Here is a 132,005-nt window from a genome sequence, read left to right as displayed (position 1 = left end):
TATTAATAGACTGATTGACGTCATATTCAATATGGAATCAACAGCCTCGGCCCTCAACTAAGATATGCGTTGGGCCATATCCGGTTAAGGGCCGATAGATCAAAATTCTATCCATTCGCTACGGTTCTTAGACATTTATTTAAATAATAATAATAATAATAATGGTAACAAAATAATCATATTTTATTTTATTCTTCACTTTTAATTTGTATCTTCAATCTACACACATCAAGAATAATACAAGAAAAATATTAAAACTATATTTTAAAATTTTTTATATCACCAGTTATGATTAGACACTTAAATAATTGTCACAAAGATGGGTGCAACAGTTATGCACCAAAATATTTTTCTTCCATAAATATAAAACACATGCGAGGAGTGTAAATAATTAATGAAATCTTAAAAAACAGCTAAATCTTGATTGAAATTTATGAATATTGAACACTGTATTCAATTATTAAGATCTTGTGCGTCAACCATACTTGATTTTGTCAAAAGAAAGAAAGAAACTTCTACTTTAAATTTTATTAAATTTTGGACCAAATATGGCAAAAATTAATCATGAAGTAAACATACACATATTTAAGTTTAGGGCTTAATTTGATGAAATCTAAAAATTGAATAAAAAAATATAACGATATAAACTTGACAAATTCTTGCGTAAAATTTGATTTCTCCCCAAAATTTTAACAGTTAAAATTAAAAAAAAAAAAAAAAAGAATAAAACCTAAAGAACCATATTAAATCTTGTAAATACGGATTAGATTGAGATTAAACACATATATGAGAGAAAAAACAAGTCAAAGGAAAAAATATTTGAACTACTCATCCGTCACAAGTAGGACACAATAAAAAAAATATAGTACTAAAAGGGTACCATTTTTTTTATTCACATTAAAAAAGCGTCAAACTATTTTAAAAGTAGAGACTTACTTAACGAACAATAAATAGAAGTATTATGCGAACAAAAATTCATATTATCGTAATACTAAAAATTTAGAGCCCTCACTTCTAGTAGTCAAATATATAGCAATGGTTAATGGAAAATAACTAGTGAGTAAATGAGGTAGGTAAAATAATGTTGAAAAGAGAGAGAAAGAAAGAAAGAGACAGAAGAGAGAGGGAAAGATTAGATGAGATAGGGTTAGTGCAGAGTCCTTGATGTGTTTACATGTATATTTGACTCTTGTTTTGACTGAATAATACATGTGTTTTTTTTTACCCCTTTTGACACAAACTTTATAATAACATTGTGTAATATTATTCTTATAGCCTTGTTTTTTTGTTTCTTAATATACAATATACTTCATCCTCTGAAGCTTAGCTGACACTGCCACCCCAATTTTAACCCCACAATATATATTACACTAACTACTAAACCAAACCCCAAAACACCCTCTCTGTTGAGTGGTCCTTCAAGAGAGAGATGAGAGAGATTCCAACTATTTTTAGAAATAAAATATATATAGATTTTTTTACCCTAAATTTGATATATTGTATCAATTTGGATTCTAAACTTTGGTCGTTAACATATCATACGTATAAAAATTTGAATCTTTTGATGAGTTCTCATTCTAAATATTGATAAAAAGTTTTCGTTGATGCACTGACCGAGTTATATTATATATATATATATATATATATGATCTTTAGAAATGTAATTAAATGGTTAATGTGTACACTGGTCCAATAACTTATAATTTTTGTGCAAAATTTTGATAGCAAGAGATACAGGGCAAGTAACTATTTTTTTTTTATTTATTTAAATCCTTTGTATGAACTCAATTAAATTAGAGAAAAATTAATAAACTTCAAAATTATTATCCATAATCGATCTCTTGTATAGTTTTCTCCATCTAAGATATATTAATTAGAATCTTGTTTGTTAATGGTTTATTTTTAATTTTCTGTTTTTTAAATTTATACTTGTACTTTCTTAATTTTTTTATTATATAATTTTTATCTGCCTTAGATAAACACTTAAATTTATAATCAAAATTTAAATATTAAAAAAAGTTTTGGTTTTAAAACATGTAGGGATGTTCATGAGTTGAGTTGAAAGACTTTTTAGACCCAAACCAATTGTTTGGGTTGTAAATTTTTCCAACTCAAATAACCCTTATTAAAAAATGAACCACTCAACCATGAAATATTTGGGTTGGGTTGGTTCGGATTAATCGGGTCATTTATTTAAAATTTTGTTCTAAAAAGAAGCAAAATGTAAATAATTAAAAATCTAATTTAATTATTTTCATATATTGAATTAAGATTATCAACTCAATTTCAATTTATATAGTGAATTTTTTTTTTTTAAACATTCAAAAAAACTACATTTAAGAGTTATTGAAGAATAAATTATTCAAAAATATTGGAATTAAATAAATCAATATATATATAAATAATTGTGTTATAAGTAATAAAAAATATATTTTGTAAAGTTAATAATAAATTCAGGTTGATTCTGGTTAGTTTAGATTTAGATGAACCAATCCAACTCATAAAATTTTCATTTATTTGAACCCAATCTAATCCAAATAGGTTGATAACCTAACACAAACCGCATGAGTTGAGTTGGATTGATCAGTTTTTTTGGGTCATTGGATTTTTTGAACACCCTAATAACAAACTGAGTGTAAGCAGTGTTATTTTCAAAAATAAGAAATAAAAAACTAAATCTCTTTTTGATAATTATATCAATTCTTTAGTTTTAGTTTTTGATAATTAAGATAATAACACTTCTTTCATCTCAAATTTCTGATTTTGTTATTTATTTTTTACCAATGTAATTAAATACCAAGTTAAATTTAGAAAAATAAAAAATAATTTTGATTTGAATTTTAAAAACTAAATAATTATCGAACGGAATCTAAACACGACAGGTTTCTTTCCTTATAGGCTCCAAAGGCAGGCAGAGATTCCTGGACTCCATCCATCGATCATTTTCTCTCGTGCGTGTAGAGAGAGAAAAATCAGAAGAAAGAAGAGAGAGATTCTTTGTTTTGCTTTGTCTCTTCACAAATATTGATCATAATTACCTCTCACTTTCACATAGTGTAAGTGTGTGTTGCTTTGCTTTACTGCTACAATATTCCACTTTGTCTATTACATTTTAATTATAACTCTTCCTTCATCATATCTCTGCCTTTTTTTTACCTTTTTTCCCATAATCATTTGCCCTTTTTTTCCCAGTCTCAGCCATGGCCTGACGTGTGTATTTCACCCCTGAGTTAAAAATATCTACCTTCCCCTTCCATGATATCAAAATTTTAATTTTACGAATGTATTAATAGATATATTGATATACTATCGATATCAACAGATAAAAAAAAATTAATTTTTAATATTAATATCGATCCTTTCGAGATTTGTATATATCAACATATCAATGAATATTTTAATCATTAGTTTTGCCCATACCTCATCTTATATTATATGTCCACTCCATTCTATATTAGATATTCTATTATATTTTAGAAAATTACAGACAAATATATTTGAAAAAACTACAATCATGATTTCAACTTTTTAGTAATTATAAGTCTGACAATCATATCTCAGATAACAATCAAATTTTCAGACGAAATTTTTTTGACATATTTACAATAAAACAAAACCTAGATACACACGCCTAATTTTCAATTTATTTATTTATTTATTGAAGTTGCAATTGCCCTTTATATTTTCTTACTGAGATTTGTGAGACTAGTCACCTGGATAAGTATTTAAATTTTGATTTTTTTTTTTGGAACATTAAATTAGTATACACTAGTTCCCTGCATTAAAAAAAACACTATTTGTGTGCTATGAATTAATTTGTTTTTTTTATCAATAATTTATAGAAGTATTTTGAAAATCAAACTCGAATTTTGAAACAATATATGTTTTTATTTTTGGAATTTAGACTACAAATTCAAATATTTTCTAAGATATGATGAAAACTATGGTAGATTCAAATATTTTCTTAGATCTTAATTAAATTCCATCCTTTTATGATGCTTTCATAGATAAACTTTGGACGTCCAGTATTGAAGAAACGGATGAAAAGAATAAATAGATAAAAATATAAACTAATTAATTAGTTGAAACAAATTTGGATTATATCAAATTTGAATTTGTTAATCTAAGTTAACATGATAAAATTGGGTCGTTTATTATCACTTGAAGGAAGATGATTTGAAATCTAACGTATAAAAGATGATATTGACATTATTTTAATTTTTCAATTAAAAAGCTTTCTCATATCTTGCATTTCGAACAAGATAATGGATTTAAAATAACTTTTCAAACTTTATAAATTATAGGACTTAAAATGATTTCTTGAACTTTTTATCATTCCATTCCAAACAGAAGCTTGAAAATTGCCCATAATGATAATTCACAACGCCTCCGTACCTTCAAAATATCTTATTTTTATATATTATCTTGATTTTCTATTAAAAAAAACTTATCTTTATTTTAGCTGGTTTAGTATAGAAAAATTCTCACAGATAGAAAAAAAATGTCAAACTATTTATAAAAATAGCAAAAAGAATATTGATTCTATCCACGTCTATAAATGATAGACTTCTACCGATTTCTATGATTGATAAACACTGCTAAACACTGTTATTTTGTGTAAATAGTTTTCCTTATTTTTCTTATTTTTCTAATTTTAAAAATCTCCTTTAATATACTCTATGTCGATTCATTAGTGTAAACATCATTAGAAATTTATTAGAATCAAATTAGAAAAATAATTCTAAGAAGCTAAATATACAACAACTATACAGTTCAAGAACTATAAGTTAATTGATTTTATTTTATTTCTTTAATGCATTTTCACGACACGATATAAGCAGTTTTTTAGTATAACAATTTCAAGTTGAAAAATCCAAAGGAAAATGGTCTAATATTCAATAATATATTTATATTTTTTGAAAATCTCTACGGATCCGAATAACATGGTTCGACAACCAACGAATAATTTCCCTTTTCTTTTAGGAAAATTGAAGTTTTTTTTTTTAAAAAAAAATAATAATTGGAAAGTAAAGAACAGAAAAATGTGGGAGCATAGGGGAAAATTCTATTATCTATGTATGCTTGAAAACATTACGTAGACCAAAGAATAAGTTAAAAAAAATGACAAAGAAACAGCTTGTTAATGAGACAAAATAATAATAATAATAATAATAATAATAATAATATATTTTTATTCTCTATCTAAATAATTATCTTTATCGGCAACCTGTTTCCATTGGACTCTACAGGCTGTGTCGGTTAACTTTATAATTGCCTCACCCCACTTTGTCCAATTTCTCAGACATTCGTCTTTTGATCTCTTTTGTCTTTAAAACATAACACATGATCCTCACATTATATTTCAACATTATAACATTCTTTTTTTTCCGGTCCGAATGTAGCTCAACCACTTAAATATATATGTAATATTACCATAAAGATGTTAGAGATTTAAATTATAAATTTTTTTTTGTTCACTAACATATATTATATGTTAATTGAACTATATTTGTTTTGACTAACTCAACAAATAATTATAATAGTAATGATAAGCTCTTCATTGTATATTTGATATATAGGTTTAGTTTATATAATTTGAATTAGGGTTGAAGAATTGAGAGTGTACTTGTAAATGATCTGTAAATTCTAAAGAATGGGATTTTGTTTTCCTAGTATTGTATAGTTCAAATAAGAGATAAAGAATCCATGCAACTTTTAAAAATAAATTATTTTAACATGATTTGGTTTACACTACCGAAAAAGTTTGGTGTAATTATAGGTAAATTTGTTTACACTAAATTATAGAGAATTTTAATTAAGAAAGGTTCAATTTTTTTTTTTTTTAATGTAACTAGTGAAGGTTAGGGTGTATGTCCTAAAGTCTCGTGGTTTTATGTTAGTTGAACCAATATTGGTTGATTAATTTTATATTACTTGTGTAATAATTCATTAACCTAAGATCCAAGGTTATCTGATGTAACTTAAACATGTATGTGAAGACATACTAATGGATCATGTTTAAATGATAATTTAAATGGTTTGTAGTATATGAATAAGGTTGGGTGTTTTATCCTAGTAACATTACCGATACGACCCGCTTTGTAGTTGTTACAATTATTGTAAAGTACTACAAATGATATGATCCTGATCATTCTTGTAGAGACATGTGAGCGAGGTATTTTATACAAAATAGTTTGTATAAAGATCGGACCACTAAATGTCAAGTCTTTCTTTATAACGTCGTTGCTAGAAGAGACTTATATTTCACCGAATAACCATAGGTGACTTGACCTTAATCCTGAGTGAGTTGTGAACTACTGCCTATGAGGGCGATTCTTTGATTTGTATGGGTGAGAGTGGCCAAATTCGCCGACTCAATAAGCCTATCATTTTGGGGATTCGTCTGATTTGAGAGCTGGAAACACAGCTACACAAGAAGGAATTCGCTCCTTCCCTATAGTTAGGGTAAGAAGATAAATTGTTCATTTAAGGGCTGATTCCGAGGCTTGAACAATGAGGCACCTCACTGTCTCCTGGCCCGAGAGGAGTTTGGTCATAGTTAGACTATGACTAATTGTTCATTAGAGGAACCAGTGATACTTAAGAAGTTAGATATAACTATAGGGGTAAAATGGTAATTTGACCCAACTGTACTTATGAGTGTTTTGTGAAGGGTGAACATACTATTGATTGGTTATATCCAATTGACACAGAAATATATCTATAGTGCAAAAAGTTCAGCTATCAATTTTTAGTGAAGTGACCAGCAATTAATAAATGTTGATTAATTTGATTAAAAGAGTTTAACCAATTAATCTTGTATCATTGGAGCTTCAATCTATAGATCTATAAGGTTCCCTCGTTAGCTCAATGAGGACTGATGAGAATCAAATTAGTTTTGGTGTGATTTAAATTGTTCAAATTAATTAAAGAGAATTAATTGTATAAGATATAGTTAAATAGTATATATTGATATATTATATAATATAATATATGTTGATACATTTTTATGAGAGAAATAAATATTTGAATATGATTCATATAAAAACTATATGTTATAATTTAATGTGAATATGATTCATATTAAATTTATATATTTTATTGAGAGGTGTTATAATTTAAATATGATTCAATTCTTATATTATATGAATGTAATTCAAATAAAAACTATATGTTAAAATTAAAATGAATTTGATTCATATTAATATCTTAGGTTATTTGAGAGAACAATATTTTATGTTATATGTGATATAATATTAACTATAGATTATATGTTATATGTGATATAACATATAGTTTAAATATGTATTAAAGTGGTTAATATATATATTAAATTCAAATTTAGAATTTAAATTTAATTATTTCAAGATTTAATAAGGGGGAGGGAGTTACAACTCCCTCATCCCTTAATCTCTCCTCTCGCGTAACAAATAAGGAGAGAAAAAGTTCTTTCCTTCTCACGCTCTCTGGTTCTTCTCCTTCTCTCTATGTTGTTTATAGAGATTTTTTTTTTCCTTTCAATTTTCTTCTCCTTCCTTCATGCCAAGATTGAGTGCAAGCCCACACCTCTGCACAATTCTCATCCCTGTAAATAACGGGGAAGATCCTTTGGTGGTGTCCATTCCTGTTCATTGAGTTCATGGATGTTGAGTTCGTGAGATTGGGAGGAGACAACTCGAATTGGAGAGGAACGTGAAGAATTGATCTTCACAGGTAAGTGATTTCTTAATCCATTCCTTTCTAATTTGCACGGTTAGGTTTATGTTTTTCCATGGTTTCTGTCACTCTGAATTTTTTGCATTCTGTGAAACAAAATTTAGAAATCAATGCGTCCAATTGCTTCCACTACGGGAAATTCCAATCCCTTCATATATGTCAATCACCGATAAGTCATTTGACATGTTTGAATTAAACCTATACAGTGATATTATTAAACTTAATGGTATAAAAAGATTTTAAAAAATTCACGTTATATTATATATTAAAATTTAGAACTATAGATTCACAAACCAAACATGTTACAGAAGTGATCTCAATTTATATAACACAATGTGTATTCCTCTCTCTCTCTATATATATAACTTTTGTTTTAGATAACATATAGATATATTTGAGAATAATATATAATTCTAATATAAAGCAGGGAAGTTGAAGAAGAGGGAGATCATTTGTTGCTCTACTTAGGTATTTCCGATATAGGTTTTTTTTAGTATAATTAGGAGTAGAAAGATTCGAACTACAAACTTCGTAACTTCCGACACATTTGTATAACAATTGAATTATATTTGATTTAGCTATTTCGAAATAGGTTTTTTTTTTATAATGTAAATAGTTATAGTATAATATTTAATATTAGAGTTACCTCACAAATTCGATAATATATATAAATATAAACAATTTTAAAATCACTCTCGATCTAAAATTGACGACAATGTAAAATTTAAAACACAATTTTGCAAACTAAAATCAAATGTTACGAGATTGTAAATAAAACATGGATGAAACCTTAAAAATTATCCAAAATTGAACTAAAATTGTCACGTATTATCTTTGTCTCTATTTATTGTACTAAACAAATTAAAAAATAAAATCAAACTATTAAAAGTTTACAAACTAAAACAAAACATTCTTTTATTAACTAAAATAGAAAAATTGATAAATGTTGAACCCAATAATTAAATTCAAACCTAAATAAACTTACAATTATTGTTCAAATATTATAACTATATTTTTTTAAAACATAAGCTTCCATATCCCTGTTGAAATGAATAATAATAATAATAAAAGTCGCATAAAATATTGTAACTTTGATATAAAGTACAATCGTCAACTCTAATTCTTATCTATTATTTAACCAAATAGATGTCACAGAAAATACAATTTTCCATATGGTGTCGGCTTTGTACATCTATATATTAATTCTGGTCTTTTATTATAATCAACTTATATATTTATTATATGTTTTCATCATTATATTTTTTAGTTCCTGTGAATATTTATTTTGTTTATTAGTAATCTACAGAACTATATATTATTTGGACTGACGAATTAATTCCAAAATAACAAAACTACTTAAGAGACATATCCATCAGATATAACTTCCGATAAATTGGGATTGAAATGTGATATTGTAAATTGTTAATAGATAATGGACATGTCACCTAGTGTTAAAAAAAAATAATGATAGAGACTAAAATAAAAACATAATATGAATTTCAGAATTATAAATCAACATGTATCCATTAGATAACTTTGGATAAGTTGGGACATCATGTGGTAAAGGTAAAGTATTGGATTAGATGATAAAGTTGTCACATCAGTATTTCATTATCAATAATATTAATGATAAGAATGAACTAGAAATACAATCTAAAAATTTAAATCCCAATAGAGATTTATTTTTTCAATATAGAAACTATATATACACACCATGGAAAAGGTTTCAAGCTTCCAACTTCAAAGACTGAATATCTCAAAAAAAAAACCTTCAAAGACTGAATTTATTATTAATCCAAGCTTGGGAAACATAACTGAATCCATTGAAGCACCAATAAAACATTGATCATATATTAAAATATCTTTGCGTTGAAGTTAAAAATAACTTAACTCAGTAGTATTGACATGTACTCCGATCCAAGAGGTTGGAGATTCATTCCTCCACCTTAAAATTGTTTACAAGAAAAAATCACTTCAAGAATATCCTTAAGAAAATGTGTTTGAAAGTGATTCTTAAATGATTAAAATCACTATAAAACATGTTTTTAATGATTCAAAACTAATTTCAGTGATATTTAAAAGTTGAATATTAAATATTAATTTAATTTCGAATCATTAAAAGCTTGTTTCGGTGTGGTTTGGAACACTCTCAAGCATACATAATCACTCAAAATCAATTCACCATTTAATTTTACATTTTAATCACAACATTCTAAATAGTTACAAATATCTTTAGCATAATTTCGAAAATGATAAATATGATTTTAACTATTTAAAAATTAACTTTTATATTTTTAAAATATTAAAATCTCCACTCTATCTTTAAAATAAAGGATGAAATAGACACAAAAATGTGTGCATAAAAGTAAATCTGTGAATCTAATATATCACATTTAGTAAAAGACATACAAATCCTTTCTCACTCAAACTATAATATATCACATTTCCATTTAAAATAAGAGAGTAAAATAAAGTAACATATGATATAAAATATTATCAAAATGAGCCTAATCCAATTAATATAAAATCATTAAATTTTGAAGTTTGATTTCTCTCTATATATATTTTGAAATGTAATGTAAAAAATCACTTATAATAATAATAATAATAATTAAAAAGAGAGATGGAATAAAAGGATTAAATACGGAAGGGACAGAGATATGGAGAAGAGAAAGGGATGAAAAGAGGAGACAAAGCGTGCGATGAGATGAACGGCCGCCGATGAACAAAAAAAAAAGTTCTCTTATTTATAACTTCTATGGCGTGTCAGATCATTACAATACCCTTTATTTTATTTTTTTTTCTCACTCAACATATAATTGAAATTATAAATTGTAAAAAAAAAAAAAATGGTTTGAAAGTTAATTTTACCGTCAATTTGAGCCAATAGATCCACGGTAGACTTGTTTTATCTCTGGTTCTTCTCTGCAAAGACTCCTCGTTTTCCTGCGAAATTTGGGTAATTAACAAATAATCCCCAAGAAAAAACACTTAATTTTTACTTTTACCCCCGTCTTCTTCATCATCCAGACCTTATCTGCCAAGTTTGTCCAAAACCCTAATTTTGGGGGGTGGTTGAAATGAAACCCTAATAATAAAAATTTACAAAGAGAAGATGGTGAAATTAGGCATATGCATGGCTCCTCATACGCCATCTGCGGAGGCCCATCGGATTCCGATGGGCTCTACAAATGGCATACAGGGAGCCAGGCACATACACAACAAACCAAATATTTCTCTACCTATCAAAATAATGTCGATCATACATCAAACAACCATTAGATTAGTAGTGTGTGGAGCTTTTGCATGATGCTATGCAAATCCTTTTATCTAGAAAATCAAATTCCAGATATGAATATAGCTTAATAGTTAAGATATCTCTAATTGGAGTAAGAGATTCATAAGTTTGAATCTCTGCTCGATAGTTGAGATGTAAAATTTTAAAAGAAGTAAAATAAGAATCATAGAGAGAAGAAGATGGGTTTTGTGTTCTTGGCCATTTGGAGGAGAAGAAGAAGAAGCTAGCTAGAGCAAGATCCTAGAGAGAGAAAGGAACAGTTAGAGAGAGAAAGGAAAAAGGAGAGATGGGAAAGTTGAGAAGGGGGTGAAGAGAGGAAGAAAGGGAGGTATATATTCACAAGGGAAGAAGGGAAAAAAAGGGTAGAAAAGAGAGAGAAAGGTTATTGCTTGGTCATGATCAAAGAAATGGAGAAGGAAAAATGAAAAGACCCACAAGAGAGAGAGAGAGAGAGAGAAGGAGAACTATAGAGTTGGCATAAAACATGCAAGCAAACAAGTGGGCTAAACTTAGGGAATTAAGGAAGCTTAATGTATGGTGGGGTTTTTCAAGGGAAGAAAATGTAAAAATGGGAGTTTTTTGGGGTTGTAATTTCACCCCATATTTTGCCTCTAAATATAGAAACACTCCCCCCACCCACACATCATCTCTATCACCTATACCCTAGCATTTTAGAGTGAGAAAAATATCATAATCATGTATACATCCTAGAGAGAGAAAAATCCGAATTATTCTGTTTTCTAATAATCACTAGATATATAATTTTTATTTTATGTAAAATCGTCAGTCACATTAGATTAGTTCATTCATACCGAGTAATAATCTCGAAAAAAAGAAAGTGATTTAGGGGTTGGGTTAGTAACCACGCAAGTTCCTAAGCAATGGGTTTGAGATCTCCTTTTCTATGGTCATAAAAGCAAAATTTGCTTTTGGTATTCTGAATCTCATTTTGTCTTGAAGTGTTTGGAAACACATATGATTCTTCATATCCCTCCTTCTTCTCCACTTCCTAATTTGCATTTATTTTATGCTTTCAAATCTCAATTAAACCCATTTAAAATTGGGGGGAAATATGGAAAATACCATAAAGTATATCCATCCATCACCCTCTTTTTCTTTTTTCTCCACATCACTTTCTTTTTTTCTTTTAATTTCAATCACATTCATTGTTGTTTTATTATTTTATACAAATTTAAAAAAGACAGAGATTTCCACTTGCTTTTCTTTCCCTTTTTTTGTAAACCTATATATCAATGGTTTGTCCATCCCCATTTCATATACAACCCTAATTCACTAGCTAGCCCAACTTTATTACCTTTAATATGCTTCTACACTTACAATACTTTTACTCATTCCCACATTTTCAAGTGTGTTTTAGTTAACTAGATCTCAATTAATTTAAAATTAGCATAGAAACTATAAGTATGTCATAGCTCATTGATAATTTGATATATGAGGTTAAATATTCAAATATTTATAAATTTATTTGTTGTAATAAAAAAAAATTCATACGAGAGTAGTACTTAACTAGTAAATGTTTAAGGTTTTGTTTCATTATTATGAAAAAGAACATATCTTTTTTTCTTCAAACTAAAAAAGAGAATACATAGTCTCATGTGTATGGATCATCAATTAGATTTATATATATAATTTTAAATCTGTCATTAGATAAAAATCACTTAATTCTAAATTATACATCACATCAACGCTCATACTTACTAGATTACACGGTAGTATAGACATAAAACTATATATTGTCACAATTAACGATACGTTAGTTTGATGACATAATCTACGATCAGTCAATCGATTGTCACATCATATTAAGATCATGTGTCATATGTTAAATGAACCTCACCATCAAATTTAGTGTGGATTTGCGTTGAGAGATTGTAAAAACCCTAATCCGAACAAAACAATACAAAACTCAAAATTTTTCAAACACTATATGTGTTGATAATGCAACTATGAAATTTCAGTTATATTTTTCATTGGGTTTTCCTGATTTAGAGATGGGTTTGAATTGAAGAGTTTTTGTATGAATATATGGTGAAGATTGATTGAGTTATTGGGTCAGAAAAACATATATGTTTTGTAATCAAATCACTGTATATTGTTTCAATGAATAGTCAATGTCTGCACAAGAATCTTTAGCTGTCAAAACAATGCTCTTCCAAAGGTTTTTTTAGGGCAGGCATAAGGGGGGAAATGGACAGTGTCAGATTCCACATATATAATTTAAAGAAATAATATTATAAATTATTGCAAAAGTAAAATATGGTTTATTAATTAACTATTCTAATAATAGTCAGGTGTTTTCTAATTAATCTGATAATTGAAGGTCATCCAATTTTGACAAAAGAAAAGTTTATTTTATTATTATTATTATTATATTTATATTTTTAGAAGAAAAATGTAGAGATTTGATAATGAACATTTTGTTTAGATTACTAATGACAGTTTTTAGTTTATGAAGGAATATATTAATAGAATATTATGTTTATACTTAATTAAAAAAAGAAAACTTAAATTTGATGATAAGGCCATACATGATAACCGACAGGGTTTCTAGTTTTGTTTTTAAATAGTTGAAATTTTTATCAAAATCTTAATTTTTTTTTGTTAGCACAATTTGGTTTTTTGTTTTTTTTTTTTTAAAAAATAAACTTATTTCATCTGTATTTCTTATAAAGATTTACCTCTTTCTTAAGTACAATGGTTGAATTATTAGCCAAATTTTAAAATCAAAAATAAATTTTTGAAAACTATTTTTTTTAGTTTTCAAAATTTGGCTTGATTTTTAAACCATTGATGAAAAGTAGATGATAAAAGAATAAATTTGAAAGTAGAACTAGTGCTTATAGACTTAATTTTCAAAAATAAAAAACAAAGTTATCTAACGGGACCTTAAAAAGTTGTCTATTCGGTTCCAAAAATTCAGTTCAGGTAACAAATTCTGTCACTTAGAAACCTTAATTTGATTGGTTGTGTTGACGAATAAAACAAATTAAATTTTATTGATTTATTTCTAAAGTTTGTAACTAATTATTTAGATTCGTTTAGTAATCATTTTGTATTTTATTTTATTTTTTAAAAAAAATTAAACCTATTTCTTCTCATTTTCTTATAATAGTTTACATCTTTTTTAAATACAAAAATTAAACTTTTAGCTTAATTCTAACAACAAATATAAATATTCAAAAATCATTTTTTAGTTTTCAAATTTGGCTTGATTTTTGAAAACATCAATAGAAAGTAGATAACAAAACAATAAATTTGGAGGTAGAAGGAAGTATTTGTAAACTTAATTTTCATTTTGCTTTTAGCCATTTATTGATACTATGTCTTTTTTTTATCACTAGATCAATCTATGATGGTCGATCATTAATCTTGCTTTTACATCTTTTAATAATTCATATTTTAACATTTGTTATAACTATTTGGATCGAGGTATATTCATTTCTATTTTTGATATGATCTAGACCATAGATATAAAATATTAAAATCAAATAAGAAAGATAAATGTTTGAAAAATATTGAAGTAAGGAGAGTTATAGTTGTAGCAAATAGACCTAGATTTTGGAACAAAAGAATCACCTTGGTCCTACATACCTATTGCATCCGTGATCCTCAAAAGATCGTGGAATAGAATTTGATACAATGAGACAAAATTCAATACAATTAAAGATGAATTTGTACCTGAACTCTGATGTTTTTTTTTCCCATATATCTATATCAAAAATAAAAAGGAACCATAATTAAAAAAAAATTATCTTTTATATTAATGTTACATGATAAACTCATTCTTTTATTAAACTAGTATCTATGGTCTTTCTTAATTTAAAATGGGACAACTTTAACTCCACTTCTTTTTATTACTAGTATAGAACATAAATTAAAGTTTGGTAAAATAAAAAAGAGATGATGTATAACGACTAGGGGTACATGAATGAACCGATATCACATCTGAATAAGAGGGATCTTGAGGACATGAAAGTATGGTTAAGAAAGGCTTAAAAGAATTGAAAGTTACTAACTATACCAACAAGGTGCACCTTCCTTTTTCGATGGCTCAATCATAAGAACATAGCTTGGAGGACAAAGCAACCTGTGTTAGTTTGTGGGGACAACTTTCACTTGTAAAAGCATTCAAGACAAGACAAGTAAAGATGACGTAGTTAGGATGCAGGAAAATACCGGGACCATCTTGTCCGAATCCTGGCCTAGGGTGTTTAATGATGAAAAGCAAGAAATGGGAGGGAAAATAATTAGTAAATTATGTTTGGTGGAGTTGAAGAACACACATTTGGGCACTTTAGAATGAAACAAAAGATTTGAGAATAATAAAGAGAGAAAGAGAAAGAGAGGGAATAATAATGAAAATTGAAAAGGCTGCCAAGCATGCAGTAGTGTGAAAAGGGAGGAAGGGGGGGGAAATTGTGCAAATGAGTTTCTATGAATGTAGAAAATGGTAAAAGGATGAAAATGAAAGCAAAGTAAACTCATATTTAAAAAATGGGTGACCAAATTTTTCTTTTTAAAAGGGTGGTGTATCCTTTAGAGCTTGCTTTGGAAGTAACAAGTGTGGGAATCCCTACCCTGTCAGACCTCTTCTCTCTTTTGCATTCTCTCTCTCTCTCTTCTCTATTATTTTTTTTTTAAAAAAAAAATTAATTTTGATCCTAAATTTGTAAAATGAATCCATTTTTAAAACAATATAGAGGGTGGAGATCAAATATCTAATCTTGAGAAAAAGTAAACTCATAATTTTTTTTTAATTAAAATTAGTTTATTATCTAAGTTTAGTGTCAAAATTGATGAAATTGAAACTTTAGGTTTCAAATCGATACAATGTGACAAACTTAAGGTCCAAATTGATTTATCATTTAAGCAATTTTAGTAAGTAGACTAAAGTCAAACTTTTTTTTAAAATTATACTGGCTCGTCTATATCTTTAAATTGGAAGGTATTCTTTTAGCTTGTTTTTGTTTGTCGAGCATTTTTCTTGCTCGATGTATTTATCTATCACAGTGTACTCTCTTTTTCTGGATACATGAATTTGGTTTTGGGATTGATGATGGTACTTAGATGTGTCAATTTAGTTGAAATTGAGTGTACTTACTAATTTCTTGTTATCAAACCTTTTAGAAGTAGATGACTAAAATGAAATGGAGCTTAAAGTAGATGAATTAAAAGATATTTGTTAGCCTATATTATTTTCTTTGGTGAGGGCCTTTCCACATTGTATATTATTCTTAGGAAAATTATTTCAAATGATAAAACTGTTGAAAATATTTACAAGATACAAGACGCTGATAGATATTGATAGATTTTTTTAAAAATATTTTGGTTTATTTTTTTATATTCGATAATCATAATATATATATATATATATATATATATATATATATATATAATATATATAATATTGTTTATCTTGTGTAAATCTATATATTTCTGCAGTTGCCCACCACTATTCTCTAATTTCTACACAAATTTACTCTTTTTTTAAAAAAAAACCAAAATAAATAAATAAAATCTCTATTCTTTCGCATGTAGTAGTTAAAAATTTAGTGGTGACCCAACAGGCAAGTACTATTTTAAATAAGGAAACAATTCACTAACACACAAAATCAACAAAGCCTTCTTATTGATCATCTTTATAAATTTGGCCACTATTTTGTATTTTTTTTACAAAAAAAAATAAAAAATAAAAAAACTTGTTTTCATTCGATTTTGTTGGGCTCTTTTTTTTCCCTAAACAATATTGGGTTTCACTCTTTCTTGCACTATGTGCAATATGTTGTGTATGTGGTACATAACAATATAGAAAGGTTTTTAGTATTAAATTACATACCTCTTGATCACTAAATATATACTAAATGTCAATCGAGTTACATTTGCTTTGACAAAATAAATCAATAATTATTGAATACTCTGTTAAAAAATGTCGAGAAGACTCACTCCACTTGGGAAGACATTATCACGCAAGCTGCCTTGTGGGTAAAAAATTCTCTTTTTTCAATAGTTACCATGCATCTTCTATAACTTTAAATTGGAAGGCTTTTCTCTAGCCTTTGTATTTTGCTTTATGTGTTTTTAGTTTTTGAGCTCTCCCGTAGCTCATCTTATACAAAACTATCTCTTTTATTTGAATGCATCACTTTTGGTTCTGGAGTATTACGAGGATGCTACAAAATATGTTAATTTAGTTAGGGTATTTTGGTCCACCTCCTGATTCCAATCATCTTTAGTATTTTGTTAAAAAAATATATTTACTAATTATTTTTTAGTAGCTGAAGTGAGCTTAGCTCAACGATAATTGACATGACTTTAAATCCTAAAAATTGGAAGTTAAAACTAAAAAAAAAAAAAAAAAAAAAAAGTAATAAAGTGAAGTGTGAGAGAAAGGGTTAGGGTTTAGTTTTGTAATGTTGTTGAGGTTGTGTGTACAGGGGTGGATGTGTTGAGAGTCAGAGAAAAACAAAGGCATTCATGCACCCACCTGTTGGCAATATCCTTTTTGATAGTAAGTTTATATATAGTTTGCCTCAGAGCATCATGTGCCCTTTACAATCTCTCTCTAACCCCACCAAAAAAAAAAAAAAAAAAAAAAAAAAACCCAACACCAACCACACACACAACCCCATTTTTCTTCTACTCTATCTAAATCACATCAATGTTCTTTTTTGTTAAAAAAAAAGTTAAATTATTAAAAAAAAACATTGAACTTTGTCGAATATTACTCTTGAACTTTCGTAAACATTTTAAAAATACTCCTTGAATATAATTTTTTTCAGAATTTTAGGTGAATATTAAGACATGAAATGGTGTGGCGGTGACGTAGAATAAAATTTTAGATCATTGCATTATTTTACGTGATTGCCACTTAGTTCTAAGTCTAGATTTATGTTCGAAATTTCAAATTAGAATTCTCATCTAATGCTAGTTTTGAAACATTTTTGAAATTAAGAGATAACATTGCAACTTTTGAAAGTATGGAGACAAATAACAAAGTTCGATAGTATTTTTTATAATCTATCAAAAAATATATATAAAGAAATGTATTTTTTTCAATGTTCGAGAAAACTATATTTTTAATCTTGATATTTAAGTTTGGAGTATATTTAATTATTTTTATTTGATTCCTACGTTTAAAAATGTTACATTTAAATTTCTAAATTTGGGGTTAGTTTTCATTTAATTTTTAAATTTTAAAATATTATATTTTTCCATTTGAATTTTGAATTTAATTAATTGCTATTTGGTTTTTATGGTTTTACTTTTTACCCTTTGTGTTTTAGAAAGGATACGTAGCTTTATTGGTCGTGTGTCAAAAACATGTAGGAAAAGGGTATGAAAGGAGAGAAATTTAGAACAATGGAAGAGGAAGAATTGTTTGTAAAGAGCTTTGATCTAATATGACTAAAAATTAGTATGTTTGGTAATTATTTTATTTTTTTGTTTTTTCTTTCAAATTAAGTTTACTTCCTCCGATTAAATTTTTAGTTAAATTTCAAAAACAAAAACATTCTTAAAAGCAATTTTTTTTAGTTTTCAAATTTTTGTTTGGTTTTTTAAATTATTGATGAAGAGTAGATAATTAAGTAAGAAAATTAGAAGTGAAATTAATGTCTATAGACTTAATTTTCAAAAACAAAAACCAAAAAATCAAATGGTTACCAAACATGACATTTGTTTTTTGGTTTTTGAAAAATAAACATATGTCCTCCTCATCTCTTACAATGTTTTACATATTGCTTATGTACAATAGCTGAATCTTTTGCTAAATTCTAAAAATAAACAAGTTTTTAAAAACTACTTTTTTAGTTTTCAAAAGTTGGCTTGGTTTTTTAAACCATTGATAAAAAGTAGATGACAAATAAAGAAATTTAGAGGTAGAATTAGTTTTTATAGACTTAATTAAACAAAAAAAAAATAATTACCAAACGAAGCCATAGTAATTTTGAAAATAATAAAAATGGTTTTAACTATTTCAAAATCACTCTCAAACATGTTCTTAATATCTTACGAATTTTCTCGACACAAACCTAAATATTATAAAGTTAGATAGATTCTCCAATAAAACTAGTTAAGTGGGCTAACTCGAACACTCACAAATGATCATTCCGGGAATTTTTTATGTACTTTTCCAACTTTATCATACCAAACACATTCTAAACTTTTTTGAGAATTTTGTAATTAACCCTACGTAGCTAAACATCACTGCCAGAACTACACTTGATATATATATATATATATATATAAAATATAGTAGTAGGTTAGCATGGTAATTTTATGTATATTATATATAGGCTAACGCCAGTTTACTGAAGATTGAGGGACCATAATCAAAAACTGTACTTTCACATTTCACTCTTGTCCTTCTTAGGAGGACCACTCTGCAATTTTCTTTTCTTCCCTTTTCTTTGTTTTGGGATATATTAAAAAATAAATTGACTAAACAAAGCAGAAGAAACTGGTATTAACTCAACCATGGTTAATTTCTAGTTTAACCCCCCAATGTTAATCCATTTTCCCCTTAGTTGCTTTGTTGCAGAGTTTGTCTATTTGGTTCACCATGTTTCAGCTTTTCATATAGGTTTAACTAATGGGCTGTTTGCGGTACCACAATGGAATGAGATCGTAATGTAATATAATCCAAAGTGCATATTTGGATCGAGCATTTGAACCTGATTTAATCAAACTTATTTTATTTCCACGGTTTTCAATCCAATCCTCTTTTCTACTATTTTCATATTTCGCGATCTCATTTTCATTTCACCCTCCGTTCCTCACGCATTCCAACACCTCTCAAATTTCTAGTAATATTGATTACATTCTAACCTCTCAAACAGTCTCTAAAAGTCTAGTGCAAAAATTTTGAGGTAATTAATTTGTATCTAAGTAAATGATCCTTTGAATTTTTAAAAATGTATAATGGATTTTTACACTTTTAATTCTATGTCCAGTAGGATCCTGCAATTTTAAGTTTATATTTAATAAAATTTTGACAAATTCAAAAATTTTATAAATTAATTGATTTATTTGATATAAATTTAAACTTTATATCTAATGAAACTCTAAGCTTCAATTTTGTGTCTAGTAAATTAATAAATCTTATAAGATTCAAATTTTCATGGATTAAAAGTTTAGGGTAATGGCAATGAGTAACACTTTTAGGACTATAATTAAGTTCATTAACAACATTTTTTAAAAAAATACAAACATAACGAAATCTATTAGTGATATGATCTATCAAGATAGATTTTGAGAGATGAATCTAAACTTTGCTATATATGCAAATTCTTTTGCATTGTGCTATATCTATAAATATTTGAGGCTCGATTATTATATTATTTGCAATTGTCTCTTAAATTATAATTTTAAAAGTTTGAATATCAAATTGACATAAATTTCAAAGTTCATAGAATAAGGGCACGTTTGGATGGACTTGAAATTTTATTTTTCAAAAAAATTCATTTTTATTTAAACATTTTTAATTAAAATAGTAGAAAATACACTACAAAATCTATTTCGAATGGTTGCCAAACACTTCAATTTTTTTTAAAATAACTTATTTTTTAAATTAGACATTTGAAAATGCATTTCAAAGACACCATAAATTTATAATTTAAGGTTAGTTACAAAACAAATAATTATACATAGGGATCAAGAGTGGTTGCTAACCTTTAATAGTAGATAATTAGATATTTCGTCGCTTTTGAACTTTAGCGATGAAATAAGAGTTGCTCACTATTGATCGCTTTGAGATTATAATGTTTTAATCAATTAAGTTAATTTCAGGTTAGTAACTATTGAGATTTCATTTAATAACTATTTTGTTTTTTGTTTTTTTTTTAAAAAAACTCATGCCTACTTCTTAACTATTTATTTAGTAAAATTTTCACCTTAGGTAAAAACACATTTTGATTCCAAGTGAAATTTCGAAAACAAATTCAAAATTTTAGAACCTATATACATTGTTTGAAAATTTATCTTGAGTTTTTAAAATACTTAAAAAAAAAACAAAGTAAACAAGAAAATTATAGAAGATATATTTGAAAGCTTCATTTCTAGAAGGACAGAAAAATAAAAACCAAAATAGTTATAGAATAAAACTCGAAAATGTTGATGTCTTCATTAAACATACTTTAAAAAAAAATTATAACATTTAATTCATTTTAAATTTGTATATTTTAAAGATTGTATTGGGGGAATTCAAAATAACAGCAAATTGAGAATCACATAATACTGAGAAACAATGATATAAAAGCTACTGGACTTCACATGACCCAAAATTTCCTGGGCTATGATCCAATCTGGCGGGCCCAATGCTAATGAAAATCTATAAATAAAATTATAGTTAAATTATAAATTTTGTCATTAGGATTAGGATGAAAAGTTTCCATCTAGTCTTCTACTTTTAAAATTTTTAATTTGAGTCCTATAATTTTAAAAGTTTTAAAAGTTTAAATTTAGTCCTATCATTTTAAAATTTTAATTTGATTAATATAATTTGAGCTTAGTTAGAAAATATGTATATGATGATGGCATGACTGTTATATTTGTAAAGTTTGACATGAATCCAACAAAAAACTATGAAAATTTAATCGATACTAATTCATACCACAAAATTAAATTCAACTTAGGTCTAATTAAATTATAGGCACCGAAATTGTTATTTAACCTAGTAAATTTTGGTATCCAAACTTAGAAGTTTAAATCTTAGGCTACTTCGAGTATTTCTTTTTCTTTTTTAAAACTTACATTGAGTGTTAATTATGTTAAGAAACTTGAATCCCCACCACCACTTATTAATTAAGTGAAAGAAAAGGTTGCATGCTTTTCCTTTAAGGCGAAATATCCTCTCATTCATAATTAATCAATATAAAAACCAAAAGTATCCCATATTAAATTTACAACATTCTACTTTTGTGAATGAAGATGAATTTATAAAATGATGTTAGGTATACCAAACAAACCTATCAGTATAGTTTTGGATCTTTTTTTATCACAACAATTGTGGGGAGGGGGATTGAACCTCCAACCTCTTAGGATAGAGCTCATACCAATATTACTAAACCAATCTCATGTTAACGATGTAGCTTTAGATCTTAGAGATTCAAATTTTTACTAAAACAAAATTGTCTTTTCATGCTAATATGTTATGGATATTTGAAACTATTTGAAATATAGAAGGTTGTTATACTATTTCTTTAGATGAAGAAATGAAGAATATTATTTTTATCATATCTTCTTGCACTAATACAGAGTTGACACATGTATTTAAAGGAGATCACATCATAACAGAAATTAGCTAAAACAGTTTAAGAGATTGGGCTTTAGCTTAGTAATGGGCTTCGAGCTGGTCTTCCTTAATGTGCTATCTTAACATCCCCTCAAGCCAATGGAAGATGCAGATATGACATTGAGCTTGAAACGAAGCTTTAGAAAAGCTTATGTAGAAATGATCTTGGTAAAGATGTTTGCTACTTGTGCTGAAACTGGTAGATGTCGTATGTCAATCTTCTTTACTAGAACAAAATCACAGATGAAGTAAATATCTATTTCAACATGTTTGGTCCTTGAATGAAGTATTGAGTTTGCACTGAGATGTACAGAACTGAGGTTATCACACTAGATTATTGGAGTTTGTCCAACATAGATTCTCAACTCATTAAGCAGTGATTTTAACCATAACATTTTAGTAGCTTCAAGAGCCAAAGCTCTATATTCGGCCTCAGTGCTCGATCTTGAAATAATAGATTGTTCTCTCAATCCCCAAACAATAGGATTATTTCTAAAGAAAATACAAATACCTGAGGTAAATTTCTTATCATCTAGATCAGACGCCCAATCAGCATCTGTAAAACTAACAATATGTAGAGTAGATGGTTTCTGATGATATAAACCACATTCAAGAGTTCCTTTAAGGTATCTTAGTATCCTTTTGACATATTGCCAATGGATAATGGTTGGAGCATGCATGAATTAACAAACTTTATTCACACAAAAGGAAATTTTAGGTTTTGTTAAAAGTGATGTATTGTAAAGCTCCCACCATACTTCTATATAGAAAAAGATCATGAAACTTATCACCTTGAGTGGTTGATATTATTGTAAAGCTAACAGTTGGAGTTGCAATACCATGAGCTTCAAACATTTTTGCTCGATGAAGTAGATCACCTGTGTACTTTCTTTGAGATTAAAAAAAAAAACCTCTAATCTTGGGATAAGACACTTCAAGGCTAAGAAAATATGTTAACACTCCAATATCTTTCAAAGAAAACTTTCCATTCAGCACCTCAATGATCTTCTGATTGAATGTTTCTGAACTTCCTATTATTACTATTATTTGGATTGATGCCTTAAATCTCGTGGGTTTTATAGTTTGTAATTGTAATATACAAACATTTTATTTATTTAATAAAATAAAATATGTTTTATTCAATATTTAGTAGCATTAATCTACAAATCAATAAGCTAACATCCAAGGTTATCATTTATAACTTAAACATATATGTAGAGACATACAGGTGGATCATGTTTAAGTGATAATCTAAATGGTCTGTAGTAGATAGATAAGACTAGGTACCTTATCCTGGTGACACTACGAATATGGCTCGCTTTGTAGATGTTACAACTGTTGTAAAGTACTATAAATGATCTAATCCTGATCATTCATGTAAAGACATGTGAGCGGAGGCATTCTATACAAAAGAGTTTGTATAAGACCGGACACAAAATGACTAGTCTTATTATATAACACCGTTCATAATAGAGACTTACATTTCACCAGGATGACCATAGGTGACATGATCTCCTGAATGAGTTGTGAACTCCTGCCTATGAAGGTGGTTTTTTTATTTGTATGAGTGAGAGTGGCCAGATCGCCAACTCAATAAGCCTACTATTTTGGGGATTCGTATGATTAGAGAGTTGAGAACACAGCTACACAAGACGGAATTCACTCCTTCCTTAACGTCTAAGTAGATAAATTGCTTTCTTAAAGGATGATTCCGGGGCTCGAACAATGTGGCGCCACATCCTCTCTTTCCCCAATAGAAGTTTGGTCATAGTTAGACTATGAACTTATTGTTCATTAGAGGGATCGGTGGTACTTAAGGAGTTAGATGTAACTACATGGGCAAAACGGTATTTTTGACCTAGTTGCACTTATGAGCAATTTATGAAGGGTTATCACCCCGTTGATTGGTTATATCCAATGGACACAGTCACACAGAAATATATTTGTAGTACGAATAATGCAACTGTCAGTCTTTAGTGGAGTGATCGACAGTTAATGGATGTTGGGTAATTTAATTAAAAAGTTTAATTGATTATCTAAGTATCATTAGAGCTTCAATCTATAGATCCATAAGGTCCCCTCTGTAGCTCAACAGGGATTTTTGAGAATTAATTTTGAATTAATTTAAATTGTTCAAATTAATTGAGGGAACTAATTATATGTAATATAATTAATATAATGTATTTGATACATTATAATATAAAGTTTATTTTGTGAGGAATTAAACATTTAAATTCGATTCAAATACTAATTCTATGATGAGATTCATATAATTAAAATTAGTATAAATGTGATTTATATTAAATGTCATGCATTAATGAGAAGAAAAAACAAACTATAGGTTATATTGTATTTGATAAAATATAAAAACTATTGATTATGTATTATATTTGATATAACATATAGTTTAATATATTATATGATAAGGTAGTTATCATATAAATATATATATTACATTATTTATTACATTATTTTGTATTTAATATATTAATTTTTTAAATTAATGTGAGAGACTCCCCCTCTTTTCTCTCTAGTAGAATAAAATGTGTGAATGGTGTGAGGTGGTTTTCCAAGAATATCTCTTCTTCTTCTTCACAGAGAAGAAACGAGTAAAAAAGAAAAAAGCTTCTATGTTTCTTCCCCAAAAAAGAATTCCTCTCTCTCAAACTCTCTCCCTCTTCCAAAATTATGCAAAGCTCACACCTCTTGCATATTCTCACTATATCCTAGGGAGAATATGTTGGGTTTTATGTCCTAAAACTCGTGGTTTGTAAACAATAAAACTTATTATAAATATTCAATAAGTTGCTATTGAATATATGAATTGCTTATTTCATTTTAGAAATAAATCTAATAGACTAAAATATCCATGACTATTATATGAGTACTTGAACTTTATGTAGATACGCAAAAGCAGATCAGGTTCGAGTAAATAGGCAAAATGATCTATAGTATATGAACGAGGTTGGGTGTATTATTCTAGTAACACTATTGGATGTGGCCCACTCTATAGTTGTTATAAAGAGTTGTAAAGTGTTACAGACGATGTGATCCTAATTCGTACATGTTATGACATAAGGAGTGGGAGCGTCCTGTGCAATGGATTTGTACAAGATTGGACCATGAAATTAGTCAATTTTACTTTATAACGTTGTTTACAAGACTGACTATTTCAAAGCAATGACCTAGATAACTTGACCTTAATCCTGAGCTAACTATGAACTCTTGTTTATTCGGGATCTATGATGCACAGATACTTCATGTGAGACAAAGAATTAGTATCAGACACGTACCGGATACCGATACTTCCAGATACTTCCCAGATACGTATCTGACACGCGATTTGACGTTTCTATACTTTCAGATACTTTTCAAATACGTATCTGACACGCGATTTGATATATCTATTTCTATGCATACTTTTTTTTAAGAAAAAAGACAAGTAACTCATCTAATATTTCTCAATCCAAAATTAGGTAACCTATTTAAAAAGCTCACTACTCGAGTCCGAAACTAAAAGAAAAATAAATAAATAAAAGACCAAACCCTAGACTAGAATCATCTAATCTCCATCTTCACATTTGAGTCCTGACAGTCCATCTGGATATCTTCAACAATAAGTTCTTCGTTTATCTTCATATTTCTCTCTCTAATATTCTTCTTCTTCTTCTTTGCAATATGAGTCACTTTTCTATTTCATTTTATTAACTATTGTACTTCAACATCTTAAATGTTGCTTTTTTTGTATTTTATTTCAGTGTTTGTATTCTATTTTGTGCTATTGTTATTAACTTGTATGCTAAATTTATCTATATCTTAGATTTTTTTAAAGAAAAAAATGTATCTTCAACATATCAGTATTCTTATTTTTTAGAAATATATATATTAAAAAAATATATAAAAAATGACGCATCTTTAGACATATCCGTATCTTAGTTTTTTTAGAAATTGACGAACCGTCGTATCCGTATCGTATAATCGTATCTGTGTCTGTGCTTCATAGTTCGAGATTATCCTTAGATTTGCATAGGTGAGGGTTGGCTCAACAACGTCGACTCAATAAACCTCCATTTCAGGGGTAAAACTGGGTAGATAGCTGGAAACATAAGGTGCAAGATGGAACTCACTCCTACCCGCTTTCAGGGATAGTAGAGAGGTTGTTCCCTTAAGTGCTGACTCTGGGTCTTGAACAAGATGCCCTACCCTCTCATTGGCCCGAGAGGGACTTGGTTTGTTGATCGGATCACAAACCAATTATTCATTAGAGGATCAGTGGGACTTAAGGAACAAGAGGTAATCTCGGGGGTAAAATAGACATTTGACCCAGCCGTTATTACGAATAACCTATGAAGGGTTAACTTACTAATCATGGTTATATTGAGTGGACATAATAGAGGAGTGCAACTATGGACTTTAGTGGAGTGACCCATTAGTTAACGAATAGGGGATAATTTGGTGTAAAGAGTTTAGCCAATTAATCTCGGATCATTGGAGCCCATGATCTGTAGGTCCACGAGGTCCCCCTACTAGCTCGTAAATGGATTAGCCTTAAAGCAACGTGATAAGTTAATTTGAAACGTTCAAATTAGAATTAAAGGAATTAGTAATTATATGAGATATAATTACACGTTTAATTTTGAAATTAAATGGAATTAGAGAATCAATTAATATTTAAATATGATTTAAATATTAAATTCATTAATAGGGATTCATGATGGTGAAATTTGTACAAAATTAATTTAATATTTGATATTAAATTGATTAGAATCAATTAAATTATTTAATTAATTATTTATTATTAATTTTATTAGAAAATTAATTTATGAAATTAATTTTGTAAAATTAATAAAGTTTTTAATTTTGAAAACTAAATTGATTTTAGAAATTAATTTATAAAAACAAAATTGAAATTGGAAAACACAATTCGAAAAAGTTGGATTTCTCCATTACTTAACCAAGTAGCTCACACTAATCCCACTTGATTTTTTATTCAATCTTCCAAGCATGAGCTGCTCTTCATGCAGCAACCTTCATTGCATGAATATCCTGCAATAAATAGAGAAGATTGAAGAGGAAATCGGATATGCATCAATTGAGTTTTTACTAAAAAAAAAAACTTGAGTTGAAGAAGGTGTTCTTCAAGAGAGTGCAACAATGAGCTTCTTCTCCAAATTCACTCCATTCAAGCTTATTTTTAGTTCCACAACTCAATCTAAGGCTCTAAGATAATAGTAGAGAAGACCTTGAGGTGGTTCACAACAAGATTTGGAGAAGATTTGCAGCTAAATTTGTGATTCAATAAGTTCTACAAAGGTTTGACTTGAAACCCTCTTATTATTGTACGAGCATACTTTATTTATAGCCAAAATTAATTAATTAGAATGTTTATTGATCCTTGTTGTTTCCGCTGCATGCTGATATACTACTACGATTGGTATCAAAGTATCATTTAAGCATTTAATTTGGTTTAATTTTTGCTTGGTGGGTGTTTTTAATGAGTTATATGAAAATGGTGCACTGGTATGGTTTTTTGAGTTTTAGCATTTAAATTCTCTTTGATTCCTTGATTAAATTTGTAATTGGCTCTTGTTTGATGAGCTTATATATGTGCTCAAGAGTCTGTAATTTATTTGAAGTCAATAGAGTTGAAATTAAATTGTAATTGAAGAAAGAAATGAAGAAGGCCGAGTTGCAGATTTCCAGATTGCGAGCTTCTGCCCAGATAGCGTTGCAATGCTACCCTTGAGTGTTGCAACGCTGCTTATAATTCAAGCGAGGATCGAGTCTCAACGAGGATCGAGCAACCAGTTTGAGTGATGGAGCCGCGAGTTTTGATCGAGTTTGAGCGAGATTTTGAATCGAGTTTGAGCGAGATTTCCAGCGAGGAGCGAGATTCTGTTCATCCTAACGAGATTTTGGTCCAGCAACGAGATTCTTCAACCGGTTTAACGAGATTGAACCGTTGACCGAGTGAGGACCATCAAGGATTGATCGATTTGACCGATTTTCTTCAAACTCGATCTGGTTTAGCTTCAAAAGGGTTTTGGCTGGTTCGGTTCAGGTGGTTCACGTTCGGTTCAAGTTGTTTGAGTCCGGTTTAGAGTAGTTCGAGCGGTCTGAAAGGGTTTTGGAGCTGTTTCTTGCTGGTTTTTGTAATAATTAGGCTCGTGTTTGCTTAAAAATGCCAAAACTTAAACCATACCAGTATGTGCTTAATTATATATACATGTGATATATGTTATAGTTAAATAAATCTTGTCTATGCATACAGTATGCCATGTAGATTTAAAGTCCCACCATAAGAAGCATGTTACATGTATTGAAAGTATATTATAAAATGTTATAATATATAGTATGCATGTTTAGGGTTTCTTTTATTTAATATAAATGTTATTAAATATTGAACGCCTTTGATGTATGTTGTGGATGTTTAGCATGTTTAAAATTTTGTAAAGGTGTTATAAAATTGTGTTAGACATTTAAAATCCATAATAAAGAACAGTTGCATGCTCACGTAAGCTAACCACTCGTTTTAATAGTTAAAATAGGTCGTTAAACTTGTAAAACTCGGGTTTCGAACTCAACTGGTATATAATCCTATCGAAGGCTGTGGGTATTTAAGTTGACGGTCTACGGAGCACCGCCTACCTAGGGATTATGGCCGAATAATTGAGTGTTGTTAACCGGTTTTATAAGCAATACGTGAGCGATGTGAGGTTTTAAAACTAGTTTATCACCTAGACATCGTAGGTTAAATCCAATTATAAACATTATACTTGGATAAATACCTAGACTTAGGTTGTTTAATTAGTTGAAACAAACCTAAGAAACGTATACCCTGTTTAATCATTAGTACACTTCAGTGGGAGTCTAATAATATATATGATATGTTATTAGAACACTTCAGTAAAAATCAAATAACGTATATGATATGTTAAAACGCTTCAGTGGGAGATTAATAAACATATATGATATGATTATTTTTAGCTCTCACGTCCCTAAGAGTTCACAATCGAAATTCATGTGGCACTTCGTGTCACCTTGGGAGTGACCTCAATTTGGAAAGTGTTTACATGAATCGAGATTTTAGTGATAGGGAAAGTTGTTCACTTTAAAATCAAATATGTTGTTTTTTATTTTGAAATTTTCACGTTCTCAAGATGTTCACACCGAAAGGTTCATGCGGAACTTTGTGTCACCCTGGGAGTGACCTCCATTTGAAAAGTGTTTGCGTGAATCGATCATGGTGAATGAGGGAAAGCTATTCAATGGAAAATCAAATATACGATATATTGATTTCAATTCTCACGCCCCTACATAATTCCCATCGTGAGATCCGTGCGACACTTCGTATCGATTATACCTCGACTGCTCCATTCGAAAAGTGTTTGTCACGTGGTCAAGACCAAAGAAAATGGGAGAAGTAGTTCATGGTAAATGAGTAAGGGATATATGTCAACATATCCTACGATCTCTTCTGTTGGTTTGAACCATGAGATTCTTATGCTGTGCCTGCTTGTCATCTTTAAGTTGGCCTCGCTAGTCGTTTAACGATGGCTATCCCCTCGAAAGATTTTAATATAGGATTTGAAACTACTCAAATTCTAGAAATTGATAAAATTTCTAAAGTCGTTTTCAACTTTGACTTTCCAAATTCAAGAGCATCGTTGGGATCGGACTTTTGAGGTCTAAAAATTGAGGGTTACACTTACAAAATTACTAAAGAGTTAGTAATTTCTAACAAAAAACGATAGCTAAATGACTATCGGAATATGAGTTATTCTAGAGATAGTATTTAGTCAAGAATGTCTTGTTGTAGTATCGTTGCAAAAATAATCTTGGGTATATTATTACTTTGCTAAAAACTTGATTGGGTTTAAAAGCAATTCACTTATAAATTTGTTTATATTTTTCAGAATGACGAGTTCACTAGTACAATTATTGGTGTCTGATAAACTAATTGGGGATAATTATGCAACTTGAAAATCAAACCTGAATACTATACTAGTGATAGATGATTTACGGTTCGTTTTAACAAAGGATTGTCCTCCTATTCCTGGCTCTAATGTAAACCGAACTATTCGGAATGCGTACAATAGATGGATCAGGGTGAATGACAAAGCCCGTGCCTATATCCTTGCCAGCATATCTGATGTCTTGGTGAAGAAACATGAAGATATAAGTACTGCCAAACAGATTGTAGAATCTCTACAAAGGACGGTTCTTTTCCCTAAGGCATGATGCTATTAAATACGTTTACAATTTTCGAATGAAAGAAGTGGCCTATGTTAAAAGATATGTCCTGGACATGATGGTCCATTTCAATGTGGCAGAAGTAAATGGAGCTATTATTGACGAGAGAAGTCAAGTTGGTTTTGTTCTAGGATCTCTTCCGAAGAGTTTTCTGCAGTTCTGCACGTACACATTTATTATAAGATAGAATACAATTTGACTACTCTTCTGAATGAGCTACAGGCTTACCAGACTATGATGAGAGCTAAAGATCTGGAACTGGAAGTACACGTTACTACCGTTGAGAAGAGAGGAACGTCCTCCAAAAAGCCTGATGTTGCTTTTTCTTCATAGAGTAATAGTATTCATGTTAAGAAGAACAAGGGGAAAAGGAAAAAGAAAACCACTGGTATAAAAGGCAATGCTAACGTTGCAGACAAAGAAAAGTATTTCTACTGCAATGAGGAAGAGCACTAGAAGAGAAACTGCCCTCAATACATTGTTGAGAAGAGAGTAAAGAAAGCAAAACAGGCAAATTAGTTCCTGAAGATTGCTAGCTGTCCTCAGATTGACCAGTGGGAGATGTTGCTGTCTGAAGATAATCTTATCAGCTTTTGTTATTGTAATAAGAGTTAGTTTATCTTATAAAGAACAAATTGTACATATTTTTGTTGTAAATGTAATGTTCATCAGCGAAAGTTATGTTTGTTATATTGCATAGCAACTTCTGTTAAGAACCAACCTAGTTAAAAGCCATTTGCAAATATTCAGATATTTAAAACGGCTAGAAATCAATAAAGGCAAGTAGACATTTAACCTAAGTGATAAGTTTTGAATGCTTGAAAAGTTCAGAGTATACAAAACTTGTTAGGTAAAATAAGACCGAAATACTTCGATTGATAGAAAGATTTCTAGATCTATTTGATAGAACATAAAATCCAAATGGAAAACTTTCTAGTTGCCTTAAATTGTTTTCTCAACATCATTCCTATTATTGGAATATTGTTCAAGATCACCATGTATTATTTGTTTCCATAAAAACTTGCATACATCAATAAAGAGTTATTGAATTAACACTATAAACAAAAGTTATTTAGACAGGTAAAATGCATCTTACTCAAGGAATTGAGAGTACCTCAATGTAGTAGGAGGAAAGCATGGCTTCCTAGCCATTATTAAGAAACAAGTGTTGTGAAAATAAGATACATTCCCCATATAGTTTAAATAAGAAGTCTATTGTATACTAACATGTTGGAGTAAATTAGCAAGCAGCGGAAGCAACAAGGATCAATAAGCACTCTAATTCATTAATTTTGGCAGTAACTAAAGCGTGCTCATACAATAACAAGAGGGTTTCAAGCCATACCTTTGTAGAACTTCTTGAAATCTTGATTCTCAACTGCAAACTTCTCCAAATCTTGCTGTAGACCACCTCAAGATCTTCCCCACTATTCTCTTGGAGTTTTAGATTGAGTTGTGGGACTCAAAATAAGCTTGAATGAACGAAACTTGGAGAAGAACTCATTGCAACAACCCCACTTGAAGAACAACTTCTTCAACTCGAATTTTTCAGCAAATACCCTATAGATACATGCCTCAATTTTACTCCAATCTTCTCTATATATTGTAAGCTTTTCATGCAAAGAAGATGGCTGCATGAGATGCAACTCATGCTTAGAGTTATTGAAGCCAAACTTAGGTGGGTTTTGTGTGAGCTAGTTGAAGGTGTTATTGGGAAGTACCATAATTCCATTTTGTGTTTTTCAAACATTTCAAGTTTTATCAGATGTATCAAAAATCATTTTGATTTCAAAAATTGAAAATATTATTAATTTTGCAAAATAAATTTCATAAATAAATTTTTCTAATAAAATTAATAAATAATTATTTAAACAATTTAATAATTATAATTAATTTAATATCAAATATTAAATTAATTTTACACAAATCCACCTTCATATATTTAAATCATATTTAAATATTAATTCTCTTATTTCGTTTAATTCTTAAAATTAAACGTGTAATTATATCTCCTATAATTACTAATTCCTTTAATTCTAATTTGAACGTTTCAAATTAACTTATCATGCTACTCTAAAGCTAATCCATTTACGAGCTAGTATGGGGACCTCGCGGACCTACAGATCATGGGATCCAACGATCCGAGATTAATTGGCTAAACTCATAACACCGAATTAACCCTCATTCGTTAATTAATGGGTCACTCCACTAAAGTTCATAGTTGAACTTCCCTCACTGAATATATATTATGTCCACTTGATATAACCACGATTAGTAAGTTAACCCTTCACAAGTTGTTCGTAATAACGGTTAGGTTAAATGTCTATTTTACCCTCGAGATTACCTCATGTTCTTTAAGTCCCACTGATCTTCTAATGAACAATTGATTTTTGATCCAATCAACAAACCGAGTCTCTTTCAGGCCAATGAAGTCAGCACTTAAGGGAACAACATCTCTACTATCCCTAAAAGCGGGTAGGAGAGAATTCCTTCTTGCACCCTATGTCCCCCGCGATCTACCCGGTCTTACCCCTGAAATGGAGGTTTATTGAGCCGACGCTGTTGAGCCAATTCTCACCTATGTAAATCTAAGGATAATCCTGAATAAACATGAGTTCATAGTTAGCTTAAGATTAAGGTCAAGTTACCTAAGTCATCGCTTTGAAATAGTCAGTCTTAAACAGTAAACAATATTATAAAGTAAGAGTGACTAATTTTGTGGTTCGATCTTGTACAAACCCATTTTCACAGGACACCCCCACTCCTCATGTCATAACATGTACGAATTAGGATCACTTCGTTTGTAGCACTTTACAACTCTTTGTAACAACTACGGAGTAGACCGCATCCAATAGTATTACCAGAATAAGGCACCAAACCTTATTCATATACTATAGATAATTTTGATTATTTACTCGAACCTGATCCACTTTTATGTCTACACATAAAGTTCAAGTACTCATGTAATAGTCATGGGTCTTTAGGTTTATTGGATTTCTAATAAGCAATATATATATTTAATAACAACTTATTGAACAAAATAAATTTTCAGAATTCATGATTGGTTATATTGAGTAGATAAATCGCTCCCTTAAAGGCTGATTCTGGGTCTTGAACAATGCGGCATCACACCCTCTCCTGACCCGAGAGAGATTTAGTCATAGTAGGACTATGATTTATTGTTCATTAGAGGGATTAGTGGTACTTAAGGAGAAATTTATTTGGACGATCCGCTTCTACTCAGAGATCTCTTTAAAACAAGTTCCTTCAATTACATCATAACATAAATTAGCTAAATTAGTTTAAGAGATTGGGCTTAAGTTTAGTAATAGGCTTCGGGTTGGGTTTCTTTGATTTGCTATCTTTAACACTATTTTTTCACAAAAACAACAAAACACCCATTATTAGGGGGGAAAAAATAAAGGAATAAGGATAAAGAAAAAGCAAACCACCAAAAAATTTTAGAGGCTTGGCAATGAGTAAAGTTATTGAGTCCAGAGTTGTTTAATATATGAAACTAAATAATGTATTTTGAGTGTTAAGTTCTCGTTTGGTAATTATTTGGTTTTTTATTTTTATTTTTAAAAATTAAATCTATTTCATTCCATTTTTCACAGTGATTTACATATTTTTAAATACAATGGTTGAATTATTAGCTAAATTCTAAAAACAAAAATAACTTTTTGAAAACTACTTTTTAAATTTTTGAAAATTTGACTTGATTTTTTAACCCATTGGTGAAAAGTAGATAACAAATGAAGGAATTTAGAGATAGAAGTATTGTCTATAGATTTAATTTTCAAAAACAAAAACACAAAATAAAATAATTATCAAATATGACCTAAATGGTTTAATTTAAATTTAAGAAGTTTGTGTTTTAAGTACATAGCCGTCTAATTTGAACTTAGAAAACCCGTGTTTGGACTTTGGAGTGTAGGGTTGTTTTATATGAAGTTCAAGTTTGTGTTTATTTTTATTTATTTATTTTATTTGAAAACTCAAGTTTGGGTTATTTTAATTTTTTTTTTAATTATAGGAATTGGATTTGTAATATTTAAACATAAGATTTTAAAAATATCATTGCTAAATTCATAAGCCCTATTATAATGTGTGGGCAGTTGGCACACAAAGATCCCTTACATTTGTTATTTCTTACTTACGTTCTGTATCCACGTACATAATGTATGTGTCAAAGTCTTAGTTTTTATTATTTTAAGTCGTGTCAAATTATTATTATTTTTTCCAAATATGTGTCAAAGCATTACTTATTTGAGTATTAATATATTGTGTTCGGTCAGTTAATTAATTACATTTAGGATTGAGAAACGAAGACGTGTTTGGAAGGAATCTGAAAAACAGAAATTTAAAGTATAAAAAATTCAGTGGAAATTATAATTTGAATAATTGTTCTGACTTATATATAATGGTATATTCATTCATCATAAAATTAGTTGTAATTACCTACTAAATAGAACTATTATTCATTTATTTATAAACATATTTTATATTAAAAAATTATATTATTAATTTATAATACATATTTTAATTTTGAAAAATTAATTGAATTTATAATATATGATAGTATTGTATTTCTAAATGATTTTATCTTTATTTAATATAATTCTGTATTTTTAATATACCAAACACGTATTTATTGAACTCAATAAATCTAAAAATATAAATTAGAAATGGGATTGTCAACCAAATATACTCTAAATTACTACCTATTAATTCAATTAGTGTATTGTGTCATCATTTAAGTAATTGAGTTTGTTGCTAAGACTTTTTTTTTGCTAATCAATTTTTATCACGTCATCATTGTGAATCCCAATTTATTCAATTTAGGGTCGTTTAAGAATTAATATGTGTCATTAAATTGAAATTTGGAGATAAATAAATAACAAACTAAAAATGTCATATGTTTCCTTTATGGTCGTTTGATCACAATGATAAGTTTAATCGGATCTAACTGTAGTTTAGCCTAGACGATTGATTATTTTGGTCAGTGGTCCAATTCAACCTAATATTATAAATTGGGTTGGGCTTAAGAAGTTAAGTTGATAGGATTTAAGATCCAATCCAATTCGAGTCCAGGACTTAAAGTTTGAGCTAAATACATGAATGAGTCAAACTCAATTTTTACCAAAGCTCAGAGCCAAATAATAGACTTAAAAAGCAATTAGATCCAAGCCCATATAAGACGTTTAGAAAACTAAGGTCTTATCCTTCATTCTGGAGAATTGGAAAGGAAGATGATTGAAAACTTCAAGCTCCGAAAAGTAGGGGTGTTCAAAAAACCCGATGACCCAAAAAGACCGATCAACCCAACCCAACCCGTGCGGTTTGGGTTGGGTTCGGTTCAAATAAATGAAAATTTTATGGGTTGAATTGGTTCATGGGTTCACCTAATATAACCTGAACCAACCCGAATTTATTATAACTTTAAAATATATATATTTTTTTTACTTATAACACAATTATTTATACATATATTGATTTTAATTTTATTTAATTTCAATATTTTTTGAATAATTTATTCTTCAACAACTCGTAAGAGTATTTTTTTTTGCACTTTAGAAAAAAAAAATTCACTATATAAATTAAAATTGAGTTGTTAATCTTAATTCAATATATGAAAAAATTAAATTAGATTTTTACATATTTACGTTTTGCTTTTTTTAGAACAAAATTTTAAATATGACTCGATTAACCCGATCCAACCCAACCCAAAATTTCATGGGTGGGTTGGGTTGGGTTGATTTTTTAATAAAGGTTATTTGGGTTGAAGAAATTTACGACCCGAACAATTGGGTTGGGTCTAAAAAGTCTTTCAACCCCACTCAATCCAACTCATGAACACCCCAACCAAGGAGTTGTTTGTTTAAGATTTCATAGATATTTGGGAATATAGGATATCTGGAAATAAGATGTTTGGGATTAAAGATAACTATGTTTGGTTGTGCATGAGAAATGCTATCAAACTGAACAAAAATTATATTTGCATTTAATTTATTAAGCATGACAATCTTATATAATTATAGTAGATTAATTAATTAAACAATATATATCATTTAATATAGTGATAAAGATTAATAAATTAAGAATCAACAATAATTTTAATTATAAGTATTTAAAAGTTGAGTAATTTATAATTAAAATTAACCAATTAATATATTTAATGAGCATCATATTAATTATAATCTAATACTTAATCATTTTTATAATTAGTTAAGTTCATATGAGCAATTTTAGTTTAGTTAAATAATATAAGAAAATATATTTTAATGAACAATATATTATATAAAAAGTGAAAAAATGGATAAAAATATGATATATTAATAAAGAATATCAATAAACAAAACTATTTTTTTTTATAAATATGATATGTTAATAATGAATAATTAATAAAAAAATAATCATAATAAATAATTAACTAACTATAAATAATCGAAAATGATTATATATTCATAATGAAGTATCAAGTTAAAATTACTTTTAATAAATAATGACTTGATTATAAAAAAATAATAACACGTAATCAATTATTATTATTAAAAAGTGATTTTTCGTATTAACTAATTCAACTAATCTTAGTTTACTCATTAAATATATTTAATATATTGTTAGCTAATTAATTAATAATTTATGTTAAAAATTAATTGCATTCATTTAATAAATTTTTTGTATTCAAATGAAGTTATATATCAAATGGAAACCAATGGAGATGGAAACAAAGAAAATCCATAGTCTTGAAAAGGAAAAAAATCCTTATCTATGGAAAATAAGGATGTCTATGAATAACTTATTTCCGACAAAGTATTAAGAACTATGGAACAAAAATGAGTTTTGCATGTTTGTATCAATTCTCATGCAAAAAATCCTTAAACCGAATGACCCTTAAAAGTTATAATTTTTCTAACACTCTAAGAGATCGTTTGCTTCGTGAAAATCCAAAATTCATACGGAGGGTATCTCGACAACTTTATATATCTTTTCTTTATTTTCATTTTATAATTTAAAATAAATATTGTGAATTATTTGTTTCGATCTTTTTGATGAATAGTCGTAAGGACATTATTGGAACATTACGTAAATTTAAGACATTCAAAATATTTCTACAAAATAGATGTGATAATCTAAGAATGTTATACGTCTATAATTTTGGACATATTAAGATTTTTGATCATCTGCCATCTTTAAAAACAAACGGCAAGTATAACTCTCATAAAGATATTAAATTTTCTTTAGATTATATACAAAACAATATTTATTCAATTTCTTCGTAAATTTTGTCCAACAACATGTTCAACCACAATATTTCAATAAAAAATATTTTGTTAATGCACATGCCTTTTAAATATATAATATTATAAATTTGATTAATAATATGTATATACAAATCTCAGGTGGTTGTCAATTTGATTATTAATATGAACATAACTTAATCAGATATCAACTATTATTTAAAATCATATGTTAAAGTTGAATTTATAAAAATAAATATATTCTTCACTAAAAATTTTTCACTAAAAATTTTAATCACTGTTTGATGATTATTTGGTATTTAATTTTTAAAAAAAACTAAGTTCACAAACATTATTTCTATCGATCTTTATTATTTATTTAAAGTGTTTTAAAAATTGAAACCAAAATTTAAAAACTAAAAAAATATATATTATTTAATTTATTTTTGTTTTTTTTTTAATTTGGTTAAAAATCCAAACATTTATTTAGAGTGAATGACAATTTAGGGATGAAAATAACTACCACCATTAAAAAAAAAAAAGAATTAGTTATCAAAGAAAGCCTATAATTAATGTTTGTGATCAACAAATATTGTAAAGCATAAATTTAAGTGTGAATGTTAATTAAAAAGACAAATGATATTGAGAAAATTTTGGCTATTCCTATTTGTTGAACGATGATTCCGGATTCCTAGTTTTGACACTATAATCATAATAGAATTTTTTCTACCAAAAGTGCTTACAAAATTTTAGCTTTGGAAAAGGTGGTGGGAGCTTCTTCCTTTCAGTGGAGGTCGAACATCTGGTGGAACACTGTTTAAGGATCTACTCTCCTTAATAAAATCAAAATATTTATGTGAAAAGTTTACAATCGTATTTTAGTTTTCACCAACAAATCTGAACCTGTCACGTAGAAAAATCCCAACAAATATTTGGTGTGTGTCGAATCGGAAAACGATGTGTTATTTTTGTGTGATTGTGCAAAGGCTATTTGGGAGCTGGTTTTACCTCTTTTATATGGTAATGGTTTGATTGTAATCTCCCTCTCTGCGATTTGTTGGTTGATGTGAAGGAAAGACTGTGTGAGGATGATTTTATGACCTTTAATGCTACTTGTTGGACGATTTGGGAAGACTGAAATCAGCTGAATATATATCATGGCTAGATTGCTCCGCTGACTCAAAAAGTTGAGTGGTTGTTGGGTTTTATTAAAGTATCCGGTTGAAAGGTGGTGATTTGGTGAATCATGCGACCTTGCACAGTCCGTTAATGGCTAATTCAGGGAGTGTTGGGGTGTTAGAGACTCTGTCACATCAGCTACCAAGGAAGAGCCAATAAAACACATCAGTTGAAGAATACCATATCACAGAGGTGAGTCACGAAGGAGTATTCCTTCAGTGCTCCAGAAATCTGTTAGAATTGGGTAATAACAAACAAATATTCTTTCTCTATGTATTGGGCCATGTGTCCTCATACCATTAATCATTCATTAAATAATTTTTTAATTCTTTTGTATCCCTAAAATAGAGAACAGTGTATAAATTGGGCATGTTACCCCTTTCCAATGCAATCGTTGAATACGAAGATGAAAATGATTCAATTCCCTCTCTATCGTTTAGTTTTCCTAACACTTTCAAGTATAATGAAGAGGTAAACGATTCAATACTCTCTTTGTCGTTTTGCTTCCTGACTCTATCGTGTACAACGAAGAGGTAAACGATTCAATACACTCTCTGTTGTTTAGCTTCCTATATCTATCGTGTACAACGAAGAGGTAAATGATACCAATCCCTTCCTCTTTTAATTTCCTAACTTGGTATCAGAGCAAGCTATGGCAAATGCCACTGTTACAGGATCCGGTTCGACCAATGAATCAATGAAGTTCAACACAACCCCTCTGAATCAACTGTTAAACCAAATAACTAGAACCAAGTTGGAGAGAGGCAACTTTATGCTATGGAAGATGCTAACTCTTCCAATTTTGAAAGGATACTGACTCGAAAGTCATATGTCTGGAACCAAGGTATGTCCTCCTATATTCGTTGTTGTTGCTTCATCAGCTGTTGAACCTGGTGAAGCTGATTCTCAAGCCTCAGAAGGAGCTTCAAGCTCCACCAAAGAAAAATCCCTAAACCCACTGTATGAAGCATGGGTCACAGCAGACCAACTCTTGTTAGGGTGGTTATACAACTCCATGACTCCTGAAGTTGTTGTACAGCTGATGGGGTACGAAAGTGCTAAAAGTCTATGGGATGCCATTCATTCACTGTTTGGAGTTCAGTCGAGGGAAGAAAAAAACTATCTTCGCCAAGTTTTTCAATAAACCCGTAAAGGTAACATGACAATGTCTGAATAGTTGAAACTTATGAAGCTTCACTCTGATAACTTAGCTCAAGCTAGCAGCCCAGTGTCCACTTGTAACCTAGTGTCTCTAGTACTCCTTAGGCTAGATGAGGAGTATAATCTAGTGGTTTTTGTTATTAAAAGTAAACCAGAGATCTCCTGGTTAGATATGCAGTTTGATTTTTTGTCATTTGAAAAATGGTTGGAACACCAAAATACCTCGAAAGCCACTACAACTTTTGCACATAATGCCTCAGCTTATGTTGCCTTCAATCAGAACACTTCCAAATTCAAGACATTTGGACAGAGTAACACACAAAGAGGGAATTAGCAACAGTTCAATGGATCCAGAGGAAACAATAATAGTGGAGGAAATAGAGGCAGAGGAAATAGGCCTATCTATTAGGTCTGCTCCAAGTATGGACATGCTGCAGATGTATGCTATCAAAGGTACAATCGAAAATTTGTTCCTAATCAAAAGAATGGTAAAGGAAACAGTCAGAACCAAGGAAACTAAGGGACCAATCCATCAGCCTTTGTCACTTCTCATAACTTGAATCCATTTCTTCAAACTGAGTCTACAAGATACTTTAATTGGTATGTAGACAATAGAGCAACCAACCATGTCATAGCTGATCCCAACAACATAGCCAACCCTTCTGAATACACAGGTAATGATCATATTATGGTAGGGAATGGACAACAGTTAGACATATCCTCCATAGGCAATGCATGCTTAAGTTCCTCTAATTGCAATCTAAGTTTGAAAAACATCTTATGTGTACCAAATATTGCAAAGAATCTGGTTTGTATATCAAAACTGGTTCAAGATAATGATGTTTCTATTGAGTTCTATAATAATTGTTGTGTTATTAAGGACAAATGTTCGGGGCAAATACTGGTGAAAGGAACTCTTAAAGATAGAATATATCAGTTGAATGAAGCAGAGGTGATCCCTATTGATGTGAATACTAAAGAGACTAACTGTTTTCCCAATCCAATGAACAAAAATAATAGTTCTACTGCATTTGTTCTATCCAAAATTGGAGCAAACATAGTGGAATCAAAAGGTTGTGGCATAGGAGACTAGGTCACCATTCTCTTCGAGTTTTGGATACCATACTAAAAACATGTAATCCTCCTACAAAGTTGAATGAAGAGATTAAGTTTTGTGAACCCTTCTGTCTTGATAAAGCTCACTCCCTACCCTTCCCAAATTCTTCGTCTCATGCACAACATAAATTCGATTTAATTCACTCAGATGTATAGGGTCTAACTTCTACAAACTCCACTAAAGGATATAGATATTATATATCGTTAATTGATGATTACAGTAGATATCTCTAGGTCTATCCCCTTAAATAAAAGTCTGATACTCTACAGGCCTTCAAACATTTTCTTCAGGTTTTTCAAACATAGTTTAACACAAGCATTAAAGCACTACAGTAAGATAATGGTAGTGAATATACTAAGTTACATCAATTATGTAGCTCACAAGACATTGCATCTCGGTTCTCTTGCCATTATATGTCTCAACAAAATGGACAAGCTGAAAGGAAACACAGACACCTAGTAAAGATTGGACTAATTCTTTTAGCACAAGCTTCAATGCCTCTTCAGTTCTGGATGCTTTTCTTAATGTTTGTCATCTAATAAATGGTCTTCCCTTGTAGGTGTTAAATAATCAATCACCTATACAATGATGTATGGAAACTACTGGATGTTACAAAACTATGAGTGTTTGGTTGCGCCTGCTTTCCATGTCTCTGAGCATACCAACCAAACAAGTTTTAATTTCACTCTGATAAATGTGTCTACTTAGGTCCAAGCATGGTTCACAGGGGACATCGTTGTCTGAACAAAGATGGTAAAGTGTTCATCTCCAGAAATGTCATTTTCAATGAGTCAGATTTTCTTTTCTCTTATAGTTTTTAGGTGCTCAGTTGATCAACTCACAAACCAACAGTGAACAGTGGTCCTCAAGTGCTTTCTCCTAACATAAGTACACTATTGCACACTGTTCCCATCTAGCTTCCACAGTCTTCTTCAAATCAATATATTAGCACCTCACCCTCAAATATCCCTATGACTAATGTCAATCCAATCTTTCCCCTTCCTTATATCTCAATTGAAGCTCCCCCCTGTTCCCCAATACCAGATGTAATGTCCAGCTTTTTTCCAGACCATATAATCACTCAATCTCCCTTGCTCTGTCCTTCCCCTTCCACTCGGTCACCTAGCATTATGTCTCTCAATGACCCGCATACATCCTCTGTTCCTAATCCGCCTCATCCTTTGCAACCTACTCATCCTATGATCACGAGAGGCAAAGCTGGTATCTTAAAACCAAAAGCTTGGCTAAGCACTATCCAACTTGATTGGTCCTTAACCGAACCAACGCGAGTGTCTGATGCTCTTGCTACACCTCAGTGGAGAAAAGCCATGGATACTGAATTTCAAGTTCTCATCAACAATCAGACTTGGTACTTGGTTCCTCCCTTACCATCCTTTAATGTGCTGGCCAATAAATGGATCTCCAGGCTTAAAAAGAATCCAGATGGGTCAATACAAAGATACAAGGTACGCCTAGTAGCCAAAGGATTTCATTAACATCTTGGAATTGACTTCTTTGAGACATTTAGCCTGTGGTCAAAGCATCAACTATAAGGGTTATTCTAAGCATTGTTGTCTCCAAAGAATGGGCTCTTCGTTAACTTGACTCCAACAATGCATTTCTCAATAGGAAACTTACAGAAGACGTTTATATGCATCACCACCCAGGTACGTAAACTCTAGTTTCCCTAATCATGTGTACAAGTTGAACAAGGTTGTATATGGACTAAAACAGGCCCCTCGGGCCTGGAATGATCTGCTCAATACTACTCTAACCAGCTAGGGATTCATAAACTCAAAGGCAGATACCTCACTTTTTATACTAAACTCAAAGGGCTCGACTATTCTACTCATTGTCTATGTTGATGATGTAATAGTGACAGGTAATAACAACAACTTGATCTCTCAGTTAGTAGCCACTTTAGACAGCATGTTTGCATTCAAAGATCTGGGCAAGTTGAATTACTTCTTAGGTATACAAGTTCAATATCTAGAGCATGGTTTTATATTGAATCAGTCCAAGTATGTTGATGATCTACTATAGAGGATTGGCTTTCCAAACTTGAAACCTGCAGCCTTACCTAGTTACTTAGGCAAACACTTGTCTATTTCTGATGGAGCTCCCCTCACTGATCCATATCTATATAGAAGTACAATTGGAGCTCTTCAATACCTAATTTACATTCATCCAGACATCACATATATGGTAAATCATCTCAGTCAATTTTTCAAAGCTCCCACAGATGCTTATTGGCAAGCAAAAAAAAGAGTCCTTCGGTACATCGGTGGTACCAAGAACTATGGACTGCTATTTCAACCAAGCCCCTCATTGAAGTTTCAGCCTACTCAGACGCGGATTGGGCATCAAACATTTATGACCGAAAGTAAGTAGCTGCTTACTGTGTCCTTGTAGGTGGAAACCTTGTCTCATGGTCTTCAAAGAAACAGATAACAGTAGCTCGATTGAGTACCGAGTCGGAGTATAGAGCCCTTGCACACATTGCCTCAGAAATTGTTTGGCTTCAGCAGCTCCTAAGCGAGATTCAATAGTCTCACTCATCCAAACTAATAATTTGGTGTGACAATGTTAGTGCAGGGGCATTAGTTAACAACCCTGTCTTCCACGCTTAGACCAAACATATTGAAATAGACGTCCATTTTGTCCAAGACCTAGTCCTTAAAGGGAAGCTTGAAATCAGGTATGTGCCTTCATCAGATCAATTAGCCGATTGCCTCACAAAACCGTTAACACACTTTCAATTCTTCAACTTACGGTTCAAACTTGGGATAGTTGAATTCCCTACAAGTTTGAGGGGGGATGTTAGAGACTCTGCCACGTCAGCTATCAAAGAAGAGCAAGAAAATACATCAGTTGAAGAATGTCATGTCACAGAGGTGAGTCATGAAGGAGTATTTCCTTAATGCTCCAGAAATTTGTTAGGATTGGGTAATAACAAATAAATATTCTTTCTCTATGTATTGGGCCATGTATCATCATACCATTAGTCATTCATTAAATAATTTTTTTAATTCTTTTGTATTCCTAAAATAGGAAACAATATATAAGTTGGACATGCTGCCCCTTTCCAATGCAATCGTTGAATACGAAGAGGTAAATGATTCAATTCCCTCTCTATCGTTTAGTTTTCCTAACGCTATCGTGTACGACGAATAGGCAAACGATTCAATACTCTCTTTGTCATTTAGCTTCCTGATTCTATTGTGTACAACGAAAAGGTAAACGATTCAATACACTATCTGTCGTTTAGCTTTTTGTCTCTATCGTGTACAACGAAGAGGTAAACGATATTAATCCCTTCCTCTTTTAATTTCCTAACTTAGGGGTCAACACCACGCTCTGTCTATTGGTGAGTTAAATGAATGGATCCCACCAAATTCGGGAAGACTCAAGCTAAATGTTAATGTCTCGTGTCATCCAGAGAAATTGAGTGTTGGGTTGGGGGCAGTGGTTCGCAATTGCCATGGGAAAGTAGTATTTGTTGATAACTCGTAGAAACACAAGTTATAATACCTTTTTATTTATAATAGTTAGGAAAATTTGGGAGAAAATGTATTAACTTGGTATGAAATTCATGTAGCTAATCATACTTTGCGTTTATGCATTTACAAAATATATAATTATGAAAATTATAAAATCTAACATCATTAAACACGGGAATAGGATGAAGAGAAACAAAAATTGACAAAGGAAACAAAAGTTGCGGTCGTGGATGCATTAAAGGATATCAGATCGACGCTCAATTTTGCACATAGAGAACCAGACGTTAAGTAGAAAACACGAAGAGAAAAAAAGAAAAATGCATTGACGATGGATGTCAAATCAAAATGCAAGTTGGTAATTGATTTGAGACAGTCGCGATAGAACCAATGAACCTATGACGCAAGTAGTCGGCATAGCAGGACATGGAACTAAATGCAATGGTACCAGAGTATCATTAGAAAAATGCAAAGAAGCTTCCATTTGACACCTATAAATAGCCCATCTAAAAAGTGTCTAAGTATCAGATTTCTCATCGAGAGACCGATTGAAGCTCTATCCAAACTCTTTCATAATTCCACCATTATCATCCAACTTTCAAGCTTTTCTTTGAGGAATTTTGAGTGAGAACTCAATCTTCCTCTCTGAAACAAGAAGAAAACTCCACCATCTCCATTGCAACTTCTATTGAAGCAACCACTATACAAGCCAAAAGAAGTAAGTGATTGCAGTCCGCGACTTGACAGTTACATTCTCTACTCCTTATTATATATCTCTTGTCATCTTAAGTTATTTAAGATTGAAAAATTTGTGTGCCTTAATATAAATATGATTTCTTCCATATTCAATTCATCCATATCATTTCTTTCATTTATCTTGAGCAACTAATTCTTCAATGAGGTGAGGAAGTTAAACTAACATTTTTACTAAGTCTTGCATCAAAGTTCATCTTGTTTAATGTGTAAATATTAACATTGCTCAACTTTGATTGAGAGATTGGTTTAAGTATAAATAATCAACTACTTAAGAGAGTAATTGATTGTGGAACTTGTGAAACGAGGAAAGAAATGACTTTAGAGATAAAGTTAACCATTTTTTCTGAAATTAACCCAAGCATGCACTCTAGAAATAGGGTATTGTGGCTTAAAAGCACTAAAAGGGCATAACTTATGAAAATGTTAGTAAATGCTTCTGAACCTTGCTTTATTCGTTGATATTTTCTTGATATTTCACACACGCTGTTTCTTTGTGTTTGCAATTATCATCACTAGTACGACATAAGACTATAATTTCTTTAATCATACTAGACGCAACAACTGCTAAGGCTACGTTTTAGTTAGAGAGGTTGGCTGTGGAGGCTAGTGAGATTTCCATCCTGCTCTCAGGTTTGATGCTCTTGGAGGCAGTAGATTATGAAGCTCGTTGTGTGGAGACTGATGGTCGTGAGGTGGTTTGTAGGTTACATTCAATGTCGTTTTGTTTATCTCCTTATGGAGTAATATATGATGAGGTGTTTAATTTATGAGGTTCTTCTAAAATATGGGGCCTCATGTTTGCTAATAGGAACCATAATAGGGTGGCCCCATGCTTCGACCTCTTTCGCTTTTCAAAATTCTTCTTCTAAGTTGTGGACTGAGAATCTCCCGATTTGGCTAGTCCAAGTCGTGGATGATGATAGGATTGCTGTGTTGTTTTGAATTAATGTCAGTAACAATCATCTTTCATTAAAAAAAATAAAAGATTAAAATATTGATGTCGATATCTCAAATGAAATATCGACGTCGACATGCATTCTTGTAAATGAAATAATTTACAAAAAATACTTAAATGAAGTATTTTAATTGGCAGTACTAATAATGAAGTGTTAACATTTTTAAAAAAATTATAAATATAACAAAAATCTATAATCTATACTATTAGAGATATAGTCTATCACCAATAGATTGCAATAGTTGATCTTTGTTATATAGCGGAATTTTATTTTTTAAATTGTATATCAATTTGCAATGAGTAAGACCAGCAATAAAAATGGGAGAGAATTTAATGTTGGGTGATAGCTTTGTGAGTGATGTTTTCAAAATTCTTCATTTGGAATTAGCGAAACTGAATTTGGATCCTCGTAAAAAAATCCATTTATTATTTATTATTAGGAGTATTTATATGAGAAATCCATTGTATGTACGATTTTGGAGGCATTATGATGTAAGAATTGAAGATTAAAAACGAAAGGGAAAGGATTGAATCAAATAAAATAATAGCCTCATAAAATGAATTTGGAATCGGTAGCATACGGCCTCAAACGAGGAATTTCCGTATCAAATTCAGTTGGTTCATCAAAGAGCACGTCCCGCCCTTTTGGACACCACCATAAATACCGCCATTTCTATATTCAATCTCTTGTGCTCTGCCGCTCTCCCCTTCTCGGCTTCACTCTCCAGGTTTCAATCTCTAACGCACTATCTTTTCAGCTTACTTTCCTCTTTTTTTTTTTTCCCTTTTTTAAATTGTAGTCTGATTCTTTTCCCGTTTGAATCTGTTGCGGAATCTTTCTCGTTTGCAGTTTCTCTGTCCCCTGTCTTTTCCGCCTATTTTTATGCTTGTTTTAGTCCTCAATGGTGCTGTTCATGTCCAACATCTAGCTTCTAATTGATTCTGAAGCCTTTTGAATTTGGTCACTGTAATGTCTGAATATCGGATTTAGAAGATTCGGTTGAATATTCTGAAACTGAATGTTGGTAATAGTTGCATTGGTTTAGAGCTGGTTTTGTGTACAGATCTTGTCTGATTTTAATAGAACTCACCAACTGTTTGATCAGTTTTGAGATCGAGTGTTTACTTTTGTAGTTGTTGTGAGTCGTGACCATTCAAATGGAACCTGATTGAATTTGTTTATTCTTCTTTCCTTTTTTTTTTTTTTTAAAAAAATATATTTTGACTGTGTATTTGGTTTTGGTTTTTAATGCAGAGCTGGATGGGAGGTGGAAACTATGGATGTAATTATATCTAACCATTAACACCTTCATAAGAATAGGAAAAAAAAAAATGAATACGGGTTTGCATTCATTGCCATCCGAGCTCAACTTTCGGGATGGCGGTATGTTGTATACAAGCTTGAATTCAGTCGCATCGAATGGTTTTGTAAGAATTTATTATCTCGAACAGAAAAGACAGTGTAAAGCATTAAGGAAAAATGCTGGAATGTTGTCTTTATCAAGTCCGACAACTTCAAAGCTTATGGAAGGATCGTTCATGAGGAAGGAACAGCAACATAAGCCTCGTTTGAAGCTTGAGTTTGTGAGAACGTTATTGATTGACAACTATGATAGTTACACATACAATATTTACCAAGATTTGTCAGTCATCAATGGATGTAAGTCTTTTCTATCTCCGTACCTGCTTATGTTTATGTTTTTGCATATCATTTGAGATCTCTTTTGATCGTTGTTCGTGGTTCATGCATATCCATTTTGCTTTACTGTCTCTCCTTCATAAAAGTTTATAATTTTTCATATTTCTTTATTGGAATGAGCCAGCCTCATTTTTCTTCATTTGTGTGCCATTATCTGCTTACCAACCTATGATGATTTTTCGTGGTTCTATTCTTGTGAGTGCTTGTGAGTATGTACTACTCAGCTGGTTTTGACTGAAAGTGGTCCTCCAAGTATATGTTCAATTTCAAAACAAAAATCCCCAGGTCATGAACCATTTGAAAAACTAAAAAACACGAAGTTTCTCTAAGCAGGAGTAACATTCATAGCTCTTTGGTTGTCCAAGTTTTGGCAGATGATCCCTGCACCTAATGAAGAACTGTGGAGACTCATTGTTGAGAGCTTTTATTTTTATTATAAACTTTTTGACACACTTATGAACAATAATTTACTTCTGTTTGGGATGGGCATATAACTTAATAGCATAGCCCATGAAACATGGCTACTTGGACAAATCTTTTCTTGAAAATAATTAAATGAGTTTTTATATATTATCAATCTTTTAATTCATCTGGAGGGTTAAAAATGCCGTATCTGGCACAATTAATCTATGATGATCCATTTCAGCACGTATATTGTTCATAGATTTGTCTGTTTTTGTTTATGGCAAACCTTTACTACACAATCTACGAACATGTATATTAATTGATGTTAATGATAGAGTAAACTAAATTTATTGCTTTATCCAAGTAAAAGGGATTAGGACCTAGAGACCAAATAAAACAACTGAACACTGTAATTATTCTTCGGTAAAGGCTAGGTGATGGTGAAGTTTACTGCTATTGAAGTGGATGCAGTTGAAGAACGAAACTGTTCTTGCGCCTCTCTTATACTTCTTTGGTTTTGTGCTAGTGCCTCCTGTGGTCATACGAAATGATGACTGGACATGGGAAGATTTATATCATTATTTGTATGAAGAAAAGGCATTTGATAATATTGTTATATCTCCTGGGCCTGGTTCTCCAACATGTGCCAATGATATAGGTGAGTGATTACAGACAATGATATAAATGTGGCATTTTTACCCTTCTGTAATCTATGTCCATCAAGGATCATTCTGAAATTTTGACTGGAATAATATCGTAACAGATATTGTTATCTATCATGGTATTTGCATTAACATCCTAGTCCTATTCTGAAATTTTCCATTAACATGGCATTTGATAAATTGTTATCATGGCATTTGCATTGTAGTCAGAACATTGTTCGCCAAATTTAATTTGGTTTGCTTGAAGGATTTCAGCTGTTTATCTCTACATTTTTCCAGCTTAGATAACTTTACTTTCATCGTGGAACATTTAATCTTTCAGGAATATGTCTACGTTTACTCCACGAGTGCGAGGATATTCCCATTTTAGGTGTTTGTCTTGGGCACCAGGTATTTCCTCCCAATTCGCAAGGGTAGTTTAAACTTCTTTTTAAATGATATTCTTATACATATGATTTTTGCAGGCTTTAGGTTATGTGCATGGAGCTAAAGTTGTTCATGCAAATGAGCCAGTTCATGGGCGCCTAAGGTAAGCTTGGTATTATAGAGAAACTTTCTTGGTATATTTTCTGTTCACTTGTGAACAGGTCCATTTGTTCGGAGTATGAATTATAAAATAAAATATTATGGCGGGAGCAGGGAGCTTTATTGTTAATGATATGAATTAGTTTTGATTTTTGAATTCTTGTTATCGGTTCTTTTAACATTGGTTAATATGGCATGTTCACCCGTGTACTTATTTCTCCTTTCTCTATCTCTTGCACAGCGAAATTGAGCACAATGGTTGTAGTCTTTTCAATGGCATACCGTCTGGGAGAAATTCAGGGTCTAAGGTCAGTTTTAATTTCATGCTGTTATATTTGTTGCTTCTTTTTACTTTTACAAAGTGATATAGTGTGCATCATTCCTTGCTAGTATTTTATGAGGTTGTTCACAATGAAGAACAATGGCAGAGACTTGGCAATTTTCTTACTCACATGAAATTCCAAAAATAAAGAAAGAAAAATAAAATACAGCAGTATCCAAACTTCAGTTTATCATAAGAAGTTACTTGCATCATCAAAATCAGTAACGACATGACACTTAATATTTTATCAGTATCGAGGCTCTTCATGTGCCCCAAATAACTATTAACAAGAATTTTCATCATACTTCTATAGTAACCTGTACTTAGTGATGTTGACTACCATGGAAAGAATACGTTGTTTTGGACCAAAACAATATCACGATGACACTTCTGGCTGACTTGTTGCAGGTTGTAAGATATCATTCACTTGTAATAGATCCTGAATCTCTTCCCAATGAATTAATTCCTATATCATGGACCTGTTCTACAGATACCCAATCATTTCTTGAGATTAGCAATGCTTCCTCAATTTCAGATGCTCATGACACAGTTTCTAGTAATTCTAGGTCAGAAGTACAAAAATCTCTGCGTGTTTGGCCTTTCAACGGCCATAAAAATAAGCAAAATGGAAAAGTTCTCATGGCAGTCATGCACTCCGTCAGGCCTCATTATGGTGTACAGGTAGAGTGTGTTATTTTGTTTGTGATTAACAAGCTTTGAGTTATCAGGCTTACAGTACCTATGTTTCCACATGATCTACAGTTTCATCCAGAGAGCATTGGAACCTGTTTTGGCAGAGAGATATTTAAAAATTTTAGAGAAATCACAGAGGATCATTGGCTTAACTATGGACCATTAGTCACCCGCAAAGAAAATGTAGATTATTCTGGTAAGATTTTTGCGATTTTTTATTTTCTTGTGTGCTTTAATCCATGACTCATGTATATGCACTATATGCTTTTGATTGTGTTAGCTAAATTACCTTTTGCCAGAGTCCAGAGTTTTCAATTATTTTGTAAGTTAGCATGTGCGGAAAATTATTTATAATGAAAACTTGTCCATGACTTTGGAGGCCAAATCACAATTGCTGCATGAATTGAATGACAACATTTCCTTACCCTATACTCGAGACTTCCTAGTTTAACTGAATTACTTTGAGAATGAATGTTTTTGGTCTAGTGCAAATAATTTAATTTATGTCATTATTACATAACATTGAGTGTATTTTTAAGCTTGTATGTTGGATGACTTAACAAAAATGTTTGCGGATTCCCAGGAAATCAAATAATACTAAGGAAACCGGTTGATCAATTAAGTGATGGGGCTTTTCCCAGTAGAAGTATTGAACTTAATGGAGTTAGTAGAAAAGATGTTGGCCTGTTTGATCTTGTAAATCTTTCATATCCCAGCAATGGAGTCAAATTTCTGAAGTTGACATGGAAGAAATACAATCATTTGGCTTCTGAAGTTGGTGGTGCTAGAAATATATTTTATCAATTGTTTGGACATCATAAAGCTGAAAACACGTTTTGGCTTGACAGTTCATCGATTGAAAAGGTCTGGTCATCTATTGAATTAATTTATCTGATTCTAGCTTAGTCATGTTTAGCATTATAGATTTATATATGGCCTATGCATTCTTGATTCACAATGTTAGAGTTCAAAGTAAGATCCGTTGGAATAACTTCTCAAAAGTCCCAATCCTTCATAATATTGCTAGCAGGATGTAGTATGATTGATCACTAGTGCCAAATGAGGGTGAAGTTCATGTCTGCGAGTTCTAATTTATCGTTTATTAACGAAATTAATAATATAGATTATGTTTTGTATGAAGAAAATAGTTACTTGGAGTACTAGTTATGGATAATATGGGGGCACCTGTATATGTTAGAGAATCAATCATTACAATTTGTTTTTACAGGTTCAAATGATATAGATAAATCTGGGAATTAGAGAAACAGTAGATGCATTATAAGTTATAACTTTTTATATTTCCGTATTTTATATCATCTGATCAGTTTGTCTTTCTTCGATTGCATGTTTTCTTTTCTGTTACAACTTGCAAAATATTTCACCTCATCTGAAAAGAACAATCAGTACTATTATAAGCCTTCTCTCTATATTTGATCATTTATGCTTTCTATAGGTACATGTCATTGAAATTAAAAGGTCATGAATTTTGTAGTTTAAAAATGCTTTATATTTGTGTCGTCATGCCAAGTTTCTTTGTATCTGCATTGTTAACTTGTAGTTTAAAGATCATGTACCAACATTAGTCCAACTGCTCGCAGCATCATCATCATCATCATCATCATATCATTATTATTATTATTATTATTATTATTATTATTATTATTTACTTTCCAATGAAATTTTCATCATTGTCTTTTTTTATGCTGAATTTATATAGGGAAGAGCACGATTTTCATTCATGGGAGGAAAAGGTGGATCACTATGGAAACAAATGGTTTTCCAGTTATCAGATGAAAGGTTGGAATTACATTCTGGTTTTTAGGATTGTGCTCGGATTTCTTAGTTTGTCTTCATAATCATTTTAGTTTTTCTAGGTTATAAATTATACCTAATTAAACATGTAAATGCTCCAAAGGAGAAAACAATACAACTTATCTATCTTTAATTGCTGGTTACGGAAGTAAATTACATTCTTTTTCAGTGGTCATCCTTTTGAAGGAGGCGGCTATCTATCAATTGAGGATGTTCAAGGCTCGGCAACCAAAACATTTTTGAAGGATGGTTTCTTTGACTATCTAAACAAGGTACTTTCTTGATATCATCTTGATATTGAAGAATTTTGGTTTTGTTGTTTATAACCTGCGCAATAATTTGCAATGCAAAGCTCAATGCTATTATTATTCAACATAAACTATTCTCTTATCAAAAAGAAAAAAAAAACATAGCTGTTCTTTCTTTTTGGATATCAGTCAGCTGTCAAAGAGCTACGTTGGGGTCTAGATAGTCTTGTTACTCTTTTGAGATGCCACTTATCTTTTTTTTTCTTTTTCTTTTTTTTCTTTTTTAAATTTTTTTTATAAGATCTTTGGTAACCATAGGTCTGAATTTGTTTGTGAGGACAAGATGTGACTTGTTCAATTACCTTCTTGTAAATGAATGTTGAACATCGTAATCATAACTTTTAGTATTGTGCATTTTTTATTGCATCTTTCTATCTATTATAATAGTGATATAAACATATTAATCAATTGCAATTGCTGAAACAAGCATTTTGATGCTTAATTTTTACAGGAGCTTTCGTCTTTTCAATACAAAAGTGAAGACTATGACGAGCTTCCATTTAACTTTCATGGTGGATATGTTGGCTACTTCGGGTAAGTGACTACTATCAGTATAGCAGATTAAATTATTTTGCACAATCTCACCATGATACGACTATGGAAGTTTCAGCTTCTTTAAAGTTCATTAAAGTTGTACTTTTATTTATTTATTATCTTGTAATTTATTTTTTAATCTTTTATAGAAGAAACAAATTCCATTCATCATAAGGAGTATAAACTCTCAATCACCCAAAGGTGTGTTACGTGAAAAGTTTCATGTTCTTGATTAAATTAGAAAAACTTTAATGAGAAAAAGGGTGTTTACATTTACTATACATAGCAGAAAATAATAGTAATAATAATAAGTCCATAAAAGTGTCAAAGGTCGAAAAGAGTCCTTGAACAGTCTTCCATTCCACTCGCCCCAAAGAAGTCAGAGAAACTTTGTTGAGAGCAAACCACGACGCCTTCTTCGAACCATGAAATGGATGTCCAACAAAAATTGATGCATGGAAATCAAAGATGTTGGTAGGCAACGTCAAAGACCAACAAAAGGCATAAAAAACAAAGAAAAATCTTTATCTTCTTAGGTGAAGCATTATTTCAGATAACTGAGTAAAGGTCTTTCAGAGCAGGATCAGAATTATGCAAGTCTTTTTGGTCGTTTCACTATTTAATGGAGGTTTACCCTTGTGGTTTAATTATTTGGTTATATTCTGATATTTAGGTGTAGTATAGGGATAAATTGTGAATGAGGATCTAATTTTTTTCTTTAAATGATAAATTAGAGAACTTTGTCTTTACATATTTATGTGTTAATGCCTAAAGTATTAAAATAATATTTAATTTACTGTAATCCATCATCTGAACAGAATGTTATATGTTTGAACCCTTATAATTTCATTTCTTCTCCAATTAATATATATATTCTTAAAAAAAGTTGGTTTCATTGCAAAACATGAAGGAAAACAACTCAAGAAAAGGAGCCACAAACTAGCTATATAGGAAAGTGTTTCAATCCAAAAAGGAAAATAAGACAGCAAATAGCTACAAATCTCTGACAATTGAAGTCTAAAGAGATGCATTAAAATAAGTCTTATACTTAACTGAAGTCTAAAAAGATGCATTAAAATAAGACCTAGAAAATAGTCTAGCACCTTGGCCTCTCACATTCTGCTGGATCATCACCATAGAAGACGAGTTCAGCCACATGAGGTTTCTGGGATAACTCCTTGCTCGTGGTTAACTGTGGAGATCAGCTTCTTCAACTTCCCCTGCCCGTTTTCCTTTTTGTGTTTGACTTCTTTGATTGCATCTGGAACATGGGAGCTTAGCAGAAATCCATCCTAAAGATATCCTGCCTGACCACTCCATTTGGGATGGACTAAAGCCTGCTGAACTTCTTTTAACTCTGGTAGTTCGGTATTCAGAAGTTCAGGCCAACCATGTAATCATCTCTAGCTCCTTAATCTCCTAGGCATTCAATTGGACTACTGGGTGTAGTGCCAGCATTGTTTGATCAGTCACCTCCTATGGTGATCTCCTTGCTCACCAAAATAGAGATTCATCTGCTCCCCCATCATGTTGTATAACTTTCATTTTTTTTCCTTAATGATGGGATCCTTGTTGAAGAAATTGACACACGAAGAAAGGGAGCACTTTTCTTCTAAGTTCTCTTACTTCTCTTACTTCTCTTACTTCTCCTACTTCCTCTAGCTATGAGATACTCGGAGTGTTTCCTTCTAATCTAACAAAACTTCTTTTTTTTACTTCGAACAAGGGAACTCTCCCTACTTCCCAACCTTCCCCATATTGTTTGGACTACTAAAGCCATAGGGAATCTACAGAGTCAACACAATCTCTATTATTACCACGAGGCCCGTGACCATTTCCTTCACCCAATGCCTAGAAAACATCTTGCCCGCCCTCTTTCAAACTCCGCTTTCAATGCTTTTAGTATACATAACATAACATAACATAAGGAACTTTCTAGAACTTTTACTCTTAGGCTCAGCTGTGGGCTTTGTCAAAATTGAAAGTCATGGCCCATCCCCTAAAGGAAAAACCCAGATCAGAATGAAGTTTCTTTCTAACACGAACATGGGCCTCTTTAGTGATATCAATTCAACTATAATTTGAACATTTTTAAGCCAACTGACTATCGTTTTAAAGCTCCAAAGACTGTCTTCCAAGAAATCCATAAGAGTTGAGAGTATGTGATGGGTTAGGTAACTTTATGTATGGGTTTATGCATTTTGATGTGCTTTCAGATGTCTCTCTCGTTGCATGTCATTCTAGACGCTGGAAGATATATGAATAGCAAATCAAGGATTCTGTATCTTCTGAAATTAAATTATGAAATAATTCCATAAAAGAAAAATGTTCCACAATGTCGGCAATTCTAATATAAAGACAGCATTTTTCTAACATAGAGCCCTCTATATTCTGTAGATATGAACTCAAAGTAGAATGTGGTGCAGCGTTCAACAAACATAAGTCTTGGACTCCAGATGCGTGTTTTTTCTTCGCCGACAATCTTTTGGTCATTGATCACTCCTCGGATGATGTTTACCTGTTATCCATACATGAAGAATGCAATACTTCTACATCATGGTTGGATGATACAGAGCTTAAGCTTATGGATTTGAGAACTTCCGTTCCAGATAAGTTAATTGAAGAAAGCTCACTCAATGTGTCATTTACACCGAGCAAAGTAGATTTTGTTGCTGAGAAATCTAAGGAAGGATATATAAACGATGTTGAAAAGTGTAAGCAATACATCAAAGACGGCGAAAGCTACGAGTTGTGCCTCACAACCCAAATTAGGAAAAAAATTGAGGAAACTGACGCCCTGAGACTTTACCTCAGGCTCAGAGAAACAAATCCGGCACCTTATGCTGCTTGGCTAAATTTTTCAAAAGAAGATATATGCATCTGCTGTTCATCACCAGAACGGTTTCTACAATTGAATAGGGATGGTGTTTTGGAAGCGAAACCCATTAAAGGTACGACAAAGCGAGGAGTGACATCAGAGGAAGACGAACAGCTCAAAATGCAGTTGCAGTATAGGTACGTTCTTCAAATTTAGTGCTGAAAAACCATGCTAGTAATTTAAATACATTAGGAGCTTTCTTTGTCACAATGTTATCATTGGTTCATATCCTATGGTTGGATACACTTAAGCATGATCTACGTCGATTTTCCATTTTTAGAAACAACGGATGCCTTTCAATTTCCATTTACTCTTTTTGAGATTGTATTAAACATTTGATTATAACTCAGTTTAACAGATACCTCATTAGCCCCAATAATAAAATGATCTGCTTTCTCACGACAGTGAAAAGAACCAAGCTGAAAACTTAATGATAGTCGATCTTCTAAGAAACGACCTTGGTCGTGTGTGTGAACCGGGTTCTGTTCACGTTCCACTTCTGATGGAAATAGAGTCATATGCAACCGTCCATACAATGGTGAGCACAGTTCGCGGCAAGAAACAGCCAAATGTAAGTGCTATTGACTGTATAAAAGCAGCTTTTCCTGGTGGTTCGATGACTGGAGCACCGAAGTTGAGGTCTATGGAGCTCCTCGACACCATCGAGAGTTGTCCTCGAGGTATTTATTCAGGTTGCATTGGATATATCTCCTATAATCAGACATTTGATCTTAATATTGTAATTAGAACAGTCGTCTTGCATAAAGGAGAAGCTTCCATTGGAGCTGGAGGAGCTATTATTGCTCTCTCAGATCCTATTGATGAATACGAAGAAATGATCTTGAAAACGCATGCTCCCTCCAGGGTGGTTGTGGAATTTTCTTAGAACTTTTACCTTGTACTTCACAAGATCTTAGCCCTCTAAAATCCCATAGTTTTCTTTCGTTGTTTTTTCCTTTTTGATTTTTATTTTAAAATATATGTGAAAGATGGCTTGTATTATAGAAATAACAGATCGTTACATAAAATTTTGTTTTGTTTTGTTGCATACCTAAATGAGTTTATTCCAATGTTTCCATTGAAACTCATTCAGTTGCATTAAATTTCAATTAGGTTTGTGTTAATGCACACTCCAAAAATCAATCGACAATGGGAAATAGATTATGTGTGCTTGTGGAACCGTCAAACATGCCTCTACAAGAGTGCCATCAAGTACCTTTTAAGACTCGAATGGTTCTTAGATTTTTATATTAATTGCTAATATCTTTTGTTTATATTAACTATTAAGGCTCGTCAACCTAAAATTAAGGTTTCCAAAATTTACACCGAAATTAAGACCAATTTTGTCTTTCCTTCATTTCATTGGTGTGGAGATGTCGACGTGGTGAGGGATGACTTTTCTGTTTTCTCTTCCCATTCCTTTTTTTTAAAAAAAAATAGGTGATATTATTATACAACAATAAAGGGGATCCCACAGTCCGAGATCAAGGCAACAAAACACAAGCAAAGACAGGACAATAAAACCAAAACAAAACAAACTGGATAAGACCATAACAAAACCAACACATAAACGCAAACTCGCAAAACACCAAGATGAAAGACAGAGAAAAGAACCAAAACCCTCACAAACTAGGGGCTACAACAAAACAAAGAACAATGTGAAGTTCGAAAAGAAAAAACATCCGTACACACACTAGATAAGATCAAGAAGGTCAACCCACCAGGAAATAGCATGAGCACGAACCATAGAGATCATAAAGTGAATCAGAGCAGACATCGACCTTGGTCGATCTCCATGCAGTCGTTGATTATGCTTCTGCCAGATGTAGTATATGAAAGCACACTAGAAAACACGGAACAACTTACTATGCACCCCATTACCCGACCCCACTCGATACAACCAACTCAACTCTACATCCCAACCAGCCACCCGATGCATTGAACCCAATTGACGCAACACACTAGACCACACCTCTCTCCCAAACCCACACTCAAAAAATAAATGATCCCGCGACTCCACACCTCCCCCAAACAAAAGATACCCCCCTCTGATAGCACACTCCAACTCCTCAACCAATCTCGCGTACCCAACCTATCCCTCATTGCTAATCACGCACAGAAGGAGTGATGCGGAATACCACTCCCGCCCACAAAATACCAGCCCAAGACACCCTAGGACGACGAGGACGTATACTCTCCCAAGCACTAGCGATAGAAAACCGACCGCTAGCATCCGACACCGAAACCCAATAATCCTCTCCCCTCACCCTAGGCCCCACTGCCTGGATAAAACCTCATATTTCAAGCAGCTCCCAACCTGTCTCTTATACACATCTAGATGTGTATAAGAGACAGCCCCTCACCCTAGGCCCCACTGCCTGGATAAAACCTCATATTTCAAGCAGCTCCCAAGACACTGTAAGCCACCTCCAACCTCCCTCACCATCCATGAACTCAGACAATCGCGATTCCAAACTACTCCTTGCATCATGAACCACCGTAGACTCGCATGAGTCCAAAATCGCGCCCCCCAGCAACCAAGGATCCCACCAAACAAAACAAGACCGTCCATCGCCAATCATCAAATGAATCAAATGCTTGAATCTATCTCTACTTCGCAAGATAGCCGTCAAGCACCAAGACCTCCCAATCTCACTCCGAATAGCCCACAACGACCGCCCACGCAAAATATACGCCTCCACCCACGCCACCCAAAGTGATCCCGATTTAATTAAGAGAAGCCAAAGCAGCTGCATAATAGTAGCCTGGTTCCAAGAGGCCACATGCTTCACACCCAACCCCCCTCTCTCCCAACGGCAAGCACACCTCATCCCACGCCACCCGTGCACCACCCCAACTTACCACACTACCCTCCCATAAATAACTACGTAATAGACGATCAACCTCATGAGTTACACACGCAGGCAACACGAAGATACTACACCAAAAAACCTGAAAGGACTGTAAAACAGACCTAACAAGCTGCAACCTCCCAACAAAGGAGAGGGACCTCGCTGCTCAGCTTCTAATACGAGCTGTAATCCTCTGTATCAAAGGTGCACAATCCACAGCCCTCAACCGACCCGCCAATAAAGGTAAACCCAGATACCTAACAGACAACGAACCAAGAGAGATACCCAAGTTCCTCCGCCTCCCCCGACTCCACACCCGCAACAAACATGGAACTCTTTCCAATATTTGCTACTAACCCAGACAATTCTACAAATTTTGTCAATACCTGCCTCACAAACTCCAAAGAATCTCTCTCAGCTGCACAGAAAATCATCAAATTGTCTGCAAAAACCAAATGAGTTAGGCCCAAACACTCACACCGATCATGGAACCTAAATCACACAGGAGATTTATTCAACAACCTAGACAAGACCTTCATCACCATCACAAACAAAAAAGGAGACAGCAGATCCCCTGCCTCAACCCCTTCCTACCAGGAAAAAACCCTTCAAGGGAACCATTAATCATCACATAGAACTTAGGCGGAGTAACACAAGCCCTCACCCAACTAACAAACTGAAGGGGCGTACCTATAGCCAACAACACACCCAACAGAAAATCCCAATTCACCGAATCGTAAGCCTTCTGAAGGTCTACCTTTAGCACACAACGCGACTTCCCTCTGCCCTCCTTGTAGTTTCCCATGAGCTCCTGACACAATAAAATATTATCAAATATCGACCTACCTGGAACAAACGCAGACTAATTACCACTCATGAAATCAGGCAACCACAAAAGCTATTTTCTTTTCTTTTTTTTTTTTTTTTGAAAGGTATTGTAATTAAAATGTGGGGTGGGGGTCTCTTCCCATTCTTCATCTTTATGAAATTTTCTACTTAATTTCGTGGGTTTGGTTAGCCGTTTTGTTTTATTTTTTTTAAAATAAAAAAATTAGCTTAAATAATTACGAATTTTTTAATTAAATAGGTAAAATTTCGAGGGATTTTCAAAAATAGAAAAATGAGGAAAATTATTTACACAAAATAGTTAAATTTTAATTTTCTTTGATAACGACTGATAGACTGATATAAGTCTACCAGTATTTTTTTTGCTATTTTTGTAAATAGTTTGACATTTTTATGATTATTTCACCTAATAATTTTAATTTTAAAAAAATTACTCAAATTTCTTAGGGTCCGTTTGGATTGACTTGAGAAAAAAAATGTTTTTCAAAAACTCATTTTTATTTAAACATTTTCTTACAAAAATTGTTGAAAATACTCTTTAAAACCATTTTGAGTGGTTGCATTGCAAAACACTCTAATTTTTTTTTTTTTCTAAAATGACCGTTTTTAAATTAAACATTTGAAAATACATTCCAAACACATACTTCGTTGATGGAAATAATTACTAATATATATATATATATATATATATAAAAGTTTAAATCCTATTTTGGTTCCTAAACTTTAAATCTTGTTCTATTTTGGTCTCTAAATTTTCAACAACGTCCGTTTAGTTTCTAAACTTTTATTTTAGTCTCCAATGTTAAGATTATGTTAACATTTTAAGATGAAATCTATTTAAAGATGAAATTGCATCTAGCATGAATTGAGCAAGATGAGAGTGAATTAAAATATCAAGAATCAACATGCCAAAATAGTGAATAGCCAAAATCTTGGATGCAAAATGACTTTTGAGATCTATAAAAAATCGTTTTACCACCTAATTCAAAATTGAAATCCTAGATTTTTTATCATGGCTAAATTTATTTGATAGCCTAGTCATCCAAAAATAAAGTCATTTCACCATTATGTTGAGTTGATAAAATCTGAATAGCAAGGACCAAAGTAAGCAGTTTTTAAAAGTGTAAGGACTAGAATAGACATTTTTTTTTAAAAGTTTAAGGACTAAAATAGAACAAAATTCAAAGTTTGGAACCAAAATAGGATTTAAATTATATATACATATATGCCCTCTACATTTGTGCTTATGGACCAATTGATGGCACAACATTAGAAATGTCGACGAGGATGGAAAAAATTTCTCAGGAAATTTTTCGTTTATTGTTTTGGAGAATTTGTTTAAAAAAAATTCCAACTTGTTTTTTTTTTTAATTTATTATTATTATTTTTTTTAGAAATTCTCATTAATTTTCAACCAAAGCAATTTTAAAAGTTTTTAATTCTTTAAATGAAACATTTCCAATAATATTTTGTGCAAATATATAGTTAAAATGTTAAATATTCATAATTTTTAAATATTCAAATTTAAATATAAAAAATTATACTTTTTCTAAACTTAAATATTACAACGTTCTTGATCTATGCTAGAGGTTAGAAGTGTTCATTTTAGGGTTCTTTATATAGATATATAAACGGACTAAGGACGAAACTAGGGATGAAGAATATAACCTTCATCTCCTTCTCCATTTAGTCAACAGAAATAAATTTCTTTCTCGTTCTCTCACTCATTCTTTATGTAATGGAAGATTTTTTTTACTCTATTCGATGTGAGTCTCGACAGAATTAAGCGAACATCAATATGCAGGAACAATGCAGTTTAGTTCCCATCAATCAAGGCCTGCAATAGACCATACAATTCATAGCCTTCTTTGAAGCAAACCAGTTTGAATTTGACATAAATAAAACAACTATATATATATATATTTGATTTTTAAAATTTTATAACAATAAATTTAGTTTTTCTAACTTTCAAAATTTATAGAATTCATGTATTTATTACACAGAAATTGTAAATTTATAATCATATTAGACGTAAAATTCAAATTTATATCACATAGATCAATTTATATATATTATATATATATAATATAATATATATATAGTATATATATATTATTTTTTCAACATCCTATTAGATACGAAACTAAAAACTCATAGTCCTATTAGATACAAAATTAAATGTTTAAAAATTTATTAAACATTCGTGAAAGTTCATGGACCAAATAGATACAAACTTCAAGTTTAGAGACTAAACTTATAAAATATACAACCAATACTACCCAGTTAAATCATCCATTTATTAAGAATGAAATAAAATGTTAGTTTGAAGACAACTCACTAATTAAGAGATCAATTAACCCTTTATCACAAGGCAAATATTTGAATTCTCACCCTATAGTAATGTTATATAGTCAATAAGAAGAGGAAGAAAATTGAAGCCAAAGCACATGTTGTTCATTTGAACCCAAAACATTAGGTACATTATACTTTGTTTTTGCTAATTTCTCAAAGTCAATTGTTGAAAATCCCTAAGATCTTAATTATGTAATTAGGATAACTAATTTGACATAGCTTTAGTTTGTTTTTCTATTCCCCAAGTCAAAAGTTATTGTGTTAAATTAAATTAAATTAAATTACTGTCATTAATTTGTCAAAGAAGTGATGTTTTTGTTTTGATCAGAAGGAGGGGGACAGGATATGAAGGTGATAAATTGGAGTCATAATTCATAGAAGGGATAAGCTTCTTTAATCATTAGAAAACACCAAAAATCTTGATGTCATTGCATTTGCACAACACTTTTAGTCATACCCAAATTATTTATTGACCAAAACAATGTTTTATTTTTCAATCAATTATTTGCCCACCAAAAGCAAAAGTGCACTAAATCACTTGTATTTTGTGATTGAGGTCTAAGAAAAGAAGACAAAAATAAAGTATTTTTCAATTGACAATAAGATTTGTTGATTGTGATAATTAACAAACTTTGTGATATTATTTTAGAATCTTATATACTTTAATATGTGACAAATAGATATGATTTGAGATTCAATAATTTGATGATATTCTAACAAATAGAAGTATTGATCACCACTCAATTTGTTACTCTTCTTAATAAAGTTGCAATTGGGATGGACAAATACAACTAATGGTTTGTAATTTTCATAAGTTTTATCATAGATTTTGAGAAGATGATTAGTTTGTTTATTTTAGAACTTTTTTTTTAAGTTTTAAAAATAGAGAGATTAAAAATATACCCAATTTGATAAATATCTTTTTATATATAATTCAATTAATTAACTACGACTATTTTTTTAATTAATTATTAATACCATTATATTATTATGATTTAAAATTTTGTAATTAAATTTTAGGAAAATTTTCCCAGATAGAAAAAAATGTCAAACTATTTACAGAAATTTTAAAAAAATACACTGATAGACACAAAAGAGTTGTTTGAGGCGTTGAGTTGAGATCGGATGACTGAAGTTCATATGTCTATAGAGTTCATATATTTGTAGAATTCATGTCTGTGTTTGGGGTGCAAAGTTATTTAATTTGAGTTCATATATTTGTGTTTGTAGTGCAAAGTTGAGTTCATATGTCGGGATATTTGATGCATTTTTTTTAACTCTAGATAATATGCTTTTATGATTACTATTTTTGTTTTGAAACTTCTTTATTCAATAATTCTACTCATCTTTGTTTGAACAAAATATGAATTGAAGTTTTTTCTTTTCATTTTCAAATATTTTATTTCTTTGTTTTTTTAGGTAATGAACAACAATTAACCTGTTACATTTCTTGAAGAAATATGATTAAATAAAACGAAAAACTCAAGAGAAATAAAAACTTTTGATTCCTAATTTTTCTCCAGGAATTTCATTATCATCTTCTTCATGTTGTTGTTCTGTATTTTACTCTGTCATAATTTTTTTTAATTGAATCTCCCCCATCATCTTAGTGGTCAATGGAATGTCACCACATTTCTTCAATAATTTTACTTTCAATTTCTCCAAATTTGGAGGATCATCAAAGAACAAATCTCCATTTTTCACTAATTCTTGCTAGAAAATGTTTTAGAAAAAAAATCTTCATTTTATATATATATATATATATATATTTTGTTATATGTTACATACTTTTCAACTACATACATACTTTTTCGTCTAAATATTCTTAACACTCATTTGATATTCAATTAAACAAAAAAAATATTTTACAATTTTTTACGTATAAATACTACACTTAATGTAGACAAAATACAATTATTTATATAATCAACAATCTTACAACATACTATAACAGTCATCAGTCTTATAATAGTCAGAAGTGGTTGTCAAAGTTGGTTATCAAAAATGATTTTTCCTGGAGTTTGTAGTCGGAGGTGGTCGTTGAAGCTTGAAGTTGGTCGCATGAAGGTGGTACTAGAGTTGGTCGTCAAAGTTTGTCATCGGAATGGTTTTCAAAGCTCGGAGTTGGTCGCGCAAAGGTGGTCGTTGAAGTTGATCATCGAAGATGATTTTCGCCAGAGTTTGTAGTCAGAGGTGGTTGTCGCAGCCTGAAGTTGGTCGCATGAAGGTGGTACTAGAGTTGGTTGCCGGAGTTTGTCTCAAAAGTGGTTATCGAAGAGTTGGTCATCGGAGTTGCTCGCTCGAAGATGGTCATCGAAGTTGATCGTCGAAGGTGATTTTCGTCGGAGTTCGTAGTCAGAGGTGGTTGTCGAAGCCTATGAACGTAGTTGTCGGAGCTGGTCATCGAAGTTTGTTGTTGGAGGTGGTTACCAGAGCCTGAAAATGGGGCGGGGACGGGGACTAAAAATCCCCACAAGGACAGGAATGGGGAGTGCATCCCCGCACCGCCTTGGCCCTGTTGTCATCCCTACTAGGATCCCCATAAGAGAAGCCTCAAGGCATTGAGAGCAATAAATAAAAACCATAGACTAAATAGTCAGACTAAACATTTGGAGAGGACACAAGGTAACACCCATATACATGCATATTACACTCACGCCAAACATGATAAATAACAATACACCAAGCAACTCTCCAGAACTTACGCTTCAACTGATTACTTGTGCTAAAGTGATAAATTCAATTCAGCTATATATCCTAATTTATCCTATGGGAGCACCGGCCCCACAAAAGCATATCCACCTAAATAGCCTTACTAAAAGGATAGTAAAAAGAACAAATGGTCCCTAGACTCAACTCTACCTGAACACATGACACAAGTACTACAGATTCTAAGACATCATCAACAAATACAATCTTACGATTGTAACTGATTTTATGTTGGAAAATATTAACTCCAAGCTAAAGAAAATTACCCCAAGGCACCATAGGCTTTCTAGGGTGTATATTGCAGGGTTTTTTATTGTATAAATAATAATATTTTGTCTACATCAAGTATAATAGTTACATATAGAAAATTGTAAAATATATTTTTATTTATTGAGTTCATATCTCGAATAAGTGAAGAAAAAAATGTATGCGTAGTTGAATGATGAAACAAAAAATTAAGCAAAAACAAGAGATCCGACTCTACATACTAAATACAGACTTCCTAAACAAACTTAACTTAATTCGGACCCTAAATACAAACAATTATTATAATTCAGTTCAACTTTGCATGTCAAAAACTTATTAGTAACTTAATTCAACCCAACTCTACGTGTCAAATGCACTCTAATAGTTTCAAATTTAACCCAAGGATGAAATCAATACCCTACCTTGGTTGAATTTTACAGAATTATGACTTTGTTGTGATCATTGTTTGAGACTTGCTGTTGCTATTACACATTTTGGTGTTGAATTTGAATGTTTTATTTACTAATGATTGAGTTTTTATGTGATTTATGAGTTGATTGAAAAGTAATATTCTAAATTAGCTATAAAAATAAATAAATTTCGGCAGTTTTAAATGAATCAAATGGAGCTAAATACAGAAATAAATATTTTAAGAACAAAATGATAATAAACAAATGATTGCAGGTGCTGTGAATCAAAAGCAACGTAAACGTCAAATTGGAGGGGGAAATTGGGAAAAAGCACTTTCTTTACCTTTCTTTTTCAATAACTTTTGGTGATATAGACTGAAAGAAATTGACCATTCAAAGCATTAAAGTTGAAATATAATTAACTGACAACAGTAAAAGGAGCAATATGGGGTTTAATTACAACAGTAATTTCATCTATGCTACTGCAGTTGCAGTTACAGTTGCTATGCTAGCTTAGGACTTAGCTTCCATTATTTACCTTTTTTTAAAAAAAGCCTATTTTTGCGGAGTAATTTCCGCTTAATTTGGGATTTGTTTACACCAATTGCATTCTAATTTGATTGGACGAAAATTAAGTAAATTCTATCTTTTCTATTTTTAGCTTAATTTAAAATTAACTACAAATCTCACCTTTTTTAAGTAGTACACCACAATATTCACCTATTATATTCTTAGGTTACGATCATTTGTGTTTGAGGTATAGATTATTTTAATTTGGATTATAATAATATGTGTTTGAGGTGTAAACTATTTTAGTTTGGGAAGAAAATAGTAAACACGGTAGCAAATAATAATAAAAAATTATGAATGTAAAATAGTAAAAAAATATAGTAAATGATAAATATTGTAACAAATAGGAGTTTTGAAATAGTGTTGACTGTAATTAACGGGAGGTTTTGAAATAGTTTTCACTCTATACTAATTTAGTTATTGTTCAATTTGACATGCAAAGCTAGAATTGAATCTTCAATATGAGTGATGATATATGTATCTAATTGATTATTACATAAATAAAAATATATATGCACCTTATTGAATATCTATCCAAATTTATACATTTTAGAATTTCAATAACCTTACGTAAAAAAGCGATAATCAACCAACATGAGCATAGTTCAATTGACATAAATTTATATTTTGAACTTCAAAGTCTGAAGATCAATTCTGGAAAAAAAAAAAAAAAAATCAACAATCTCCTTTCTTTTTTATTCTAATGGATAATAATTTCTTTTTTTTTTTTTTTTACCAATGGTTATTTTGTCAACTTCAACATAGTCGAACGGTAAATACTCGATGTTTTTTTTTTTCGTAAAGCATTGAAAATCAAATGTGCTTGCACAATAGTGTAATGCTGTATCCTTTAGTAAAATATATATATATATATATATATATTGAAAATTGTTCATAAACTTTAGAATATTTTATTTTAATGACGAAGCATGGCAAAAAAGAGTAGAACATTTGGACTAACTGGGTCCAATTTTGAAAGGAGTTGTCTACAACCCCAATGGAGTATCATCCTGAATACACCACTTGTCATCATTGTTTAAGTGATCCCATATGGTTTCTTGAACAAGAAGAATACATGAGCTTTCTTTTTATCATGCGCATTAAAAAAAAAAAAAAAAAATTGAAATAAAAGCTAATTCCACCATAGGCTGCAACAACAAAAGCTTGACTTTATATTTTGTAATAATGAAGTGGGAAGAAAAATAAAAAGGAACAAAGAAGAAGAGAATCATGAAATCAATAGAATCTCATCTTTTTCATAAAGGCATGGCAAAGCCAATACCATGCCAAAACTTTAAACAATTTCAACTCCTTACAACCTTACCAACCAAACCCACCAACTTCCTAGTTCAAAACGCGTTACCATGTAATCCATTTATCGCCACGTCATTAGATAGTATATTATATAATTTATTAAAAGTACAGAGATGGAAGAAAATAAGTTTTTTTTTTTTTATTTATTTCTTATGAAGCGGCATTCAGTACCATTCAATCATCATTTGTTCATAATTTAGAGAGAGAGAAGATGAATTGTCTTAAATAAACATCTGATATCAATGGCGTTCAATGTCCAATGAAACCATGACACCAATTCTCTGGGAACCATTTGCTAATTACAAACATATAGGAGTTTAAAAAGAGGAGAGAAAGAGAGACATTAATGATTTTGCTGCAGAGAGCATGAACTTCATCAAAAGGGGTAAATTTTTATAAAAGAAATAATAAGAAAATGAAAAGAAAAGGAAAAAAAAAAAATCTGTCTCATTAAGGAATGGGGTCCATGAGTCTTATATTTATAAAGTTCCCATTTTGATTTTGAGGTATTAATCCAAACACCATCTCAAGGAAACTGTCGGTCACTGAAAATAAATAAATAGTGAATGTGAAAGCAGATTGAAAGGGAAAACTCATAAAGGAAATTTGGCTACCATTTTCTGGGTTTCTTACGTAAATCCACCACCGACCCACAATATCAAAGGTTTTTTTCTTCTTTTTTTTTTTTTGGTGTGGAGAAGATGACAGGACAGGGGAAATTTTGGGAAAGAAAAGCTATAAAATATAAAGGAAAAAGAAAGGGGGTATTGAAATTCAATTTCACACCTGAAATATTTTGTTTGACTTGCAAAAGACTTGAGATCTGAATGTGTATATGTGTGTTTTTTTTAGAAGCTTTGGGGCATTGTGAAACAAAGGGTGGAGTGGACACCACAATGCCTTGCCTTAGGCAGGCAAAGTATCCCACTAAGATTTTTCACCCTTTTTCTGACCATTTTGTCTCGTCCTTTTCCTTCAACTCCCCAGCCTCCCTTACCATCTCCACATACAATATTAAAACTTACTAATAATAATGAAGGCTTCTTTTCTCTCTCTCTCTCTCTCTCTCTCTCTGAGAGGTTGTAATCTTCCCTGCACACAAACAATCACCACCATTAGAAACTTATTGACATGATAACCCTCTTAATAACAAATCATTCTACGGTATGTACATTTGAACCTTATTTAGTCTCGTCAAAATAAGCATAACTCACTTATAATTATAACATGTACTATCTTACTTAAGGTCGGAAGTTCAAATATCCATCTTTATTTGTTGTACTAAAAAAAATAAAGAAATTAGACATGTACTCAAACCCTATATGCTTAACTCTTAAATTTAGGAGAATTAACTAAATATTTAATACAAATGATAAGGGGAAAAAATAAGACAATTAGATTTTTTTTTTTTTTTTTTAAATAAAGGTTGCCAAAAAGAGAAGGTAGCAAGAGAGGGTCAAAGCGAAAGATAGAGTGGGTATATAGGCGTGCTTGAAGGGGTAACAATTGCCTAAGCTTTTACTTCTCCCAAAAACCTGACTAAAACTGGTAACTTTGTTGGTTGGTGCTATGCTTTTGAAAATGTTCCTTTGTAGGGTTGCCTTCTGACTCCCTTCCTCTGTTTTTTTACTGCTTTACTGTCTGTCAAAAAGTTGATTAGGGTATTCTACCAAGATGTTCCTTTCTTTGCAGGTCTTTATTTTGTTCACCACTTCAAAGAACTTTTACCTTGACTCTTCCCAACTCCAAAACTCACTTTTTGACTTTTATCTAAACCCCTATTTACTTCTACATAAACACCAATTCTAAGTGATCACACATTAAACTCTTTGTAAAGAAGATTAAATTGAAACTTTTCTCTTTTGTTGAGTGTCCGAGTAAACTTACGCACACTTCGACTGATCTCACAGGACAACTTGCCTGATCCTACAATATTTGGATATCAAGGATTGAATGGATATCAAATCCTAAGTAGATGACCACTATGGATTGAACCCATGATCTCTTAACCTTTTATCAAGATCATGCTTTCTATTTATCACTAGGTCAATCCATGATGATTGAAGGATTAAATTGAGACTATTAAAATTGAAAAGGAAATGTTAGGGAGCTAAAATGCAAATTCTATTAGAAAAATGGTGGATTTTCCACAACCTTATTACCACTGGTCAAACCTAATAAAACGGCTACTAGATAATCAGATTTCAGATAGAAGTACAGGAATTGATTCATTACCAGCAGTTACAGAATGACAGTTTTGGGTATTCGATGTGGAAGACATTGACCAGAATATCCTTGATTCTCTTAGCTTTACTAAGTGTCGGTGGCCTAACAACAGGTACCCTCCCCTAAGTCATCTATTTTTCTAATGGTTAAACCAAACAAGCAGGCTTTCATTCATTAGCTTTTTTACTCTTTTTCTCTGAACTGCGACAAGGATTAGGAGACCCCAGACAAACCTACAAATTGACAATCTTATATATATTATGCTTGCGTGGACTGACTTTGCCTCCATAATTCATTGCCCTATTATTCTTTTCACAACACAACAAATCAAACCGAAAGGTTTGTCATACTCCCAACATGCATAGAATTCTTTTCTCATTTCCAAACTCTTTTTTCTTTTAAAAAATAATAATAATTAACTCATTAAACAAACTTTACCCTCTTCCCTACACTATATGCCACAACATGAAACAAGAAAAGATAAGTCTAACAGAGAGTTTTTGTTTGAATGATAGGGATGTACAAATGTTTGGGTTTCAGAGAGATTCATGATATATAATTGAGGACAATTATATTAATTAAAAACAAAATCACGAGGATTTATGCTTAAAATGGACGATATCATACCAGTGTGAAGATATGTTATTAGCTTGGAGATACCCTTCAAAAGCCCTCACTTTAGTAAGACTCAAAATTGAAAATTGAATAACTAAAAACCCCTCGTCTCCTAAAGCTAAATCTACACTTAGGATTGTGGGAAGTCTCCTCCTAATTTAGGTCATGAGCATGATGCAAGAAATTGGGACCTGACCTGACACTCCAATTATATATATATAGAGAGAGAGAGAGAGAGAAAAGTAAATTAAGCCACAAGATTCACAAGGTATATAATTTACAGAGAAATTTGAATAAAGGCTTATGTTTTACCTTCTTCTATCTCTTGAGTTTTATTTTTCCTATGGGTTTGAGGGTAACACTTGCTTGAAAGCAACAGTAGGAGCTATTCTGCAACTCCTTCTCTGATGCTCTAGAACCAACTCTGCAGCAATCCAATCAAGTTTCTCATAATTAGTCTGCTCTGCAATCCTCTTCCCTCCAAACAGAACAGATTCAACATTCTTCTGCTTCAGCATCTCTTCCGCTAATCCAACCAGCATATTTACATTGCTGGAGCTTGGATCTGTTTCCACATTAGGACCGCATTGAACACTGCTGGATCCATTTGCCTAGCAACCCAAATTAGAAAAATTAAGTATTCATTGATTAATATATCTTAAGATTTGACATCAATAGTTATGACAATTTGGATAAATATAGCAGTACTCTAGCATGGTAAAAGTAAGTAAAACCCAGTTTCGAAGTGCTCAGAATATCATCAAATAAAGAATTTGTTCTAATAGAGACAAATCCCTTAAAGGCCCAACATGAAGATTTTATTCTATACCAAGAGAAGTAAAAATGAAGATCTTATAGAAAGAAGTTGAAGAAAGAGAAGTTAATTTAAACAGTTAATAAATAAGTACCTCAAGTTTTTATACAACATAAATTTAGTGAGAAGATGGGTCCCAATTGGGATAATGCAAGCCAAAACACATGGACAAGAGTAATAGTTGAAATGACAAGTGACAATTTTTTATGGTGCAACTTAATTGCATTCAACAAAGACAATTGGCATTCCGTAAGAAGACATACCATCGATGGGTACCCTTTTTCTCTCAAAACTAAAAAGAAGAGACAAATCTTAAAATCAAAGATTGAAAATTGGAGAAAGTAAAGTGCCAAAATTTACCATCTTTTGGTGCAAGAGTTGGGAAACAGTCTACGTTTTAGTTCCCTTAAAAGCAGAGAAATAATACAAATCCCTTGATTAGCTCGTTTTACTATGTACCTGAAGATCAATTTCATTCTTATAGATCCTGTGGTCAACATCAATGTCTCTTTTATGAATCTTCAAATCTCTTTTACCTAATCCACAGTGTAATATTCTTGTAAAAAAGGGAAAAACCAATTTCCTTTCGTCAAGAAAACAAAAACCCATTTCTTATAGTCTTCACGACCTTCTTTTTCTCAAACTGACAAAAGGGCTAGCAAGTTAGAAATGAAGAACGGTTCCCTTTCAAAGATCAAGATGTATAATGCTCAAATAGTTGAAAATTTAAGTCATCATTTTCTTCTATAAAAGATCAAGTTTGGTGAAAACAACAAATTTGAGCAAACACTCAAATCGAAGCAAAATCTTAACATAATGGATTATGGTAAATTTAATATCATATCAATACTCCAACACTCTCCTTCGCTCGTGGGATTGAAAATTTGTCGAAAACGACTTTTCAGAGTTTGAACCCCAGATCTTCTTCTCTGATAACATGCTAAATCATCCATCAATGTAAAAGCTTAAGTTGATGAATTCTGGTAAATTTAATATTATATCAACACTTCAAACATGATTTAATGCGGTACAAAAATAGTTTTTGTATTCAAACCCACAAATGTTATTTTCAAGCCCACAAATGAAAAGAGTGTTTGAACAAACAAGATATGAAAATCAAAAGATCATGAACTGGAATCTCATCCAAGATTCTTAAAAACAGGGTATGCAAAGAAAAAGGAGTTTTAACCTCAGATAGAAGAAGGGGTGTGAAAAATAAGAATAAGATCTAAAAAGGAAACAAACTAATGAAGGGACAAGGTGATGGGGGATAATCTCTTGACCATCCCACAGGCTGTCCACAGTACCACCTGCACCCTATTCCACCAATATCAATCCATGTCCAACAGCGACCCCAATAGTATTCATCCAAAATTAGACCAAAACTAATCAACAAATCCAAAATCAAATTTTACGAATTGATTAAAGTGTTTATACTTATAAGGGAAGGGAATTCCAGAATAAAGAATATCGCCGTACCTGAATTCGCACGTAATTACTGCTTTTACATTGCCCGAAAGCCATCGCCACCGCCTGGTCCACCATGTCGGCCCCGCCCTCGCCGGAGATTCGAGCTATGGGCCGAGCCCACTCCTTCGCCTTCCACCCCTTCACTTCATTGTAATCGTAATTCACTTCAAACAGTTGACCAGTCCCTAGAGACAGAACCAAAAGATCCTCAACCCCTCGCACGAACGGGAACTCTTGCTTGTTGTGCAGCACGTGCGTGATCGCCGCCGCCGTCGGGTTGCTCATGGCCAATCCACCGTCCACGGCCAGGCACTGCGTTTGGCGGTCGATGGACTGCATTGGAACCGGTTCGAATACGCCTGGTTCGGCCGATGTGGCTCGACAGACCTCCCATAGCCGGAAATTGAAACTCTCCGTCTCGAGAGCGTCGGCTCGAGAGAACAGAAACGGCGCCGTACTGGAGAGATCGTAGCAAGGGATTAGAACCGGTTTCAGAGTGTCCTTGAGCGTTAAGGTTCTACCGTTCTCTACAAACGCCTCTTTCATCGCCTTCTCCAAACCGGCCGTAGCAGTGGCGGCGGAGGATGAGCCGCGAGGTTTACGAAGCCGCCGGAAAAAGGCGTTTCCGGAGCTTGAAGACGAACGGTAGAATCGTTTCCCTTGCTCAGCGAGGAACCGCCACGTGTACTCTGCATTGTAGATTGGACGGCTCTGGTCCTTCGTCGCAAAAAGCATGGCCGTGAAAATGCCTCCAATACCGGCTCCGGCGGCAACGTCGAAATAATCGGCGATTCTAGCGTCTGGATTGCCGGATTTCGTCTTGAGAGCTTGTTCAAGATAGGACAAAGCCTTACCGGACAGAATCCCTCGCATGCCGCCGCTATCAATGCTGAGAATGCAGATTTTTCCCCTCTGGTTCTTAATCGCGGAGACGCCATTCATGGATTCCGGTTGAACTTCCGGGCGAGGATGAACCTCAGGCCTGGATTCAATAACCGGAGAGATCTGCTTGGGTATCCAAAGCTTCTGATCGTCATACCCAAACAAGAATTTGGTCTCGAGAATTGAAAAAATCTCATAGCTGAGCTTATCCGTATCAATGCTCGGTTCTTGCATTTCCAACAAATTGGTCGTCATTTCAATTTTCACCACAGAAAAAAAAAAAAAAAAACCCAAAAAAGATTTCTCAACCAAAGAAGAAAAACACAAGTTATATCCAAAGCAGATGAAGCTCAAGTGTAGAAACACCTCGAAGATCACGCCATTGGGAGAAAACGAAGATGAGGGTCTGAATTTCGAAAGCAGGCCCCGAAATGTGTCGAGAAATTACCTGATTAAACCAACCCATTGAAATCCATGGCCCCCCATTTCCGAAGTGAGAGAGAAAAAAGAGGTGGTGGGTAAAACTAAAAGCAAATGATAAAGCTGGTTGGTATCAGGAAAACAGAATTTCGGGTTCTCTATAGCAAAGACTGATTCTCTCTTTTTTGCAATCAAAGCTCAAAAAAGAAAGAGAGAAGAATGAATCCCTTTTCTTGTTCTGTATCTCTTCTTTTTTTTTTATTTTATGTGGACGAACAGAGAAAGATGAGAATTATGAAGAAAAAGGGAAGGAAATAGCTGCAGAAGGAGAAGGAGAAGAGGAGGAGGTCGACGAAGAACCAAAAATTCAGTCGTTGCAGAGCATGTCTGTTTTTCTTTTATTTATTGTTTATTATTATGCTAACATTTTGTTTATTCTAAAACAAGCCACACTTATATTCTCTCTCACTACTCTCTCCTATATATAATATAAATAGTGGTTATCCATTTTTTTGAGAGCGATTTTTTTATTTTTATTTTTATTTTTATTTTTCTTTTTCTTTCTTTATCTTTTGAGTTCATTGAGAGCGATGAAGTTGAGAGTTTTTTTTTTTTTTTTTCTTTTTTTGTCGTATACTTTGATTTTGAAAAATCAATTCAGGTTAAATGATAAGAGTTTAATGTATGAACATAACTCAAATGCATAAAATTTTTATTTAGATTCAAAGTATAAAATGTCTAAAAATTTTATTTTCATTTTTGTGCCTATATGCTCTTCACATATTAAACCTATTTCAAATCTTATGAATTTTAATAGGGCACAAAATTGAAAATTTATCGTTTTGAATATAAGATTTAGATTATTTATATCTCATTTTATTTTTTAAAATTAAATTTATAACCACTCATTTCATTTCCAAATTTCTTGATTTATTATTATCGACGATTTAAAAATCCAAGTTAAAATTTGAAAATTAAAACTTTGTTTAGGAACCATTTGGTCTTTTATTTTTATTTTTAAAAATTAAACCTATTTTATTCACATTTCTTACCAGGATTTGCATGGAGGTAGAAGTAGTATTATATGTTTAATTTTCAAAAACAAAATGTTTACCAAACGGAAATAGTTTTTAAGAAACTAGTTTTTGTTTTTGTAATTTGGTTAAGAATTAAACTAGTTTACTTAAAAAGGATTCAAATCATTGTGAAAAATTAAGAGGAAATGAGATTAATTTTCAAAAACTAAAAATAAAAAACTGAATGGTTATCGAACAAAATTTGAATAATTGAATATAAAATTGAAGCTAGTTTTGAGATCTTGTAGAATATTTTAAGGCCTTATGTAATAAAATTGAAAGTTCAGTACTCTATTATATATGTTCAAATACCTAAGATGTATTATATACGAAATTGAAAGTTCAAAATTCTATTATACTTTTAAAGTTTATGGAATCAAATGGACTCAAACTTGAAAATTTAAGAACTAAATTATATTTTAACAATTAATTTATTTGGTATTTTATCTATTGAGTTATAATCAGATCGATTCTAAACTCTTTTTTCTATCCACTTTTGATTTAACTAAAATTTCAAACAAAATTTAATGGATGGAACAAATTGAGTCATGTAAACAAGTTTTAGGATCTAAACGATATAAATTGAGTCACATAAACAGGTTTAAAGTTAGGTTAAATCACAATCTTAATTTCTAGGTTTTAAATTTGGAAAATGTCTATTAAGAGTATAAAGTTTTAATTTTATATCTAATAAAATCACTATAAATATTTAAAATATTTAATAACTTGTTAAATTTTCAATTATGTGTGTAATAGAATTTTTAGAAATTAAAAAAAAAAATTATATCTGTTAGATGATATATTCAGTTTCTTTCAAAATTGGCAAGCTTTAGCCGACATAAATTTTAAGTTTGTAAATTTAAAATTCCGAACTTAAAATTTAATCTTAAAGATTTTTAGATTGAAATTATTAATTTATAATTCACCATATAATATAATTTTAAACACCTAGAGCAAGTTTGAAGCTTCAATTTATAAGACTATTTGTATTATTATTATGATGATTATTGTATATATAGTTACGATATGATTGTCTGAACTTCCATGTGGATATAAATTAAATTTTTTCTCTAGAGTGAATCTAAAGTTTGCAATAAATATATATAGTTATATGATTTTTCTTTAATAACAAATTTGATATATATATTTTAATTACATTTGTAGTTGTTGTTTAGGGTATGTTCGAAATGTATTTTTAAATATTTAATTTTAAAAAATAAGTCATTTTTGAACAAAATTGAAGTGTTTGACAACTATTCAAAATAGTTTTTAGAGTGTATTTTCAACCATTTTTATAAAAAAAAATATTTAAATTAAAATGAGTTTTTTGAATAACATTTTTTTCTCAAGTCAATCCAAACGAGTCATTAGTTTTTAAATTTTACCATTTGATTGTAGTTTTAATTTAGTCTATAATTTGGTTAAATATCATAAATAGTTTATAACCTTTCTTCACCCTCAGAAAAATCACCATTTATTTTTCACTCAATCCTAATACAATTTCAAATAAAAGAAAATTTGTCTTGTACTTAATATGATATGATATTGTAATAGAAATAACAACTTATGAAGTTTCACACTTTTAAAATTTCAGCCATAAAGACAAAAAAGTTGAAAATGTATATTTTTTTCTTTTCCTTTTTTTTTTATACAAACGTAAAAGCTTTTGGATTTTAATTATGTTCATGACATAAAAACTGTATTTTTATCTTTAATATTGTCGAGAGTTGTCCAAGACAAGGATTAAATATATGGACAAACTTAAGTTCAAAGGGGAGTTGAAGACTAGGACTACATCGTCCTAAAAAAAAAGTTCAAATCCTCGAGTTTGCATCAATGAGTCGAGCTCATGAAGTTTCATCAAAAAGGAAATAGTCGAGTTAAGCTCGTCACTAGTACTCTGTAGTCTTTTGAGAATCGTACCTAGTTTCTTAGTGAGAGTTAGAGGATGTCTTTATAAATAGTCTCACACCAACAACTTCAAGAAGTAAACAATTCTGTCTTTGTACTTAGCCAAGCTAAATACTACATGTATTAACTTAGGCATTAGAGTGCATTCAACTTGACACCATACTGATGTATGTACTATTGCTAGGTAGCTCCAATGACGTATCCGGACTTGAGGAGTGAGCTGGAAGGCCTACATGTGCAAGTTTCCCGTAACAACAAACATTGTCACGTAGATGATAACAAACATCTTCATTAGGAAAATGTTGGATTACGTGGTATAATATGATGTACAAATCCTAAATAAAGAAAATTATTAAATAGAGAAAAAACTTGAGTATTGTTTGAGCCACACTTATTTTTGTATAGCCCAAACAGACGTCATTGACAAATATTTTTTTAAAAAAATTGTATTGATTGCTCTATTGAATATGTCAATGGTGATACTCATCACATCAAATTCAAAGATGAATAGGAGAATTTTAAATGTTGGTGTAAAAAATAGGTGCAAGAGGATTTGATTTGAAGGACAAAGGAGAGTAGCTTCTATGATTATAAAAGCTTTTGATTGAAACTTCATAACTATCGCAAATTCAAAGTCAAATCACATTAAAATTTACAATTTAGTACATTAATAGAGAGAGTATATATAAGTTAAATTCATCTTTCAAGTGTTACTGATGTTTTAAAATTAATTAAAATTTCTGAACTATTTCTTATTTGTTATTTAAAAAAATATATTTTCATCTTCTAATTTCATTTAATAAGCTATATTAAAGATGTGTTTGGATTATAGTTGTAGGTGTTTAATTTAGAAAACAAAACATTTTAAAAGAAATTGAAGTATTTGGTAACTATCCAAAATAGTTGTTCAAAGATATTTTAATTATTTTTGTCATAAATGTTTAAATATAAATTAATTTTTTGAAAAATATTTTTTTTTCAAGTTAATCTAAACGGGTCCTAAACGTAGCGTTATTTTTTTTATTTTTTTTTGAAAGATATTCATAAAAAAATTAATTTTATTTTTAAGTTATTACACCCTATTTATAAAGGTTGGCAACTTGTTGCATCAATCTAACTGATTTAACGGCTTAAGAAAATATATTGATAATAAATACTAGATAGATGATTATCTGAAAAAGACTTAATAATTTGTTGTAAAATCTTTCAAATACGTAATACGAAGATGGAAAAGAAAGAGTATTTATTGAGTATAATGGTTGAATTCCTAATTAAGTTTTAATAACAAAAACAACATTTTAAATGCTACAATTTTCAATTTTAAAATTTTGGCTTGTTTTTTTAAAATATTGGTAAAAGATAGATAATATATGAAGAAATAAGAAGTGAAAGTAATGTCTATAGATATAATTTTAAAATAATAATACAAAAAAGAACAAAATGGTTATCAAATAGGTCTAAAAAATATAGAAAAATTTTTATAAATAAAAAAAAATCCAAAAAATATTACACTTTATAGTAAAAAATTCAAAAATGTATTTTTGGAATTTTCTGCTATAAAATTTAAATATTTTTAAATATTTTTTATATTTAAAAAGGCCCAAAAATATATTTATTTTTTATTTATTGTTTTAAAAAATTAAGGTTAGAAAAATTAAGTTTGTTTGGGTTGTTATCTATTTTTTTTTACCAATATTTTAAATAGCCAAACAAAAATTTTGAAAGGTGAAAAAAGTTTTTATTTTATTATTATTATTTTGAAATTTGACAAAAAAATCTTCAAATAGTTGTGAAAATGTTAGTAAATATATAGGAAACAAACATTAACTCTAAAAACAAGAACTAAAATTGCCTTAAAAAAACTAAAAATAAAAAACAAATATTTTAATAGGGGTTTGAGACCTTATTTACCCATGTTTTAGGTTCATGTTCAGCAATCTAATCTCTTAACTTGTTGGAAAGATGGAACTAAAAAGAAAAAAAAAAGATTGTGTTTTGAAATTAATTAAGCATCGACACAAAGTTTTCAATAAAGAACAAATCACGGACTAAAGTGAGAAAAAGTAACTTTATAATGTGAAAATTACCATTCAACCAAAACTTAATTACTTTCTCAGATATTCGTGCCACGTTAAATTATGAGAAAATTTCTAATAAATTCTTTTCTTTTTAATCTACCTACTGCGAAAATTGCTGCTCTCATCATATTTAGAAGTGGATTATTTTGATCCTTATGTAAAAAATTTGAACACGTTTTATACCCAAGGGATATTTTTTTTATTCAAACTCGTGGCTATAATTTAAGTGAAATCTTAGTCAAAACCAAAGTTTTGAAACTATAGAGATTAAAATTAAAATAAATAAATAAGAGACCGAAATAAATATCTTGAAAGTACTCGAATCAAAATATAGAAAAATTATTAAAATGTCTAAAAATATCATTTTAGTTAAAATTTTAAATTACTATCAATGAAATTTTAGTACTTCAAAACTTGAAAAAGACATATTATACACCACTTGAGAGGTATGTTCGCTTTGACTTGTGCATCATTCATTTTAATTTAAACTCTCATCCCTCTTAGTCTAGTTTGATGAAGAAGATACACAAGCCGAATATATATATATATAATTTCTTTTTAGTATAATTTATAATTATATTTAATAGATGAATTATTTTTTTTCAAATAGATAATAAATACAAAAATAAAAATTACGTGCACATTAGACACTTATATAAATTAAAAGACTGAATAAATAAAAAAAATTTAAAGTTTAAAGCCCAAACCTGTAATTCAACGAAAATATATTTAATGGTTGCCATCAGTTTACAGCTATCACCCTTAAAAACGGACAGTGAAAAAAACATAAAGTATACGACGCCGTTTTGTTTTTCCGGGAGGACGCATACGACACCATCACAACTAGGAATTTTGTTGTTACGTTTAACCGTTAAACCTCGGGTGTGGTTAACAGCCGCACTTAACCACTGGGTTGGGGTTAAATATTTTCAACGACCAGATAGGTGTCCACGTGGATTGACGGTGTCTTAATCGGACGGCTCATGTTCTCTTGTTTTAACTACGAGCAACGGTCAAATTTCCTAGGAAAATTAATATGAAGAATAATAAATTTTAATTTTTCTAGTCTCCCGCGCTCTTGTCGTTAGTGTGGGCCCCATCGTCAAACCCGTCGGCCAGACGAAGATGGAGACGCACTCAACAGGAACACGCTTTCGTTTTTTCTTTATTTATTATTATTATTATTATTTAAATTAAGATACTACTGAATTAATTTTCATTTATTTTGATCTTTATATATTTTAAAAAATAATCATCTTAGTCCTTATATTCAGTTAAGATATCTATTTTGATCCAGATAATCATTTTAATTATTTCATTTTCATTTTATTATATTTGTAAGAGATAAAAATGTTCTTTTTTTTAGTACATGAACCAAAATAGAAAATGATCAAGAATAACACGTTAAAGTTTTCATTTTATAAATTAGTACCTTTTTGAGAATTTATTCAAATAGTTTCTCTGAATATATATTAGACGAGATCGACCACCGATATTTAGTTAAAAAGATCAATTTTTTCTAACTTAACCCGATTCTAATTTCCAAATGAATTTATCCATTATCCAGATTAATTTTTTAGATGAATTTTAACTGATTGCATTTTGATTATTGGATTTTGGGAAATGTTAAATTTTTTCCCAAAAAAAATGGTAAGATATAGAAAATATATCAAATCTTCGTATTAATCTCGGACACATTAACATCAAGATTGGTGAATCCTCGGGTATATCTAGATTTTATCCAGCTTCCATATGAAATCTTTTTTGTTTGAAAAAAAAATCAAAAATCAAAATGCAATCATATATATGAAAAATCTAATTGATAAATTTATTTGAAAATCTATGTCCCGTTTGGTAACCATTTTGTTTTTTTATTTTTATTTTTGAAAATCAAGTCTATATTATCTACATTTCATTTTTCATTTGCATATTTATTAAGTACAATGATTGAATTATTAACCAAATTAAAAAAACAAAAACAACTTTTTGAAAGCTATTTTTTTTAATTCTCAATATTTGGCTTGGTTTGTTTAAACTATTGGTGATTAGTATATAACATATAAAAAATCTAAAGGTGGAAGTAGTGTCAATTGAAAAAAAAACAAACAAACAAAATGTTTAGCAAACGAGATCTTATAAATTCATATAGTTGTGAAAACGAAAATTTACCTAAAGTTATGGAAATTACATAAGAATTTGAAGAAAATTTGAAAATATATAAGATTTGGTATAAAATATGTAGATTAAGTAATATTCGAAAAAAATTAATAGAATTTCAGTGTGTAATTTGTTCATCGAAAAGGCACAAAATAATCGATAAGTTAGAAAAACCTAATTTTTTAACTAAATATCAGTGTTCGATCTCGCCTGAAATGTACGGAAAAGAACTATTTGAACAAGTTCTAAAAATGGTGTTAATTTTGTAAGGTGGAAACTTTAACGTGTTATTTCTAACCATTTTTCAACCAAAATATATGTGAATTAAAATTATCAAATCAAAATTTTAAAAGTCCAAAAATAAAAATGAATAAAAAATAAAATTAGAGATCAAAATAAATATTTTAGAAGTAGAATAACTAAAATGAACCAAAATCTAGAGTACATCGACTGAAAGATTTTTTTTCATGTTATTCGATTAGAAAATTCCTATTATTTAAGGATCTTAAAATCCACTCAATAATAATTAACACGACATTCTTTGTTGCATGATTCCATCTGTATCACAGTTGTTTTAAAATAAAAATAAAAATTTTATTTTCATTTTTTGCCTAGTCAAAAAAACTAAAAACAAAAAAACAAAAAAAAAACAAAACATCTTTCTAAAAATTTAAGTTGTGACGAAAATACCCTTTTGATTGGATTCGAGTGGAGCCCACCTGTTTGCTTACGTGCTGGCGAGTAACGTTGTCAAAGCGTACTAGCGTAGGGTATATATAGAATATTACTATATCCCTTTGGTCCCATACCTTGAGAATTATTTTTCACATGTACTACTTATCAAACTAACTAACTAAATAAATAAATAAAAATCTTATGTAGCTTGTTGTATTTCAGTTTCAATTTTTTTTTTTTTTTTTTTTTTTTTTTTTTAAGTTGTGACTTAAAGTAAATAGTATTTTTTTAAAGATAGGTTAAATATTTTATATCTTTCAAATTTTATTAGTATTTATTTCATTTCAAAATATATAGTTAAAATTATTATATAATGGATATTATTGTTTAAATTTACAAACGGGTGAAAATATTTTTAAGTATAACAAAATATAACTGTCTATCAGTGATATACTGCAATAACTTTTATCATTGAGCGATAAATTGTAATAGATTTCTATCACTATCACGATGTATCAGTATTAATAATAGATAATGACATTTTACTATAGATATAAATAAGTCGACTCATTTTCTTTTATTTGAAAATAACCCTTACATAATCAATTTCCATATTGATTTACGAAAATGATATTGTAAATAATATCACACGTCTTTATACCTTCTTTCAAGTCTTACATGTTAAATTATTAGTTGTTTCTCAACTTTTATCTTATTTTAATGAAAAAACTTAAAATGTTTTGAGTTAATTTTAAATAGAATAACATAAATTAGTTAACGAAAAATCTAATTAAAGCTTTTGATGCAATCCAAACTTTAAAAGTACAAATTTAAGGGTAGAAAAATAACTGAAAAATTAAAAGAAAGTAATTAAATTGAAAACACAAGAATTAATGTGCAAACACTTCAAACTAGAGAAAAAAAATCATGGATCGAAAAGAATTCACTATGAGAAAAATTATTACAATCACATAAAAATCTCTCTCCGGATCCAAATTACAAAATCACTCTCTCAAAGCTTTCGACTACTCACACTCTTTTTCCCATTCTCAAACTAGATTAACTATAGTTAGCACACTTAAGCTTCAAGTGTTTCTAGCTAGAACAATTTAGAAACAAATGCATAGGCTTCTTTTATAGTGCTTAGAGTTCGTAACTTTCTTGAATCTTTCTCATGTGGGACAAATGTGTTTTAATATTTTGTCAAAATCCAATACAAATATAATAAAAAACTATAAATCGATAAGTAACAAATACAATTTAGAATATAGAAAAAGTGAGATTATATAGGCTTGAAATGAAATTCTTAAAAAAAAAAGCTTGAAATGAAACGATAAAAAAGAAATAAGTTGGCATGAAGAAAATAACAAGAACACAGACATTACGAGATGCATATTTTTCTCTTGGTAGAATAAAAACAAGGCTATATGTCCTTTGTTCATACATTACATGACACGTCCAGGTTGATAAGGATGGGTGCAATGACCCCATATTTTAGTATAACAATTGTTTCCTTTTTTTTCTTAATTCCATAAAGTGAACTTGGTTTTATATTATATATAAAGTAACTTTTAAATCTCCGAATAAGTGAACTTGGCTTAACAATGTTTGGAATCAAATATATATATGGATGGGATCTTCCAAAAAAATGAATGAAAAGAGAAAAGAAAACGAATGAATCCTAAATAAAATGGGGTTTACCGACAATTATGAAGATCAATTTATAGTGCGAACATAAATAAAGTATAGTACCACGTGAGCATTAGACATTTTCTTGAACAGAGAGTATCTTACACAACGTTTGAGCAAAAAAAAAAAAACTTCTAATACATAATTTATAAAGAAAACTTCAAAATTCAAGAACATTGTAACAATCATGAAAAATTCTCTCTTTGATCCCAATTATAAGAATACTATCTCAAAGTTTTGTATCACTATCAACAAGAAAATACGAAAATTGAATTTAACTAGAAATAATGCACTCAATTAAATGTTTCCAACTAGGGATATTTTAAAATTATGTTAAAGTATTTGAAATCCATCACTTTATTTAAATCTTTTCCATATATGTCAACTACTCTTCTAATATTTTGGCAAAATCACATATTTTTCACTGCTTTTATTTCCTTATACCCCTTGTACCAGAAGAAAACAAATTTAATTTAGGTGGAATACCACTATGTTGATACAAATATACAATACTTTTAGTTACAAAATTATTTTAATGAATGGAATTTGTCTCTTCTTTTAATAATATTATCATTTGTCCTTAAAAAATTGTTATAATGAACCTAGCATTAAGAGTTTGGTTATTCTAGCTAAGAAATATAGATTATAATTAGATAATTGGATCACCTAGATTAAGAAGGAAGGAGGACAATCTCTTAAATCATTCATCTTAATTTAAAATACTATATGTATTAAAGAATAAGTTGGGATTTTAATTTTTCTATTTACTCTCTAAAACTTATATAAAAAAAGGGAATTCATGGATCCCATCAAAGATTAGAAGTCCATTCAACATGAGTTAGTAAAGAGAGAAAGAATGCTTCTACACTTATTTAAAGAAAAACAATTATCTATACTTATTAGTAATTACTAAAATCTAGTTAAAAACAATAGTCAAAATATTAGTTTGAAAATGACCCACAATAAATGATTTCGGTAGTCAAAGAGAGCATAACTCAACTGTCACTTATACGTGTTAACAACCTCTATTGTATTAAAAAAAAAAAAAAAAAAGTTAGCCTTATTTCTAAAATTATCTATGTACACCACACCAACCATACAATTGCCTTAATTTAGCCTCTTCCATTTTTAATTAACTAGAAAATTCAAATAGTTTAACATAAATACTTAGGTACTATTGAGCACATATTCATCTTTGTATAGTCCACTAAAATATTTCAAAATGATGATTTAGAGTAAGCGTTAATTCATCGTTGTCTTTTAAAGATGAAAAATTTTGAAAAATATTTTTAAGTAGTAAAAAATACTTTTCACTCTTTTTAGAGTTTCATTGAACCTATTCTAAATAATATTTCTTATTCAAATATTTCTCTATGTGAAGATATTAGGCCAAATCTATGATCAAAATATTGTGAGAAAGCTTTCCAAAAAAATAATATTCTAAATTTAAAACATGATTTCAAAAGCTTTCTATTATAACTAAAAGCGATTATTTTAGTTATTTATAATTTTATAGAAAAATATGACATTAATTTTTTTTTGACAATATATAGGGATACATTATTGTTATTTAGTTGAGGAAATTAAGGAGAGAATTGAATAATTCATGGATTGTTTTCAACTATGCCTGTGGAATTTTTTTTTTTTTTTTTTTTAAGCTACATTTGTGAAAATTTCAAATTTATCAGGTTAGATTTTTTCATTACTAATGGACTAAATTCATTTAAGCTAATTATTTTTAAAAAAAAACCTACACTTGTGGAAAAATTTCGAATATAGACTTCAAGATTTAATTGGAAATATTATAATCCAAATTATTTCTCATTCTTTTTTAGTGATATTCCTCCCTTTTATTAGGTTTTTTTGTTCCCTTTCTAATGGACTAAAATAATTTAAGGTAATTAATTTAGATATTTATTAGGACTAAATCGATATTTAATTAAAATTTTGATTTCCTTTTTAATCGAAAATTTATTACATCATTATTGTGATATTTTTATTTAACATTAGAAAATATAGTATTTTTAATAAATCAAATGTGAAATAAAAATGTGGAATAAAAATCTATTTTCGAATTACTAACCCAAAAAATATTTCAAAATGAAATAGGAATATGCGCACAAATCGTAGACTATTTACACAATTTTTTTGGTGCACACATTGCACCTATGTCTCATTAATTGACATCCAATTAGCAAATCTATGTCTCATGATACACTATTAACCAATTTCGTGGACTCCATCCATGATTTAGCAACTATATTTTTGGGAATAGTTTCCTTTCATCTCTATTTTTATAATTAATTATTTATAAAAAAATATTTTGGAGATGGATAGTAATTCAACTTTTACATCGGTTGAACTATGTTGTTGGAAAAAGTTTGTGTTAGTATAAAATAAAAATATCTAATTTTTTGATAATAAAAAAACAAATTGCATGCATAAGAATTAGAAATGACAGAAAAGATGTGAATGGAGAGGAAAGTGATATGGAGAAATTATAATGAGAAATTGGCATTTTGTGTGCAGAGAAAATGGAGAGAGACAGAGTGGAAACTAAAGTTGGCCATAAAAATTCAACATTTTGCATTTTATTATTACTCCTTACTCCTTACTTTGCTTCTCTCACCTCCCCAATCGCTCTCTCGCTCACATCCCCTATGCCTTTTCTATCTCCAACTCATCGCCATTTTCATTTATTTATTACGTCAAAAAAACAAATTACCTATTTTTATTCCAAAACTTTTATAAACATAACAATTTAATTCATATACAAAATTACAAGCTTAAACATTATTTAGACATAAAATTAAAATTCTTAAATAATCTTTAAAAATATTGAATTCATTGAAAATTTAGAAATTTAATGGACACTAAATTATAATGTGCCTAAATAGACTTCAATCTTAACTTTTCTATAGTGAACTTAATTGTAATTTAACCATTTAATATACTTTTTAAGTACAAAGGTTTATTATCAAGCATTCATATGAGACCAAATATATTAAGGATTCGTATTTCACTATTGAACATGTTAATTAGAAAATCTAAAAACATAAATTTGAAAATAAAGGAATCAATGAAGATAGAGTTGTATTTCATCAAATATGTGTTTGGTAGAACAAGTTCAAAATTTGTATCTAATTAAAAAATTTATTTAAAAATATATTTTGATACTATATTTATAATTCATAAAACTAGTTGTAGTTACCGACTAAATATTAGTAGACAACAAATTATTATTAATTTATTTATAAATATATTTTATATTAAAAAGTAGTATAATTATTATTTTGTATTATTATATAATCTATAATACATATTTTAATTTTTAGAAAATGAATTGAGTTTATAACATGACCTATTATATTTTTAAATATTTTTATTTTTATTTAATATAAATACATGTCAGAATTTAAAATTCAAAATCTAGTTACAGTAAAAATATAAAAATATTATTTTTAAAATTTTCAATATTACATCATTTGAAAACAATTTTGAGAAATAAAATTTGAATGGCCTACCAACCACATATTTACTAGATCTGAAAACCAAACAAACCCATAATTTCTCACTTCTAGCAACTATGCAAAAAAATAATCTCAATTACTAGAAGAAGAATATTTTGGTAAGATAACCAAAGCTTCTACTAAATTTGTACTATTTCATTTATTACATACAAGAATATTTTGGTGAGAAAAAAAGTTCAATAAATACCTAAAATCCTAGCAATAATAATCCAGTTTGTATTGGATAAATTTAAAAGTATGACCTAAAATGACACTCATTTGACATAACTTACGAAGAATTAACTTCTCTAAAGAAACGATAAATTTCAGCACATCTGTGTCGGTTTTATGGAAGAAGAAATTATGGGGAGGACAAAAGAATGCATTTGTGTTAAAGCATTGAGTCTCTTGCAGCATATCCATAACGGCTTTTTCTTGAATTACTGCGACGCTTGATGCAAATCAATCCTACAAATCCCAACAAACCTGCTCCTACGATTACTCCAAACGCAATCCCTGCCTTTTGTCCGCCGCTCAGTCCTTTTGAATCTCCACCACCCTTTTCATTCAATGCTTCGTTAGTTTGTGGCGCCGGTGGCGGAGATGAACCCACATTAGGCGGCGGTGCAGGTGGTGGGACAGTGGTCGAATCGGGTGGCGGTGGGGGTTGAGTGTCAGTTGTGTTGGATGGCGGCGGTGGGGGTGGAGCGTCGGTTGTGTTGGATGGTGGTGGCGGAGGTGGGGTGTCAGTGGTGTTGGATGGCGGCGGCGGAGGTGGAGTGTCAGTGGTGTTGGATGGTGGCGGCGGAGGTGGAGTGTCNGTGGTGTTGGATGGTGGCGGCGGAGGTGGAGTGTCAGTGGTGTTGGATGGTGGCGGCGGAGGTGGAGTGTCAGTGGTGTTGGATGGCGGCGGCGGAGGTGGAGTGTCAGTGGTGTTGGATGGTGGCGGCGGAGGTGGAGTGTCTGTCGTGTTGGATGGTGGCGGCGGGGGAGTCTCAGTTGTGTTGGATGGTGGTGGAGGAGGAGATGCATCTTGAGAGAGTGTCAAATTTGTGAGAAGAAAAGACACAAAAATAAAAAGAGAAACAAAAACTGTAATACTTTTGGCCATGATCCTAACTATGATTAAGATGAACACATGCACAGATATATACATATATACACTTTACAGTTGAAGAGATTATTGTAAAGGGTTTTAATATATGCTTGTCTTGTCTTGTTTGTTTGCAATTGAAGATTATTGTGTGATGAAAACTTCTGCAACTTTGAACGTTAATAACAATGTAAATTTCATGGCACATATATTTTCTTGGGTAGGGTCTTGTTTGGTCCTTATATTTGTTCAATATATTCTTCATCCGACTGTACAAATTACCCTTCATAACTTTACGTTTATCGAACAAACATTATTATAGTCAGAGAAGATCAAATTTTGCCAGGCTTAGCCGGCTGCCTTTTGCTCCTTTGTCCAACCAAGCAATTAATCAGTTGTTTTTTGACTAATTTTTTTTATAATTTAAATATATTTTTTTTAAAAAATTAGTCTTTTATATTTTTATATTTTTAGTGCAAATTATAAAAACTACCCCTAAAATTTGGTGCTAGTTATAATAATAATGTCATCAAACCTTCAATTATAAAAAATGAGCTTTCAAACTTATATTAGTGTTAAAATTAGGCACTTAAATTTGATACGTAATTGAGTAATATTTTAGTGTATTTCGAGATATATCTATCTTTTGCATCTCACTCTAATAGCATAAAAAAAAAAAAGAATAAGAAGAATTTGTCATATAGGAAAATTATATGATTGAAATTAAGAAAATTAGGTAAGATATAAAAAATGAGTGTAGCTTATGATGTACCCAAGTGTTATTCGGACTCCTCAATTTCAATCTCCATTTTACAATTTTTTTTATTTAGTTTTGCATCGATTAAATTCCTTAGTGGGAATTATTCCCTCACCATTAGAGGCTGTTTGGGATGTTGGGATGATATTGAAGTTTTGATGTCTAGGGAGTTCGGATGTCTCTGTTTGTGGTGTAGAGTTGTGTTGTATGAGTTCATAGGTCTGTGTTTATGTGTGCAGAGTTGTTATATCTGATTTCATATGTTTGTGTTTGGGTGTGCAAAGTTCATATGTCAGTGCTATCTGGTTCAATTTTTTATACTATAAAATAATTTGAACACTATTTCTTTTAATCTTATTTATTGTATCAATTCAAATTTTTTTTAATATTCAATTATTGTCTTTTAAATAATTCTTTATTATTGTTGTTTTAAAAAAACTCAATCAAAATTTAAAATTAATCGTAAATAGTCAACACAATACCAACATTTAAAAATACGAAATTTAATTCTAAATCAGGGATGGACGTACCAATTTTTTTTCTAAAATATTTTTTTTCACTTTTTAATACTAAATATATATATAATTTTCAATTATGACTTGAATTTTGTAAAGAGTCTTCAAGAGTAAGACAAATAAAAAATAAAAATAAACGAGTGAAAGTAGTATTTATAAATTTAATTTTTAAAAACTAAAGAAAACTAAAGGGTTATGAATGATCAGTTAAATATTTTAGTGGGGCATTTAAAAAAAAAGTTTTGCTTCTGTTTGATTTTAGAGATTTTGTTGAGACTTTTCTCATATATATTCACCGATGAGTTTTCTATTGAGATTTTATAATGGGCTTTTAAATAATAGATTGAATATTGATGTTGTATATGAGAGATTTTTTTATTTTTGAGAAATTGTGTACAAAGATTTAATCCAAAATATTGTGATTTTTTTAATAGGATAAATAATCGATATACTAAGCAAATAAAAATGAAAACTTGAATGACATAATTTATAGATAATAAATTAATATACTCTATCACATGACACTAGAGGGAAAAAAAAATGATATATGTAAATTGAAGGTAAAAAATGGGTGCATAAACTAGATTGAAATACCATGGTTTCTTAATAAAATGGATATAGTGGAAAAAATTATACCCCATGTATAATGAAATAAACTCAAGAAACGAATAAATGAATAAAAACGTAAGTAGGCCATAGGAAGGGAGGAGGGAGGAGACATAGGAAATGGGAGGTGGAGAAGCTGAAAAAGTTGTTAAATGAAGGTTACTGTGCACATGTTGAATGAAGTGAAAAGGAGAGATATATATCAATGGGCTAAACGGTGATATAGAGACTATATGATCTCCCCACATAGAATATTAGACTCCTAAATAACCCCTAGTGAATAGTAATATTAGTTCATGGTAGGCTTAGATGACACTTTTTTGTAGAGGTAGTAGACTTAGATGACATGATACTTAGTCAGTTAATTGAAAAGTAACAGGGGAGTTAGGCTACCAAACAAAGGAGAAGTTAAATTTTATGCTAATTACCAACTCACTAAGTATTATTTCTTGCCAATTTTAATAATTATAGTTGTAACAAAATTTAGGACAATTACAACAAATTAAAGATCAAGTTTGTTTATAGATATAGAAACAAAGTCCTAACATGATAAAGTTAGTTTATAAATATAGAATAAGAATTGCAGTTATGACAATAAGGACTAAATTGTTATAAATTTGAAAGTATATCAATTAAATTGTTACATGAAATTTAGGATTAATCGTTATAAAATGTGTGAAAGTATATACATTAATTTGTTAAAAATAAAATATAGGGACTCGATCATTACTTTTATGAAGGTTTAGAAACCGAAAGTAGTTTTTAACATAATCAAACACATTTTATACAATGATTTAAATTGAAATATAGTTTCTAGACTTGCTACTAAATACGATATGAAAACACTAAATTCAAATCAAATCTCAATAATAAAAAAGAGTTAATCTCGAAAACTATAGCGAAAAAAATTATTTTTTAGTTCCCCAGAATTATTTTTTGTCATTCATCCAACTTATCCACATAAAATCAAATACCATAAACGTTGAACAAAATACCAATTTGGAGTGATAGTAAAAATGAACTTCTAAAGAATTGGAATGTCACTAACAAAAATATAGAAAGGTAATAGTCATCCTATGGACCCCTATTGGATGGACCTACAAGATTGAATAGTCATCAATAAAATATGGACCTAACGGAATTTTATGAAGAAAAACAAAATAATTTTCTAATAGATTATTACATTTACTTTATTTTAATTAATAATAAAATCAAGTATTTGGTAATGTTCGCTATTTCTTATTTTAGTTTTTAGAAAATGTTCCCAAAGTATTGACCAAATTTTACAAATAAAAATGATTTTAATTTTCATATCGGTTTTACTTCTTATTTTCAGTGTTCCAAAAATAAAAGGTCTGTTTTTTTTAAGAGACAAAAAGTATTATTGCTATATTTTAGATACAATATGTACTCGAATATCAAAATATTAAAAAGAGAGTCAAAGTTAAATGGGAGTTCAACAATTCCAAGAAAAACAAAAATTTTCTCCTAGTGGGCAATACATAACATAATTCCGACAAATTTAAATCTCCTTAACAGGGGAATTAACACTATCCTTACTAGGGGAAGTAACATCTTCGATGTGTCATACTTCATTGGAAACTACGGATCACCCATTAATGAGCTGCTCTCGATTAAATCTGATCTGACATAAAATATCATCTTCGAAGGTATTTCAACAAATTTTAAGAATGTGTTCGATCCAAAGAGTTTGGAAGTAAAGAGTTGTGAATTCCACTCTTTATTTGGCCCAACGAGTTTGTGGATTCCACCACTATAAGCATCAAATTTATATCTTATCAATTCCTTATACTATAGACTCCCAAGAGTTCATAACTCCGTAGACTTCATAACTTCTTACTTCTCACTATTCCACTACGTACCCCAAACACCCCTTAAAATGGAAGCTTCAAAGACAAATGATCTAATAAGCTATTCCAATTCTCAGGAGAATTTGAGCATCTACGCTGTTGGGTTATATATCCAAAAACTCGCAGTTTGTAATGTTAAACATATTCTATTATCAATAAAGATGTTATTGACGTTTATTCAATAAAATTGTTGTTGAATATGTGAATTGCACTTGTAAAATCTAAATCCAATAAACTAAAAGTCTATAACTATTATTTGAATATATGAACTTTATGTGGAGACATAAGAGTGGATCAAGTTCAGTAAATAGCTAAAATGGTCTAAAGTATATGAATAAGGCTGAGTACCTTATTCTGGTAACACTATCGGATGTAGCTCACTCTGTAGTTGTTACATAAGGGTGGATCAAGTTTAGTAAATAGCCAAAACGTCCTACGCAATAAGTTTGCATAAGATCGAACCAAAAATTAAGTCACTCTTACTCTATAATGCTATTTACTGTTTAAGACTGATTATTTCAAAGCGATGACCTAGGTAACTTGACTTTAATCCTGAGCTAACTATGAACTCCTGTTTATTCAGGATTATCCTTAGATTTGCATGAGTGAGGGTTGACTCAACAGCGCCGGCTCAATAAGCCTCGAATTTCATGGGTAAGACCAGGTGGATAGCTGGGGACATAGAGTGCAAGACGAAATCCACTCTTACTCGCTTTTAGGGATAGTAGAGAGGTTGTTCCCTCAAGTGCTGACTCCAGGTCTTGAACAAGGGGCCCAGCCTCTCATTGTCCCGAGAGAGATTCGGTTTAGTGATTGGATCACAAATCAATTGTTAATTAAAAGATTAGTGGGACTTAAGGAGCAAGATGTAATCTTGGGGGTAAAACAACTTTTGACCCAATCGTTATTACGAACAACCTGTGAAGGGTTAACTTACTAATCATTGTTATATCGAGTGGACATAATATATCTACAGTGAGGGGAGTACAACTATAGGGCTTTAGTGGAGTGACTCGATTGGTAATGAATGATGGTTAATTAGGTTAAAGAGTTTAGTCGGTTAATCGTGGATCGTTGGAGCCCATGATTTGTAGGTCCATGAGGTCCCCCTACTAGCTCATATCGGACTAAACCTTAGAATAGTATGACGAACGAATTTGAACATTCGATTTTTGGAGCAAAGTGTTAAATATAGACGATATATTTAACTTAATGTTTAATTGTGAATTAAACATAAAGAGAAAGAAAGTAGGAGATATTTAAATAAGATTTAAATATCAAGATTATGAATAGTGATTATATTGATTGAGATTAGTGTTAGATTTAATATTAAATTAAATTAATTAAATTATTTAATATTAATTTAATTTTTAAAATGGATTATTAAAATTAATTTTGAAATTAAATGGAATTGATCAAGATTACACTAAAAGTCAAGTGTTAGATCCAACATGTGTGAGTGAGAAATGCTAACTTTTGCATGGCTAAGTGTTGTCTTCATTTGAAGACACTTGACCCACTAAATCCCACTTTGAGTTAGTGGATTTTTTAATGTCAAATTCTCATTAAACTCAAAGTTGCATGTTTTGCATGTAATGATCTTTAAAAGGAAGTGTTTCTTGTTTGTTTAGAACTTTTGGCCATAGTGGAATTTGATGAGATTATGTGATAATCTCATTACAATTTTCTCTCAAAGACTTAACCTTTTTCTCTCCAAATTAGTCACTCACTGGATCCCACCATCCCGTTCTAAGTGTGGAAAATAGTTGGAAAGACTCTCGTGTGGTCTACGAACCGTTAGTGAGGAGATTAGAACTGATTTGGAGAAGATTCAAAGTCTACAAAGGTCGTATCCTTTTCCCCCCTTTTATTTGTTTCAATTGCATGCTTATCTTTGTAATTAACCTAATTAGAGTACTTTAAATCCGTTATTTTTTTCGCTATGTATGTGTTCGTTCCGTCATACGCAATAGCTTGTTGGGCGATATGGGATTATAGAAAAAAATACGAGTTGAGAAACCAATCCCTTATCATAATTTGAGAGGTAATTGGATACTAAAGTATTATGACGAATACTTAAACACCATGAAAAAAAAAAAAAAAAGATTTGGTATTATGAGTAAAACCAAATTACTTGAAGTTCCTCGCAATTGGATAGCCCCACCTAAGGATTTTATCAAATTGAAGGTTGACGCAGCATGAAATCCTGATCCTCCTACAGCCGGATTAAACGCAATGCTTCGTGATTCTGAGAGGAAACTCTTAGGCGTCTTGACTCGCTCACTCAATACAACCTTCGATCCTCCATTAGCTGAAATTCTTGCTATAAGAGAGGGCGTGTACTTTGCGGCATCTCAACTTTTTCCAAAACTAATCGTTGAATCTATTTACAAGCGATCAAGCTGGTTACCGATGATGAAGAAGAATTTTGTACAATGAATGCTGGATCGAAGATATCAGAAGTATTATCATAAAATTCTCTTCAATTAGTTTTAACTTTTGTTGAAGAGAATTTAATAGCCTTGCGGATTCTATAGCAAAAAACACAAAATCTTGTGCTCTAAATCAGGTTTGGACCTCTGCATATCCTCATTGGATTCTAAACCAGCTCCTATGGGTGAGACATACAAACTAAGAAACACATATATTTCTAATTATGCAGAGAATCGGTATCAGATATGGATACGTCCAAATACGTGGTAGATACATATCTAATTATTTTTATTTTTATTTTTAATTTTCAAATAGCAGATACGTGGATCAATTTTTTTTTTTTTTTTTTTTTCAAATTTAAGCCTAACCACCTAAAAAACCCAAACCACAATCCATTTTATTTTAGTGCATGTTTAGGAGAGATTTTAAACTCATAAAAAAAAACGCTTTTTTCATTTTTAAAATCACTCAAAAACACACTTTTAATTACTCAAAATTAATTTAGTTTTCAATTTTACACTTTTAAATGCAATTTTCATATTATCAAAATTAGTTTTGGAGAATTAAACATGTTTCATAGTGATTTTGAAAATGACAAAAGTGATTTCAACTATTTTAAAATAGTGATAAAAACATATATATATATTTTTAAAAAAACCGGAAACATAATTAAATCTTCATTCTCCCATTCTCTTTCACTATTTAAATCATGATTCACACCTCATTCATCCACAACTTCATTCTTCAATCTTCATATTCTACTTCTTTTCTACCGTCTACTCTAGTTGTTCAACAATCAGTCGACGTTACTAGATTTTTTTTTTCAAGTTTTCACTCTCTTCTTGAATCTATTTTAATCTAACTTAAAATAAGTATTATAACAATTAACTAGACATTATATACATAATGTATCTTTGACGTATCCGTATCTTAGTTTTTTAGAAATTAACATATTGTCGTATCGTATCGTATCCGTATCATGTATCTGTGTCTGTGCTTCTTAGCATACAAATCATGCCCATATGGTCGGTCTATAATAAAAGGTATTATTTTTTCTTTAAAAAAAGTATTTAAATATTATTATCTATAAAAATTCATTTTTCCAACTCAAAATTTCATTTTTTTTTTAAAAAAATCAACATTTTAGATAAGCAAACACAAAAATAGTTAGAAAAAGTACCTTTTTGGTACGGAGTGAGTTTTGAGGAATAAATGCATTTAGTCTCTCAAATTGGCCAATTTAGTCCATAAGTTTTTAGTAGCAAGATGAGTTATCCTGTATATATATATATATTTTTTTCCTAAGAATAGATTTCCTCTCTCTTCTCACGTACATATTCTAAGTTGGGTGAGGCACGTGGTTTTAGATTTTGGTTCCTCTAAGCTAAGTTGAAGGATCACAATCCTTCCAATTCGCCTATTCCTAAGAACTCCCTAAGAATGCCTTAGAATTTTACACCATGAAAAATGATGATATCTACGTAAAAAACTACTTACTTTTCTATTTGGAGCTTTGATTTTCAGAGGAAACATGGACGGAATATTTGGAGTGATCGATAGCAGATTCAAAGTGTCAATAGTAGATTCAACCATGATGTGGATCGTGCATCGTGCGATGGATAAAGCTCATGAAAGAGTCAAGTCCAGAGAAGGCGTTATAGAGAGATTACATGAGATATCAAAATTCTATGAGTTGTCTGTAATGCAATTGGATGGCTGTATCAAGTTTGTTCAAGAAGAAACTGACACTCAAAATCCCGAAAGCAGCCATGAAGAAGTGCTTGCAGGCTTGGCTGAAATAAGAAACCGCCTTCAACGACGCCTTTATGAATCGGAGCTGGCCATCCTACAGAAAGATAGAGAGTTGGCAGATCGATTCGAAAGCGAGGTGAAGTTAAGGCAGGCTTTGGAAACTACAGAAAGGGAGTTAGTTTCTTCACAGGAAGATCTTGAGCTTGAAAGATCAAGGAGTGCCGGAAGTTCCAATCTTAGTCCTCATGAAGGAGAGGATGATGAGGATAGAGATGGAGAATTTGGTGAACTAAAAGACTCGGTGGATCGACAGGTTTGGAAGATCAAAGAAAAACTTGAGTTTGATGATAATGAGCCTAAGGTGAAGAGACAACGGAATCATTGTATCAATGATGTAAGAGTTGAAGAGATGGGATCTGATATTGACATTTTGAAGGAAACTCTTGATATTGCGTTTGGGAAAATGCAGAGTGCCATTTTCATTTCCGAGATGGGACCAATAGAGCAGCAAGTAAAATCAAGTATTGAGAATGACATTATATCGATCTGTCTTAAGGGATTTTCGAGGGATTGCCAAGAGGATCTAGAGGCAGAAGCCACAAGGAAAGAGAAGAAAGTTTCAGTTGCCTTGAATGGACATTGGTCAGATTTAATGAATGAAGTTACAGGCTTGTGTGAGGATCTCAAGCCTCTCATTGGCCAAAATGAAATGCAGCCCCAAAAAGGAGAAGGATGCAACATTTTGGATTTTGGGTCAAGATCCCCAAAAAGAGAGGAGAAGAGTTCCCAGGTACATCTAGATGGTAGTCTTTCAGAATATGGGATAAACACCAATGAGCTAGAAGATGAGAGAGGGCATGAGTCAATTATTAAGAAAAGGAGTGAAGAAGCAGATCTGGTTCAATTGAAGCCAGAAATGCTTCAAGAGAAAACTTCATTGTCATCAAGGAGAGAGGAAAGTCTTGAAAGGTTGAAAAGTAGGTTCCAAGAAGTACTAGAGAATCTAATGATTTTCAAGGCTAAGGTTAACAAAATTTTAGGCCAAAATGGTAATTTCAATGAAGAAGACATTCCTCTAGAGAAAAAGGAGCAAGTATTTACAGAAAATCATAGACAGAAGTCAGATGTTGATAGTTTGGCAGACGTCTGGGGGAAGATGCATCAACTGCAGGATGAAGAAAACATCGGAATACAAAACCAAATTTGCATACTAAGACAAGAAAGAGAGGACGTAGAATTTCAAAACATAATGATGGAGGAAATTTACATCACTTTATTCCAAGGGTTGAGAGAAAAGTTTTGTAATGATTTAAATCGCTTGGAAACGGAGATCCTGATTGCAGATGGTATATGCAGAGATATCATTAGGAATAAGTTCAATCAGTTGGATAAAACCATGGAAAGTTTCAAAATTGAAGTCCAAATTAAAGATGATGTATATCATGTTGTCTTCAAGGAGGCAATGAAAGATTATGACTTCGAATTAGACAGATTGGAGGAATGCAAAATAAGGCACGAAATTTATGCAATCCCCTTTACAGTAATGCTAAAGGAATGGCATAAAAACATAGAAGAACACAAAACTGAAAGCCTTCTTAGAGAAGAGATATCTGGGTTAGTCTTTAGTGAGACAATCAAAAGCATCAGTTACAAAGCCAACCATAGTCCACATACCAAATTCTTCAACGATTTTCTTAAAAGTTGTCAAATTACGATTAAAGAAGATGTCTGCTCAGTTTTCTTGAGGGAAAAAGTTATGGAATGGGAGGAGAAGATAGAGGCATCTAACTTGGAAACTTTAATTAGGGAAGAAATTTGTTACACTATTCTTAATGAGGCAGAGAGAGAAGTCTGTAACAGATGTAAACAAGTCGATGTTGCGATTCAGGACGGTGGCGCTGCAGAAAAGCCATCATCTAGGGAAAGACTTGGTGAAGGCACAGAGATCGGCATGGGAAGTTTGATTCAGAAACTAAGTTTACTTTCAGAAGGCATTGAAGTAGTGAAAAATTTGGTGCTCAATGCAAGTTTTGAGATAAAGAATAATAATTGTAATCTGAAGCCAATGGCCCTGGGATGTGGGATTGATGAAAGTAAAGCTACCACCATAGACGCAAAAGACATTCAATGCATTCTCAATTCGTTGAGTATTAAGCTAGAGAAAACTATGAATCAGTTCAATGACAAGTTATTTGTGGGAGCATTGAAACCAAGCTCAGAAACTATAGTTAGTGAACCAAGAAACGTATGTCAAATTTCTCCTGTTGATGAAAATGTACCAGATAGGAAGCTCTCGTTATTGGAACTTCATGATATGCAGCAGCTAAACAAGTCAGATTCTACGTGCCTAAAACTTCCGGAGCTTCCACATATACCATATGATTTTGAGCTGATTGTAAATAGAAAATTGGAATCAATAATGCTAAGGTACTGACCTCATAGGCCTTTTCTGATAAAGTTTCAGTTAGTCTTCCAGATCGAAAACCTGATGCAAATTAATAAGAAATAAAATTTGTTGATAAATTTACTTCCACAAGAGCAACCCCAGTAAGAAAAAATTGGATATAAAAATTTGTTACTTAAAGGAAATAAATGTAAATCATTTTACTGTTGATAGATTGGAAGAAATGAAGCATAGTTTGGATCCAGTTCCTCGAGTCATGGCTTCTCTGCGAGAAAATGAATCACTTTATAAGAAGGCTTTCATCAGAAGATGCCAAAATCTCAGAAAAGCTGAAAACGAGGTTCTGTTCTCAATTTCCCACTCCTTCAGCTTGAAGATAATCTTCAGTCATTTGATTGGTTTTCCCATATTTTCTATTTGATATCCATTAGGTGGATCTTCTGGGGGATCAAGTGGATATCCTTGTTAGCTTGATTGAGAAGATATACTCGATTCTAAATCAACAATCACCAGTTTTGCAGCAATATTTTGATGTAATATCTCCGCTACACTATTTCCCCTCTCTCTTTATTCTCATGTTTTTGTACCAATCTCAAACCAAATAACTTCGCTTTAATTTTGATCTTTCCCAGGTCTCAGAAATTCTCAGGTTGATCAAGCAGGAGTTAGCAGTAATTGTTTGTACACCACCTGAAAAATTAGATACAAAGCTCTAAAGTGTAACCCTAATTTTCTCTGTCCCATAGAATCTGTATAGACAGCAACATCGAAACTGCGAACTAACAATTAACAAACCTATTATTCCATAAACATGAACAATTCAGCATATATATATATATATATATATATAAATCGAATAACGATTAAGAATTCTAAAAATGATTGACAAATTACTAACGAACAATTCACTTAAACCTACATGGAATTAAGACTATGAAAAAAGAAACAATAACATACGAAGTGTTGAAAATGATGACTCTTACAACTTTGCAAAAATTAATAAGACAAAAAATAATATCGCATTGCCATTGCATTAAATTCTAATGAACATTTTAATTAGGAAAATAATTTTTATGAAATATTTTAAAGAATATTACTGCCAAGGCGCTTCTAATTGCATGTAATAATCGAAAAATGAACAGAGTCAAAATTCAAAGCAAAATGTTGTTAAGCTTAAGCGGTAGCAACTCGGTCCTTGGATGTATAAAGACTTTGTAAAAGTAAAATTAACCAGACATTATATTCTATAAATCCGAAAAATACTACAATCATATTGCATAGGATTGAAGAATACTAGGAAACTCAAAATACCAATAACTGTTGATGATAAAATTGGCCAAGTGAGCTCAAACAAACAAAGTAACACATTAGTGTGGTGTTTGTCACAAACACTCCGATGCTTAAGTCAACCTTTTGTACAAAGTTCAGGACAAGTGATAACTTGTAGAAATATAAATCTTTATTTATAATAATTAGGAAGATTTAGGTAAAAAAAATGCATTAATTTGAAATAAAATTTATGAAAATAAATAAACTTCGCGTTTAAACATTTACAAAATGCATTATCTTGAAAATTATAAAATCTAACATCTTTAAACGCAAGATTCTTGTAAAAAGAAGCAAAAATTAGCTAAGGAAACAAAAGTTGTAACTATGGACACATAAAGAGAACCATATCAACTTCAACTTCAACCTTGCATGCGAAGAACCATGCGTTGAGAAGAAATATGCAGAGTAGAAAATGACAAACGTGTGGATGGTGGATGTCACATCAAGATGCAAGTTGGTAGTTGATTTGAGACAGTCGCACTGGAGACAATGAACCTGTGATGTGAGTATTAAGCATAGCATGACATGAAATTAAATGCAAATGTGTCAGGCAATCATTAGAAAGAAGTAAAGAACATTTCTTTGATGTCTATAAATAGCCCCTCAAGAATCAATTTAAGTGTTAGACTTTCTTCCAAGAGATTGGCCGAAATTTTGTCCAAACTTCTCCACACTTCCACCATTATCTTCAATCTCTCGAGCTTCTCTTTGAAGAATTCTGAGTGAGAACTCAGTCTTCTTTTCTGAAAAGGAAGAAAATACCGTCAACTTCCATAGTAACCACCTTGGCGCAGCCACCACCAAGACAAACGGAGCACGAGATTGCAATCGACAGTTTGACATCTCCATTTTCTAACTTTATATTTCTTTTCTTTGTAGTTTGTATTAAGCCTTGAGATTGGGAAATTCTACATTTCTTAATATAAATATGATTTCTATAATATCCATCCATGCTTCTTCAAGCATCATAATATGCAACTAAATTCCTAATGGGTTGAGAAGATTTTAATTAGCATTTTCACAAGTTCTGCACGATTTAAAGTTCATCTTGCTTAATGTGTGCTTATTACATTGCTTAAGTTCATCTGACAAATCGATTTAAGTAACAATAATCAACTGCTTGAGAAAGTAAGTGATTGTGTAATTCATTAAACAAGGAGAGAAGTAGCTTTAGAGAAAAAGTTAACCTCTTGTTTGAAATTAATCGGTACATGCACCTAAAAATAGGACAAATATGGCAAACATCGAGAGATAAGTTCTTCATTTTATGAGTTAATAACATGAATGCATACTCATGTATTGAAATGTCAGTAACCTTCTTAACTCTACTTTATCAATTGATTTTTTCTTCACTTCCATGCATGCTGCTTTGATTGTGTCTGCATCCATCATTCTATGCATTATCACCATCACATACACTCGACACATCATCACACCACTGTCACCTTCATCAATCGTCATCATCCATCCGCACCATCATTTGTAATTAATTTATCTTTTAGATAGAACTTCGTTGGACGCATTTATTAAGCACTCATCGTTAAGATCATCCATTAAATTCAAACACAATTTTAATCTAAGTTCCTGTGTTCGATCTTGGATTAACCAAAACTTTTTCTAGACTTGCACTTGTATTTAATTAGAAAACTTACGTTTAATATAAGATCATTCATTGCGTGTAGGAACTAAAGCACAACATAAGACTATCTTATTTCACCAACCATTTTCAACATAACAACAAGTAGTTTTTAGGGAGGAGTTGAGCTTACCTTTCATAGGGCTGTCATATCCTATTTATGGTTGAGTCCTAGAGGTCTTCCATATCCCTTTTGGAGAAGGAGGTATATTCCCTTCCCCTATTCAAAATCGGATACGTGGGGTTTGGGCTGGGCCACTAAGGATGTTCCAACCAAGAGGGCTAATCTGGATTGGCCTCACTGAGGTTGCTTGGCATCTGCCTTGGCCTTCGAGGCCGAGAAGAGCCAAGTAGGCTCATTTAAGCCAAATTCCTTCTTTCTCTATTTGTTGGAACTCTCTTGAGCTACCTTCTAGCCGGTCTTCAGTCTGTTTTTAGGGTTAGGTAACTTTCTCAGTTTGATCACTACCTTTGACCTTTTATTGGTCCGAAACTATATATAACAGCTGTAAACAAGAATAAAAAGTTCATCAAATAGTTACTCAAAATACTGATCACGGTAAAAGTAAAACGAATCACACCAAACATACAGTCATAAACAAAAAACCATTGTTGGAGATAATTGAATCATACCTTCGGCTAACTATTCAATTCACACATCAATAAAACAACCGCTGACACGAAATTGTCTTCAAAATAATACTAACTACGTATAAAATGTATTCTAACCAAACTGAGATATTTGAAAACATGACACGAGCAAAAAATGGATAAATTAGATCAACTTGGAAACCTAATCTAATCTGATCGAGGAATACAAAGTTTTAAGAAATTATTTGTGAAGGAACCGGTGAAGGTCCTTGAGCGGAAGCGGGGATCGGATCCGAATCTCAATTTCTCAAAATCATGAATTTTACAGAATTGAAACAGAAATATTATGCATTTAATTTAAATTTTGCAACATTCTAATATGAAAAAGAGAAATGAGATGAGAAGAATGCTAACCCTTGAAGATCTGATCTTCACGTATCAATCCTTTTCTCGAAAAGGCCACGAACTCGAAACCCTAATTTGGACACCACCAATCAAAACGTCCTGTATTCTCTATTGGGATGAGAGTCACAGAAGTTTGTGGGGGCTGTGATTTTGGAAGAAAGAGATAGAGTTTGTGAGAGGAAGAGGAGAAGAACTGAGAACTTTTCTCAGAGTGTTTCTATAAAAAAAAAAAAAAAAAAAATTATATAAAGAACGTTCTTTGTAAGTCTTAAGGATAGAATGAATGAAGAAGAGAACAACCCTCAACTATCCCACCACTCACATAGTGAGTTGAGAGAAAATAGTGAAGATAAGTTATTTCCCTCCCATTAATTCAAATTAAAATTAAAATACAATAATTTTTTTTTAATTTAAATTAAATAAAGCTCTTAAATAAGAAAGCAATAACAATCATCAATCAACTTAAAACCTGTCTCTTATACACATCTAGATGTGTATAAGAGACAGATATATACATACATACATACATACATACATATATATATATATATACACACACACACATACATATAACCTATGGTTTAGTATTTTATCGCATACAATATAACCTATAGTTTTAATTCTCTCATTAATGGTATTTAATATAAATCTCATTTATATTAAATTCAACAATATGAATCCAATTCATATAATTAACATTTGAATCATATTCAAATATTTACTTTATGTTATAATGTATCAAATACATTATAGCAATTATTGAATGAACTCTTATCAAAGAGTATCTCTGAGTGGAAGCAAGATCGTTCCAAACTCATTGTGATAGAATTACCGCATTCATAATATAACAGACTAGTTATGCAATAACAACAAATTACAGGCATGCTTTAAAACTTAAACAATAAAGAGAGGAGATACATACCAGTTGAAGAACCATTCTTCATAGAAATCTCGTTCTTGTCCAACGGACTGCACCTCTCGCTTTCGCTAAGATCGTCCAAACCAGTCGTCCACCAAATCACTGTCGTCTACCCACAAATGGACTCCTCACGAACTTGGCAGCAAGGAAGACACCACCACTTGGAACCTTCGGTATTCTCGGAGTGAGAATCTAGGAGGTGTGGGCTCTGTTGGATTTGGTGGAGGGAAGGAGGAAGAGACAATCGTTTACCATGACTAAGCAAGTGGGAGATATGAAGTGTCTATCGTATAGAAGATGCTTGATTGTTTAGGTAATGGTACATGATCATGTGTAAAAGGGGCGCGATCTTATAGACGATCGTTTAGTAAACGCACGGGCGCGCGATCGCGTAAGAAAAAGCTAGACGATCATTTAGTAAAACCTATGCGATTGTTTAGTAAACCGCGCGCGTGTATCCGATCATTTAGAAACTTTGAGCTTTCGTGTATGCACTTGATTTGCTATGCGATAGGCAGTATACACAATTCGTGAGCGAATTTCTGATCCTTTGCAAAATGAAAACAATTTTCATTTTATCCATCAGTTAAGAAAATTGAAAGCAACCTCCCACTATCTCATTTGGTTACGGAGAAAAAATGGGCAACAATTATCCGATAATTGTTAAAATTAAATAATAAATATAATCATAATATATTCATTAACCTATGTTTTAATATCACATCAAATGCAACATATGAAACATAGTCTTTTCTCCTCCACTAGATATAAATCATATTTATATCATTTTCCTCCAATTAATGTATCTCATACATCATGTCAACTATATCATATATAATTGACCAGTTCAATCATATCATATATAATCAAACTCCTTCTTGTCAATTTGAATACTTCAAACTTACCCATAAACTGATTCTCAACTTGAATCTATTGAGCTACAAAGGGGACCTTATAGACCTATGGCTCAAAGCTTCAATGGTATATGAATAGCTGACTAAACTCTTTAGCCACGAGATCCACCATTCATTAACTGCCAGGCATTCCACTTAAGATCGACAGTTGCACTCTTCTCACCACAGATATATTTCTGTGTCCATCGGATATAACCAATCAACAATATGATAACCCTTCCCAGATGCTCGTAAGTACAGTTGAGCTAATTTACCATTTTGCCCTTGTAGTTACATCTAACTTCTTAAGTATCACTAATCCCTCTAATGAACAATACAACATAGTTCTACTATTTGTGAACATTTCTCAAGACATGAGAAAGTGTGTGGCGCCACATTGTTCAAGCCCCGGAATCAGCTCTTGAGGGAGCAATCTATCTACTTATCCCTGCTTTGGGGAAGGAGTGAATTCCATCTTGTGTAGCTGAGTTCCCAGCTCCCAAATCAGATGAATCCCCAAAGTGGTAGGTTTGAGTCGGCGATTTGGCCACTCGCACCGGTGCAAATCAAAGGACTGCCCTCTAAGGCAGGAGTTCCCAACTCACTCAGGATTGAGGTCATGTTACCTATGGTCATCCTAGTGAAATGAAGTCTCTGTCATGAACAACGTTATATAACGAGACTATTACACATCATGATCCGGTCTTATACAAACTCCTTTGTATAGGACGCCTCCACTCACATGTCTTCACATGAATGATCAGGATCAGACCATCTGTAGCAAGTCACAACACCTGTAACTATTCTACAAAGCGGGCTACATCCATAGTGTTACCAGGATAAGGTTTCCCTCCTATATCCATATACTACAGACCATTCTATCATATATACTTTAATTAAATTAATGGGTAATTGTATTTGGTAGCATTTTTAGGAATAATAACCAAGTGTATAACATTATTAAAAAAAAAAAAAATGCAAATATAGACAAGTCTATCAGCGGTAGACTTCTATCGTTGATAGACTCTTACCAGTGAAATGGTTGAAGGATCTCTTATCAAAGAGTACCTCTGAGCGGAAGCGAGATCGTTCCAAACTCATTGTGATAGAATTAACGCATTCACAATCTAACAGACCAAATATGCAATATACAACAAATTACCGACATGTTTTGAAACTTAAACAACAAGAGAACAAGAAACATGTACCTGTTGAAGAAATCTTCTTCACAGAAAATCTTGTTCCCTCCAAGGACTGCTCCTCTCGCTCTCACTGAGTACGTCCACTCCAGTCGTTCACCAAAACCCGGTTGTCTACCCACAAATAGACTTCTCACGAACACAGCAACAGGGAGGACACCACCACTTAGAACCCTTAGTATTCTCGGTGTGAGAATCCAGGAGGTGTGAGTTCTGTTCGATTTGGTTGAGGGAAGAAGGAAGAAAAGATCGTATACCATGACCAAACAAGTGGGAGAAGGTAGGTGTCTATCATATAGACGATGCTTGATCGTTTAGGAAGAGGTACACGATCGTTGAATAAATAGGTTGCAATTGTATAGACGATCGTTTAGTAAACGCTCGGGCGTACGATCGTTTGGAAAAAGCTAGACGATCGTTTAGCAAATCTCATGCGATCGCTTAATAAGCTGTGTGGGAGTATACGATCGTGTAGAAACGTTGAGCTATCGTGTAGTCTCTTAGTTTGCTATGCGATGGACAGTCTACACTAAACGTGAGCGAATGAATGATCTCTTTGCAAAATGAAAACGATTTTCATTTTATTCTTCAGTTACAAAAACTGAAAGAAACCTCCCACTATCACATGGTTACGGAGAAAATGCCGGCATATTTATTCTATAATTGTCCAAAAATAAATAATAAATATAATCATATAATATTCATTAACTTATGGTTTAATATCACATCAAATGCAACATATGAACCATAGTCTTTTCTCCTTCACCAGATATAAATCATATTTATATCATTTTCCTCCAAATAATGTATCTCATACATAATGTTAATCATATCATATATAATTAACCAGTTCAATCATATCATATATAATCGAACTCCCTTTTGTCAATTTGAATACTTCAAACTGACCCAAAAACTGATTCTCAACTTGAATCTATTAAGCTACCAAGAGACCTTATGGATCTATGGCTCGAAGCTCTAATGGTACGTGAATAGTTGACTAACTATTTAGCCACAAGATCCACCATCCGTTAATTGCCAGACATTCAACTAAAGACTGAAAACTGCACTCTTCTCACCACAGATATATTTCTGTATCCATCAGATATAACCAATCAACAATACGATAACCTTTCATAGATGCTCGTAAGTACAACTGGGCCAATTTACCATTTTACCCCTATAGTTACTGTTGGGATTGATGTCATAATTCTCCCGGAGTCTCGTTGTTTGTAATTATACACATTGTTTATGAATAAAATTAGTGTTATTTCATTCTGACATTTACTCATATCCAATAAACAAAGCTCCATGGTTATCATATGTAAGCTTCAGGTATGAGATATACAAGTAGATCATGCCTTGAGTGATAACCTAAATAGGTCTGTAGTATAAGGATTAAGGTGGGATACCTGATCCTGGTGACACTACGGATACGACCTACTTTGTAGAGGTTTGCAAGTGTTGTGAACTACTACAGATGGTAGATCCTAACCATTCATGTGGAGACATACGAGTGGGGGTGTCCTATACAAAGAGTTTGTATAAGACTGGACCACGAGATGATTCATCTCTGTATATAATATCGTTGATACTGGAGAATTACATTTCACCTAAACGGCCGTAGATGACATGACCTCAATCTTGAGTGTTTTGGAAACTCCTGCCTTTGAGGCGGTCCTTTGATTAGTATGGGTGAGAGTAGTCAGATTGCCAACTCAACATGTCTACCTTTTTGGGGACTTGTTTGATTTGGGAGCTGGGAACTCAGTTACACAAGATAAAATTCACTCATTCCCCGAAGCAAGGGTAAGTAGATAGATTGTTCCCTTAAGGGCTGATTCTAGGGTTTGAACATAATGGCCACAACTTCTCTTTAGAAAAGAAGACTCAGTCATAGTAGGACTATGACTTATATTCATTAGAGGGATCAATGGTATTTAATGAGTTAGATGTAACTACAGGGGCATAACGGTTATTGGCCGAGTTGTACTTATGAGCGATCTGTGAAGGGTTGTCATACTATTGATTGGTTAAGATGGACACATAATATATCTGTAGTAAGAAGAGTTTAGCTATCGGTCTTTAGTGGAGTGCTTGGTAGTTAACAGATGGTGGATACCATGACTAAAGAGTTTAGTCAGTTATTCACGTACCGTTGGAGCTTTGATCTACAGGTCCATAAGGTCCCTTTGGTAGCTCAATGGATTCAAGTTGAGTATCAGTTCTTGGTGTTGATTTGAAATGTTCAAATTGACAAGAGGTAATTAGATTATATATGATATGATCAGTGTGGTATATGAGATACATGAAGTTAAGGGTTAATATAAATCGGATTTACATTAAGTGCCATGGAATAGAAAAAGAGCTATGATTTATATGTTTCATGAGATGAAATATTTAAACCTATGGTTATAAATATACTATGGTAAGTGGTTATCATGTGTATTTATAATAATATTAATTATTGGATAACTATATCTTTTTCTCTAATAACCAATTGAGTGGGAGGTTATTGGTGGTTTTATGGTAACTGTGAGATAAAAGGAAAAATATTTTCCTAGATTTAGTTAATGTTAATTTGAGATTTCCAATCTCGAAAAGTTCTCATAGAAAGGTTGTCAAGTAATTAAGATTTACTAAACGACAGCTTGGAGAAACTAGACGATCATTGAGTGTTTCTACACTATAGACACTCAGCTGACTGATGAGCTAAATGATCACATAGCTTTAGCTAGATGATCGCATAGCTTTTGCTAAACGATTAGACATCGTCCTATACAATATGCTTTGACGTCTCCCACTTGCTTAATCGCTTACACGATTGTTCTTCTCCGGTCTCATCCTCTAACCAAGTCCACACAGAGCCCACACTCTAGTTCTCACACTGAGAATACCAAGGTAACCATTTTGGTGGTGTCATACTCAACTCGACACTGTCGAGGTTCTGTGGAGGCCGTTCGTTGCATTCGTTATGTTTGTGATCCGGGAGATCATTGTGTTCGAGATTGTTGTGGATCGTGTAGTGTTGCGGTCGAAGTGTTCGAGGGTTTGTGGTTGTCGTCTTGCTGTGAATGAGTGTTCGTGATCAAGGGATCTTGAAGATGAGTCTTCAAAGGTATGGTTAATTCTTTCCATTGATCGTGTAGTAAAGCATGCTGTAATTTCTATTTTGCGCATAGCTTGTTGTTTCCGTTTGTGACTGTAATTGTGTATGTTCATTATATAATTGAAATTTGGAACGATCCTTCTGCTTCTCATGAAAATCTAATGTCCGATTTTCTTCAGTTACTAAGTACCACTGATCCCTCTAATGAGTAATACAACATAGTCCTACTATGTGTGGACACCTTCTGGGCCATGATAAGGTGTATGGCGCCACATCGTTCAAGTCCCAGAATCAGCCCTTAAGGGAGCAATCTATCTACGTACCCCTGCTTCAGGGAAGAAGTGAATTTTATCTTGTGTATCTGAGTTCCCAGCTCCCAAATTAGACGAATCCCCAAAGTGGTAGGTTTGAGTCGGTGATTTGGCCACTCGCACCCATGAAAATCAAAGGACTGCCCTCAAAGGCAGGAGTTTCCAACTCACTCAAGATTGAGGTCGTGTTACCTATGGTCATCCTAGTGAAGTGAAGTCGCTGTCATGAACGACGTTATATAACGAGACTATAACACTTCGTGGTCCGGTCTGATACAAACTCTTTGTATAGAACGCCCCCGCTCACATATCCTCACATGAATGATCAGGATCAGACCATCTGTAGTAAGTCACAATACTTGTAACTATTCTACAAAGCGAGCCGCATCTGTAGCGTTACCAGGATAAGGTTTTCCTCCTATATCCATATACTACAGACCATTTTGGTTATCACTTAAGACATGATCCACCTGTATGTCTCCACATACATGCTTAAGTTACAAACGACAACTAGGGATCTTAGTTTATTGGTTTGTGGTAAAGCAAATAAAACATCCAATGTTCATAGACAAGAGTGAAGAAAATATCATATATTATACATCATAAGCGTCTGTTCAAAAATTTTGTTTACAAATTACAAGACACGAGAGTTTAGGGTATCATCCCCAACAATGGTCTATCACTGATAGGCTCCTACCAATAATATGGTCTATCACTGATAGACTATTTAGATTTGGCCATATTTGCAATTTTTCTTTTACATTATGTTATATCTACAAATACTTTGGGTCTAATGTCTATATTTGCAACTGTCCCTAAATTAATTATGCACATATAACTAATTCACTCAATTAATTTGAGCAATTTAAATTATCCAAAATTGATTCTCATAAATTACCATTGAGCTACAGAGGGGATCATGAATCTGTAGCTGGAAGCTCTACCGGTACGTGAATAATTAATTAAACTTCTTTAATTAAATTATTCACCATCTGTAAATTGTCGGACACTCTACTAAAGACCAACAGTTGCACTTTTCACACTACAGATACATTTCTATATCCATTGGATATAACTAGTCCATAATACAAGGACTCTTCTCAAATTACTCGTAAATACAGCTGGACTAAAATTACCGTTTTGCCTCTATAGTTACATCTAACTCCTTAAGTACCATTGATCCCTCTAATAAACAATAAATCATAGTCTAACTATGACCAAAACCCTCTTGAGCCAGGAGAGGGTGTGGCGCTACATTGTTCAAGCCCCAAAATCAGCTCTTAAGGGAGCAATTTATCTACTTACCCCGACGTTGGGGAAAGAGTGAATTCCTTCTTGTGTAGTTGTGTTCCTAGCTCCTTAATTAGACGAATCCCCAAAATGGTAGGCTTGTTGAGTCAGCCATCTTGCCACTCTCACCCATACAAATCAAAGGACCGCCTTCATAGGCAGGAGTTTACAACTCACTCAGTATTCAGGTCATGTTACCTATGGTCATTTTGGTGAAATGTAAGTCTCTATTATGAACGACGTTATATAATGAAATTAATCATTTTGTGGTCCGATCTTATACAAATCCTTTGTATAGAATATCTCCACTCACATGTCTCTACATGAATGATCAGGATCAGATCATCTGTAGCAGTTTACAATAATTGTAACATCTTCAAAGTGGACCATACTCATAGTGTCATCAGATAAGGTATTTAACCTTATCCATCAACTATAGACCATTTAGGTTATCACTTAAACATATTCCACCTGAATGTCTCTACATACATGTTTACGCTACAAGATAACCTTGGATGTTAATTTATTGGTTTGTAGTTAATGCAACTAATTTGGAAATAAAACATCACATATGTTATTACATAAATAAAATGTTTGTACAATACAATTACAAACTATAGGACCCTGCGAGATTTAGAGCATCAACCCCAACACTTGTGACACCCACTACCAATCTCAACTCCTCATACCTGTCTCTAGGGCATCTTTTGTACCTGATATACAATTAATATACATACTCTCATCCAGATTCTCCAACACACAATTGCAACTAAACATAGATGCACACACTACATCCATACAAGCTAGAATAATTTACATAAGTTGACATAATAGTGATTCCATCTAGGGTTCTACCCTTGTTCCCCCAATATGTACATGATGGATTGCTACTAAAACAAAATAGGATGGACCACCTAAACTTCTTCAACCTCTTAAAGTCTTGAGGATGTGGCAGACCAGTAGATTAGCTAGGCTCTAGGGAATGGACCGCTATCTGTGAAAGTAAAAACATTTGAAAAGGGTGAGCTAAATTGCCTAGTGAATGACTTATTTTAAAACATACTCAAATGGTAAACATGGCACGAAAACATAGCTGATAAGTGAAACATATAGCTCTACAACTCAAGGTTAACAAATCATCTAAAGCCATAAAAGGAAACATAACATCTCTGTGGACATTTTCAAAATTCTGGAAGACTTAAGCTTCATCAATCTTGTTGAAAAACCATCATCCTCTTGCCTTATTTGAGGGAGAGCCCCTTTGCTCAATCGATCAATATTGTTTTCCTTAGCTGATGTAGAGTAATCTCGATCTAATCAACATCAATGGTACTGAAACTACATGCGAATGGTCAAGCCCCAAAAGCTACTCATATATATATACACCCTGGATACTGTCATTCCTTAGGTATCAGGATACTCAAATACCTTCATCCCTCCAGTATCGGGTTTCCTCAATAATGTTTATAAAATCTATTTGATTTAAAACTCAATACTCTAGTTACAAAGCATTCCATTGAAACCACATCATGAAAATCGAAGTCATGAGAAGTAATTCATTTCAAGGAATGATAGCTAGCATATGATTCAAAATACTCATATATGCTTTATAAAACTCTTTTTGAGGTTCATCATGCTTAGGCGTTAAAACTAACTTTGAAAACTAGGAAAAAATACTTAGAAATTTTGACATTAACTCATGGAAAAGCATGCTTCATTCTATTTGAAACATCTAACTTTAAAGAAAAGGGACTGGGCGTCCACTCATCAAGCTATTTAGGTCAAGCATGCGTTTGATGAAATCGTTTACTAGAATCATGTTATATATATGTAAACTTATTGTTCTTCAAACATCTATACGTTAAAAACTTCATAAAACATAGGCCATAGCTTATACAAATCAATCAAGATAATTTTTATGAAAGCTAGACACTCACTGTCTTATGTTACTCCTCCAAGGGTTGTAGGATTTTCCCACTTGGATTTACCCTATGACACAAATAAATTCCCTTGGTTAACCTCAATAGCTCCCTTTTGAGTTTAACTTTAGTACTTAAGCTTAACATCACACTTAGAATTACCTTACAACTCACCAACACCTATCCCATCCCAATGCATCACCCACACTTAGCTATTTACCTTATAACTCAGTTGGTTAGGCGTTAGTACTTACACAAGGGCGCTTAGATAGGTGCTGGGACACACTCACCACACTTAGGCATTGGGTGTTCATTGGGCATCACACTCAGCGCACCTCGGCTGTTGGCACCTTCCATCACATAGTCTCATGCCTCCCTTCGCATGCACACCTTGGCTAACGCCTGCCTACGCGCATGCACACTCTTACTGTAAACCCTGAATCCTAATTCCCCTACTTGTATATGTTTATTGTTGAGATTAGTATGATGAGTAGATTAATGATAGAGTTAATGTCTAATTGTAGGGGAAATGGGTGAAGAATAAGAAGATAAAAAGGGAGGAAATGTTACATGTGCAAGTTTGACTCTCGAGTGAAGTGTTGTGAATCTAACAAGGAAAAATATGGCTAAGTGTTGGTAGGGTGTAGCCTATGTGTTAGCCGTGTTGGGCGTTGGAGGAGAGCTCTTATGCGTTGGGCTTACTTTTAGAGGTTAGACGAGCTCTTGAGGAGCCAAGTGTGGCCGAGAGAGGGGGAGTTAGGTGTTGGAGTTGTACATGCCAAGGAGAACATGTTGAGCGCTTGTAACCCTGAGCATTGACAAGGCATATGACAGCCAAGGGGCTTCCGAGGTTAGTGAGCATACGAGCAAGGGTGTGCTGGGCATGACAAAAGGACGCATGACAAAAGGACGCAGGACAAGAGGGTGGCCTTGGCATTGGCGTAAAGCTAGGCATTTAGCACACGCGTGCAAGGGAAGCGATGATTGTGGGTTGTGCGTTGAGGACAAGGGCTTGGAGGTTAGCTTGCGACGAGGGGTGTGCGACAAGACAAGCCATGGTTATTGAAGTGAGCATCTGCTTGGGTGATGGCCTGGTGCTGTGTGATGATTAGGCTGCATATGGTGAGTAAATTCTATGCGTTAGTGAAGAGTGCATTCATGGAGAACTTGGATGAATAGGTGGTAGTGTGGGCGATCATGTGCGACTGGAAGAAACACTTGGATAAGGCGATGGTGCATTATGGGATGTGTTGATCAAGCACGTTGGCTGCATAGTAAGGACCTAAAGCTCCAAGGAATGTGCTAAGTGTTGAACGCATAGTAAGGTATGCGTTGGTTTGAAAACATTTTAGGAAAGGCTAAATGCAAGCTTAATTAAGAGAGTTAGTCTCATAAGGAGACCATTATTGTAAGCTAAAGCATAATGTTATGTTTTGAGGATTAATATCAATAGGGGAAGCGTATCAACCATTAAAGGATTTCCCAAGAACTGACCATAAATGATTTATAAATGTTTTACAAATGCTTTAGTAATCCATGCTTTACTGAAAGTTTACCTTTATACTAGTTGTTTGACATTAAGTTTCCAAGCAACATATTTTCCCTAATGATATAAACGTATGCTAAACAACTTTATGAAGTATGTTTTAGTACATTTGTTGAACCGTGCTAGTTTCAGAGGAAGCTTCTATGGCATGCTTAAAGTTACAAGTATTTGTTATGTTGTTCTAAAGCTAATGTGCTTTTAATGTTTATGAGCGTATGTTAGCAAATAATGTTCTTATGAAAGCTATGTTTTAAGAGATCAAGTTTTCAATAACCTTGTTTTATAAGAAGTTTTCTTATAAGGTATGTTCAGCTCAATACTGAAGTATGAGGAGAAGGTATCTGAGCTGTACTACCTAGTTTTCAGTTATGCTATAATTTTGATATTGAAGTACTCTGAGAAGGTATCAGAATAGTTCACCCAGTTTTAGTAATAAGTAGTGGTACCCTGCTTCAGTTATGATCCTTGACGTCAGGATCTAGTTTACTCTGCATGCACGTATGATAGTTAATCAGTTCAATAAGGATTGAATCCCGAGGGTTCTGTCCCAGCATTAGCTGAAAGGTGTTGAACAAAAGGGTTCTCACCTCAGCCGAGGATTTCAGTTGGGAGGTTGAGCAAAAGGGTTTTTCCTCAACTGGGGATCGGTTTAGTTATGTTTTCAAAATGATATGTTTTGAAGAGTTTTAAGTAAATGTTATTTGGCAAAAATTTCCAGTTTACAGTTTACAGTATTAAGTTCTTGTTTTTAATTCTAAGCTTGATATTTATGTTCTAAATTATGCCCTTCACTGGGCAATCAACTCACTATGTTTTATTTTTAAATGTTTTCCACCCCCAGGTAGTAGTCAGATTCCCAAGACCTAGTAGAAGGAAGAAAACCTAGGTTGTGATGTATGTATACAATGTACACATGTAGAGGGAGTGTGAGCAGGGTCTGTTATATGTGTTTTGGGACCCACTGTATCTGATCTTGTGTTGTTTTATCGGTTGTGTGTTTAGTATGTTAAACTCTGATGTTGTAAATATGTTGCACTTGCTGGTCATGTTATAAAATATTCTTGCTATTACATCATAAATGCATATCAGGGTTTTAAAGTAGGTTATAAATGTAAGTTAGGCAGTAAGTGCCGGCGAGAGGGTAATTTGGAAGGAGGTGTGACAAGTTGGTATTAGAGCAAAAGGTTTTGGGAGAAGGAGGGAGTGAGTTCATGCATGAGTCTAGGTCCCTTAATGTAAGTTCCTAACATGTGTACTACATAATTAGGCAAGGATGTTGAGAAGAAGTGGTAGACAGAGCAGTCATACACCAGATGGGGACCCTGACCTTACCTTTTGAAGATCCGAGATTCAAGGGAATCCAGATTAATGAATGGAAAGGTAAAGACCTAGTAACTCAGGAAACGACTTCAGAAGGGGAGTTGAGGATTCTGTAGACAGGAATAGATCCTCAGTTAGAGGACAGAATAGATCTGCAGACAGGAAACCTCTTGGTGGAAAGTGTCGAGTCCATTCTGGCAGATTCAGAAAGGAAGTACGATATTGAGAAAGACCTAGTAGATATTGATCAAGGATAGGGAGCAAAGGAAGAACGACAGCAAGCTTCAGCAAAGTCGAGAGGTGAGAGTTCTAGACTCCATTTTTTGGTCAGGCAGTTAGGAAGAGACAAAGAGCTAGAAGTCAGCAGAGTGTAAGAAGGAAGAAGTCAAGACCTGTGGTTAGTTTAGGTGATAGATCAGGGTTTGGGTGTCCTAATGAGCCAGTAGCTAGTACAGGTAAGAAACCCTTATGTACGAATTATGGTAAGTGTCATTGGGGGACGTGTTACAGTGGAAAAAACATCTATTTCCAGTGCAGACAGGAAAGAAATTCAAGAAGAAATGCCCCAGCTAGGTTGAGGAGTCCAGATATAATAGAAAATGACTTTACAGACGGTAGATCAGCCTAGTGGCTCAGGAGCCAGAGGTTTCTAGAGAAGCAAAACGAGAAGGGAAGCAGGGTAACCCCAGTGGTAGGGCAAGTTTTGCGAAGTGACCCACTAGGAGGCAAAGAAGTCTCCTGATGCCGTGTATGGTAAAGTAACTTTATGTACCAGTTTATTTATGTAATAGTTGCTTATGGTGCTATTCCTTTATTTGTATCTAGCATGTTGAAAGAAGTCTCCCGGGATGGGTTGGAGGTGGACAAAGCAAAGATCGACGCAATGGAAAAGCTTCCACCTCCAACCAGCGTGAAGGCCGTGTGAAGCTTCTTGGGGCATGTTGGATTCTATAGACGATTTGTCAAGGACTTTTCTAAGATAGCATGACCATTGAGTGCGTTGCTAGTGGCTGACAGAAAATTTGAGTTCGACAATAACTGCCTCAACGCATTCAGAGTTTTAAAAGATGCGCTGATTACCGCACCCATACCAATTGCGCCGGATTGGACATTGCCGTTTGAAATCATGTGTGACGCAAGCGAGTATACGATGGGGGTAGCTTTAGTGGAAAAGAGAAAAACAATTTTGCACCTATCGCATATGCGAGTAAAACTTTAAACCCTGCTCAAACAAATTATACCACTACAAAGAAAGAACTCTTGGCTGTGATTTTTCATTGGAAAAATTCTGGGCATATCTGTTGGGAACCAACGTACTCATCCACACTGATCACTTGGCGATCAAATACTTAATGACAAAGAAGGATGCAAAGCCGAGGTTGATCAGATGGGTTCTCCTCCTTCAAGACTTTGATATCGAAAAAATTAACCTGAAGGGGACAGAGAATCAGGTTGCAGATCATTTGTCTAGACTGAAAAATCCTCAAGTTGACCGCAATGAGACTGAGGTGAGCGTCGTGTTCTCGGATGAGTAGCTATTCCACATAGAAGAATTGCCATGGTATGTGGACATTGTCAATTATTTGGTTTGTGAATAATTCCTTGAAGATTACACTTATCATCAACAGAAGAAGCTCAAGAATGAATGCAAACATTGTTATTAGGATGAGCCGAATCTCTATAGGAGAGGTGAAAACCAGATTATTTGGTTACCAAATGCTGCTCAACAACGCATATTGTCACAATGTCATGACTCACCATATGGTGGGCACTTTGGAGGGCAACGCACCACAACCAAAGTTTTGTAAAGTGGATTCTTTTGGCTAACATTATTCAAGGATGCGGCTGACTACGCAAAGAAATGTGATTGGTGCCAACTCACAAGCAACATTTCATGAAAGAACACAATGCCAATGAACACTATCTTGGAGCTGGAATTATTCGACGTATGGGGGATTGATTTCATGGGACCATTCCTCCCTTCGCATGGTAAACACTATATTTTATTGGCCGTCGATTATGTCTCCAAGTGGGTAGAGGCAATAGCATGCGCCGCAAGTGATGTGGTGGTAGTCTCCCAGTTCTTGAAGAAATATATTTTCACTCGTTTTGGCACTCCTCGTGCCATCATAAGTGATGAAGGATCCCACTTTATCAATCACAATATCAAGGAGTTGCTGCGCAAGTACAATATCCTCCACAAAATGGCCACCGCATACTATCTACAAACGCATGGTCAGGATGAAGTGTCCAATCGAGAAATTAAGTTGATACTTGAGAAGGTAGTAAAGCCTTCACAAAAGGACTGGGCAACAAAGCTTGATGATGCGTTGTGGGCATACCAGACCACATTTAAAACACCCATAGGTATGTCCCCCTATATGCTGGTATTTGGTAAGGCGTGTCATTTACCTTTGGAGCTGGAGTATAGAGCACTGTGGGCGGAAAAGAAGCTGAATTTTGATTTGAAGAAGGTAGGAAAAGCGCGAAAAATGCAATTGGTCGAGTTAGAAGAATGAAAGAACAACGCATATGAAAATGCGAAGATTTATAAAGAGCACACCAAGCGCTGGCATGATCAATGCATATGCGGTAAGAACCTCCAAGTCGGGCAAAAAGTATTGCTTTCTAATTCATGTCTATGGCTCTTCCCAGGAAAGCTAAAGTCATGTTGGTTCGGACCGTTCGTAATTCGATAAGTACTTTCGCATGGCGCGGTGGAATTATCAAATGACGACGGAACCAACATATTCAAAGTCAATGGGCAGCGAGTAAATGCATACCATGAAGAAGGCTGGCATCGCCAAGTCGACTCCGTGGAACTAAAGAACTTTGAATGAAGAAGGAAGTAGGTGGTCCTTGCGTTATCAAATGATCACAACTTATCAGGGACGCAAAATTCTTCAACTCTTTTCTCTACTACTCGGAATTTTTACTATCTTTTCAATTCTGATCTGTCCTTATTTTACTATCACTATCTTTATTTCAAAAAAATAATGAGTTTTATTTTGTTTAAAATAATTTGACTCTCTCTTAATTTTTCTTGCAATGATCGAGGCGCTGGATTGCAAAGATGTTATGCGAAGAAGCACTTATCTTATTCCATCATCGCAATCCAAAGAAGAGAGATCGCCACAAATATGGATGCGTTAATACAATGCGGGCGACATCGCAAAATTTGGGGGTGTACTCTTCCTTATCTTTATTTCTAATTTTGCGCTATCACATTGCATTTTATTCTTCAAAGTTTTATCATCGCATCCTCTTTAATCACCACAATCATTTGACATAGATAAATTTAGTGAGTGACCGCATTCTGTTTCTTTTCCAAGTATGATTTCAATGATGAAAAATATGCTTCTATTTCTTTCGTATATATTAGAGTCAACTTAATCTTAAGATAGTCACCTCATGAAATATTTCTAGAAGTTAGAGGTTTGCTAGCTTTCTTTCAAATTCTCTTTACAACGCATTCTATGACCATCGCATGACTTATTTTAATCTTTTGGCAATGAGGACATTGCCGCATTTTAAATTTGGGGATAGGGTATTTGTTTCCGACCTTGCTAATTCATAAAAAAAAAAAAAAATTATAATAACAACTCCAATGTCAATGCAATGGGAAACCCATGTTGATAAGAGTTAAGTTGTGAAAGGCACTTACCCGTAGTTGGATGTTCGCATGACACACGTGGGGGCAAGCCAAAACGAAAGTAAGTCACCAGGATCAACTCATAAATCAATGACCAACTCCACTGCCAAATCGGTATGAGTTTAGTCTGAGAAAGAGTGCATTGCTCGTAGTTGGATGTCTGCATGACACACGTGGGGGCAAGCCAAAACGAAGGCAAGGCACTTGGATCAGCGCAAGTTCAGAAAAAAATATAAGCATTGAAGAAAAGTTTTTGTGCAAGGATAAAAATCATTTGACCCCCTGGTAGAAAATTTTCTTTTTGAAATAAATCATGCGATGTTACGGAATTTAGTAAAGTCTTTTTGAAAGTTAAGCTTGCAGTCCCGAGGTCTTAGAAATATTTTAAGAAGAAACTTGAATAAGACTTAAGAAAATTCTGGTATATAGGATTTGAACGAAGTATTCTTGAGAAATCTAGGAAAAGAACTTTGCGGTTGACTTGCTAAAGGAATAGTTAGCTTATGCTTGAGGACAAACATTGTTTAAATTTGGGGGTGTGATAACGGGCAGAAATGCACGTTATCATAGTGCTAAGTTCTTAAACAATGTTGGATTGTGTTGATGAAATATATTACTTTACATCCATTAAGCATCAATTTCATAATATTGCGGTCGCATGCGTTCAACGCATTAGAACTATTGATTTTTGTATTTTTGTGCAGAATATGCGTTAACTCAATGCGAAGATTGCGATCATAGGAATTCATTGATTGAGCGCAACTTCACCGCAAGACTTTCGTTGATCGTGCTCGTAAACATTTGCTCGAGAAGGATCGTCGCAACTTGGTCAACGCAACATGGTAGGCGCATTTGGGTGAAAGGCTAATTAAAAGCGATGGGACAGAAAGCTGATGACAGTCGAATCCAAATTAAGTTGACAGCCGACAATAGTCACAAAGTACACTCAACTTTATCGGTAACAATTATCCAGCGATTCAGTCAGGAGTTAAAGCTGTCCTTAACCAGAAGAGAGAAGCCGCCGTTCACCATGGATGTTCGATAAATACCATGAGCATTCTTCAGAGAAGGGGTTGACGAGTTAACCAGTTGCTTCTGTTCATAATTTCCTTTCCATTTTAAGGTGGAGCAAGAGAGAAGTGTTGGCACCGGAGATCGCTCAGGGAAACTCGAGAGAGAACCTTGGGGCATAAAAGTAGGGAGCGGGCTGACTCTCGTGAGAGCTAGATTATCTTTAGAGCAAGAGTAAAAACAGTGTAAATGCCTGGCAACAAGAAATTACTACCATGCTCTTTATTATACTTACATTGTTATTTGTACTTCAACTTCATATCTATTTAATGGAAGATCTATTTCTACATCTGCTTACTCTCTTAATACGCATGAGTAGCTAAACTAGTTAAATGGGTTAGAAGAACTAAGCTAACATGACCTAAGAAGTTCATTGCTTGCAATTGTCTTGTTTTATGCTGTGCAAAATACCCTTTAGAGTTACTTGAGAGAGAGTCTAAGGAAAGAACCTAATGTCTCGAAAGAGCTAGGTTAGAATCTAGACTCGAAAGAGCAGGACTAGGCTTGCATAAACAAAAAATAGGGACTTAGAGATAAGCTCTGTTTGTCAACTTGCATCACATGCATCCTATAGATGGGAATGATATTATGTGATCGCATATTTGTGTGGACGTCATATTGTCATCGCGTAAATAGAAATAGAGGTTTATGTGTAAACCCTGTAGACTTATCGCATATATCGCATGTGTTCTAGCCTTAGAAGTCATGGTACTCGCATCGAGAGGTGGTTTACTGTTGTATGCGTGTTGCATGATTGCAAGCATGAACGCATTCCAGGGAGTGTTAGCCGAAACCTTTGTCAACCCATTCACCGCATATTCATCGCATTTCCCGTTTACCAACTCTTTTCAAAATCTGCCGCATTTGTTATTTTCTTTTAATCAACGCAATAAAAAAATCAAACACTTTATTTATTTTCCTGGTTACCGTAAGTTTTCATCAAAATTACCAACACAATCTATTTTCACAAGTCTCTGTGTTCGAACCTGGACTTACCAGGAAACTCAGAGGAATTTACACTTGAATTCCGCTGGGGAAACTTGAGTGCACAATGCAAATCCATTAACGCATATCATCCATATTTCCACTTCATAAATACGAGCATCAACTATCACCAGCTTAAGGTAAAGGAAACTGACGTTCCTAAGACAACATTCCACACTAGGTATGGACATTATGAGTTTCTGGTGATGCCATTTGGCTTACCAAATGCTCCTACCATGTTTATGGACTTGATGTACAAGATATTTCACCTTTACTTGGATCAGTCTGTTATAGTTTTTATTAATGATATTCTAGTATATTTAGGTAACAGGGCGGATCATGCTAACCATCTAAGGGTAGTGTTGCAAACACTGCGAGAGAAACAGTTGTATGCCAAATTCAGTAAATGTGATTTCTGGCTAGATTAAGTAGTGTTTCTAGGTCATGTAGTTTCTGCATCTGAAGTTAGTGTAGACCCTCAGAAGACGGAAGCCATAGTAAATTGGGAAAGTCCCATTAGTGCATCTGAAGTACATAATTTCTTGGGTCTAGCAGGTTACTACAAAGGATGTAGGTATTGAATGGTCCTCTAATTGTGAACAGATTTTTCAGAAGGTGAAGCGGAGATTAGTGTCAGCACCTATACTTACGTTACCTACTCCACATAAAGAATTTGAGATATATTGTGATGCGTCCCGATAGGGACTAGGCTGTGTTTTGATGCAGAAGGGGAAAGTGGTAGCTTATGCCTCATGACAGCTAAAGAATCATGAATGCAACTATCCCACTCATGATTTGATATTGGCAGTAGTTGTGTTAGCCTTAAAGCTATGGAAGTATTATCTGTTTGGAGAACGTTGCAGGATATTTACAGACCATAAAAGCCTAAAGATCTTTGATTAGAAGCAACTGAATCTGAGGCAAAGAAGATGGATAGAACTGATCAAAGAATATGACTGCTCAATCGAGTACCACCCTGGTAAGGCGAATGTTGTAGCTGATGCATTAAGCAGGAAGTTCTCAGAATCCAGAGCAATTATTGGATCGGTCAGAGGATGTTACTCCAAGAGTTCAGGAATTCGAAAGCCGCCCTATCAGTCGGCCAATCAGGAGGATTGATAGCCTCATTTTAGGTAAGACTTACTTTGATGGAAAATCTTAAGCATGAACAGTTGAAGGATCTTAATCTCCAAAAGTTTGCAGAAGAGGTGAGCAAGGGAATAAGAACTGATTTTCAGTTAAGAGCAGATGGTGTGTTAGTAAAGGAAGGAAGAATGTGTGTGCCTAATGTGTTGCAGCTTAAGCAAGCTATTCTAGAAGAGGTACACAGTTCTGCTTATGCCATGCATCCAGGAAGCACCAAGATGTATAGGACCTTGAAGAGATCGTATTAGTGGCCTAGAATGAAGAAAGACATAGCTGAATATGTAGATCAATGTTTGATTTGTCAGCAAGTGAAACCTAAGAGGCAGATGCCAACACGATTACTCAATCCACTCCTGGTACTTGAGTAGAAATGGGAGCACGTGACGATGGACTTTCTATTTGGACTACCTAAGACGCCCCCAGGATATGATGCATATGGGTGATTGTTGATAGGTTGACCTAGACGACCAAGTTTATACCAGTGAAAGTTACCTTTACGCTGGACTGTCTAGCTAAGATTTATGTAGACAGAATAGTCAGTCAGTATGGAGTCTTAGTGTCGATAGTATCAGATTGAGACTTAAGGTTTACTTCGAAGTTCTGGCCTAGTCTGCAGAAGCTATGGGTACTAAGTTACATTTCAGTATGGCTTTTCATCTGCAGACGGATGGACAGTCGAAGAGAACGATTCAGACACTAGAAGATATGTTTAGAACTTGTGTGTTGCAGTTCAAGGGTAGTTGAGATACACCGTTGTCATTGATTGAATTTGCGTACAATAACAGTTATCATTCAAGCATCGGAATGGCTCCATATGAAGCGTTGTACGGTAAGCCTTGCCTGACTCTTGTGTGTTGGAATGAAGTTGAGGAACGGAAGTTATTGGGTCCAGAGTTAGTCCAGCAGACCTCTGAGAATGTAAAGATTATCAAGGATAACCTAAAAACCACTAGAGATAGACAGAAAAGTTATGTTGATAACGAAGAAGAGAGCTAGAATTCGAGGTCAGAGATCAGGTATTCCTTCGATTATCTCCGTGGAAAGGAATTCTCAAGTTTGGAAGAAAAGGGAAGTTAAATCCTCGATACATTGGACCTTACGAGAAATAGGGCGTGTTGGCCCAACAACATACAAATTGGAGTTACCTCAAGTTATCTCATATCCATAATGTGTTCAATGTTTCGATGTTAAGAAAGTATGTGTCAGATCCTACTCATGTGTTACTTGAATAGCTTGTGCAGTTATAGGAAAATCTATCGTATGAAGAAAAACCAATGGAGATTCTTGACAGAAAAGAGGAAGTGCAAAGAAACAAGATAATACTTTAGTAAAGGTATATGGAAGAATCATGGCATTGAAGAAGCCACATGGGAAGTAGAGGAGCAAATGAAAAGTAAATATCCCAAGTTGTTTAATTGACACCCTTGTAGCAAAATTTCGTGGATGAAATTTCTTAAGGGGAGGTTAAATATAAACCCTGAATCCTAATTCCCCTACTTGTATATGGTTATTGTTGAGATTAGTACAATGAATAGATTAATGTTAGAGTTGATGTCTAATTGTAGGGGAAATGGGTGAAGAATAAGGAGATAAAAAGGAGAAAATGTTAAGTGTGCAAGTTTGACTCTCGGATGAAGTGTTGTGAATCTAACAAGGAAAAATATGGCTAAGTTTTTGGTAGGGTATAACCTATGTGTTATCTTGGTATTGAGCATTGGAGGAGAGCTTTTATGTGTTGGGCTTACCTTTAGAGGTTAGACGAGCTCTTTAGGAGACAAGTGTAGCCGAGAGAAGGGGAGCTAGGCGTTGGAGTTGTGCACGCCAAGGAGAACATGTTGAGTGCTTGTAACCCTATGCATTGACAAGGCATGCAGTAGAAAAGGGGCTTGCGAGATAAGTGAGCATGCGGGCAAGGGTATGCTGGGCGTGAAAAAAGGACACACGGCAAGAGGGTGGCCTTGGCATTGGTGCAAGGCAAGGCGTTGAATCCAGCGCACGAGTGCAAGGGAAGCGATGATTGTAGGTGAAGTAACTCTTATACAAGAGTACCTATGAGTGGAAGTGGATCTTTCCAATTCATTGTAATAGAATTTCCACAAATACATTCATATATACAAATATGCATTAACAACACTAAATTACTGGCATGCTTAAAAGATGAATAAACAAGAGACCGAGAGAATATACAAGTTGAAGATTTTCTTCACTTGAAATCTCGCTCTCTCTGCGAATGAATTCCTCTTGCTCTCGCTAGAATATCAGGCAATCGTTCAGCAACTCTTCAGTCGTCTACCACGAACTGCTTTGCACGAACACCAAGAAATGGGTACGACACCACCACTCGTAGCCCTTAGTATTCTCGGAGTGAGAATCCCAAGGGTGAGCTTTGTTTAGATTTGATAGAAGTGAGGAGGAAAAACTATCGTGTACAAAAGATCAAGCAAGTGGGAGAATTGAAAGACTATCGTATAGTCGGGTGCTTGATCATTTAGGTGAGGTACACGATCGTGTGAGGAAAGCTAAGCGATTGTCTATACGATCGTTTAGTTCAGCTCAAGTGCAAAGAGATCGGCAAGAAAATGGTAAGCGATCATTTAGAGAAAGGGCGTGCAGCTATGCGATCATTTAATGCTATCGTATAGGCTCTCAAATACTATGCAATCGATTACAAACACAACGTGAGCAATTATGCGTCTATCTTGCAAAAAGAAAACCTGACTTGAACTTCCCACTAACACATGAATTCGGATAAAACGCCGGGCAATTATCTCATAACCGTCCAATTAAAAAATTAATAAATATAATCATATTATATTATAACCTATAGTTTGATATCATATATCAACCATAGTATTTTCTCCTCTACTTGATATAAATCATATTTATATCCAATTTCCTCCAAATTAATGTATCTCATACATTTAGTCAATCATATCATATGTAATTGACCAGTTCACTTATATCATATATAATCAAACTCCCTTTTGTCAATTTAAACATTTCAAATTGACCCAAAAATTGATTCTCAACTTGTATCCAAGCTACTAAGGGGACCTTATGGATCTATGGCTCGAAGCTCCAATGGTACGTGAATACTAACTAAACTCTTTAGTCATGAGATCCACCATCCGTTAACTGCCAGACATTCCACTAAAGACTGACAGCTGAACTCTTCTTACCACAGACATATTTCTGTGTCCATCGAATATAACCAATCATGAGTACGATAACCCTTCAATGATGCTCGTAAGTATAGATGGGCCAATTTACCGTTTTGCCCACGTAGTTACATCCACTCCCTAAGTACCACTGATCCCTCTAATGAACAATACAACATAGTCCTACTATGTGTGAACACCTCTCGGGTCATGAGAAGGTGTGTGGCGCCACATTGTTCAAGCCTCAGGATCAGCCTTTAAGGGAGCTATCTATCTACTTACCCCTGCTTTGAGGAAGGAGTGAATTCCATCTTGTGTAGCTGAGTTCTCAACTCCCAAATCAGACAAATCCTCAAACTGTTAGGTTTGAGGTGGTGGCATGGCCACTCGTACCCATGCAAATTAAAGGACCGCCCTTAATGGCAGGAGTTCCCAACTCACTCAGGATTGAGGTCATGTTACCTATGGTCATCCTAATAAAGCGAAGTCTCTATCTGAACGGTGTTATATTATGAGACGTTAACACTTGTAACCTATGGACACCCCCGCTTGCATGTCCCCTACACGAATGATTAGGATCATACCATTTGTGACAAGTCGCGACACTTGTAACCATTCCACAAAGTGGGTCGTATCCATAGCATTACCAGGATAAAGTTTCTCTCCTATAGCCATATACTTAAACATGATCCACTTGTATGTCACCACATACATGTTAAAGTTACATAAAGACAACCAAAGATTCTAGTTTATTGATTTGTGGTAAAGCAAATAAAACATCCAAATGTGCAAAGTCAAGAAGTGAAGTAAATATCATATATTATACATCACAAGCGTTCGTACAAACTGTTTACAAACTACAGAACACGAGACTTTAAGGCATCATCCCCAACAATCTCTCACTTGTCCTGAAGTGAGTAGGGTGTACAAAAACTAGTACAAAACAATAAAGTAGGGCACAAAAGGTCAGTACAATAAAATCTCCCATTTTCCATAGTTTAGTCGCGGCCGGTCCCGTAGACCCATGCTCTGAAGGTGACCCTCATGTTGAATCTATACCAGCACGTAGCAGAAGAAATCAGGATCCATAAGCACTCTAGTTCATCAATTTTGGTTGAAAAGAAACATGCTAAAAACAGAGTATAATGGGTTTCATGAACATACCTTGGCCGAACCAACAAAATCTCCATTTTCAACTGCAAAATCCTCCGAATCCTTGTGTAGACCACCACAAGGTCTTCCCTACTATCCTCTTGGTGCTCTAGATTGAGTTGTGGGACTCAAAATAAGTTGGAATCAAAGGGAATATGGAGAAAACTCACTGAATAGAACCCATTGAAGAACACCTTCTTCATCCGAATTTTTCAGCAAAAATTCAGTCGATTCTCATGCCTTTCTTCACTCCAATCTCTTCAATATATTGCAGACTATCATGCAAAGAGATGTACTGCATGGAATGCAGCTCATGCTTGGAGTAAAGCAAAGGAGAAGGTGGGTTCCAAGTAAGCTAGTTGAAGATGAAAAACCCATTTTTTCAAGTTTGTGTAATTTTTCCATTTTCCAAAAATCCAAAATTGATTTTAAAAAATATTTTATTTCTAAAATAAAAAATTATTAATTTTAAAAATTAATTTTCTAATAAAATTAATAAATAATTATTTAAACAATTTAAATAATTCTAATTAATTTAATATCTAATATTAAATTAATTTTTACACAAATTAATCTTCATATATTTAAATCATATTTGAATATATTTTCTCCAACTCCGTTTGATTCTAATTTGAACGTTTCAAATTAACTTATCACACTACTCTAGAACTAATCCATTTCCGAGCTAGTAAGGGGACCTCATGGACCTACAGTTCATGGGCTCCAATGATCCGAGATTAATCAGTTAAACTCATTAAACCGATATAACCCCCATTCGTTAACTAATGGGTCACTCCACTAAAGCCTATAGTTGAACTCCCTTCACTATAGATATACTATGTTCACTCGATATAACATTGATTGATAAGTTAACCCTTCACAGGTTGTTCGCAATAACGGTTGGGTCAAATCTCTGTTTTGCCCTCAAAATTACCTCTTGTTCCTTAAGTCCCCATTGATCCCCTAATGAGTAATTTTTTTGTGATCCAATCATAAAATCGAGTCCCTCTCATGCCAAATGAGAGGGGTGGGATCCCTTGTTCAAGCCTAGAATCAACACTTAAGGGAACAACCTCTCTACTATCCCTAAAGCAGGTAGGAGTGAATTTCCTCTTGCACCCTATGTCCCCAGCTATTGATAGCGGGCAGAAATGCACGTTATCATAGTACTAAGTTCTTAAACAATGTTGGATTATGTTGATGAAATATGTTAAATTGCGTCCATTAAGCATAAATTCTATAATATTGCAATCGCATGCATCCAACGCATTAGAGCAGTTAATCTTTACATTTTTGTGCAGAATATGCGTTAACGCAATGCAGAGATTGTGATCATAGGAATACATTGGTCGAACGCAACTTCATCGCAAGACTTAGCGTTGATCGTGCTCGCAAAAATTCGTCCAAGAAGAATCACCGCAACTTGCTCAATGCAACATGGTGGGCGTATCCGTGTGAAAGGATAATTAAGACCGATGGGACAGAAAGTTGACGGCAGTCAGATCCAAATTAAGTTGACAGCCAATAACGGTCATGAAGTACGTTCAGCTTTATCGGTGACAATTATCTGGCGCATCAGTCAGGAATTAAAGCTGTCCCATTTGTACAACTGGGAGAGAGAAGTTGCCTTTCACCATTGATGCCCTATAAATACCAAGTGTATTCTTCAGAGAATGAGTTAAGTAGTTGATTACTTCATCACTTTACAAGTTCACGCCTCTGTTCATAGTTTCTTTCATTTTAAGGCAGACGCAAGGAAGAAAGTGTAGCGGTAGATCGTTCCGGTAAGCTTTGGAGAGCACCGGAAGCTTCAAAGACAAGGAGAGGGTCGACGCCTGCGGAAGTAGGAATATCTTTAGGCTAGAATAGAGATTCCAGTGTAAAAAAGCCTCGATCAGCAAGGAATTGCTACCAGGCTCTCTACCCTAAACTTCCATTGGCATTTTGTACTTAACTTATTTATAAGAATGGAATTTCTTTCTCTATATCTGTCCACTCTTGGTGATTCACGCATAAGTAGCTAAATTAGTTGAATGGGTTGAGAAGCATTTAGCTAACATAACTAGGGAGTCTTCATTCTTTGCGGTTATCTTATGTATGCTTCATTTGTCCTTTAGGGATACTCGGGAGGGTAGTCTAAGGACAAGATCTAGACTTGGGAAGGTCAGGTCAAAATCTAGGTTTGGAAGAACCAGATTAGAACGCATAAACGAGAAGGAATGAGCACTATTTGTTATTAACGCATCACAAGCATCTTAGCGATAAGATATGATTGTATGCGGTCACCTTGCTTCATGCATTTTACATCAACGAATAGGACAATAGTAGAGACTTAGGGATAAGCTCTATGAATATTTTGCATTCAACTGATCCGTGATCGTCAAACACAGCGGAAGTATCATCTGATCCACGAGATAGTGCATCGAGGGGACGTGATCGTCACGCAGATCGCTTCAGAGCACAATGTTTCTGACCCGTTTATGAAGGCCCTCACGACTACAGTGTTTGAGGGTCACCTACGAAGCATGGGTCTATAGGATCGCCCGTGGCTAGACTAGGGCAAGTGGGAGATTTTCTTGTACTGGGCTTTTATGCCCTAGTTTATTATTTTGTACTAAGTTTTTTTGTACACCCCACTTTGCTTTAGGACAAGTAGGAAATTGTTGGGGTTGATGCCCTAAAGTCTCGTGTCCTGTAGTTTGTAAATAGTATGTACAAACACTTGTGTTGTTAATATATGATATTTACTTCACATCTTGTATTTTGCTCGGTTAATTGTTTTATTTGCTTTACCACAAACCAATAAACATAAAATCACTGGTTATCTGTATGTGACTCAAGCATGTATGTAGTGACATACAAGTGGATCATGTCTTGAGTGATAACTGACTAAACGATCGCTTAGTAACTGACTAAACGATTGCTTAGCATCGCAAGGTAAATCATTTACCAAGTTGCACGCATCGGTTAGATAATGAGACGCTCGCGTATTGTTTAAAGCACGCGTGCTAGACGATCATTTAGGTCAGCAAGCTTCATCGCTTAGTAACTGACTAAACGATGACTTAGTAACTAAAGGTAAATCGTTTACCTATCATCGCGCTACACGATCACATGGACGGTCAGGCTTCGTAGCCTCATCGTTGTTTACGCGATAGTTTTCTTGTGCTTCTATCTTCTAGTGCACGCTGAACGATCGTCTACCTATTGGAGTTTGCTACACGATGAAGACCTCCTGGCGGTTCAAGACCCGATTCACTTGTGAGCCGGTTTGCTCGATGAAAAATGTAATAGATAGGGTTTTACATTCCTTTTTTTTGTGTGTGTAAAGGCTCATCCCGGTCCATTAATCCTTTGTTTCTTACATGCGATGTATGTTTTTATATGTCATATGGTATGCACATATAGTAAATCCCACCTTAGGTTATGCAATGGTCATGCATCATCTCTTTATTGTAATTGATATAATTTATAGAAGCATGATTTAATTATGTAAGAGCATAATCATGCATCATATAATATAAGAGTTATATTTATGCATGCATAAAAATCATTGACATGCATCATCTTTATATTATAATTATTATAGTAATGACCCGACATTGCATGAAGCATGACACATAGGTTACTTTATAAATGTTATAAATGCCTCGTTGTGCGTAATGGTTGTAGTTGTTTCTTTTTAAAGGTTAAAGTGAAATTAGAACTAAAAGAAATAAGAAAGACATGCATGTTCACTTAGGCTTAATTCATAGTTTTAAAGTGTTTAAAACTTGGATCACATAGACCTAAGATCACGGTTCTAATATGATTAGAAACCCTAAGGCTTTAATCTTTTAATCAGTTTAATAGGATTAATTTGGCTAATAAAAGGTTAAAGTGTAGCAAATCTATCTATAAGGGACCTCTTGTCTAAGGCAGGTTCTGTCTAGGCTGGGGTATTTAAGTTGACGGAAACGTAACACCCCTACCTGGGAACTTACCTGGAAAGGTGATTTAGATAGATTTGATGCATGTATGCAAGTTAAGGATAGTCCATTAAAGTGTTTAAATGTGACTACTTAAACTTTTTTATATTTCATAAACAAACGTTGTTTATAAGCAGAGTTAAAGTCGATCCGCATCCTCCTGTTCATTGCAGCTTATTATAATTATGAGATCTGGCAAATGGACGTCATGACGGCATTTCTGAAAGGAAATCTTGAGGAGACCATTTATATAGTACAACCCGAAGGATTCATAGCCCAAGGTCAAGAGAAAAAGGTTTGCAAACTGAGTCGGTCCATTTATGGACTGAAATAGACGTCTCGATCTTGGAACATACGGTTTGATGCTGCGATCAAGTCGTATGGCTTTGGCTAAAACATTGATGAACCTTGTGTCTTTAAAAAAATCATCAACGCTTCAGTAGTCTTCTTAGTGTTGTATGTAGATGATATTCTAATCGTTGGGAATGATGTAGGTCTACTGACTGCAGTTAAGAACTGGCTAGCGACCAATTCCAAATGAAAGATTTGGGAGAGGCTCAGTTTGTTCTAGGTATACAGATCTTTCGAGATCGTAAGAACAAAGTTCTAGCATTGTCTTAGACATCGTACATTGACAAGATGTTGCTCAAGTACTCGATGTAGGACTCTAAGAGGGGCCTACTGCTGTTCAGGCATGGAGTCACTTTGTCTAAGGAAATGTGTCCTAAGATGCCTCAAGAGGTTGAGGAGATGAGACAGGTCCCATATGCGTCTGTCGTTGGTAGTTTGATGTACGCGATGCTCTGTACTCGCCTAGACCTCTGCTATGTTGTTGGTATAGTCAGTAGGTACCAGTCTAACCAAGGCCAGGGTCACTGGACCGCAGTGAAGAACATTCTTAAGTATCTTCGGAGAACGAGGGACTACATGCTCGTGTATGAATCTAGGGATTTGATCCTTATTGGATACACAGATTCTGACTTTCAGACTGATAAGGACTCTTGGAACTCCACTTCTGGCTCAGTTTTTACTCTTAACGGAGGAGCTGTAGTGTGGCGAAGCACTAAGCAGGGGTGCATCGCCGACTCCACTATGGAGGCAGAGAACGTGACGTCTTGCAAAGCTACTAAGGAGGCCGTCTGGCTCAGGAAGTTCTTGACAGACCTGGAAGTTGTTCCAAATATGTCTAGACCCATTACCCTCTATTGTGATAATAGTGGGGCAGTGACAAACTCCAAGGAGCCAAGGAGTCACCGGTGCGACAAACACATAGAGCGAAAGTATAATCTAATCCGCGAGATAGTGCATCGAAGGGACGTGATCATCACGCAGATCACTTCGGAGCATAATGTTGCTGACCTGTTTATGAAGGCTCTCACGGCTACAGTTTTGAGGGTCACCTACGCAGCATGGGTCTACAGGATCTCCCGCGGATGGACTAGGACAAGTGGGAGATTTTCTTATACTGGAATTTTATGCCCTAGTTTATTGTTTTGTACTATGTTTTTTTGTACACCCCACTTTGCTATTGACGAACACTTTTGTTGTTAATATATGATATTTACTTCACATCTTGTATTTTGCTCGGTTAATTGTTTTATTTTCTTTACCACAAACCAATAAACATAAAATCCCTGGTTATCTATATGTGACTCAAGCATGTATGTAGTGACATACAAGTGGATCATGTCTTGAGTGATAACCAAAATCCCTAGTTATCCCTGGTAACGCTACGGATGTGGCCCGCTTTGTGGAATGGTCACAAGTGTTGTGACTTATCACAGATGATCTGATCCTGATCATTCGTGTTGGGGACATGCGAGCGGGGGC

At 32.6% G+C, this 132,005-nt stretch overlaps 5 protein-coding genes across 6 annotated transcripts; 2 read left to right on the top strand and 3 right to left on the bottom strand.

Moving 5' to 3' along the window:
• Positions 1-47,046: 47,046 nt before the first annotated feature.
• Positions 47,047-57,373, top strand: LOC120081715 (aminodeoxychorismate synthase, chloroplastic). 2 transcript variants are annotated; one of them, XM_039036806.1, is made up of 14 exons: positions 47,047-47,215; positions 47,743-48,147; positions 49,118-49,249; positions 49,576-49,643; positions 49,718-49,782; positions 50,020-50,086; positions 50,509-50,781; positions 50,863-50,989; positions 51,377-51,657; positions 52,511-52,590; positions 52,775-52,877; positions 53,365-53,447; positions 55,845-56,462; positions 56,731-57,373. In XM_039036806.1, the coding sequence occupies exons 2-14, from the start codon at positions 47,820-47,822 to the stop codon at positions 57,209-57,211; spliced, it is 2,706 nt and encodes a 901-aa protein (XP_038892734.1). In that variant the 5' UTR covers positions 47,047-47,215; positions 47,743-47,819; the 3' UTR covers positions 57,212-57,373. The 2 variants fall into 2 exon arrangements, with proteins under 2 accessions (XP_038892734.1, XP_038892735.1); XM_039036807.1 differs by lacking the exon at positions 47,047-47,215 and having other exon boundaries at positions 48,011-48,147; positions 49,021-49,249.
• A 1,679-nt stretch (positions 57,374-59,052) lies between these two features.
• On the bottom strand, positions 59,053-59,982 carry LOC120081048. The gene is made up of 3 exons (XM_039035727.1): positions 59,783-59,982; positions 59,451-59,669; positions 59,053-59,263 (listed from the first exon to the last, which is right to left on the bottom strand). Exons 1-3 carry the CDS (start codon positions 59,980-59,982, stop codon positions 59,053-59,055), a joined length of 630 nt encoding a protein of 209 aa, XP_038891655.1.
• Positions 59,983-68,355: 8,373 nt separating this feature from the next.
• On the bottom strand, positions 68,356-74,522 carry LOC120081678 (patatin-like protein 6). Its single transcript, XM_039036752.1, has 3 exons — positions 72,759-74,522; positions 70,778-71,076; positions 68,356-68,716 (listed from the first exon to the last, which is right to left on the bottom strand). The coding sequence occupies exons 1-2, from the start codon at positions 73,884-73,886 to the stop codon at positions 70,807-70,809; spliced, it is 1,398 nt and encodes a 465-aa protein (XP_038892680.1). The 5' UTR covers positions 73,887-74,522; the 3' UTR covers positions 68,356-68,716; positions 70,778-70,806.
• A 13,015-nt stretch (positions 74,523-87,537) lies between these two features.
• LOC120081047 (proline-rich receptor-like protein kinase PERK2) lies at positions 87,538-88,257 on the bottom strand. The gene has a single exon (XM_039035726.1). It carries the CDS (start codon positions 88,255-88,257, stop codon positions 87,538-87,540), a length of 720 nt encoding a protein of 239 aa, XP_038891654.1.
• A 6,811-nt stretch (positions 88,258-95,068) lies between these two features.
• LOC120081046 lies at positions 95,069-99,528 on the top strand. The gene is made up of 2 exons (XM_039035725.1): positions 95,069-98,604; positions 98,705-99,528. The coding sequence occupies exons 1-2, from the start codon at positions 95,953-95,955 to the stop codon at positions 98,996-98,998; spliced, it is 2,946 nt and encodes a 981-aa protein (XP_038891653.1). The 5' UTR covers positions 95,069-95,952; the 3' UTR covers positions 98,999-99,528.
• Positions 99,529-132,005: the final 32,477 nt, after the last annotated feature.

The sequence above is a fragment of the Benincasa hispida genome, chromosome 7, assembly GCF_009727055.1.
Source record: "Benincasa hispida cultivar B227 chromosome 7, ASM972705v1, whole genome shotgun sequence".
NCBI lineage: Eukaryota > Viridiplantae > Streptophyta > Magnoliopsida > Cucurbitales > Cucurbitaceae > Benincasa > Benincasa hispida.
This window is presented reverse-complemented; position numbering and strand designations above follow the sequence as displayed.

Bases quoted from the DNA above. Each gene is read 5' to 3' on its own strand.
- LOC120081678 (XM_039036752.1), bottom strand. From the start codon at position 73,886: ATGACGACCAATTTGTTGGAAATGCAAGAACCGAGCATTGATACGGAT. The intron at 71,077-72,758 runs GTACGGCGATAT...TTGGGTTGCTAG, and splicing joins GTAATTACGTGCGAATTCAG to GCAAATGGATCCAGCAGTGT.
- LOC120081048 (XM_039035727.1), bottom strand. From the start codon at position 59,982: ATGGGAAACTACAAGGAGGGCAGAGGGAAGTCGCGTTGTGTGCTAAAG. The intron at 59,670-59,782 runs GTTTTTTCCTGG...TGTGTGATTTAG, and splicing joins ATTAATGGTTCCCTTGAAGG to GTTCCATGATCGGTGTGAGT. The intron at 59,264-59,450 runs GTTCGTTGTCTG...TTTTTGGTGTAG, and splicing joins GAACTTGGGTATCTCTCTTG to TATCTTCGTGTTGCCTGCGT.
- LOC120081046 (XM_039035725.1), top strand. From the start codon at position 95,953: ATGGACGGAATATTTGGAGTGATCGATAGCAGATTCAAAGTGTCAATA. The intron at 98,605-98,704 runs TGACCTCATAGG...TAAATTTACTTC, and splicing joins AATCAATAATGCTAAGGTAC to CACAAGAGCAACCCCAGTAA.
- LOC120081715 (XM_039036806.1), top strand. From the start codon at position 47,820: ATGAATACGGGTTTGCATTCATTGCCATCCGAGCTCAACTTTCGGGAT. The intron at 50,990-51,376 runs GTAAGATTTTTG...GCGGATTCCCAG, and splicing joins AGAAAATGTAGATTATTCTG to GAAATCAAATAATACTAAGG. The intron at 56,463-56,730 runs GTACGTTCTTCA...TTCTCACGACAG, and splicing joins AAAATGCAGTTGCAGTATAG to TGAAAAGAACCAAGCTGAAA.